Source organism: Vigna umbellata, chromosome 5, assembly GCF_029865625.1.
Source record: "Vigna umbellata cultivar VRB3 chromosome 5, Vumbellata_1.0, whole genome shotgun sequence".
NCBI classification, from domain to species: Eukaryota; Viridiplantae; Streptophyta; class Magnoliopsida; order Fabales; family Fabaceae; genus Vigna; species Vigna umbellata.
This window is the reverse complement of record NC_142169.1, coordinates 37,143,516-37,287,694: the sequence shown is the minus strand read 5'-3', so window position 1 is coordinate 37,287,694 and position 144,179 is coordinate 37,143,516. Positions and strand designations below refer to the sequence as shown.

The following is a 144,179-nucleotide window of genomic DNA, read 5'->3' as shown; positions in this document are numbered from 1 at the left end:
AATTTAGGTTACAAAAATGAATATAAATATTATTTTATAAATTCATTTTTTAGAATTAAATTAAACTTAAATTCAATATTTCTATAGTTATTTAAAAATTTATTTTAAAAATATTTGTTATTTATTAAACTTTATGATATATCAAATTATTTATACTATATAAAAAAGTATAAACCTAATTTTTAAAAATTAATTTTATAAAATAAAATTATAATTAAAGTTCCTCTTAATATAATATTAGAATTATTTAGAAAATTTTTATTATTTATTTAATTTATGATCCATTATTAGGTCACTTTAACTATATAAATAAACACAAATTTTATTTTAAGTAGAATTAAATTAGACTTAAAATTTATTTTTTAAAAATAATGCTTTTGCACAACCAATAATTTAGTGATTATTTATTAATCAATAAAGTTTAAACTTAGATATATTTTACACAGTTAATCAATAGAATATTATTATTATTATTAATATAATTGTATGTATTATTATTTTTTTCTATATGAATGCTCTTACTCAGATGTTTATAAACTGTGACCTTACATGAATACAGAGATTCGTTACGAAAGGCATTAAAAATAAGATTTAGGCAAATAAGAAGAAGAAAAACAGAAAAGACAATTGAAAGAAAACAAAATACATGAATTGCGGAAATTGATTTTGACCAACAGGCTTTGTTCTTTGACCCAATGAATGGCCACTTTTCTCATCTCTTTCTTAAAGATAAACTTCATGTCCTTTTCAACACTTTTTCAATTCCTGTCAAACTTTTATATAAAAAAATTTCTAATTTTTCTTTTTTTATTAAGTGTCTCAAACAAAAGAATGTTATCATGCTGGTTGAAACAATTCTCCACCATTTCGTACATAATTTTCCGAATTACATGACAAGGTGGTTCACTGTAACTATTTTTTAGAAAAACAATGTAGTAGCAAATATTCATAAATCACAAAAGAAATCTTTCATAATGATAACTTTATTTTTTATTTTTTACACAAATTTATAGACTAAAAATAAGGTTGTTTTTGTTCTCTTGATCTCTTCTTCTTCACCTAGTCTTTCATGGATAGAATAATGAGTTGTGAAATGGTATCAAAATTGAAGATTATACATTTTGTTTAAATAGTCAAGAAACCTAATATGAAATGACAATGGCTTTTAGATTCATTATTCTCCTTAGCTATACAAAATCAACATATTTCTTTATTGGATTTGATCCAATAAATATATAAACATGTGGTGATTTTTAAATCCCAAAGTAAATTAATAAAATAAACTACAAAATTAGTAGGTCATATAGCTAGTCCATGTTTTTTTAATAAACCAACAAATACAAAGAAATTATATTAAATCCACATTAAAAATAGATTAATTTAAATAACTAACTCGAGAATTGAAAGCTAAATAGGTCAATTATATATTACTAAAGTTTGAAAAAATGTGCTTCAAATTATGATCCCAATATATTATACACTTCCAAAGTAAAACTTTTTTTTAATATTCTTCCAACTTTATTTGTTCTTAATTGAAAGAATCATTCCAAACTTATTTTATTGAGATGTATGAGGAGATATTATTCAGTGTGAAAACAAGCAACTTTATTGATGAATTTCAACGTAATCAATGGTGTTGGAACTTTAAATGTTATCTTGGGAAGAATGGTGTCGTTAATAAATTTTCAGATTCTATCTGCCTCCTTAAAAATGATACATGACGATAGCATTATTATGATAAAAGTGAAGAATTTGCTATATACTACAAAATAATACATGTTCTTATTTATGTATGGCACTACTTTTTTATTTTCACATAATGTGAATTCGAAATTCTAAAAATCAAACTAAACATTTTGTGACCATTCCTTGCTATAATCAAGATAACTAAATTATGAATAAAAATGGTTCGATGATCGTTCCTTACTATAACAATATTTTACTCACATTTAATCAATCATTTATGGATCTTTTAATTATTGTTATAATGTTATGATAGTGTCATTGTGTATATATGAAGCGTTGTATTCTTTTTTTTCAATTATTTTGAACATTTTATTATTTGAATTTGCTAAGATTTTAAATATTTTAATAATAGATTTTGAAGTAAATGGAAAATAATCTTACACATTGTTCAAATGATATGTTGGTTGTCTAAATGACGTGACACATGATTCAAGGATTTAACTAGCAACTTTATAAAAATGTGTTTAATAAAGATGAATTCTTGCATATATTAGAAAAAAATCATCATAATATATATTGACGAGATTAATACATGACAATGAGAGAGAGAACCAAAAATAATCAAGGTTAGAGTCCGACACTCAAGGTTTCAGTTGCAATTGGCAAAACCAACACTCCAAGTTCTTGTTCTCCCTCAATAATGTTTTTACAATATTAATTAATAATATACTTATGTTTTCTAAACATTTTTATCTGAATTATTAATTGCACCTCAAATAAACTTAAGATACGTGTTGCAAGATAAAAGTCAATGCACTTCGTAACACATCGTAAACATCATTTATTTAACCAAAACGCATAGAATAACCTCATGCATACGTACGAAAATGCGAAAGGTGGATTGAAATAAAAGTTATATAATTAATAACATGTTAAATATAACTATTATCATAATTTTTTATTATTTATTGTAGTGTTTTTCTTAATATTGAACTCTATAGATATTTTGTTAATTATGTAGTAATGTACTCCCGTAAAAACTAAACTAAGATGAATAATAATTGAAATTTGAATATACAAATTGGTTCAACATCTTGAGTATGAGATCTCGTCCCGGATGTACGTGCATCGTCTGGAAATGTTTTACAAATGATGTCGTGTTTTAATTAACGTTATGTTATATAATCTTCAATATTACAGTGATTATGTCTACAACATGGCCGTCTGACATATATTATACGTTGCTGTTGCCATGTATTACAAAATATTTGAATACATATTTCTTCAACATTGAAAGTATCACATGTTGTGAGATGCAAATTATTTAAGAACAGGAGTGGCTTAATTGATATGAAAGTATAAATATTTTATTATTTAACTATAAAACTTATAAATAAAAAATAGTTAATTATTCAAACTTTATTTCGTAAATCATTACTCTCTAAAAAAATTATTTTTTTTCCTCTCCAAATTTTTAAAGAATATATCATCATTTTGTATATTAAAACCCAATTTAATCTTGGGAAAAAGAGAACTAGTTTGTTTGATCAGATTTTGTTTTAGAGAAAGTTTCTTTTAGTTTTAGAGAAAGTTTTGTCTAATATTAATCTTGTTTAGATTAGTAGAGTTGGGAGCTTAAGCTTTAGCAAACAAACATTAAAATGTAAGAAAAACTAGTTAGGTTTTTATTGTATCTTGGGGATAGATGATTTGGATGTTAAAATGATGTGGTCATAATGTTTGATTTTATACAAGAATATTGTATGTTGTTTGAATATCGAGATCAATATTAATAAATATGTTATGCATTTTAATAGCAAAAAGTCAAAATATTTCAATTAGGTCAAATTGATTTAAATTGTTAGTTTCAACAACAGATTATTTTATGTTAGGCATAAGAAATAAAGAAAATTTTCAATTTGAACCAATTAGACCTCATCATATATATACACATGTATGAAAGTTTTTTGTTACTATGGACTCATAGCCGACCGAACGGTAAATGTGCAGAAGAGTCGACTGACCGATGATATCTCTCAGGTCAACGAATCGATCGGTAAAAACAGCCGTTAAGGTAATCAATAGTAATAATTGTTGGGGAGTTAATGAAAATAATTGTCATTTATTGACAATTAATAATGTCATTCATTGGTGATTAATGAGTCAACCTAATGGTAAGCTCATTATAATTTATAAATATTTGTCTGACAAAGAGGACATGTAACTTTTAACTAAACTTTTAACTCTGATAACTAATCTTGATTACAAGATTTTTACGGCAAAGTCACTGACTTGAGCGTTAGAGTGTCTTTTGCAGGTATCCTCCCCCTTGAGCGTTAGAGTGTCTTTTGCAGGTACCCTCCCCCGCGGCTTGGACAAGGAGAAGAGAGAAGACAGCGCAACTGGATGATGGAGCGGACAACTTTGAATGTTTTGGATTAGGGATCTAAATTCAGCCGAAACATTTTTAAATCTATAACTTATCATATTTTAGTTGTGTTTCACAATATTTACATTTATCTTTATTTTTAAAAAATATACATGATTTCATAAAATATGTGCACTAAGATTCTCAAAATAAATTATATTCTGAAGTAAAAATAACATGTTGAAAGAATATTTAATTAAATCAGTTTGAAAATAATTTTGAAAGACCTAGTGAAAATTTTCAAATAAATATGAAGATAAAAAAATATTAAAAAATAATTTTTAAATCATATTGTGATATTTATATGTTTTTCAAGTAATGTATTATAGACACATACTCGTAAGACGCAGTTGTCTGGCCTGATAACCTCACACGTAAGGGCAACGTGCATACCTATAAATTTGTTTTTTATAAGTTGGTGCATAAATAAATTATAAAATATACAATCTTAAACATTACGGAGAGTTTGTCAATGAAAACTTTCTATAGCCTATTTCAAAATGCAGCTAGCCATTTATTGAAAACAGTTTTAATACATTATTCAACTGTTTCTTCTTATGTTTTTTTAGTAGTTTTCACAATATCTTACGTATACACTAGTACAAAATGGGCTTTTAAACTCGCACAATAGACCTCGGTTTACACCAAACCGCTGTCTATTCAGACACGGTAGCAGTTTTGTAATTAACGAGACCTTATAGGCCTCGGTTCAGACTTGATCGGTGCCAAAAAAGGTTACTACTTCGGTTGTGAAAGCAACCGGTGCCTAATTAGTGGTTTCTGACACGGTTAAAAAAAAACGGTGCCAAAAAGGGGTATACTGCATCGGTTGGTAGGAGGGACCGAGGCGTATCAGCCTCTACTGCCTCGGGCCAGAAGGACCGAGGCATATAACCCTCTTATTTCCCCAAATATTCGCGAAAACCTACCCTCACTCTCGCTCTCGCGCCTCCCTCCTCTCACCTCGCCTCCCTCTTGCTCTCGCGCCTCCCTCCCCTCACCTCGCCTCCCTCTCGCTCTCGCGCCTCCCTCCCCTCACCTCACCTCCCTCTCGCTCTCGCGCCTCCCTCCCCTCACCTCGCCTCCCTCGCTCTCGCGCCTCCCTCGCTCTCGCGCCTCCCTCTCGCTCTCGCGCCTCCCTCCCCTCACCTCGCCTCCCTCTCGCTCTCGCGCCTCCCTCCCCTCACCTCGCCTCCCTCGCTCTCGCGCCTCCCTCCCCTCACCTCGCCTCCCTCTCGCTCTCGCGCCTCCCTCGCTCTCTCCCCTCGGTCTCGCTCCGGCACTCTCTCGCTGGCTCGCTCCGTCGCTCTCTCGGTCTCCAAAATCTCCTGCGAGTGCCTCGCCTCTGGAGGGAAGAGCAAGCGGTGGTGGTGCGTCAATGGTGGCGGCGGTGATAATGGTGGAGGTGGTGGTCAGATTAGGGTTTTTCTGATGTTGATGGTGGTGGTGCGAATCTGAGATTAGGGTCAGATTGGGGTAAAATTAGGGTCAGATTAGGGTTTTTCGAATCTGAGATTTTGTTTTACTTGCTTCTTTGAATCTGAGATTGGGGTTTTACTTGCTTCTTTGAATCTGAGATTGGGGTATTACTTGCTTCTTTGAATCTGAGATTGGGGTAAAATTAGGGTCAGATGTGATGTTGCCTGTGTTAACTTTTCTGTGTTAATTTGCTTGAGGCACCAAAATTAAATTCTTCTGTTAATTTGCCATCATTTTCAAAGCAAGCTAATGTGTTCAGATCTACAAAAAGGGGTGAGGGTTTTGCTTAATCTGAGTTCTCTCCTTCTTCAAAAACCCTACTGATAATGCATAACCAAAAAAAAATAAAAAAAAAGACCCTACTGCCTCGGTTTAGCCTCCAACCGAGGCAGTAAAAGGAGAAGAACAATCTCGGTTATCAGAACCGAGGCCGAATCGTACCGTTTTTTGTCTCGTTCCAGAACCGAGGCATAAAGTTGATCACTTTTTACCTCGTCTGAATATGCCTCGGTTCAAAAACCGGTGCCTATTAGCGAATTTAACCGGTGCCATTTCCTTTAAATGTACTGGTGATATATCATTATTTACAAAATATTCATATTAATTTCATAAAATCTACCCACCAAGAAATTTCAAAATAAATTGTATGCTAAAGTGAAAATAAATATATGGCTTAATAGGTTATTTAGTCCCCAAGTTAAGAGTTGAATTTCCATTTAGTACCCGGTTTTAAAAATGAAGACATTAGGTTTCCAAGTTACGAAAATTGTGTAAATTAAGTCATGTCCGTTAGGGTGGTAGCAACGGTGTTAAAGGTTAAAAGATGTGGCAAATTATTTATCCAACGTGGCAAATGCACATATTTTAGGTTTAGCCAGGTATGAAAATGTCCTTTTCATTTGGAAGAACCAAATGCATACAGATTTGACCCAACATTTTAATCTCCAACGAGCTTAGGGGAAGGAGGTGATGTGAAGGTTTGGAGCTGAGGTCGGGTGCCCTAAGTTGTTCGTCCTAACTCAGCCTGTGAAGTTCGCTGTTTCTGAAGTGGGTGCCCTAAGTTGGGCGGTTGGGATTAAGGTGGTTTTGTAGGTGTCGAGGAAGCAATATTGTGTGGTTGGTGGAGGCAATGCCAATGAATCAATGCTCGTCTTGCTCATGGGGCACCTCACGTGGTGGTTCATAAGGAGGAATGGTTGGCAGCCAAATATGCTACTGTGGAGAGCTTGCCGTATTAAGAGTCACAAAAACTGTTAAGAATCAGGGGAAACATTTTTGGGAGTGCCCTAATTACAAGGTATTTTTTGTACGTTGTGTTTTGATTTTGGGGTACATTAGTTCGGTTTATGCGGAGTCGAAACGAGGAAGTGCGATGATGTAATTTCTTCAAATGGCGCACTGAAGATTACATAGATGAAAGGGATAGTACAATTAGATGGCAAAGGAGAAAGATAATTTGTTTGGAAAAATCACTTGTGGTTTGTCAGAGAAGGGAGAAGGTGTTGTTGGGGTTTTTATGTTTGATGGGGTTGATTAACATCATCTTTGTATGTATTTTGTTTTAATTTTGTTCTAGTGGTGTTTGATGGGGTTATAATGTAATTTTGTTAGTTAATAAAGATTGTGGTTGTAATGACATTGTTTGTGTAATGAGATTTTGTTTTTGTTATTGTTCAAGTCAATGTTATGTAATTTACATTGCCCTGTCATTGATAGCCAGTGAATGTTATGAAGTGAATGAACATCACATAAAATTATAGACTTCCTTGATTTTTCATCAGCATAAAGGTATACAAACCATCAATGTTAATAATGTGTTGAAAGCATCAATATTGACAAGGTCTACAAAGTCATTAAACATCACATAAGAAGCTGCCAAAACATCAATTTTAACAACCTGGCAAACATTGCAGGTTATAGTTTTAGAAGATAAAACATCAGAGCTGTTCCAAAATGATATCATATTGATGATTAAAGATCACTTAAGAAATTACATCACAGATCATCCATAATACATGACATCCAAAATATAGTTATATAGTGCAAAATACATCACATCCAAAATAATATTGAAGGTCAAACATGACCTGAATATGTCTTAGCAAAACTACTTAAAGTTGAAATTACATATCCAAAATACAAGTCAAAGTTGAACAATTTTTAAAGTGTTGTTGCAGTGTGATCGGTCTGGGGTTCTTCAGTAACTTGACTTGGTTGAGTGAGTTGTGGTATAGCTTGGTGGTCTTCTTCTTGAGTAATCTAATTTGTTTGAGTGGGTACTGGTGTAGCTTCCTGATGTTGTTGTTCAGTTGGTTGAGTGGAGTGTGGTGTTGCTTGTTGGTGCTGTGCTTGAGGGCAATTAGTTCTTCTATGCCCTAGTTGTCTACAAATGCCACATCTCTTTGGGATTCCAGTTTGGCCAAGTTGTGTATCATCCCTTATTTGCTCCCAACTCTCTAGTCTTCTTTTTTTTCTTGGTCTACCTGGCAACACCCTTTTCGGAGGAGGCAAAACATCAGCATATGAAGTCCTTTCCCATAGTTCAGGTCCATTGACAGGGAAAATAAATGGAATGTAAGTTTCTTCCTAAGTTGAGGTTCTAAACCAAATTGGGATATAGTCTTCTGCATTGATGTTTAAAAACCTCATGGCAGTCAATGCATGACAACAAGGTATTCCTGTTACAGTCCACTTCCTGCAACTACAATCTCTTTTCTCTACATCAACCACAAACTTTTCAGCAATATTGGAAATATGGCTGATCTCAAAAACTTGCATACCTGACCAACTACCAAAGTATTCAAAAACAATATTAGGAAGAAATTTACAATGGAATCAGTCAAATAGAAAATGAGTAAGTGGTTTTGTAGTTTACTTACTTATGTATCCAATATTGTGTCTTCTGTAACTCCTTATGTAGTCTCTTTTGAATTTTGGGACAAATGGGACCATGAAACAACCTTATCTTCTCTATATTGGATGCCCACCTCTTCATCAGGTAGCTACGAATCTCTTTCAACATTGTTACGATTGGTTTCCCCCTAGCATCTAAGATGACGCTGTTAAAAGCTTTAGGTATGTTATTGACAAGTGTGTCACAAACAGGTGTTCCTGAAAATCTTGACCTAGACCAAAATCTGCAACAAAAGAAACTTAAGTATTTGTAAAAGAAATATGTCTTCAGCCAAATATGAAATGTAATGTGAACTTGAAATGTACTTGCCTTGGTGGAATAGCTATCAAGTATTTAAAGGCCTCTTCGTTGACTTCCTTGATTTGTCTCATCACTGATTCCCAAGCTTGGGGGTGTGTTGCTGTTGTTGCCTTCCATAGTAATTGTCTGAGATTTATGTCAGGATATTTCTTCCTAAAATTTGCATAAATGTGCCTTACACAGAAACGTTGGTCCACACCAGGTAAAAGTTGTTGTATAGTTGGCAGAAGTCCCTGTCAAAGTAATGAATGAAAGTCAGTTTTATATTGGGATGGTGAACATCCATAATCAATGAAAAGGTACTTATTTACTTACTTTCTGTTGATATGACACAAAGGTACACCTTGAACATAATCCCCCTCCTCCAAGATCATCAATTAACCATTCTAAAAACCATGTCCATGTTTCCTTATTCTCTACTTCAACAACAGCATATGCCAAAGGTACCATCTGGTCATTACCATATCTTCCAACAGCAGTTAAAAGCTCACCTCCATATTTGCCTTTTAAAAAACATCCATCCAAATGTATAATAGGTCTACATGAGACAAAACTGTCCTTACATGCTTTGAAACACACATAAATTCTTTTGAATATAACCTTATCCTCATATCATTCCACACTCAATTTCACTGTTGACCCAAGGTTTGACCTCAACAATTCTTGTGCATAATCATACAGTCTTTCATATTATTGTTTGAAACAACCATCAATGTTGGCTATTTCCATTGCTTTTGCCTTAGTTGTTGTAGACCTTAAGACACCAATGTTCCATTTTTTAGAAAACTTATTGTGTAGATTTTTCAGATTTATATCTACATTTGCTTTCATGCTCTTGCCACTTAACCATTTCGAGGTAACTAAACCAATATTGAATTCTCTACTACATGTATGCCTGTCTATGATCTTCCTTAGTTGCCATGTACTTTGGGCACTCCTATATGCGCAGTATGCATACCATGGACATTTCCCTTGTGAACCACAACATTTAACACAAATTCTTCTCTTGTCAATCTTAGAAATCTTCAACTTCCTACCATTATGCACTCCATAAGTTCTAATTGCATCAATGAAATCTTTATTTTCAGGAAAGTAGGTCCCTAGTTTCCATTTATATTCTTTCATACTTACGGGCTCTGAGAAGATCCCAAAATCTCCATTTCGGGGACTTTCATCATCTGAGTCATCACTTCCATATATACTACCACAGCTATCAGATTCCCACTCTCTATCAGATAAGCCCCTAGCCTATGCATGGAAGTTTGAGGTAGTGCATCCACTTCCTGTACCCATTTCAACAAACACATTACCTTCGCAATTTTGTTGTTCAAGTTGTTCATCAACATCCACACCAACATCCATAAATTCATCTTCACTCAAAGAAGCCTCTTCATCAGACCCTATCCAACTACTAACATCAAACTCCTCCTGCACTTCGTCAGCACCTTCTGTCTCATGGCCAACTTCACCAACATCTCCAACTTCAACACCTTCAGCACCTTCACCACCTTGTCCAACTTCACCATCATCACCACCTTCACCCTCTTCTCCAAGTTCAGAAACATCACCACCTTCACCCTCTTCTCCAACATCTCCAAATAAACCATCTTCTGTCTCATCACCATCATGTCCAACATCACCAACTAAACCATCTTCAACACCTTCACCTTCACCATCCTCACCACGTTCTTCTTCAACCCCTTCAAAAGTTTACCTTCATCATCCTCACCACGTTCTTCTTCAACCCCTCCACTAAGTTTACCTTCATCATCCTCACCTTCTTCACCAACATCATATTCCAACATATTAATATAATCAGGTTCGGATACCATGTGAACCACAAACAAATGAGCTTTACCATTCAATAACGCAATGCTCACGATATGCATTGCTCCTATGTCATCACTTAACAATTCCAACCTATCTTCTAATACACGAGCACCCAGGAAATACCACAACTCCTTAACATTTCTATATCCCATCTCCTTTAGTATGGCCAAGATTTCAAAATAACTCCATCTATCCGTGTCAACGACCAAGGTACTGGTTTCACCTCCATGGTATCTAAATGACCCATCATTGAGAAACTTACCCCATGGTGAAACACTACCTCAATATCAGGTTCAGTCATTTTGTTTATTTGACCAACTATTATATGCCTATATAAAACAAAGTGTCAAACTACATGCACTTGGTTAATGACCTTCACATGCATCTACTATCACTATTTAATGACCTCCACATGAATGTACATTGTAAACATGCCACGTTACTAACAACTATGACACCTGTAACCATACAAAAGTAATCACACGCATTCAATGTATCACCTACAACATTCCATCTTGGCTTAAACCTTAAATCAATATGCATCAACCACAACTTAAACAACAACCACACAGTCAACAAAACCATATCCAAAATAGTACTACGCACTAACATGACAAAAGCCAAAAAACAGTCCCCATTAATTGGGGACCAGAACCAGACAAATAGTACCACTACAAATCAAATGTTATTAGGGGGACCACAACACAACATAGTAAGGGGACAAGAAGACAACGTACTTCCATGGGGAAAGAAACTACATAAAAAACTCATAAAAAGCGTACCTTGGACCTTTTCGCTTCGAACAACTATCACTGCAACGTCAATCCTTTTCGCTAAACAATCTCCTTCACTAACCCTTTTCGGTCAACAATGTCCTTCCACACCGTTAACCCTTGCACACCTTCAATCCTTCGAGAACGTCAAAAATCCTCAATCTATGACCTCACTTCTCTACTCTTTTCATTCCAAGATAAAGAAACCCTATATTTTAATTTCCCCAATTTGATATGAGGTTTTTTTCCTTTTCCCTGCCACGTTATTTTTTCTTTTCCCTGCCACGTCAAGTAACCTACCCCAAGTCATTGCCATGACCACATTTATTGCACACCTCATATCCACACTCAGGTCAACGTTTTTAATTTTAACGCCGTTAAACGATGAGGACTTAATTTACACATTTTTCGTTACTTGGGAACCTAATGTCCTCATTTTTAAAACTGGATACTAAACAAAAATTCAGCTCTTAACTTGGGGACTAAATAAGCTATTAAGCCTAAATATATTGAAGGAATGCTACTTTAGTTTGAACCAAATGAAAATTCTCAAAATAAACATGATAAAATAAAATTAATAATAAAAAGTTATTCTTAATATCCTTATAGTTTCAATAGCCATATTTGTTATTATATTATATTTTACCTATACATTTTTTTTTACATTGATATATTATATATAAGCACCATCGTGAGACACCCTTGTTTGGTCTATTGACCTCTATTGCGAAAGCAATGTTCATATAAATACGTTTTCTATGATTGATGTTTATACAAACTATAAGATATACATATTTTAGTATTAGAGTCAGTTTGTCAATTGCAAATAAATTTAATATACAATTTAACCCTTCAATCTTCTGTATTCGAATTGTTTTTATAATGTTTTATATTTATATTTATTTTAAAAAATATACATTTTGATTTCATAAAATATGTAGATCAACGAATTTCAAAATAAATTATATGTTGGGTGAAAAAAAATTGAAAGAATATTTCATCACTTTACTTTGACATTTTTTTGAGAGATCTAAAAAATTTCGAAAATAAATATACTAAAAAAAATATTAAAATGTTATTCTTAACCCTTATAGTTTCCATATTTATTTTATATATATATATATATATATATATATATATATATATATATATTTATTTATTGAAGTACTATAAGCACCCTTGATTGAGACACATTTGCTTGGTCTCATAATTTTAGACTCAGAAGCATCATGCATACAAATCTGTGTCTAATGAACTAGTGCTTAGACAAACTATAAGATGTTTTTTTCTTTTATCAGCACTATATAAGATGTGTTGTTTGCAATATTAAATTGGTTCTATTAAGAAAAATTTCTTAGGATTTATGTTAGACGCTACTCTTGCCATCTATTGTAAATAAAGTTAATATATAATTTAACACACTCATCTTGTGTATTTGAGTTGTTTTTGACAATATTTTACATTTATCACCGTTTAAGAAATATGCACATTGATTTCATAAAATGTGTGCAACAAGGACTTTCAAAATAAATTATATTCTAAAAGGAAAATGAAAATATTGAATGAATATTTTATTACTTTATTTTAAAAGTAATTGTCAGAACCCTTAAAAACCTCTCAAGTTAGTGGAAGCCAGGTGTAGGAGAAAGGGTTTAAAATTTCAGAAAGTGGAAGACAGGTGGCTGCAGGAGAGTGGACCGATCGGTTTGTGCAGGGGGTATATAAGCTGAAATTTTAAAATTCGGTCCCACTTTCTGCATGCACCCTTCTTCTCCAAACTGCTGAACCTCATTTTCTCCTCCTTCTTTCTAGATTCCTCCATCTTCTCTCTAAGAATTCTCATCTTTTTCTTCTTCCGATCACCATTCAGGCAACGCTTGAACTCTCCCGACATCAAGGATTTTCATTTAGACCGATCAAGTTGTGGTTTTAAGCTGGTGAGTTTCTTATCTTCTTAGAGCGTTTGTTTTCTGACACATGCAAGCCAAGTTCTGGATGCATGAGTTTATCATCTTATTCTGATAGCAATTCTGGTCTTGTATTTGGTCTAGTTTCTTAATCGGTGAACTCTAAGTGTATAAGACTGGTAGTGGTGAACCATATCCTGCATCTGTGAGCGTTCAACTACATTTAGAGGTAAGGGAAGCTTATATAATTTGATTATGATTCTTGTTTTGAATGGTTGCATGTTTGTTAATCGTTGGATGAATATGAAATATTGTTGTTACTGCATTTTTGGTTGTATGAGTGTATGAGTTATAAATGATGAGAAACTGGATTGATATAGGGTTTTGATTTTAAGTCTGCAATATTCTGTGTAATTCTTATAAGTTCAGTAGTGCTCGGTCTTAAACCAAGCGCTCGGTCCCAGTAGTGCTTGGTCTTGAACCAAGCGCTCGGTATTGTTATTATACTCTATTGTGTACTATATTTGAATTAAGAGTATTCGGTCCAAGTCAATAGTATTTGGTTAAAGCTTGTAGGGTTCGGTTTAAGTTCTCAGGTTTCATCAAAAGTTATTATGATTTTTGGTTAAGTCTAAATTATATGTATTCTTTAGTATTCGGTACATTCTTAGGAGTTCTGTCTATTAAAATATTGTTTTGTCACCAGTAAACGTCCAAATATTATCACAAGTGTTCGGCTTATGATGAGTCTTATCTAGAATGGACCGTTCGGTCCTGTTATGTGTATAAGTGGAAGATCGCTCGGTCTTACACTAAGGGTTCGGTTATGTTAGTCTAAAAAGTATTCAAATCGTTCGGTCTTGTCTCTGGGATGGATGTTATTGTTCAGTTTTGGTTTAAGAGGGGATCTGTTTATATTGGTTCGGTTTGAGTGTATTGATGAATAAATATGATGATATTTAAAATGTGAGATGAATGGAATAGTATGGAAATGAAAGAGTATTCCAGGGAGGAATATCTCATGATTGGTTATTGAATGGTAGAGTATGAATGTGGTTATGCTTAGCTGGCGTTTATCCTGATATTCTGTGATTACTCATTCTCAAGTAGAGAGGAGTAAGTCATGTGTGAGAATGACAGGAGGTCCTAGTCCATAAGGTGAACTTGGACGGAACGGACTAACCTCGGGTGGCAGCTGTTGAGGGCATCCCAACTATTACATCACCCGGGTGCAAAAACATCGTAGCTACACAGAATTCATACAGTCCAGACAGTCAGAGTAAAGTGGTCGATCATTGCATGCATTGACGTATAATTTTGGTTGGAAATGTATGATTGGATGATTACATGATTGAATTTTTGATGTACATCAGGTTTATGTAAAATATATGTTTTACTAAATTAATTAAATTATATAAGCTTACCTTGTTTTCTATCTTGTATGTTTTGTCCGTTGGTTGTTATTTCTGTTGCAATGATCATTCTATGGATGTGAGCAGAAGGAGAAGAGTTACTGGAAGAAGCTCTGGAGGAAGTAGAGGTTAAGGCTAAACCTTAATACCGTTTGGCAAGGGAGTGTTCTTTGTTTTGTATAACCGATCAGTTAAGTTTCTTCTTTGAAACCGTTCGGTCTAGTAGTTAGTTTTGTAAATCTTAAAACTTTGTAGTATGGTTGTAAGGTCGTTCGGCCATAAGCGTACCATTTCTTTTTCTGAACTGAACTGTAATATTATTAATTGTGAGTATTCTAAGATTTGGTTTTATACTGTATTTTTGAGATGTTACAGTAGTTTTTAGAGACCAATGAAAAATTTTATTTATAGACCAAAGAAAAATTTCAAAATAAATATGTTGAGAAAGATATTAAAAAGTTATTGTTAATCCTTATAGTTTCAATAATCATAATTGATATTATATTATATTTTATATTTACGTATGTTTTTTCAAGGAAGTATTATAAGCACCATCGTGATATAAACAAGATACGTAGTATGCAACGTTGAGTGAAGCTGTTGAGGAAAACTTCATCTGCTCTATGTCAAATGCTACTCTTATTATTTATTTAAAACAATTTTAATATATAATTCAATATTCTCTTGTACATTTGAACACTTCTTCACAATATTTTACATTTTTTTGTTTAATAAGCTTTTGAGGTTATTAAACAAAAATAAGTACACCTCTTCAAAATATATATTTATTAAACAGTATTTTAAAAGTATCTCATCACCTAACCTCTTCACCTTCCATAATGAATACTTCCTTCTAAGTACACATTTCACTCATAACAAAACTACGTATGTAACTACATGTACCATCAGCTTTAGCACCTTTTACACAATATAATCTATCTTTTAAAATAAAATTAATAAGAAGTAACCTATAAATTATAAATTTCTAAGAACAAAACTACGTATTTTGAAATTATAAATTTTAACAACATAAAAAAAATCAATTTTGTGAAATAATTAACTTAACTCATTAAAGATAATGTCGATTGAATCTAGTAGAAAAAATACATAAATTTTAGTAACCTTTCTCAATATTTTTTATCAGATTACTTAGTTAAAATCCAACTCAACTCTTCACCTTTTTAGATAGAGAAAACAATAGAATGAATAATATTACTTTCATAAAATATTAATTAAAATGTAGATAGACATCTAGTTTGATAATGAAAACATCCTAATGCATGTTATGACAATATGTGGTTTATGCATAGGTGAACAATAATTTGAGAGGTAGTCCTCAAACTTTAAATTAACATAAATGCATGTGGTCATGGAAAATGACAACCTTTCCACTAGAAAAAGAAACAAGAGGGCCCTACACTATATGATTTATGAACATATGTGCTACCAAAGGGTGTTGGTGAAAGCCATAGAACCCTAAACCTAATCCACTTTTTAAATATTTTTTTAATAAAATTCATTTTAATATCCCACCTTCACTCTTTCCACCACCATGATTGGTGAAGTTTCTTAAAACACAACTTTAATATTAAATTTTCATTAGTGGCATCTCATGGGAAAAAAATAATATTCCAAACATACTTGTTAAGTAACCTAGAACACCACTTTAAATAACGAGGTTTCCATTTCATTGTAAAATATAGTTTTAAAAGATAGTTGTAAATTTATATTACTATCATTTAATGGCTAAATAAATTATTATTACAAAAACGTGTATTCTATAGTATTATTTTAGATATGTTACTCAATTAACATAACAAGAAATACAATGCTAAACTTAAAATATTTTACAAGTTTTTTTTTATTTTTTTTATGTTGGTTACATACAAGTTCACGTAAAAAGTTTTCAATTGAATTTAATGACTATATATTTTAAATAATTAATTAAGAAAATAATACATGAGTTTAGTGTAATAGAAACTTGAGAACAATAGTATGACTATTATGTTATGTAATAATGAGATTCATATTTATACTTATCATTACAGATTCTTGGAAGAAAGAAAGATAATTTCTATTATCATTTTAACAACTTATGATATTTTATAAAAGCTTAAATGATAACACCCATCTATATAATTCTTTTAAAATGTTTAGTTTTGAAAGTTCAGTTTAACATGACACTCATAAGGACCTAAGTGACAATAAGCAAACTCATGAATAAAAAAATATAAAAAAAATATTCGTTTCTTATTTGTTCCTATTTTGACATTGAGTGGATAAAAAACTATATTAATAATGACACATAAATATGAAGAAAAAAATCTCAAATAACTAAGAATACTGATAGCAGAAAGGATGATGCAAAGGAAAATTGATAGCAGAAAGGAGATATTGCAGAGAAAATTTAACAGAGATTGTGTAAAGTAACGTAATGAAAAAAAACTATATATCAGAGAAAGAAATACAATTGTTTATATACAGAGGTAAATGAAAGTTTAACAGTAATAACGATATTAACTGGAATGTGAAAATATTACAGCTTGAATTACAGCACTAATACACCTCCTTAATTCAAGCTCTTCAGTGTTAAAACTCCAACTTCCGTTCTGAGAAACTCAAACCTGGCAATATTAAGTGCTTTTGTAAACAAATCAGCTAACTGAATATCAGTTTTGCAATGCACCAGTTCAATCCTGCCTCTGTTAATCATATCTCGCAAGAAGTGGTATTTTACTTCAATATGTTTGCTTCTTCCGTGACTAACCGGATTCTTTGCCAAACTTATAGCAGAAGTGTTATCCATCTTCAATTCTACAGATCTTCCTGTTTGAACTTTTAATTCCATCAGCAACTCATTCAACCACACCCCTTGACACGCAACAGCACAACCGGCTATGTATTCTGCTTCACACTGGATAAGGCAATGACAGTTTGCTTCTTGGAACTCCACGATATGGGTGCCTTGTTCAGAAAGAATATATTCCCAGATGTACTTTTTCTCTCAACTTGATCACCACCGAAGTCAGAATCAGTATATCCAACTAATCTCAACTCTTCCTGCTTCATACCATAAGGAAATAGTATGCCATAATCTGAAGTCCTTTTGATGTATCTGAGCATGCGTTTGGTTGCAGTCATGTGACTCTTCTTTGGTTTGCACATGAACCTACAAATCAAGCCAACTCCAAACATTAAATTTGGCCTGCTACTACATAAGAACCGTAAGGATCCGACAAGTTGTCTATAATCAGTTTCATTTACACCTTCTTCATCTTCATCTATTTTCAGCTTCACGCTAACCTTGAGTGGGCTTCTGGCATCATTACAACAAGTCATTTTGAATCTCTCCAATAAGTCTTTCACATATTTCTTCTGATGAATTATTAACCCTGTAGATGTATGCTTAAACTCCATCCCTAAGAAGTAGCTAAGCCTCTTAAGATCTGTCATCTCAAACTCAGCTTTCATCATCTGCTTGAACTCATCAATTTCCTTCAAGCTTGAACCAGTCACCAACAAATCATCCACATAAAGACAGATAATCATCCTTTCTCCACTGACACTCTCTTTCACATACAGACTATGTTCAATAGCACACCTGTTGAACCCGTGACTGATGAAGAATGCATCAATTCTTTTGTTCCATGCCTTGGGAGCTTGTCTCAACCCGTAGAGTGCCTTATGCAGTTTATACACCAGGTGCTTCTTATCTCTCTGCTGAATCCTGAAGGCTGCTTAACATATACTTCCTCCTCCAAAGGACCATGCAAAAACGCAGATTTAACATCAAGTGAAAATAACATCCATTTTCTAGCACAAGCAATACTAATGACCAATCGAATTGTTTCTAACCTCGCTACAGGCGCATATACTTCTGTAAAGTCTACTCCTTGTCTTTGTAGGAATCCCCTTACGACAAGTCTGGCTTTATGCTTTGATATAGTGTCATCTGGATTTAACTTTTTCTTGAAAACCCATTTCACTCCAATGCATTGTTTTCCGAGTGGCAACTTGACTAACTTCCACGTATTATTCTTCTCAACTGATTTAATTTCTTCAATCATGGCTTCCTTCTATATAGGTTGCGCAAGGGCATCATCCACATCCAACGGTTCACTTCCAACCATCAAAGCCAGGTGAATGATATCACCTTCTTCATCTACTTCTGCATCTGAGTACATCTCGTATTCAGATAACCTGGAAGGTCTTGCCGTTTGTCTTCTCAGTCTTCCTGAGACTTCTGCAGAATCTGCATCTCTAGTGCTGCTTTCAGAAAACCCTGTTGTATCAGTATCTACTCTATTATGTTTTGGTACATGCATCATAGTTGTCGTTTTCTTCAAGCTTGATTGATTGGAGTTCCAATCCCAGCTTTCGTCTTCAAGAACGATCACATCCCTGCTGATCGACATCCTTCTCTTTATAGGATCAAAAAGCTTGTATGCGCTGGTTGAATGGTACCCAACAAACACCATAATCTCTCCTTTGTCATCAAGCTTCGATCTCTTCTGATCTGCAATGTGACAAAATGCCAAAGATCCAAAAGCTTTAAAATGTTTTACAGAAGGCTTCATACCTGTCCAGATTGCATGTGGCACCTTGCCTGGCAACCTCTTCGATGGACACCTGTTGAGCACATAGACAATCGTTGACACAGCTTTTCCCCACAACTCGCGTGGCACTGCCTTCTCTTTCAACAAACACCTGGCCATATTCATTATGGTCCTGTTCCTTCTTTCTGCCAAGCCATTGTGTTGATGCGTATTTGGTGCGGTTACCTCGTGTGCTATTCCACAACTTTGACAAAAACTCTCAAACTCAGATGACTTATATTCACCCCCTCCGTCTGTTCTAAGAATTTTAACTTGCCTTCCTGTCTCTCTTTCTACGCTAACCTTGAATCTTCTAAAAATTTCAAGAGCTTCACTTTTCATTTTTATGAGATATACCCATATCATTCTACTATACTCGTCAATGAAAGTTATGAAATATCTATTTCTAGCTAGAGATGGCACTTCCAGAGGTCCACATATATCTGAGTGTACAACTTCAAGTCGCTCTTTAGGTCTCATTTTCAATTTTGCTTGAAACGGTCTTCTCATTTGCTTCCCAACAATGCAGGATTCACATGATTTTTCTGGTATGATGATACTTGGCAATCCAGAAACCATAGTCTTCTTGCTTAGCTTCTGTAAATCTTGAAAGTTGAGATGCCCGAACCTTAGATGTCATTTCCAGTTCTCGTCTTCTTTCATAGTAGACAAACACCGTAAATTTTCAACCATATCCATACAGACTTGAAATGTGCGATTTTTAGAGATTTTGCTTTTCAAAATCAATTTCTTGTTTTTATCAAACACTTCCACTTGATTATTGTTTCCCATAATCACTGTGAAACCCTTTTCTATCAATTGACCCAAACTCAACAAGTTGCACTTCATTTCTGGCACAAGCAGAACGTTCTATATAGTCCCATGCAATCCATTCTTTTTCTTTATAATAACATTTCCAATTCCTTCTACTCTTAATGTGCTTTCGTGTGCAAATCTAACCTTGCTTTTCTTGGATTCATCCAAATTGATCAACCACTTTCTATTACACGTCATGTGATTTGAACATCCTGAATCTAAATACCAAGATTTATTCAACGAAGCTGAGTCTTCTGGAAATGTTGTAACCATGAGAATTAACGGCTCTGAGTCTGATTCTTCCTTGGCAAGATGAACTTCCTTATGCTCCTTCTTGTTCTGTCTATCCTTATTCGAATAACACTCATAAGCGAAATGCCCCATCTTATGACACGAGAAACATTCTATGTTTCTCCTGTCTTTCTTCTTATAAATCTTCTTTGAACCACCTTTTCTCTCGGATGACTCGCTTCTGTCTTCTTGATCATCCAAGTCGTCATTGTTCTTCCATTTCTTTTGTGTTGCAGACTTACTTTTCCATTTCTTATACTTCTTCTTTCCTTCTCCTCTTACGTGCTGGACCTTCAACGCTTACTCATCAGTTTTGATAGGATCTCTATCCAAAAGTCTCATCTCATGAGCCTCTAGAGAACTCTGAAGTTCTTCGATCTTTAACTCTGTAAGGTCTTTAGATTCTTCGATTGCAACAACAATAAAATCGAACCGTCTAGGTAATGATCTCAATATTTTCTCCATTATCATCAAGTCACTGAGTTTTTCGCCGCAACCTTTCATTTGATTGGTAAGACACAAAATTCTATTGAAATACTCATTGATCTTGTCATTGTCCTCCATTTGCAACATCTCGTACTGTCTTCTTAGTGTTTGTAACCTTACTTTCTTAATCTTCTCCCCTTCGGCATGGCAACGTACCAAGATATTCCACGCTTCCCTCGCTGTATTCGCATTTTGGATTTTTCAAAATGTGTGTCGTCCACGCATTGATGGATGATCAGCAAGGCTTTATCATCTTTCTTTCTGTGCACCTCCTTTTGGTCCTCTGTGCCATGGAAATCAACCACAGGATCCCCTCCTTCAACCACACTACTGACATCTTGTACGCGAAACAAAACCCGCATCTGTGTGCTCTACCTGCTCCAATTTTTGTCTATGAGAATGGGGAGATTTGTCGTAGAAAAATCAGCCATGATCCTCCTTCTTTTCTGTTCAAAGAACTTCTTTCTTTGATCTTTCAAATTTGTTTGGCCAGCCACACTGTATCCAAACAGACACACGATACTCCTTAGGCCCTCCCTCGACTAAGGCTCTGGATACCACTGATAGCAGAAAGGATGATGCAGAGGAAAACTGATAGCAGAAAGGAGATATTGCAGAGAAGATTTAACAGAGATTGTGTAAAGTAACGTAATGAAAGAAAACTATATATCAGAGAAAGAAACACAATTGTTTATATACAGAGGTAAATGAAAGTTTAACAGTAATAACGATATTAACTGTAATGTGAAAATATTACAGCTTGAATTACAGCACTAATAAATACAATATTTTCCCCCTTATTCTTTGTCCTTACTTCCACTTTGTACATTTTATTCTTCATCTTCCTTTTTTGTATTTTCTTTAAGAAATTGATCATTTAACATTGGCTGCTATAATGTTTTTTAGCCTCCTTAGGAGCAACTTGTTGTCTGGTCATTGATTCAACATCATCAATCACTACTCCTTCCTTAGATTTTGAGTTTTCATATACCATTCTTGTCCTTCTTATAAATTGACCTTTTACCTTTAAACTATCAACTTCAACTTATTTTGTTTTCACTTTTCCTATAATTCTACTCTTGTGACTCCCTTTTTCTTGGGATTTTGATTGGCACTAGAGTTATGAAGTTGATTCAATGTTCTTTCAATTGCTTACAATGCTTCCTTTGAATTATTACTTGAAATTGCTGCCTTTTTTCATGACTTACCTATTTGAATCTTAAAGTTGTTTATGTTCTATGCTCTTAGTAGTCAATTCTTCCATTCAAAATTCTATTGACTTTGAATCTAATGTTGAACAATAGCTTCAAATTCAACATCTTATTTTATTGAATCAAACCTCTATCCAAATTTGTTTAGTCACTTAACTTAAAAAATTAGCCAAGTTTCATAGTCTTCGGGCTGCAAATGGTAGGTACAGTAGTTGTACATCCATTGATTGTCTTTTTTTCAGGTTTCATTTGCATTATCCTTAACAATTCTTTGTTTGATATTACTTAATTTGGAGCAATCATTTGTATATTGCTTTGAGCTTTCATTTTTCCTTTTAAGTTTGCTTCCTTTTCATTATCTAGGAAAAATAATTTGATTAATATTAGTATGTTAAAATAAAAATAAAAAGATTAATCAAAATCATATATATTGGAAGATTTTATATTTAGTTTCTTCACATCATATTCACAAATCATATTGCTTAGTGGAATTTAAACCAAAAATAGAATGTAATCATGTTATTATCCTTGTTATAATAATGAACGTAAGTGATTGGCCTGTTTATAACCAAGTTTCTTCTTTGGATTAAACTGATATTATAAGTAGTACAAGGTTCCAAACTGCAAAAGTTAACATATCATAAATTTTGTATCATTCCTCACAAAAATCCAAAGAAAAACAAAAATAATTTTTTTGTACTATTAAAGTTCTAAAATACGAAAAGTTGTCTTATCAATATTAGCACTCCTTCTCCTAGAGTCCACGTTAACAAAATCAAAATCAATAAAATATTTTTTCTCCATATATTTATAAGGTTTCTCAACTATAGTGAGAGACATGTCTTCTCTCATCCCATTAAATCCATCAGCATTATCATAAGCTAATTGGTCAGATATATTAAAAAAGTGTCTTGGAAACGGCTTCAAAACATTATATCTATTTATTTCGAAAGGATCTTTAACATAACAACATTGAAGGACTTGATAATCTAATACATTGAGATTATTTTGGCAACGTTTTTTGTTTAAGTAAATAATATATATATATATATATATATATATATATATATATATATATATATATATATATATATATATATATATATATATATATATAAGATTATGTTTGTTTTCACCACTCTCAAACCATTCACACCTAAACATCACAAAATTGAAATTACCGTAATAATCTAACTTAATTATGTCATTGGTTGCTCTATAATAAGTGACAGGTTCTATCCTAGGATTTTCATCCTTAGAACTTGCATTACTTGGAGTCAGCGAAACCAAAAAGACACTATAATTTTGATTTTCCTTCTAGCATCTCTCTTTGTAGTATGAAATCTATAACCGATGATGAGGTAACCTAAAAGTCTCTTTGCAACACTATTTAGACCATAAGAGAATTATTTAAGCTAAAGTGATACATAATCTTTCATGACTCTATCTTTGAACCATTCATTCAAATGTTAACTATGGTTTTTGGCCTTAATCCATTTTCTTCTTTTAGTCTTCTTATTTAAAAACTTATCATACTCTCTATAAAGACAATAATTTTTTCTAGTGATTTAATGTATAATTTATAAATGAGAAAAAAAAAAGTTATTATCATACCTAATATATATGTCCATTTCACCGCAATTGAATAAGAGTTATTAATAGTTTTTGGGAATAAAATTCAAAGAAAATGGTTTACCCTATTTCTCCCCCTCTGTCCAAAGGATGACCATTATTTGAAACGTAATAACACAAATCAACATAATTTTGCCTTTTTTTTTTTACTATTTAACCTTGTGTATATGCCTTTATGCAAATATCTTGAACAAAGTGTTAAAGTTTTTTCCTGCAAAATACCCTTAAACAATAGAATCTTTTGAATAAGCTTTTTTTTAACATATATAACTACACAAATGTCTCTCGATTTTATACATCCATAAAATTTGCAACAACCCACCTAACCTTACTTCATTTACTAGATGGATAGGACAGTTATGTAAAAAAAAAAAATTATGCAATTGAAGGGCTATTTGAAAATACATGAAAAAAGTATTTATCCATTTGAAAAGGTATTTATGAAATATTAATCTAATACCTACACCTAGATCACTTTTTAACATAAAGAGAAGAAAAAGTACCTCAAATGAATTAAAGAGCTATTCACTACATGAGATACTGTGCTTCTATAGGTACTTGTAACAAGCAGTGTAACATGAAATGTGCATCATGAATATTGTAACCGTAACAAATAAATCATTCATTTTAAAAAAAAATAAATCATAATTCTAAATAAAATCTAAATAATTTCAAATTTGAGCTTCTTTCATCCAAAATTTCAAAAAAAAAAAGTTTAGTTGTGTTTTGGACTGAACTATTAAGTTAAGAGTAAGGTGAGTTTTTTTTAATGTCCAATCTAATGAGTCAATCTGTTTCACCATGAGTTCAATCCAAGTGCGTCGAGTTCTTAGTGGGTCAGATTGAATATATGGTGGGTCAGATTGACTCATGAGTTTTAACCCATTTTTGACAACTGCATCTGCCACCTAACAGAATTAAATTATCTAATTAGATTTATAACTTAAACTAGTTTTCACCTAATTCAAGTTAGATGTAGTTTATGAGTGATCAGTTCATCATGTGATACAAAGCAACTAAATCATTAACAGATGAAAGAACATTATGAATAGAATAATAAAACAATACCTAGGCCTGTACAAAATTTAAGAGAGCTACATCCAACCTAACACGAGGAAATTTGCCAACTCATGTTGATTCTAACATTCAATCCTAGGAGTTGTTGCCTTTTCTCATGTCTCTCTATTCTATAAAATATTTTAAGTGAAAATGGAAAAGAAATCCTAGAGAGAAGTCTAAGAATTTGGATATAAAAACAAAGGGTCGACTATATATTTATAGAATTTTTAGTCTTGGTTGCAGCTCCAAACATGGTGACCAACTTATGAGCTTTCCTTCTATGGAGGGTTTACTTATAGCTCAAACTCTTTTTGTAATGTTCAACCCAAAAGGATTCCTTCATGGGTGAGTTTCCTCCATGGTTTGAGAACTTAGTGCTTTAGGTTGTTTCATGGTGAAGTTCTCCTTGTGTGGCACAAGCAGCATCTACTCAACTCAACCTATGAAGGAAAAATTTAAAATCTGTTAAAATCACCTTTCAATGCTTAGGTTATGTTGTTGGAGCTCAAGCTATTTGACTTTATTTTCTTCTAAAGTGTAATAATTCAAACAAAAGTTGCATTAAATCACCACACATATTTGCATCTCAATGCTTTCAATAAATTCTAAGTGGAAGAGAGCAAAATATCAAATGTATGCAAGATAATTAACAATATAAGTGCAAAAATGTATGTGAAAAATAAATGAAATAGGAATTTATCACTTTTTTAGGGAGGACAAGCACAAATTGTTTTTCCATAAACCCTTGAAGGATAATTTGGATTTTTCATGCCACATTTAAATGTTTAGCCCACACATTCTAATTCTAAATGTGGCATAAAGTATCAACACTATTAATGGTGGGTTTGGGTAATCCCTTAATACATTTTTTAAAATTGTTGTCTTTACTATGTTTAAACAACATTTATGTACTCATGGTCTAGTAATACATTTTCATCTAAACAAAGGTCACTTAAGACAACCACTTAAAAAACTCAACAATTTTATGATGAAGTACCTGAAAAACACTAGAAGGGGGAAGGGGTGAATAATGTTAATGGAAAACGTTTTTCGTAACCCTTCTGATATAGCACGAGATCGAGCTTTTGAAATATTCTCTTGAAAGCTCAGTTTGGCTTTGTTTCTGATGACATTTTCATGTTCATCTAACTTGTTGAGATAGACCAATTTAGCTCCAACTACATGTTTTCCATGGGGGAGCTCAACGAGTTCCAATACTTCATTTTTCTTGAATTGATCGAGTTTTTCTTTCACAGCTTCAATCCAAGCGTTGTCTTCAAGAGCTTGATTTACGTTTGATGACTCGATTTGGGAGATGAGAGCAGTGGTTGGTGGATTGTGATATGATCTTGTCCTTACGCCTTCGCTGAAACTTCTGATGATTTTCTCAAAGGATGATCTTTAGTGATCAAACGCTGTAAGCTTTTTGGTTCCCTTCGTTCTTCACTAATATCATTGAGTGACTCTTTAAGTTGATTCTCGACTTCATGGTTGGGATCTTCTGATGCATTCCCTTCCTTGGATATGCAATCGTTTACCTACAATTTGGAGAAGGATTTGTCTTGCTCTGACTTACTTTTGTCAGACTCATAGTTAAATTTCACATGGATGACTTCTTCATCCTTCAAGGTTCTAGAGTTATATACTCTAAATGCTCGAGGTTTCTGTGTAACCAAACATGATTCCTTCATCACTACGAGAATCAAATTTACCTAGCTATCCTTGGTATTAAGAATAAAACATACCAAATGGATAAAATATGAAATATTTGGCCTTTTTTCCTTCCATAGATCATGGGATGTTTTATTGAGGATTGGTCTGATGTAAACTCTATTTGAATGTAGCAGGTAGTGTTAACTGCTTCTGACCATAAGTTTTTAGGAGTATTGAAAGCATTTAACATAATTTTGGCCATTTCTTGCAAAGATCTGTTTTTCCTCTCAACAACTCCATTTTGTTGTGGAGTTCATGGAGTTGAGAAATTATGTTTGATTTTAGAGTTTTCGCAAAAGTTTTCAAAAAGTTCATTTTCAAATTCTTCTCCATGATCACATCGGATAGACATAATTTTTAAATCTTTTTCAGTTTATATCCTTTTATAGAGTTTGCAAAAGACATTAAAAGCCTCGTCCGTATGAGTTATAAATAGAACCCAAGTCCACCTAGAAAAATCATCTATAACTACTAATCCATAGTGTTTACCAATCATAGATTCAGTTCTTGTAGGTCAAAACAAATCTATATGAAGCAGCTCTAGAGGTCGTTTGGTCAAAACCATGTTTTTGCTTTTGAAAATTTCTTTGACCTGTTTACACTTCATGCAAGCACTATAAAAGATTGTATCGTTGAATGATACATCTAGCAGTCCTCTTACCCTTCATGCAAGCACTATAAAAGATTGCAATTCATCCAGATTTATTTTATTCAAGTTACCTAGCCTATTAGCAGTAAATTATTAATGAAAAAATCATTTATATGAACAAATGATCTCATGTTTTGAAGTTTAATCAAATAACATTAAAATGGGTTAAAAGATTAGAAAGCAACCTAGGATAAAAAACGTAGAGCCAAAAACCCCAAACAGATAAAAGTAGAAGTTGAACCCAATCCTAGAAAACATAGAAAAACACTTAGGTCCTAGGAAATAGAAACACATTTAGGCAAGAACAACCAGATGCTTGACTAGACGATGTCTTGTCTAAAATTGTCTGAGAGAGAATTGAGTTAAACGCTCAATGCTTAAGATTCCTGAATTAAGTATTTGGCTTCTCTCGAAAACGAAAATAGGTTGATACAAGGTCTTTGACTAAAACAATTAAAAGACTTAACTAAAAGACATAAGAAAACCTGAGAAAGCTAAACATTATCTGCCTGCAAGGTACACATTCAAAGAGGGTTTACTTATATCCAGAGGATACCACGAGTGAAACAGACATGTCATCTTATGATGAAGTATTTACACATTTGGTATCTTCAAATCAAAAGAGCATAATTGCAATATGTTATCTAACGGTAGGAAATAAAAAACACTTTGTTTTATGAGCAAGCATTAAATGACATTAAATGTCAACGTTCAAAAACAATAAAAGTGATAAGAAAAGTCATATCTGTTGCATACACAATTTACTTTAATTTTGTACATAAGTTATTCTACACGCATCCATAGTGCTACAGATCAAAAATCAAATATGGACGTTAGAGACAAAAGAGATAATCATGGAATGTTCTTCTCTTGAAGCAAAGTCTAAAAAGATCGTACAACCTACTTCAAGCAAAAGACTGAAAAAGTACGCCTACTCTAACAAAGATGAATTACACAACGACTGCTTTGAAGGAGTACTAGGAGTGGTGCGAATAATCAACGAAAGCTAAGTACCAGAAGTTGTGCGAATACTAAAAGAAAATCTCGACGAGGTAGCTAAGTACTAGGACTAGTGCTAATACTCATTTGTATTCACTAGTGCAAAAACAACCTATAACGTCACGCGTTCAACGTCCAACCACTGAATAGCCACAGTTAAAAATGACCAGTGGCATTTTTGTAAATAAATGCAATTATTAGACGTTGTTTAGAATTGTAATTCGATGTCAATTTGTTATATTGGGTAAATTTTGTGAAAATGCTTGGTGCGAAGGTGAAAATGTATTTACGTATGACGTCGAATTCCCTAGAATTAGACGTCAAAAGGATATAAAACGTCGAATGTCCCAGCGTTAGACGTTAAAAGGTTAGTGAATTCAATAAAAATTTGAACGGGAGATTGAAAATTCATTCACTTTATCTTGGCATGTCATACCCTCTTCTCTGCTCAAACTTTCCTGGAACGAAGTTTGACGACCATCACATGTAATTTTTCTTTTATTTGTTACTAATGCATATTAATTAACTACTTTAGGTATGATTTTCGTTTGTTTTGACCGATTATTTTCATGCTCTTGTCCTTCATAGGCGCATTTTGCTTTCTCTCTCAATGGTGGCAACACTTTATTTCGACGAACCCACCTTTTGAAGGTTAGCTTTCGTTTTCGTTTTGAAGAACTTATTTGTTGAACTTGTTTGATGATTTTTTCGTTGAACTTGTTTTTTTTTTGTTTTTTGGTTGAACGTGTTTGTTGTGGTTGTTTGATTGAACTTGTTTGTTGTTGTTATTGTTGTTTGTTGTTGATACTATACTACACGTTCATAGTTCATGCTTTCTAAAATACCAAAAACTGAAATTTGTTGTTTTTCTGTTTTCAGGTCTCGTAGAGTTGAAAAAACGGATCACTATGTTTGACGTCAAATTAACGTCTCTCGATATAATATTGACCTCAAATTCAACGTGAAAGACCAAAAAACACCGACATTATTCGATGTTTTTATACTAGTGATTCGTGTGAAGATTATAGTGGAACCCTCTACGGAGGAGACTGGACGTAGGTCAGTTGGAGAGAACCAGTATAAAATCTCTTGTGTTATTCTCTCTTCTTTTTGCTAAACGATCCTCTTAGAAAATCTGCAGTTAGCTTTTTATTTGAAAATGGAAGAATTTTCAAGCTAAACGATCCTTTATTTTCAAAGAAAGTTCTTACAAACGCTACAATAGAAATTATTCTGATTAACACGCTGATCTTTATAAAGCTTACATTTTAAGTCAAACGTCTAAGCCTTGAAAAGAATATTCCGCTCGTTTGACAACGTGCTATATCAGAAAGATTGCAAAAGAACATTTTCCAAAAACATTATTCAACCCTCTATTCTAGTGTTTTTCAGATACTTCATAAATACTAAAGAGTTATTACTACAAAATAGTCTTCATTGGCCTTTAGGTACCCATAGTTGGGTCCTGACTCGTTAGACACATGCATTTTCTTCTTTTCAGAAGTTAATGAATCACTACTTGACCTAGTAAAACTAATATGATTTTTATTTACATGTTTATATTGGGTTTCTTATAACCTAAACCTTGTTTGTTAGATGTATGCCTACTTTCCCTCAAGTATTCTACTTAAAATTTTAGATAGGGTATCGTTTTCATCATGCCTAAGGGATTCTATTATTTTATCATCTTTGTTTACTGTTGTATTATCTACAAGGTTTTTATTTTGTGTCCTAGTTTCTTCCTTTTCTTTTTATGTGACACTCAACTCTAACCTAAGACTATTGACTTTTTGTTGAAGTGTGTCAATATTGTTCCTAGACGTATCTACTTTATCTTTTAGGTTGTTTCTATGTGCAAGAAGTTTTGTACGTTGATTACATAAATTTTTATATGTACAGAAAAGTTTAGACGAATGCGATAACAATTCATAATATGTATGTCTTACTGGGTGTCTTCGTCTTCGTCAGATGTGTCTAGGTCTTCCCAAGTGCTCATTAGCATCTTTTTGTTTTCCTATTTAGGCCCGACTGACTTTTTCTTCATTTTTTATAGCTTGGGATATTCTGATCTAAAATGTCCAAGTCATGCACTTGTCTGTCTGTCTCTTGTAATGTTCTTGGAACCAGATCCAAGACATCTGGCCTTAAACATTGTGCCTTTCCTTTTCCTCCATAACATTTGGAGCTTGCTCGTGATGAAGGAAAACTCATCTTTGTCGTTCTCATCCATGGATTTATGTTCATTGTCTGACTCCTCAAAGGATTCATTTATTCTGAGAGCCTTGGTGGGTGTCTTCTTGACAGCTTCGAGCATGATGCTTTTCTCCTTCTTGATGGTGTCATCCTGAAGCAGCTCGAGCTAATGAACTTTAAGTATCCCTACCAACTCTTCTAGACTCATTCCGTCTAGATTCTTTGACATATGCAGAGTTATGACCTGAGGTCTCTATTGTTTGGGAAGACTTCGTAGGATTTTATCAATATGTTCGAAGTTTTCATGTGACTTTCATATTCAACTTGTTTAGGATCGTTTGGAATCTACTTAACATGCTCTTAAGGTTTTCATGCTCAAGCACATTTCTTTTGCTCCTTGGTAAGCATGAACCTTCTTGTATTCTTCTTTTGAGAGAGCACACATCAAAGAGTTGCAAGCCTTAGAGTTTAAAAGGTAGCGTTATTTTTGCTCGTCAGTCCACTTGCTTTTTTAGAGTGGCTCTCCTTCTTCATCTACAGGAATGTAGTTGACATTCTTCATAACATCCCACATGTCAATGTGACATGATTCAAAGAATGTGACCATTCTTTGCTTAGTCAAACTTCTCTCCCTTAAACAGGAGAGGACAATTGACGGTGTATCCTTCGTTTTCCATTCCTCTGGATCGTTTCCTCGAGTCCTGCTAAGAACTAACCCCGCAAGGTTAGATCTGGTAACAACTAAAGTATCTGAAAAACACTAGAAGGGGTGGGGGGTTGAATAGTGTTAATGGAAAATATTTTTCGCAACCCTTATGATATATCACGCTTTTGAGCTTTTGAAATATTATTTTGAAAGCTTAGATGCTCGACTTGAAATATATGTATAAGCGTTGATAAGTTTGTCATGTTATTCAGATTACATCTACTATAGTGTTCTGTAAGAACTTCCTTAAAATAAATAATCGTTTAGCTTTGAAGTTCTTGTATTTGAAACATAAAGCTCAATTGTAGATTTTGCAAGAAGATCGTTTAGATAAGAGAAGAGAAAACAACACGAGATTTTATACTGGTTCACTCCAACTGAGCTACGTTCAGTCTCCTCCATAAAGGGTTCCACTATAATCTTCACACGATTACAAATAAGTATTAGCACCACTCCTGGTACTCAGCTACCTCGTCGAGATTTTCTCTTAGTATTCGCACAACTCCTGATACTTAGCACCCTACCAAGATTTCCTTTAAGTATTCGCACCACTCTTGGTACTCATCACCCTGCCAAGATTTCCTTTAAGTATTTGAACCACTCTTGGTATTAGACTATCGCGCCTAGATTCATCAACTCAAACAGAGTTTCGTTTGATATTTTTATCTTTGAATTTAATTTAAATACGCTGACTTTCAATAATAAACTGTCATACATAATAAGATAATTTGTTTTTACAATATTTACTTTAAAAGTTATCAATGAAGTCGTAGAAATGTAAAGAATTTTGTAATAATATAGCTCTTGTCAGTTGGTCCGTGGATTATTTGTTTTACTATTTCTATAAAATTTATTATTTTAACATCTATATCACTTTTCTTACAATTTCGAAAGAAATATCAAAAGATTATGCGAGAAATTAATGCCAAAGTAATAGACGGGCGACAACAAAGATATAAAAAAAATATGTGGCTAGTTGATTGTTACTTGAGTGATACTTAATTCAATTTAATATTTTCACGGATTCAAATGACATAAATTGATAAAGGAAAGACTAAATTAATTAATGATTTATAACTATATATATATATAAACAAATTATTTCATTATTTTTTCAAGTAAATTAAAATTGGTTTAAATGGTTGATTGTGTATGTAGTTGGTAAAAACTCGGAAGTACAGAAAATATATTAACACCAGAGTTTATATTTGTTGCTGATATTATCTTACGATTACTTTATAGAATAGTTATGAACAGTAAGTTGTGAGTAATTTATTTATGGACAGACAAGACCAGATATAGTAAAATGTCACATGCAAAGCAAATACAAATATGGTTTGAACTGCCATAAGGCTGTTGCTGTGTCTATCATCACTCTCAGTCTTTATTGCTCAGTCTCTTCTTTTCCTTCTCTCATATTCTTCTCACTTTCTCACCCCTGGAGAGTCTTATCAGTCAAACAATTAACTTCTTGTTAATAAACTTAGATTAAAAAACCCTAATTCATCACAAACAAGTTGAAGCTGAACAAGTGTTTTGAACAAGTGCTGATGTTCTTGTTGTTTGATTTGAAATGTGATAAAGCTGGTGACAGGGAAAGAAGAGCTATAATTAGATTACTTTTAATTATGACTGATGGATTATTATTGTTTTGATGTCATAAAAAATCACGTTTGATTCTGATTGTGATTGATTGAGGTTACTCACATTCAGCTTTCTGGGTTGCCCTAATTCACCTTATACCGATCAGATTAATATATCCACTTAAACCAACTTTCTTAGATCTGGTAAGAACTGATGAGGACTTTCTTTAGTTAATTTCATCAAATTAAGTTTTAAATTTTTATTAATTAACACCTCTTTACAGATATAGCAAACACATAAATGAAAGGAAAAAGGGAGAAATGTACGGTTTTAACTCGTTTAATACTGATAAAAAATTAATTTGGATGAAACATACGAAAAAAATAACTTGTTAGTAAGAAGTAAAATTTCCTTACTTTATGTTAATTAGTTCTAATTTCATATTTTATATTTCAATTTATAGGCTTCATATTTTATAATACAAATTTAAATTTAGTTATATATATATATATATATATATATATCAGTAAGTCGTAATAAGTTCTTAATTTTATTAAAAAATCTTTAAATAATAGAGATAAAAAATAATTCATCAATAATATAATTACTAACTTAGATACTAATTTATATATTAAAAATTATTAATCTCTAATATAGTTATATAATGAATAAAAAATTATAAATAATGATCGATTAGAATTTAAATTGGTTATTATTATTAACAATCAAAATTAAAATATAAATTGATCATTATACCCAAAAATTGGTAGCTAAGGTTAGTAACAAATTTATAGTCTAACATTAATCATAATTTTTTATTTATTATAATGACTATTTGAAAGACCAATAATTTTAATATATAAATTAGAATTTAAATTAATCACTGTAGTAATAAATTATTTCATATTTTTAAAATTAGTTATTATTTAAGCATTTTCTTTTTAGTGTTTGTTTACTTTCATTTAAAATAAAATAAAATATATTTCACGTAACACAATTAATGTTATTTTTAGGTTTAATAGGTTCGGAGGTCCCTATATTTGCGGGTTCGTTTTAGTTGGGTCTTCCAATTTTTAAAGTGATCAATTGGGTCCCTAATTTGGTAAATGTGATTCAATAATAGGATCTCCGTTAAATGTAGTTAACGTACGCTAACTTTGTTATGAAGTGGAAGCTGAGGCATCCAGGTGGCATCCTTCGTGGATTTTTATCATTTTTATTTTCCCTTCCATTCACACAGTTAACATCAAAGTAATGACCCTGCTGCTTCAAAATGTAGCTCTCAGAACGCCACTCCCACACCAGCAGCTGCCCCAATTTGGCGGAGCCAAATGTCAGCCAGTTCCCAAGCTCGTTAAACACAGCGGTGGTAATTTTCTCCTTTGAAATAGATAGCAAATGAATGCACACAAAATCTGGCATCTGATACAACCCAAACACACCATTAGAAAATCCAACAAACACCACATCTGATACAACCCCTATGATAATCACATGGTGTCACTTTTGCCCATCCCTGCATAAACCCATCCTTCCTCAATAACTCCCACTTTCCCTTACTCAGGTAACCCTCATCACCATCCTCAACATCAATTTTCTTCCTCTTCTTCACACCATCATATAAGCCTTACAAACTCTACTAGTTTTCGAATTGACACCGAAGAACGAACCTACAACCGAATCCCTGTGCCCTAGGAGCAAAAAGGGTTTTTTCTTTCCACCACTATTCAATTTCTTCAAGCACAAGATTCTCGCGGTTAAATCCTTGGACCCGACGATGAGGTACTTGGAGTCCGGGCTCCAATCGAGGGTGGTTACTTTCGCGTCGAACTCGGCGAAGGTGCGTACCAGCTCGAAGGGGAAGTACTCGCGGCGGAAGGCCGGAGAGCACCAGATCTGGACAAGCTTTCCGGTGGCGACGGCGATGTTAACTTCATGGTTCTTGGTTGCTTCTCTTGAACATTATCTGTCACCAAAACCAGGAAATTCTTGAACACCGTAGGGTTCTTGGTTGCTTCTCTTGCCTTGGTGGTGATTCCCAGTTTCAGAACATTAATGAGAAACATTGGTTAATAATTTCTAAAAATGATAAAAATCCACGAAGGATGCCACCTGGATGTCTCAGCTTCTACTTCATAACAAAGTTAACGTACGTTAACTACATTTAACGGAGATCCTATTATTGAATCACATTTACCAAATTAGGGACCCAATTGATCACTTTAAAAATTGGAGGACCCAACTGAAACGAATCCGCAAATATAGGGACCTCCGAACCTATTAAACCTTATTTTTATTATATTGCCAAATGAAATATTTACAACATAAACAAAATACAATAATTTATATAAATAATATTGATATTGTATCGTATGTTCGTCCGGTCAAGCCTAGACGGTCAATTATCAACTAAACGCTCTAATTTTAAGATCAATCACACATTTGACTAATTACTCTTAGTCAATTTCTATGGGTTTTTTGGCTTACTACTTTGAGTCGACCTCTTTAGGTCAACTTCTTTGGACCAACCATCTTTGGCCAATTATTCTAGGCTGACCTTTTTTAGTCGACTACTCTTAGCCGACCTCGTTTGATCGTCCATCCTTTCACCGGCTTCTTAAACATATTACCTATTATCGACCATCCTGATTTAAGAGTATAGTCGACTAATCAAATTAATATAATGATAATGATTAATCAACTTGTTAGTGTTGATTAAGGTGTTCGATAAAAAGGTAAAAACCTATAAAAATCACTATAAAGTTCTAAGGTATGATTTTCAGATACATGCATTAAACATGCATCATTGCATTAATATTATATTGATCGATTATCTATGGACTTTAACATCAAAGTGTTTTTTGTAAGTATTATCCAACTGGATTAAAAGACTTGACCCAACATTCATTTTACTACAAAACACGATAAAATTACTTGAGCGACACAATCAAATAATTCAAAAATTGACCGTATTCGAAATCGACCACAATCATAACTCATACATCCAAGACGTATATAAAAACAAGTGTAATTAGTTAGTAGGGTTATGAAACCTCTACTAATTAACAAATGCTTTTAACCCACAGTAGTTAATAAAGAATATGAAATCTAATCGAGGTTATCTAACCCCTGCTAGTTAACTACTGTTGTAAAATCTTGTAAACTTTGATTTTTAAAAAGATTTGCGAAAACATACGGAGCCAATTATTTGTTAAAATGTAACATCCCAAAAATACAACAATAACCATATAATCGAATAATTACATTTAATAATATTTCAGTTCACTCTTACGCTAAGAAAACGTACGCTCATGGCCGAACGGCCTTACATAGAGCTACAAACTTAACTGTACAAGATAAGCAATATTTGACCGAACGGTTTACAAAACCAACATCGAACGGTCATACAAAACGAAAGAAAAAAGGGTGATCGAACGACCACCTTTCAAAATAACTAGACTACTAACCGAACGTCCTATTGTTCGGTCTTCACTTCTACCTCTACCAAATTTTCCTCTTCCAGCGCTTCTTCAAGTAGCTCGCCTCCTTCTGCTCACATCCACACGGATGATCATTGCAACGACAAGGACGGACGTACAAAACAGACAACACAGGAAATTGCAGGGTAAGCTTATGTAATTTAATTCAAGTAATAACTTACATTTATCATATTCAAACACATCAAGTGCATTTCAACATACGATTCAAACAAGGCCTACTACTAGACTGACTGTCCGGACGGTATGAATTATGTGTAGCTACGACGTTCGTGCACCCGGGTGATGTAGTAACTGGAATACTCTCATCAGCTGCCACCCGAGGTTAGTCTGTTCCGTCCAAAGTACCCCTAAGGACTAGGACCTCCTGCCGTTCCCACACATGATCTACCCTCCTCTACGTGAGGACGAGTACTCACGGAACATCAGGATGAACCGCCAGCTAAGCATTACCACATTCATACTTTACAATTTCAATAGTCATCCATGAGTCGTTCCTCCCCGGAACGCTCGTTCAAAAATCACAAGGTTTCCTCCATCTCATATACTCTTCATCATTTATTATCCATCATTTTACTTTCATCTTTATCCTCAATGTTAAGACCATCAAATACCGAACGTTCAGTCCTCACTAAGAATGAGGATGAACACTGTGGACGAGACCAAGAAGTCGCCCGTTCCAGATCAGAATAAGACCGAGAGAGTTACGATTAGGTTTAGGAATAAACCGAGTACTATCATATTCTATATGACGAACGTTATTCACTACGTAAATCAGTTGAATGAACTGACTCTCGTGAGTTCAAACCAATACTCAAAGAATAAATCGAGTATGGAGGCTCTATGCCGAATCCGACGAATGTAGACACGTCAAGACGTTAACGAACCATATTTAAGGTAATTCACATACAGAAATCCAATGCCAGTAAATGACCGAACATGGTAAAGGAAAATTCTACTGAAGTTGGACGAACGCTATTTCACCAAGATTGATTATACAAGACATGAGTACGAGCGCTTGGTATAAGACCGAGCACTACTCGAGTGTGAGCGTTAGGTGTAAGACCGAGCACTAATAAACTTCTAATAAAAGGCTTAATAGATATATTAAGATACTATTGAAGTGGTGTTTGTGAACAACAATAATATACAATTACATATATATATATATATATATATATATATATATATATATTTGTATATATATATACAAATATATATATATACAAATATATATATATACAAATATATATATATATATATACAAATATATATATATATATATTGAGTTTATCACAGTAGACTCAGGCACAACTATGCTTGGCCGAACGCTCAAGCATAGTATTACCACACAAGGGCGCTCGTCCTACACTAGGATTCTCTCCAAATGAAAGAATCCCATTTTAACTATGTTCACCAGAAAAACCGAACGATCAATGACTGTTCAGTAACGAACGTATTTTATCATAGTAAAAATTTCATATTCAGATCTCATTTATCTTCAACTCATGCCTTAATACATAATTTCATAACTTTATAAATTCATATCAAAATCAATTTGCATTCTTCGTACAATCTATATCATTATAATAAATCATACTCCACATAACACTCATATCAACATTCATACAATCCAACATATCAACCATCATGCATTATATTCATTTCAGTCCATTAACAATCGTTCATACAACACAATAAACATACAGCTTAAATTAAATAAGCTTCCCTTACCTGGATACGTGATTGAACGTCCTAAGGGTAGGTTTTGGTTCGTCCGACTACAATCTTTCTATCTTCAACGATCAATAATTCTTCAAACTAAACCAAACAATCATGAAACCAAAAATAACTTAGACTACACGCCCGTATGCAACCAGGACTTGGTTTGCATGTAACAGAAGACGAACGACTAAGGACAGATACACTTACCCATTCAAACTTGAAACTTGGTCGATTCAAGATGAAGCTTGGAACGCCGGGAACACTTCTACGGTATCTGAATGATGATCGGAGAAGAGAAAGGGTGAGTTTCCTTAGAGAGAAGATGAAGGAGATATAGTGAGAAGGAGGAGAAAAGAGGTTTCCAGAATCTGGGAAGAAGGGTGCATGCAGAGAGTGAGACAGCAGTTTTCAAAAATTTCAGTTTTGCTTCTCTCGTCAAAACGAACGTCCGCTCACTTGCTGACACCTGCCTTCCACTATCTGATTTTCGAATCCTCGTTGCATCACATCTGGCGTCCGTTCAGAGAAGTTTTTAAGTGCGTTTTAATGGGCTGACAAGAGGGATTTGGGTGCGTATTTACGAGGTCCTGACATAAAACACAAACAGAAGTAAAAATAACAACCCCAGGTGATTTTAAACCCGAGTAATGTCAAAATAAATCCTTTGAAATATTTTTTATTAGTCGTTGTTCGTGCATATACGATAGGTGCATGTACCATACATTCTTTTATCGTGCATCTATGATTATGTAAAATATTTTGTTTAGTAAAAGTCACAATCGGATTGTTTATTAGAAAAGCGGATACGATTTTTTATGAACTAATTAGAGTTTTAATCATGTATAACTTATACCTTAAATTTTCTTTTTTAAGTTACAAAAATAGTTGGTTTTGATTCCACGGAAAGAAAATTTGTAAATATTTATTTCCTACATTAATTATTAATCACAAAGACTATCAATATGGTTTGCATAGGACATTTTATATCGATTATCTTTATAATTGACGTGAAAAGTATATACTACATCAGTTCCTTGTTCAACAGATGTTCTATCTAAATTTTACATCAATTACAAACAATTACAAAGACATTATTCAAAGGTCATTGTATTTACAAAATTTTTACCACATGTATTTATACAATGGTTTCCTGTCAATTATATCATATTGACGTCATAAATTTATTTTTCAAATGGATGACACATTTATGCTTTGTAAGAGATACTTTTTACAATAATAGTTTATCACGAAAGTTTGTGACTTTCACCTATAAACTATTCTAGTAACATATTTCATTATGAAGTAATTCATTACTATAAAATCAATTTTATTGATAGAGAAATTTTGTCACAGATTAATTAGTGATAGATTATAAGATAAAAAGTAATTTACTATAAAATTGAATTTCACAAATATTTTATAATGTAAGTTCGCAATTACAAATTATGATGTAACTGAAGAAATTTAAATTCATTATTTGTAGTTAATTGTAATGAAAATTTTTGTCACAATTTATAACATATTTATTACATCACAAAGTTCAAGAAAACTAATCACAAATTGTGAGAAAGTCTTTTGTCACAAACCTATACTTAGTATTTGTGCCATACACTTTTAATATATGTGACAACTTAAATCCTTTGAAAATGTAATAATCTCATGACAAAACCAATAATCTCAAGTAATCAATAAATTTTCATATGCAATACAATGATTAGATAAAATGCATTAAAAATTAAATAATAAATCAAAAAGTTAAATGAAAAATGTTTTCATATAATTATTTAAAGTGTCTAATATCTAAATTAATAATAAACATTATCATCAAATGTGAGGAGTAGGTGAATCTAAATCTGTATACATAAGACAGGTGAGGGTTAGTTTCATAGCATTAAAAAAAATAGTTATAACGAAGGTTGTCAAACTCGAGAGTTTACGTAAACTCGTGAGAGTCCATGAAACTCGAATCATAAACTCGTAAGACTTTACTTTACATGAAAAAAATATAAATTCATAAAAATCTTTTTTATAGAAATATTGTTAGTGTAAAATATAAATTAATATGTTAAAGTCTCTATGTCTAATCCTTTAATAATGATATCATTATCTCCATCATTTTCCCGGAATGTTGAAGATGTACTTGGATTAACTTCTACCTAATTTGATGAGTTTCCAGACATAGTAAGATAAACTTTTTCATTACAAACACAAAAAATAAAATGCCGAAAAACTTAAAATATTGTCTCAGCAAGTGTTGTTCAACAGTGCGGTGTGTATCATTTTATTTTACAAAAATAAAATGAATGGTGCAATGCTATAAAATGAAACCCATTAATTGTACTGTAAAATGCTTTGGAAATAAAACAAGAAATCAATTTAAACATCACCAACATTATAGGTGGCAGAGGGTTTACACTTACGCATCCCGTAGGTTCGAAGACGAGATTGACAACCAGATCAACGACAGATCGATGGCGATGGGGAGATCGACGGCGACGGCGAGATCGACGGTGATGGCCAGATCAACAGCGACGGCACAAGCAGCGCGAATGAAGGCGAGATCAAACGATAACAAGGAAGGCGTGAAGGAGGGCGAGATCGACGACGAACGACGGCGTGACAAAGGCGAGATCGTACGATGAGATTGACGGCGAGAGCGCGAGAAAGGAGATGAATAGTGAGAACGAAAGCAGTGAGTGAATCGGTTCAACGAAAGCCCTAAAAACCTAATCTGGTGAGCCCTAAATTTTTTTTTCTCAAACTCGCAAAATCAAAACCCAACTCGCAATTTCAGGCGAGTTTAACGAGCCTATCACCGATTCTACCGATCCCACACCAAAAACGAGTTTGCTTACGAGTTAACTCGAAAACACCGAGTGAACTCGTAAACTCGACTGAGTTAACTCGTGAGTTCGATAACCATGGTTCTAACTATGTTGAGGAAAAGAAATTACTTTTTGGGTTGAAGATAACAAGAAAAAATTATAAGGTGTTACATGTACCCCTCTTCATCCACGTTGGAAATTAATAGTAAATAAATATTTTCATAATAAATACATTCGAATAAATATAATATCACAAAAATTTCATTAAATCTTATAATTGACACCCAGATACAAAAATAATAATTTAAATAAAAAATATGATGTTTGCTAATCCTTTACTGGATTTTCATACCTTACAATTTTAATTTACGTTTGTCTATAAATACAATTTATTCTCATTAGCAGTACACACTTAATCTTATCTACTCTCTTTTAATTCTTCATATATCTTGTTGATAGAAAAGTGATGCCTTATATCTCAAGTCAAAAGGAGGGTGAATTGAATTTTGTTTTAAAAAATAATTTTTTCAAAAGCTTTGCAAAATTTTTGGTTTTCTTGAAATAAATAAAGCAAGAATGATGAATCAACAATAAAAGAGAAAAGAGGAAGAAAGATCAACATAACAATATATATTGGTTCGACCCAGTCTTCCTTCAACAACCTTAGTTGAAGGGATTCCACTATAATGATAGAGTTACAAGAATACAGAGATATCCACTCTCAATGCACTCTCCTACCCACTTAATATCACTTATAGCAATACAAGATGTGAACACTCTCACAACCTTACTAACTAGAGAACACTCACAACTCTCTAAACACCTTGAGAACAATCTCATCTTTCAATGAGAACAATCACATGTCTCTCGCCTTGGCACAACCGCACAGGAACTTAATCTACAGATTGAAAATGATGATATTGATCTTCACAACAACACTCTAGTAATGCAGATATGATCATAACGCTTTAAGCTCACTTTCTTGATAAAATCTTGATGTATAAACCTAAATTTGATAATTGATTCTTCAAGATGGTTCTTGGACGCTTCTTAATCAAAATGTTAGTTATGAAATTGAATGTTCAAAAGATTAGATTGAAACAGTGGACAAGACAAATATTTATAGGATTTTTTAATCCTAACGCATTCTAATCGATTATGCAATTAATGTAATCTGTTAACCTTTTCCTCCTGCTTTAACATATTTTCTTCTATTTAGATTTAACAAATTATACAACGCATGAAATCGATTATACAATTCATACAAGCCAACAATAAATTCATATGACTGTTATAAACATTTAAGGCTTTAAATGAAATTGATTTTAACAAGAGAAACGGTTAAAAAAGTGATGCCTTATATTTTCAGACCAAGAGGGGGTTGTATTGGATTTTGCTTTAAAAATAATCTTTTCAAAAGCTTTGTAAAATCTTTGGTTTTCTTGAAATCAATAAAGCAAGAATGATGAATCAACAATAAAAGAGAAAAGGGAGAGAAAGATCAACACAACAATATATATTGGTTTGGCAAAGCCTACATCCAGTCTTCCTTCAACAACCTTAGTTGAAGGGATTTCACTCTAATGGTAGAGTATACAAGAAAACAGAGATATCCCTTCTCAATGCACTTTCTTACCCACTCAATATCACTTATAGCAATACAAAATGTGAACACCCTAATAATCTTACCAACCAGATAACACTCAACTCTCTAAACACCTTAAGAACAATCCCAGCTGCGAAAATACCCTTCCCCGGACGTTAATAAGTTGCGAAAATACCCCAAAAGTAGCACAAAAATGGATATTTTTTCACCATTGTTGTTGCAAGGTATGTTTGATTGATTTTCTTCCAATTAATTTATTTTGCACCGATTAACTTCAGTTTGCACCAATTGAATTTCATTTGCACTGATTAAATTTCGTTTACACCGATTAATTTTGGCTCATGATGTAGTTTTGTGTACGATTTGACGGATCTCGGCAACAACATTGAGTGTCTAATCTTCATTACTTGAAACTCATAGCATATAAAATTTTGTGATATGTTGAAATCATTTTCTGTATTTCAGGTGTGATAATATTGTAAAAATAAATTAATTTAAAAAAATGGACGTCAATTTAGAGGGTCTGACGTCAAAATTAACATCCGAAAAAGGGATCCAACGTCAAAATTAACGTCTTCTAAGATGTAGGATCTGGATTAAACGTTAAATGTCAAAAATAACATTCGTGAAAACCTTTCTTGCAATAGTATAATTAGTTAAATCACTCATAAAGTTTTTTAAGTTTTTTCTTACTCCTAATAATTACATTTTTTCCACTTTTTTCTATCTTTGTTTCGTGATCTATTTCACCCTCTAACTTTTTCCTCTTCGCCCAAACACAACATTAAATTTTTAGTTTTGTGTGTTTATTTTTAACTTTATGTGTTTGCTTTTAGCTTTATTTAGGGTTATAAAAATGTTGAAGTAACTCCTAGTTCCCTGTCTATCCTTTCCTTTTCCTAATATTATGAAATTGATCCATGGAAAAGAAGAAAAGTTGGAAAACATAAAAAAGAGTCATGACCTCCTTTTTAAAAATAAATTAAAATTGGGCACTTATCCATTCTCTCTTTACCATGTTCTTTCCTTTTTGTAGGTGACTTTTGCCAACATGCTATCCACATAGTTGATTCATGATTGATAAACAACAGAAAAGAGAAAGTTAGAGTACTTGCAAAGAAGTCAAACGTAACAAAAGAAAGAAAAACTCATGCATGATGAAAATAATATTAGAGATGAAAAAATAGTGATTTTCAAATTTAAAGGACTAAAAAAAGTATAAATATCGATTAATTAATTCACTCATTTTACCCATCTAAAACCATATTTAAGTCAAATTATTACCTAATCTAAGATAGTTATCAAGTGATTAACAATAACCTAAGCTTTACGCACTTATAAAAAAAGTATTCATGACGTGAAAAATCCATGTTGAATATCGAGAACCCCATTTGAATGAAAAATCTTACCTTAACTATGTTTTTTGTTTGTATGCAGAAAGTTTGAACTTACGAATAGTTTTTTTTTTCTTGTTTTTTCGAAGATTGAATGAAAGCAAAGATATACGAGTTAGGAAAAGTAATGTATGATGAATAAAATTGATTATAGAGTTAAATAGTGGCTGGAGATGAAATTAAAAAAAAATAAAGAAAAAGATAAAAGAAAGCAGGTGGATGTGTACTTGGTTTGCAAATTTCAAGTAATAAAAAGTGTAAGAAAAGGATGCATGTGCTTACCCATGTCCCAAAATAGTGAAAAGCTATAACCCTAAAAGACCAAAACATTGGCCCTACCACACACCACTGTTACTCTTTTCTTATTCTCTTCTGTCTTTTTCTGTCTTCACCACATGCATGGGTCACCTTTTTCTTCTCGTCACTTCTTAGTAGAGTGCTTATATGGGGTAGAAAAAATAAATTCAACCTCCCTATCTAGTCATTAGACATATTATTATTTTATTTTAAAAAAAAAATCTTCAAATTTAAAGTCAAGAAATATGTTCTTGGTGATTAAAGAAAGTAAGATTAAGTATGCGAAGTTTGTGTATGCTACCTTCTAACACGTAAATAATTTAGTAGTTTTACATGAATATTAGATAATTTAGTTTGAATATATATTTTTTTAAATTATTATACCAATTAGACCTATACATGTAATTCAAGTGTTAGTTTATTTACAAATTAAATAAAAATAAAAAAGTTAAGTATTTTATTATAAGAAAAAAAAATAGATATAAAATTGATTTGGTGATAAAATTAAAAAAGATTATAAAAAATAATTTTGTTCAATTTTGTATACTAATACTTAAAAAATAATAAAATTAATTTGATGAGTTTAAAAAAACTAAATAAATTATGAATTTAACTTAACTAATAGTAAGAATTAACTAACGTTACATATAAAAAAAATCTGGAAAAAGTAAGTGTCATGGTACACAAAACCAAACAAAAGAAGAACTGAACTTGATTACCAAAACCAAGAGATCGAAGACAAAGCAACATCGTGGCTTCGATATCTGATCCCTCAAATTTTGTTGTCGTCGACGTTGTTTGTCTCACAACTTTTTTGGTGATGTGGTACATCATGAAATCTTCAGAGATATTGGTATGTTGCTCTTCACTCAACTTTTCCTCCCTTCAAGATGCTGGCCCTCTACGTGCAATACACTATAAACAATATATATAAATTACTCACAAACTATGAAATCAAAAGTACTTTTAACCCTTATGCATCACATCAATCTTACACATCATTACAATGTTGACTCCATCTTCACGTATTTCCTTCCCACACCACGACAACTGCACACTTATTTTACAAATAAAAAAGAAAATAAAAGTTTTTTAGACGCATTTTTCTAAATTAATTTTTGGATACACAGTAGCCTATCCAGAAAGTAGTTGAAGACTTTATGTTCAAAAATAATTTATATAACTAGTACCGTGATTTTTATAAAATGTACTTTTCTGAGTAAGATAATATTAAAACTTTCACATTAATTAAAAATAAAAATTAAATATCTTTTTAGTTTTGATATAAAATTAGAATTTATTTTTATTTTAAACTTTGATAGATTTTATTCTTAAACTTAAAAATAAATGGATACAAGATTTATTAAATATTTGAATTGAAATGTATCAAATTATTAATTTGAAACATGTTTCACATGTTTTTATATTCATTTATCCATAGTTTGTAATCAAATAACTTATTAATATCTAATTTCATACTCAAAATATATATATTTCAATACGAGAATGATGTGTTGAAGATTTAATATCAACTAAAACAAAAATAAATTTGAATATATAAGTCATACAAATCTTACCCTATGACTAGTAATATTGAATTATGTTTAAAACTTACTCCAACTATAAAATTAAAATATAAATAATCAAAAATAAAAAATATTCTTCTACATATTCATATAATTGAATAATTTTACTTAAAAATATTATAAATAAGGTTCAACATTAAGGGTTCCATTAGATTCAAATCCAACCTAATCAATTCAATATAAATCAAATTTAATATTTTAAAATTCATATCAATCATTTAATTTATTGGATTAATTATGTAAGAACCTAGAAATAGAGTATTAGAGTAGATAGATGTATTAAAACAATGAGACGAGCATTTTATTTTAAAATAATCTTATAATATAAATAGAACTTTCTAAAAGCTCGGTTTATTATCTAAATACCTTCTATCTCTCTAAAACACTATTCTCTTCCATTTCTCTGACTTCTCTCTACAAATTCTCACGTTTGGGCTATTTATTTGACGATCAGGGAGTGCCTAAACGATCCTCGCGTCGAGGGCTACAATTCTTACCGATCAATTTTCTATTTTGAACCGGTAAGTTGTTTTCCCTCTTTTTCCGTACGTTCTTGAACCATGATCATGCAAAAAATTCTATTTGCATGTATCTAGTAACTTTTCTCTTCAATTCTTAGTTCAATTTAGGTTCTAAGGTTTGTTTCCTATCACCAATCGGTGAGTTGTAGGTTTTTGTACGGTTTCCTTGTGACGCAAGCTTCAATTGGGATTTCTATGAGTTGTGCTAGTTGTTTGAGGTAAGGGAAGTTAGATTACTGTTTTAATTAGTTGGTTGACATGTACGTGTGATGAATTCTATGTTTATTGAAAATGTTTGAACTAAATTTAGGTTTTCTGAGTGAATTATATTATGTGCAATGTGACTGTTTAATTTAAATTGATGAATTGTAATGATGAACTGGTTTTGGATGATAATTAACGTATTATGAGATGTATGGAAGGTTAGAAATAGATTATAAGGTTGATAGGTTGTGAAGAAAGTCTAAAATGTCAAGTTTTAAGGTAATTCAAGGAAGTGCGGTAGCGAAAATGAGAGTTTGAGGTTAGATGCTCAATTGGTCTGTTGGAGCAGCTTTGGTAAGTCAAATGTGACTTGCTTGAGCCCTTAAATTGGTAAAAAATGTGTCAAAAGTGCTCGATTGGAGTTTTGGTCTATAAGTTGTGATTCTAGAAGTTTTGAAGTAGGAATTGGTCCATAAACACCTTAGATTGATGGTAGGAAGGTTTAGAAACATTTGACCAAGTTTATTTAGGTATATAATACAATTTAGGAGAGTTAGAAGTTGGGAAAAATAGTTAGAATTGGTAAAATTGGGTTGAGTGGTATAATTCTGCAGAATTTGTGCTGCAAAATTATGTAGACTCGCTGAGTGAATGGATTCGCACAACGAGTGGTCATGGCGAGTTGCTCTCTGTTTGAGCAATTCGCACAGCAAGATGATGCGTTGTGTGAATGGTTATGGGGTTTGCTCTCTGTTTGATGATCCGCACAGCGAATCAGTGCGCTGAGCGCCTGAAGGTAGTCTAGGGTCACTGCTAGATTTATTGAAATAGCGAAGGGGTGCGCACAACGAGTGTTTGGGGGGTCTGGACCACTGTCTAGACTTTCGCATAGCGAATTGGGACGTTATGCGAGGGGTTGAGGTCTGGTACCACTGGAGTTTATTCGCACAACGAGATGGGTCGCTGTGCGAGAAACATCTGGATTCGCTTAGCGAGGGTATGCGTAGAGCGAATGGTTTAGTTCCAGTGATTCCTTTTCTTGGTTTTCTTGCTTGATTTGAATGTTGTAGTGAATTATTTTAAGGGTTAAATATGTTTTTTATCCCTTAACTTTCAGTGAAAATTGGAATTAGTCCCTCTTCAAAACTTTGGACTAATTTAGTCCTCAAACTTTAGAAATTTGTGAATTTAGTCCTTTTAACCAAATTTTGTTAACTTTATTTGATGTTTCAAACGCATTTTTCAGTTAACATTGAAGCAAAAATGTGTCAAACGGTACAAACAAGTCAAATGCTATCATGAAACGCACTTGAAACATCAAATAAATCTAACAAAATTTAGTTAAAAGGACTAAATTCACACATTTTTAAAGTTTGGGGACTAAATTAGGCCAAAGTTTTGAAGAGGGACTAATTCCAATTTTTACTAAAAGTTAAGGGACCAAAAACATATTTAACCCTTATTTTAAATGATGTAAGAATGTGTACTAAGTCATATGTATATCAAGTATTTGAGTTGTGATTCAAAGTATAGTAAAGGATGTTTTCAAAGTGATGTGGTTAGTCTCAATATGGAATCTCTTGGTGAGGTTCAAGTATGTTTAGAATGAATGCAGGAGCTCAGTCTTGGGGGTTATCCTGAAACTCCAATGGTCTTTCATTCTCAAGTAGAGAGGATTGAACTATGTCGTGAGGAGTAGCAAGAGGTCTTAGTCTTGAGGGCTTTCAGTATGCCTCAAGGCGTGGTACAGACTAACCTTGTGAGTGTGGTAGGGTGAAACCCGTTGCAAAGCAGTAGAGACCACCACAAGTGCACAACCCGCCATAGCTCGGCAATTATTCTAAGTCCGGACGGTCAAGTCTAGATTATAACATGTTAAGATGTTTGAACTAGTTTATCTTGCTTGTTTAATCTTGAGTATGTTATATGTTGTGCAATTGTATGAATTCTTTTATATCTAGCTTATCCTTATGTTTATGATTGTGTTTTGTATGTTCGGTTTTCTTCCTTTGCAATGATCACCTTGTGGATGTGAGCAAAGGGAGAGGAGGTGTCTCTAGAGCAGACTCTGGATGGCGAGGATGCTTCAACATAGTTGGACTTAAGAGTAGTTTTATGTATAGTTTTGATAACTCCTTGTATCTAAAGTTTAAATTTTATAGTTATTTTGGATGATTGTAAAGTTAATACTTTATTTAATAGTCCATAATTGTTCTATCATATTATTTTGTGACTATTATAATGTGATTTATGACTATATTTTGGGATGTTACAAATTAGATATTTGGTTGAGATTTTTCGGATTACAAATTTATACTAAATTAATTTATTTTAATGAAAAATTAGTTTTGTTTTGAATAAATGATATAAATAATAAAGGTTTAAACTCTCGGATGGTCCTCGTATTTGTATGAGAATCTCAAGTGTGTCCTCGTTTTTTAAATTGTCAAAATTTAGTCCATGTACTTGTAAAATTGAGCCAATTAAGCCCTCTCCGTTAAGTTGTCACTAACAGTGTTTACAGTTGCTAACGTGGTGCATACTGATGTAAAAGCGTTTTTTTATATGGATTTTTTTTTTAAAATTAAGAGTTTTTGACGTGGCAACCTGCTCTAACGAAGAGACACCGCTGCAACCTCGATGTGAAACTTGTTCGCACTGTGACCATCTTCGTGCATCATCTCCTTCATCGCACATCTTTCCTTCTTAGGTTTTTAACAATAACAGTTAGCATAGGCAAAACAGGGGCAGCTTGAATGGGCATTCAGCATCACAGGGAAATACTCAACAGGTTTGCCCTTTTTTTTTTGTTTTTTTAGCTCCCTTTTCTGTTCACTTTGATGTAATAAATGTCATTTCAGGGAACATACTCAAAACATACGGTGGTGCTAGTCCTACTTGTTTTTAGAAACTAAACTTGAAACTAGGACTAGTAAAACTATTGTTGTCTATTTAGTTTTCAATATAGAACAATTGAAAATAGTTATATTTTATTTCAATACAAGACAATCCCTTTCTTTACATGTGTTGAAAGTTCTTATTTCTGAAGTTTCTATCTTTTGAAGACAGCTTAAGTATATACCCAATGGATACCAGCGTGAAATGGAAAAAAGATTTGGTTCCTCATCTACTACTTCAAATTCTGGTAGGGGGTCCCAGGGGCCAGAAATGTTGCATAGCTTTCTTGCCTCTACTCACCGCCCACTGTTAACAATAGCACCGCCATGCAAACTCTCGCCACGTCTCAACTTACAGACCACCACCCCATGTTCGCACCACCTTGACCTTCAATTCCACTGTTGAGACAACTTGAACTGAAGACGCCGAACTTCGCATACTTCGCGAGGCACAACACGAGAGAACAAAAGCGCAATTTGGGAAACTCTAGAATCGCATAGCCCCAATTTGGGAAAATCAACACCAACCTAAAAAACTCCAAGGAAGAAAAGCAAAATCACAAAACCAGGGAAACCAACCGCTTCTCCTCGTCGCGCCTTCACCATCAACCTCAGCCAAACCTAGAAAAACCACGCTTGTTCGTCACTCCCCGACACCACTTTCCTTACTCAAAGCAAATAAAATCCCTAAATTTTAATATAAACCAATTAAATTTTGTCATGTCATAATCTCTTAATTTAAATAAAACTTCCATATAATCAAACAGTACACATCAACTTATTAAGTGTGCATCACATCAGCACCCGTAAACGCCGTCAACGACAACTTAACGGCTTAATTGGCTCAATTTTACAAGTATATGGACCAAATTTTGACAGTTCAAAAAACGAGGACCCACTTGAGATTCCCATACAAATACGAGGATCATTCGAGGGTTTAAACCTATAATAATTCTTCTTCTAAAATATAAGGCTTAATACCTCTTTTGGTCCCTCGAAAGGGGAGGAATGTTCAAATGCGTCCTACCTTTTTAAAAATTTAAATAGGGTCCCAACTTGTGAAAAACCTGTTCAATTTAATCCTTTTCGGTCACGGCGTTAATTTTGTAACGGTGTTGCTGACAGCATGGACTGAACAGAACGACGTGTCTATTATAGGTGAATACGTGGCTGTCTGAGCGTAAATTTGTGAAAATAAATAAAGATAAAGTGGTAGTGGTTAAAAATATAGGGGTTAGGGTTTGGGTTGCAGAGAATTCACGAATTGGGATTAAGCATTGTGGAGGAACTGTGTTCAAATTGGGGTGTTCTGGAAGCTGAAATCTGCAGAGCGAATTGAAAAGCGGAAATCAGGTTAGTGTTTATGTTTTATAATTTTATGAAATTGTGTTATTGGATATGGTATCTATGTCATTATCGCATTTTGGGGGTTTAACTACGGGTTAAATTGTTGTGTGTGAAAAGTTGTCTTCTTTTGATGGTTGACAGTGGTCCCATAGGTCTTAGTTTAACTTCATTTAGTGGTCCCCGTTTGCATTTGCAGGGTTCGGGTAGGGATGTCTGATGACATGTTTCAGGTAGTGGTCCACCACGGTGGGACCTTGATTAAAGAAGTCCCCTTTAAGTATATAGGTGGGGAGATAGTTTATTGGGACGTAGACCCTGATAAATGGTGTTATTTTGGAGTATTAGGTTCACTTAAACATCTGGGTTACATGGAAGTAAAAGAATTATATTACAATACCCATCATGTTTTACATAAGCTTGATGATGATAAAGGAGCTATGAACATGATGAAGGTGACTAATTATTTGGGGAAAATGAACCTCTATGTTGTGCATGGGGTAGACGAACCAGCTATTGTAGAAAATGATGAGAATGAGATTCTTTACCTATGTGAAGGTCCTGCAGAGAGTGGTGAGGGTAGTGGCATAGGAGGAGAAGCACATGTTTAGGGTGGTGATCAAGGAATTGAGGACGTAGTTGAGGGTGTAGTGGAGGTTGAGAATGAGTATTTAGTGGATGTTGAGAATGAGGATGCAGTGGAGGTTGAGAACGAGGATGCAGTGGATGTTGAGAACGAGGATGTAGTGGATGTTGAGAATGATGATGCATTGAAGGTTGAGAACGAGGATGCGGTGGAGGTTGAGAATAAGGATGAAGTTGAGGTTGAGAACGAGGATGCAGCGGAGGGTGAGGATAAGGTTGCAGTGGAGGTTCAGATTGAGGATGAAGTTGAGGTTGAAAGTGAAGAAGTAGTGGAAGTGGACAATGAGGATGGAGTTGAGGTTGAAAGTGAAGAATTAGTGGAAGTGGACATTGAGGATGGAGTTGACGTTGATAGCCAAGAAGAAGTGGAAGTGGACAATGATGAACCAGGAATGAATGATCTGAGTGGTGATGAATACGTGGTTGAAGACAGTGATAATGAAACCCAACAACAATATAGGGGTTTGCCAGATTTAGATTGGGAGTCTGATGTGCTTTTAACTCCTGAAAACGGTGGAAGTGAGGAGGATGACAACGAGGAAAGAGTATTTGTAGGTCCTTTTTCAAAATATGCAAAACAGAAGTCCATGACAGACTACAAGAGGGAAATGAGCACCATTTTTAGCGACAAGGAAGACTTTAAGGATTCCATTAGAAGGTATGTTGTTCATGCTGGGAGGGGTCTAAAATTTGTGAAAAATGATAACCATAGGGTGAGGGTGAGATGCATGGGTGGCCAAGGTAAGTGCCCGTGGATAGCTTACTGTGGGTATTTGCCATCATGCAAAATTTGGAAATTGAGGAAGATAATTGATACTCACACTTGTAGTAGGCAACTTAACAAATTAAACTGATGAATGTTAAGTGGTTGAGTCAGAAAATAGATAGGTCTTTAGTTGACAATCCTAATTTAAGGGTGAATGACATTCGTACTAAACTATTAAGAAAATGGAATACAAATGTGTCAATATCCAAAGCAAGAAGGGCAAAGTTAATTGCCACAAGACAGGTTGAAGGAGATTTCAAACAACAGTATAAAATGATCTATGACTATGGACATGAGCTATTGAGGTGTAACCCAGGGTCAACAGTTCAGATTAAAGTTGACTCTGATAATGGTGACCCAATCTTCCAAAGAATGTATGTTTGTCTCAAAGCTTGTAAAGAAAGTTTCATAAGCTGTAGGCCCATTATATGTTTAGACGACTGTTTTTTGAAAGGTTATTACAAGGGGGAGTTATTACTGCTGTTGGTAGGGACCCAAACGACCAAATGCTACCCATTGCCTATGCAGTAGTAGAAGTGGATAACAAAGACAGTAGGACCTGGTTTTTGCAATTGTTAATTGAAGACCTCGGGAATAGTGAAGTGTGTAGGGGTTGGTCCCAGCTAAATGTAGTTTTTATATTCATTTTTAGTTAATGCTTTGTTAAAGGATCTCGGTTTATTACTAAATGTAATTGTGCAGGGGTTGGTCCTAGCTATCCAGGAGCTTCTGCCTAGGGCAAAACAAAGATTCTGCCTCAGGCACCTCTATCCATACTTTAGGAAAATGTTTGGTGGCCAAATATTAAAAAATCTGATGTGGAGGGCTGCCACATGCACATATCCCAGGCCTAGGAGAGAGAAATGCAGAAAATTAAAGATGTCAATGTTGAAGCATATAAATACCTCATAGGCATTCCCCCGAGGTAACCCATTGGCCATTACATGCACTTTTCTGTCACTGATGCATTGTAATTCATTTGAGAAATTTTTGTGCAACAGGTTTTGGCCAAGATCTCGCTTCACAGGTCAAGCAATGTGTGATACCCTAGATAACAACATAAGTGAAGCTTTCAACAGTGTTCTTATTCATGCAAGAGGGAAACCAATTATAACCAATTATATACATTTTTCAATTATCTTCATTGTTTACGTGCTTTATGTATTTCAACTGGTCTTCACGAAAGATATTTGAGGTTAGGCACACTTCAGCTGTTGGGAACAAGTTCACACTGGACCTGGACACTAAAGAGTGTAGCTGTAGAAAGTGGATGATCAGTGGCATCCCATACTGTCATGCAATTGCAGCAATGAACTACTCAAATGTTGATCCAGAGAATTTTATACCCACTTGCTTCACAAGATCCACATATGAAGAGGCGTATGCCTCCATAATTTTTCTAATCAATGGCCACCTATTATGGGAAACTACAAATTGCAATGATGTACTACCACCAATGATGAGGAAGTTGCCTAGGAGGCCAAAGAAAAAAAGGAGGTTGGAGGCATGGGAGCTAACTAAGGATGACACTCAAATGCATGTTGGTGGGCATAGGAAAAAAATGTAGCATTTGTCGTCAGAGGGGGCACAACAAGAATAATTGCCCTTTACGGCCCCAGCCAGCAACAACAACCTAAATAGCACAAACAACCCAGCCATCACAAACAACACAGCCAATGGACGAAACACAACCATCACAGCCACCTCCAAGTTCCCAAACCCCTCTACCATCACAGTCACCAAGTCCCCAAACAACCCGTCCAGCAATGTTGACCAGGATCTATAATTGTCTCAAAAGATCCAATATTCATACACTATTAGAACTTTTGAATAACAGTCAAGAAGACCTTCTGAAAATTGAACATTTTCGCGTAGAAGATGGAAAATCTATATTGGACATTTTAAAAATACAAAGACAAAATTAGATGTCAGAAGAAAAGATAGTTAGATGAATTGGATGTATTATATACTCTCATTAAGAACTTCATGTGTTTACTTTCATGGTGATGTATTATGTACTATTAGTTAGATGAATTGGATGTATTATGTACTGTCTTTATTTTGGTCACAAGATGAACTGATATTTTGATCATGTACTGGTAATATTTATGTATGGTAATGAAGGAAAGTGCTTTGATGATATTTTGGTCATAACTTGTACTTAGATTTCTTATTTCTGCACAAACTGGTAATATGTATGTTTTGTCATCATCATATACATTATTGGGTTGACCTATGTGAATATTTTTAAAGCAAATGGGGGACTGATTCGAACATTCTTCACTGAATTTAACTCATTAAAATAGTCAATGGTACGTAATACATTGCATTATTGATCTTACACCAATCAAAACACCTTCACATTGCCAACCTACTTTTTTCAACCATCCAAATACATTACATGAACGTAAACAAAACATAAAACAAACACCCAATTTCCTCATCTAACTACATCAACCTAAACAGAACCTGAATATCACAAGGTCCAGCGCAATACACACACACAAAGCTACAACTAACAACTTCATCCTTTTCTGCAAATCCTTCACTGCATTTTCTTGCTCACTTATCCTCCTCACAATTGTGCAATCTTTTTCATCAATGTTCTCTTCAGAACACCACTTGAAAAAGTTACAGGAGCTCCCAATTGAAGATCCACCCTGTTATTCACCAAGTCAGGGAATCTATCAACAAATCCATCAAGTGAAGAAAACATAAACTCAGAAGGGTATACTTCAAACCTTGTAATGAGGACATCCCCAAAAATTTCTCCCAGCATTCTTCGTAGTTCTCGCGACTTTGGTTACAGCAATATCACCACAATAACAAGTAGAGATTATCCCACCTCCCCTTCAACCACCACCATGGGACGAACGAGAAGATCCGCTGGCCCAACTTTTCGAAAACGAACAACCTTGGGAAGAAGCCATTCCTATCTCGCCCTAAACACTTTCCTCACCTCAAAGACCAAGTTCTCCGCAACCCAAACCCTAATCCCTATTTTTTTAACCTATCTATTTATTTTCATAAATTTACCCTCAGACAGCCACGTATTCACCTATAATAGACACGTCGTTCTGTTTCGTCCACGTTGTCAGCTGCACCGTTAAAAAATTAACGCCGTGACAAAAAAAGAGTAAATTAAACACTTTTTTCAGAAGTTGGGACCCTATTTAACTTCTTAAAAAATATAGGACGCATTTGAACATGTCCCCCTTTCAAGGGACCAAAAGAGGTATTAAGGCAAAATATAATATATATAATTTTAATAATAATGATTATAATTTACTATTAAATTTCAACATAATAATATCATATTAAAAGTAAAATTTAAAATTTTAAACATATTTATAAATTTATAAATATTAAAATATAAATTTGAGTTGAGCATAATATCCATATAATTTCAATAAGTTATTCGATCTTAATTATCTATTTAATTCAATATTATATGTTTTTTAAATGTTAAAATTTAATTAAATTGTTTTCTGATCCCTGATTATAAAGCCATGGAGGAATGAATAGGAAAGGGAAATGTTTGATGACACATGGTGGTTGTAATTTGTCCTAAGAGGGGCCTAGACTTCTAACTATCACTCATACTCAATTACTATTCTTTAGGTTTCTGTTTCGTCACTTTTCACTGTCACTGTTTCTATGTATATATGGAAACTCAAGGTTTTCTCTTTCCTTTCTTCTTTTGTGCTTATGCTTATATGCTCACAAGCTCTTATTATTCACATTTCCATTATTTATATCTTAATATTCCACTTCCCAACTACATCTTTTAAATAATATATAATATTCTATTTCTCTACAATTTTATTCAAATCATATATTTCAAAATTATCACTTTTATAATACTTTACTTTTCTGAATAGCAGAGAACTAATCATTGATTTTTCCGTATGATTTGACTACTCTTATGTTTTTCTCTATATTTCAAACACTAAATTTATTAATCACTTCACATTCTCTTCCTTCATCTTTTTTTCTTTTTTGAATTTTTTTAAGAAATTTAACATCATTAGAATTTATTTTATATTGTTTAATTTAAAATTTAAAAGTATAATCATATTTTAAATTGTATAATATGAAACATATTATATAATTTAAAAATGCATTCTGAATTAAAGAAAATAAAAGTTTAAAAATATATTCTAGATATTAAATTTGGAAATAAGAAAATATATTTTAAATTATAAAATAAATTTATATTACATTTTCAAATTATGCAATTTAAAAGTGTAATATAAATTACGTAATACAAAATCTATGTTTAATTTATAAAATTTAGAATTTTAAAGATTTATTATAAATTATGTAATTTAAAATATTCTTTTGAATTGTATAATTTAATTTCAGATCTAGAAATATATTTGTGTATTTCCGAATTTGACAATCTAAATGTGTCTATTTTAGACATTTCCAAACCCGTGAAAAAGAAAGCCATGGGAGTGCAAAAAGTATTACCCAAGTCGTAAGAAAGAGATATATTCTTTATATTGGGCCCAATGAATAAAATTTAACATGTTCAAACTTCATCTCTGCTTTTGAAAAATTAGTGTAACATTAACTTATCTTTGTTATTATTTAACATAAAGTTATTATAAATTTGATTATTTAAATTCCCACTCAACCCGATTAAAACTCAATAAATTAGAAATAATACTGTATCAGCCTGAGTTGTGATGTTGCCACAATACATAAATTTTAATATTCAGCATTATATATAATTAAATATAGAGATACAGTGTAGAATTATAATTAAAACATGTTTTTATAATATATGTTAATATAAATATATTGTTACTTTATGCATAATAAATATATTAAATGAATATAATCTGTTGTTAATACGTAATTATTGATGAAGTTACAAATTATAAAATAATATTAGCGATCAGATCGATTTAAAATAATTTTAAGTATAAAATATACCTATTTTTAAATTGCATTTTACTTTTGTATGATTAAATAGTGGATTAAAAATATCTTTAATATAAGAGTTTTACAAAATGCTGTAATAAATTTTTATTTTACTTTAACTTAGCTCGTTATACTATTTTGAAGATTTTTTCTTTTACAAAAGATGTCATGAGATCTATATTTTTAAAATTTTTATTTGTATTTTAAATTTAAAAATTAATTGAATTATTACATTAAGATTAAAAAATATTTTTTATTCTTAAAATTTGACAATTTTTTATACTAGCATGGTTCAATAAAAAAAATTAAAAGATTGAGATTCTAAATTGAACATTTCACCTATGATTTCTGTACTGAAGATATTCTGAAAATCAATCAGTCTGTCAAAATTTAGAAACTTATGGAGATAAAAGGCTTCATCATAATCCAGTAGTTAGAAAAAAAAAATAGATTTAATTTTAAATTATAAACATGTCAAATTATGTTTAAGTTAGAGACATTGGTTAAACAAACCATAAAACCCCTCTGTACAAAATATGTTATTTTCACTCCCCAAGACTTTTTCTCCTTGCACCTCCATAATTTATATCTTCACCTCCATAAAATTCAAAATATCGTTTTACCATTTTTAAAATGTAAGTGGCGAAGGAACAACAGTGGAAGTAATGACATGGTGCACTTAGGAAGGATATTTTAATCCTGTGTTAATATGGAGTATAATTAATAATAAAAGAGGTGCAAGAAGAAAATCCATCTACGTAATGCTGAACAGTGACTAGAAACTGTATCTCAACTCAATGTTCAGCTAAACTTCTGACATCTTCCACCATTTTCAAAATGTTGATCGGAAAAAAGTCATGAAAGTTTTCAACTTTCAAGTTGTTGCTGCATAGAAGGACCTTCATTGGTGTTCATAGTATTGCTTGCTTGGCTATTTTTAGGAGTGGCAAAATAGGGCAATCCTGCCCGGTTTAAACCTGACATTGATCGGTCAAAAATGGATTGAATTGGACTAGCCTATTAATTAAAAATGAGTTTAACTTTACAATTTGTCCTAATCCGTTGCTAAGCTGACAGACTGGCCTGCTTAACTTTTTTCTAGTCATTAAAAGTCTAATATTACATTGAAATGAGCTAAACCTTTTTATTTTTACATGAAAGTGGACTAATGATAGACAGTTGAGTTAAGAGAGGTTGTCGTTCTAGGGTTTTGAGAGAGAAAGAGGGAAAACCACCAGAAGTATAGAGAGAAGGCTGAGAACAGAGGCAGAGAGGGAGATTAGGATGAAGAGAGAAAGCTCACACCAGGTACACTGAATATTTTCTGTACATTATTTCTGAAAGTATATTACAACTTTATACATGAAAAAGTTAATTTAATCTATTTTTGATTTACATCTCAATATTCCTCCATAAATTAAAAACCCTAACAAAATCAAAATCCTTTTTCTTTGAAGAAAAATGACTCCTTTCACCGATTGAATTAGTAAAACTTTCTTCTCCGATGAAACGAACACTTTTCACCGATTGAAATCGGGAAAAACCCTTCTTCTATGATAAAACGAACACTTTTCACCGATTGAAATCGGGAATAACCCTTCTCGAGCAAACCTCCTCTCACGAATGAAACACTAGGGTCTAGGGTTTTGAACACCCTTTCGAATGATCTTTAAAGGTGTTAGTTTTCACAACACCAATTAGCTTTCTTAGTGTTAGAAAGCGCTCTCCTTTTAGTGCTTTGGTGAGTATATCTGTGAGTTGGTCTTCGAATCTACAATGTTCCACCACTAGTTTTTCATTACTGACTTGTTCTTTGATGTGGTGGAATCTGGTCTCAATGTGCTTACTTCTCCGATGATATGTAAGATGCTTTGCTAAATCAATGGTTGACTTGTTGTCTACAAGCAGTCTTACTTTTCCATCTAACTCAACCTTCAACCCTTCCATCAACGAAACCAGCCAAGTTGCCTAACACGTAGCTTCACAGGCAGCTATATACTCTGCCTCACACGAAGATAAAGCAACCACAAGCTCTTTTCTTGAGCTCCATGAGATAGAGACCCTTCAATGAAGAAGATATACCCAGTTGTGCTTCTTCTATCCCATTTATCTCCACACCAATTTGCATCTGAATAATAAGTGATGTGTACTTCTTTTCCAGTTTTTCCTCTTCCCAAGTGATGAAAGCAAGTCCCAACTCCATGCTAGAACAGCTCGAAGTCGCAGAATGAGGCAGTGGAATGAGATGAAGCATGAAGGATTGGTGCACACCAGGTGTTCGATGGAAGATTCAGTGAGTGTATGGTGAGTGTTTAAGGTCTCTCTAAGCTTAGAAGGCCTTACAACAAGGAAGGAAGCTAGAGGAGAGTGTGCTGGATAGGCACACAAGAGTTGAACCAAGAGTATAGAGTCTGGAGAAATCTCAACAAAATTCAATATACTTCAAAAGGAGAGATAATCTCTTTTATAGGTGAAGAAAGACCTTAATTTCTGAGTTGTTTTTCGTCTATACATCAAGAAGGAAGTGTGCTGGAGAAGTTAAAGAGCTTGGAGTGCACGTTTCAGCCAAGCACACATTAAAAACGTGTTAAATGTGAAAAGTTGGTCTGAGATGGCTGGGCGCATGGTGGTTCAGGCTAGGCGTTGGCGAGAATCCGGAAGGCATCATGACTTTGGTTTTCTAATCCGAAAGCTAAGTGGTGCAATTCGTACAACACTCTTTTTCCTCCATATTTTGATTCCTTTGCTTCCTTTAGCTTACCAAGCTTCCGAGGTTGATTATGCATGGTCTCCAACCTTTATTTAGGTCCTACAAAATAGTATTGTAACATCCCATAATATAGTAATAAACCATATAATAGTAGTCACAGAAATAATAAAATAGAATAGTTATAGACTAGGATATAAAGTATAAACTTTACAATCATCCAAAATAACTGTAGAATTTAAAACTTTAGATACTAGAGAGTATTCCAAAACTATACACCAAAGTAATTAACCTAACTAAACTAAGTAGTAGCATCCTCGTCCTCCAAAGCCTGCTCTAGAGGCACCTCATCTCCCTCTACTTGCATCCATTGGATGATCATTGCAAAGAAAGAACACCAAACATACAAAATATAAACACAGGCAAAAGGGTAAGCTAGATATAAAAGAAAACATACAATTCAATAGCACATAACATACACAAGATAATTCAAACATAGTAACTAAATCAAACATCCTAACATGTTATATTCTAGACTTGACTTGTCCGGACGTTGAATGATTGTCGAGCTATGGCGGGTCATGCACTCGTGGTGGCCTCTACTGCTTTGCAAAGCCATTATCAATGGGTTTCACCCTACCATACTCACGAGGTTAGTTTGTACCATGCCTTGGAGCATACTGGAAGCCTCCAAGACTAAGACCTCCTACTACTCCTCACGACGTGGTTCAATCCTCTCTACTTGAGAATGAAAGACTATTGAAGTTTCAGGATAACCCCCAAGACTGAACTCCTGCATTCATTCTAAACAACCAGGAATCTCACCAAGAGATTCTACACTGAAGCTTACATTCACCACTTTGATTCACATACTTTTACTTGGAATATGACTCATAATCATACTAAATCATACACCATATTTCATACATCATACAAGCCTTACAATGTATTACAATTCATTCAGGTTTTGTGAATACAAGAAAGAAATAGGTGAACAATAACTTGGACCATTCACACAGCGCACACATTCGCAGAGCGAATCCAGAGGTTTCTTGCACAGCGACCCCACTCACTATGCGAATCTTCAGACAGAGACCCACCCCTCATAACCATTCGCACAACGGTTAAGTTCGCTATGCGAATAAACTTCTAATTGTATCAGACCCTAAACCCCTCGTATAACACCCCAAATTGCTATGCGAGAGCCCTAAGCAGTGGCTCAGACTCCCTAAACACTCGCAAAGCGCATCTATTCGTTATTCGAATAAAAATGGCAATAGTCCTAGACCCCAACAAGTCGCATATCGAGCCGATTCGCCATGCGGATCGTCAAACAGAGAACAACCCTCTCAAACCATTCACGCAGCGCATCTATTCACTGTGTGAATGCCCTGGCAAAGAGCATCTTGCCAGTGTGACTCGCTGTGCGAATCTGCATAATCTACAGAACAAAAATCTGCAGAATTATGCAACTCAAACTCCAATTACCAATTCTATCTATTTTTCCCAACTTCTAACACTCCTAGATTGTGTTATATACCTAATTAGACTTGACTAAATGATTCTAAACCTTCCTAACATCAATCTAAAGTGTTTATGGATTAATTGCTACTCTAGAACATCAAATTTATCAACTTAGGGACCCAAATCACAATCTACCACTTTGAACATGTTTTTGACCATTTTGGTGACTCAAACAATCATTTGACCTACCCAAACTATCCCAACAGACCAATTGAGCCCTTAACTCCTAGTTGACTTAAAACAAGCATAAACTACTCTAAACCACAACAAGATGACTCAATTCACAACCAATTCATATTATCACAGATTTCTAACTTATAACACAACCAATCACACATTAAACATCATTCAATCAGGTTAAATTTCACAGTTCAACGATTTGCACAACATAACATTCAAAATACATCTCAATAATACCTTAAAATAGAAATTTAGTTTAACAGTTCATAATTCACATGCTTATCATATATATATATATATATATATATATATATATATATATATATATATATATATATATATATATATATATATACAACAAAATTAAAAATCAAAGTACTTTAGCTTCCCTTACCTCAGAGATATACTGCCCAGCTCACAAGGTTACTTCGACCGTGCCTTGCACTACAAGGAAAATCTAGAAACACCTATAGATCACCAATTGGTGATAGAAACAACTCTTGGAGCTTAAATTGAACTAGAATTTAGGAAAAGGAAACTTCAAACACATGCAAGAGCAGAAATTCTGTGAAACCACAGAATTATAGAAAACTTAGAAAAGGGGAACGAATCTTACTGGTTTAAAATGAGAAATTGATCAGTCTAGATTGTTGCCCTTGACACAAGGATTGTCTAGGCGCTTCCTGATCATCAATCAGAGACTCCAATTGTGAGAAAAGTTAGAGAAAAGGCAGAGAAAGGAAAGGAAACAGTGTTTTAGAGAGATGTATATATTTAGATAATGAACCGAGCTTTAGAAATTTCTATTTATATTATAAGAGTATTTTAAAAATAAAAATGATCGTCTCATTATTTTAATACGCTTATCTACTCTAATACTCTATTTTCTAGGTCCATACAAGTACAAATGTATTTAGCAAAGAAAAGAAGGATTTTAGTAAGTAATTCTCCATAGAAGTAATGTGTTAGGTGATCCTTCTTCTTCTTGAATCTTTTTTAACATGACTCTTGTAAAAGGTCTTATGTGCATCTTAGATGGTCCGCCATCAGTCCCTCCCTCTTGAAAAGGATTTGTCCTCAGATTTTCTTGGTCTTGTTGACCAATTCCTGTGAAAGGAATTAAATCCTAGATGTCAAAAGTAGGACTGACACCATAACTTTCAAGAAGGTCTAACATGTATGCATTGTCATTTATTTTCTTGACCACCTTGAAAGGACCATCACCTCTTGGACTTAGTTTGGACTTTCTTTGAGTGGGAAATCTATCTTTTCTCAAATGAAGCCAGACTAAGTCTCCTTCTCTAAAAAGTAATTTTCTTCTCCCTTTGTTGTCGTATTTAGTATATTTTTGAGTTTGTTTTTTAATATGGGTTTTTACCTTTTCGTGTAATTTCTTGATAAATTCTGCTCTAGATACACCTTATTTATGAAGAAAAGAAGATGATTTTGGAAGAGGTAGTAGATCAAGTGGTGTGATAGGGTTAAAACCATAAACAACCTCAAAAGGAGAAAGATTAGTAGTCTTGTGGACTACTCTATTGTAAGTAAACTCTATGTGAGGTAGATGATCATCCCAATTTTTATGATTACCTCTTAACATTACCCGTAATAAAGTAGAGAGAGATCTATTTACTACTTATATCTGCCCATCAGTTTGTGGGTGACATGTGGTAGAAAATAAAAAGTTCGTTCCTAGCTTTGCCCATAAGGTTTTCTAAAAATGGCTAAGGAACTTAACATCTCTATCAAAAACTATAGTTTTAGGTAAGTCATGCAATCGTACTATTTCCTTAAAGAAAAGTCTGGAAATATAAATATCATCATCTATGTTGTGGTAGGGTATAAAATGAGTCATTTTGCTAAAACGATAAACCACCACAAAGATAGAATCAAACCCCTTTTGAGTTCATGGTAAACCTAGGACGAAGTCCATACTTATGTCCTCGCAAGGGGAACTAGCTATTGGAAGAGGAAGGTAAAGTCCATGAGGCATAACATTATATTTAGCTTGTAAGTAGGCTATACAACTAGAACAATGCCTTTGAACATCTACTCTCATGTGCGGCCAATAAAATTTGTTTTTCAAAATATTTAAAGTTTTGTCAACTCCATGATGGCCCATGAGTCCTCCTACATGACTTTCTTTAATAAGAAGCTTTTTAATGGATCCTTGGGGTATACATAATTTTCCTTTATTATAAAGATACCCCTCAGACATGTAGTATCCATCAAATGACTTCTTAAGACATGAAGAATAAGTGGATGAAAATGTTTCATCAGTTTCATAGAGTTGTTTAATATCATCAAAACCTAATATTTGTGATCCTAGGGTGACTAATAATGCATGGCGTCTAGATAAAGCATCCGAACAACATTTGTACTCCCTTTTTTATGTTTGATGACATATGGAAACGGCTCGAGGAACTCCACCCACTTTGCATGTCTTTTATTTAATTTTCCTTGCCCTTTAAGATACTTGAGAGATTCATGGTTAGTATTGATAATAAACTCACGAGATGCCAAATAATGCTCCCAAGTCTTCAATGCTCGAATAATGGCATATAACTCTTTGTCATAGGTAGGATAATTTAAAGTTGGTCCCCTAAGTTTTTCACTAAAGTAAGCAATGGGATGACCTTCTTGATTAAAACAGCTCTTATCTCTACCCATACATTAGGAACCTTCCTATGTATTCTTGAAGGACATGATTCATTAAACGCATGAATGTACTAGGAGCATTGGTTAAGCCAAAAGGCATTGACTAACCATTCATACAAACTAAACTTGGTCTTGAAAGCGGTTTTCCATTCATCTCCTTCTTTAATTCGGATTTGGTGATATCTGCTTTCAAGATCAATCTTGGTAAACATGTTTGCTCCATGTAGTTCATCCAATATGTCATCCAACTTAGGAATAGGGTGCCTATAATTAATAGTGATGTTGTTGATGGCCCTACAATCAGTGCACATTCTCCAAGATCCATCTTTCTTTGGGACCAACAACATTGGCACAACACAAGGACTAAGGCTCTTTTGGATCCACCCTTTATTCAATAAGTTATTAACTTGTTTCTTTATCTCTTTTGATTCATTGAGGTTGGTCCTATAGGTTGGCCTATTGGGAAGGCTTGCCCCAGGGATTAAATCAATTTGATGTTCTATTCCCCTTAGAGGTGGTAAACCACTTGGTACCTCTATAGGAAATAAATCATCAAATTCTTTCAAAAGTTTTTGTAACCCCTTGGGAAGAGAATCAAGTTGATAATTTATTGAAACAAGTGCCTCTTTTCACTAGAGAAGAAAATGAGGTTGTCCAAGAAAAATATTTTTGGAAAATTTGTGCGGACAACATCTTTGGTCAAGGCACGATCTACCAAACTCAAAGTCTTCTCTTTTATCACTTTTTTAGTTTCTTTTCTGTTTCCCCATCCAACTTTTTTCTTTTTCTCTTTCTCGAGGTTCCTCGTATCTCGATTGACTACCCTCCCTCTTATAATATTTTTAATACATGGATATTGTAGGATAAGTCTTTTTAGTGGAAGCTTCCCGTCGAAGCTATTCTTCCACTCTCACACATAGTTGGACAAATTCAATAAGATCTTGATAAGGTAAAACTTCTACCTTATCTCTTATCTCATAGTTAAGTCCACTTTGAAATCTAGCAATTGTGACTCTTTCTTCCTCTTTAATTCCAGCTCTTAACATGAGTAATTCTATTTTTTGTTGATACTCCTCTACACTCATGTTTCTTTATTGGAGTCGATGGAGCTTGTCCATGATCTCCCTCCCATAATATGTTGGAACATGTCTTATATGCAAGGCTGCTTTAAGCTCATTCCAATATTGAATGGTATATGCTTCTCACATTCGTTGGTCTCTAATCAAAGATGTTCACCAATATAGAGTAGCGCCTTGAAAGGTCAAAGCTTTGAAGGGTACCCTTCTGGAATAATCTATATGGTAACACTCAAAAATTTGTTTTACCTTCATAGCCCACTCAAAATATTCTTCTACATCATCTCGTCCATAGAAAGGAGGAAGGTCAAGTTTGGGTGGTTCCATATGATTTTCTCTATGATTGTGGTGTCTCCTAGGAGGGGGTTGATAGTAGTCATTATTATGATGACCACTATAAACATTTTGGTCACTATGATGTGAATGAATATCACCAAGATCATTGTTGTTCCTATGGGACGATTCAGCATGAGCTTTTCCTTTTTGGTTAACATTAATGCTAGCAAACATTTGCCTAAGCTCATTAATTTCTTGTCGTGCCTGGCGAAGCTCGGCTTGGGTTCTTTGGAGTTCTTCACTTAAGTGTATATTATCATAATCGTGTCTAATACTCCCTTGAACACTTGAATGACTCATACTTGTGAAGTGTAAAGGAAAGGTTTTCACAAGATTTTTGAAAAACTTGCACAAGTGAAGAGTCTAAAAATTTTCACAAACTTTTTAATTTTTGTAGAAGGATTTCTAAAAAGATTCTAAAGGTAAAATGGATCCAAATAGCTCACAGGAAGGAGAGGTGAGTCAAAAATGGACAAGCTTAAGAACCAAGTCCTTCCTAGCCAAAGTGTCTCTAGATGTCCTTCCAACCACGAAAGCAAATGCACTATAATGATCAAGGTTTTTACAACAAGGTTTCTATAGAAGACCTCACGTCAAAAATGTAAAACACCTCTCTAACACTCTAATCAAAATATAGGTAATACACAACAAGATCAGCAGCAAGAATCATCTCTCCTGCCGTCTAACCCTTTGAGGCACCCTCAAAGTCAAGAACACACACGTTCTTCTTCCTGTAGTCACAACAGGGAACTCAAACCAATCTTCAAGAGATTGCAGAATCGGATCACGCAGTAACACCCAAATGTGCAGATTGATCAATCTTTGTAACCCAGTAGTCTTGCTCTTCAAGAAATCACAAGTTGTTGATCACCACGGTCAATCTTGTTTCTTTCGAGGATATTTGAGATTTTTTGCTTATATGACTCTTTAATATTTCAATGTTGGGATTAGCTACTAGTTCAAATTTGATACAAAATTTTTTTTTTGGTAATTAATTGGAATGTGTTCTTATTTATTAATACGCTTTTGGTTCACTCGCCCTATTGCGGCAAATGGTTGTAAAAAAGCATTTGTAACAAATCGTGTAGGGGATTTTGGTTTATTATTGGGAATTTTAGGTCTTTATTGGATAACGGGGAGCTTTTCCTCTCTTTTTGTAAGATCACAACTTTCTGTAAAGGATATGAATTTTTTAGAATCACAAAAGTTCTTACAAAATTCAAATCTGCATCAATGTATAGTATAACACATATCAGACGCATTTTAATCGATTGAGCTACTAACGTAATCAAATATAACAATTAGTTATAATAGATTTAGCAGCAATCAAACAAATAATTGAGTGTACAATTAATGCAATCGACTATCATTTAATGCTTTGTCAACATATTTAAAAATACGATCGTTATGTTAGTTGTTACAAGCATTTAACAATTTTTCAAAACATCAACTAACTTATTCGAATATAGAGAGCATGCATTCGATTAAGTGAAATCCTTTTGCATAGTTTTGAAAAACTTTTCTCTTTGAAAAATCTCACAGCACACTTCAAAAGAATTTCTGCAAACACACGAGTTTTAATCGATTCACCCCATAATGTAATCGACTTAAAACTATTGTTTTGCCACACATTTTAAAGTTCAACCATTATGCTTGTGATTTTCCTTTTCCAAAAACATATGTCATGCATACACATATAAAATCACATTTAACAGAGTGATATACAATGAACAACACAAACATGTTCTCAAATATGCTTTAACAGATTTAACACATTAAAGAAAAGCTTATAACATGTAACACAGAATACACATGTGTTATTAATTATGTGTTGTCATCATCAAAAACTCATATATCACTAAGATTGTGGGTTAAGCTAAACCTGTGCTCCCCCTATCAACAATCTCAACAGAAATGATCCTAGAAACCAAATGAAGGATTATCTAAATGCAATGCGCACCTATATATCATAGAGACTTAAAACATAAAAGGCATTCAAGCAATTTGAAAGAAAGCATGGTAAATGGAAATGTAAATGCTAGACGGTCCTAAGTGAAAGTGCAAGTGACACATGGAGCCCCTTGACACACTTTCACACTGAGAAGCATAAACTAGAGTATTACAATGTTCAATTGTACACTTGGAATTACTTGAAGAGCATTTTCCCAAGACACTTAAGTTGCAAACCAAAACAATTTAAAACTTAAAGGTTCCGTGATATTTAGTTTGAACTACACTTGAATTAATGCTTAAACAAGAAAAAAAAAATTTGACTGGATGGAGCTTTGCACTTCAAAACAGGTTGGTCTCAATGTGGTGCAAATGATTGAAATATTGCTGGACTATGTGAGATGGTAGCTCATAGATCAACGTTTTTGTGTGCCAATTCAACTCTCTCCACTTCCTAATATGCTACCCTATTGGAGAAAGGGTTATGCAACTTGGATACCTCAAGAAAACATCACTACACCATTATAATAAGCCAAACATTTCCAAACAAAACCAGTTTTCTGCACCAGGATTGTTTCACACACTAACAGATTTGGACAACATAGATTGAAGTCAAACAAGTGGAATTCAATTGGTTTTAGGTGTTGAACAATAGGAGGGACACAAAAGGAACCTAAGAAAGGCACTAGAATGGATTAAAAAAGAAAGAAAATCAAAATCACAAATTAATTTCCAAGTTCAGGAAAATTGTTTGATAAAATGCAAAATTGTTTGATAAAATGCCCCAATGAGTTTTAGATTTTTGGTTTTCTAATTATTGGGCTTCAAAACTGCATTGCTTGGTTTTTAATTGCTTTTTATGACTTGAATATACTTTTTGGATCATGTAATTTCATTTGGAAACACCAAACTAGCTTTTGCCAATCCAGAATTAGAAATTAGCAAAGCAAAATTTCAAACAGCACTTGGAAAATGGTTCTACACCAGAAAAATGATCCTAATTTGGTGGTTTTAAACCCAAAATTGCTTAGAAGTGATTCGGTAGCTAATGTGAGATATCAAACAACTTTGTATCATCATTTTAAAGATTTTCAATCACTCAAACAACTTAAAAACATATTGCAATACCAAATCACTGGTTCACTTCCATTTTAAAGCATATTTTGATGGTTTAAAAGGCAAATCTGCATATAGGCTAGAAAATGACCAAATGAACAATTTTGAAATGGCAATTTAAGCTTGCTCAAAAGTTGTAAATGCACAAAAACAACAAGATTCAACAAATCACTCTTGCTATAGCCTATTGTGTAGCCAAAATGTACCAAAAACATCACTAGAAATAAGATTTGAAAGAATCAAAGCTGGACAGAAGTTGCAATGACACTAAGAAAGCCTAAAACTCTAGATCTAACTGAAGGTAAGCATCTAGAGGATGTGACACACAGAAAAATTTGGATAGCACATGCTAAGGATTTTTTAGCAACTAAGCTATGCATATTGCATTTCATTGCTTAATATGGTTTGCCATACCTTTAGCCATGTTCAATAACATCAAACAAAGTAGTTCCAAACAACATAACTAACAAAACTAACTTGAAATAGATTGAAGAACCTTGAACTAGAAATGCATTTTTATGTAGATTTTTGAAAACAGAAACAAGTTTGAATGCTTTAGCTTATATCACCAAGTCTAGAACATTGTCTCATTGCCTCATATGGTTGATATATGGATACAAATGCATATGAACTCATTTTAAAACGAAAAACACAACTGGAACAAATTAAACCACATGAACACAAAAGCAACATTGCATCAGTATGCAAATGATTGGACAAACTTGATTTTGTGATTTTAAAGTTGAATTGAACACAAACTAAGGATATTCATCGATTAAAATGTGTAACAAACATGTATCAATATTGGAAACACAAGCACAATACAGGAAAATATGAAATTGAGCCAGACAGAGATGGAAAAGAAAATAAAAAGTGACAGAGTTTGAACAACACAACGCAAAACTAAGAAACTAAAGTGAGAGTGGCTTAGCTCTTATAGAACCGCGTCGCAGAATGTGGCAGCGGATTGAGATAAAGCATATAGGATTGATGCACACAAGGTGTTCTATGGAAGGTTCAGTGAGTATATGGTGAGTGTTTGAGGTCTTTCTAAGCTTAGAAGGCCTTCCAAAAGGGAAGGAAGCTAGAGGAGAGTGTGTTGGATAGACACACAAGAGTTGAACCAAGAGTATAGAGTCTGGAGAAATCTCAATAGCAATTCAATCTACTTCAAAGTTGGATTTTACAAAGGAGAGATCATCTCTTTTATAGGTGAAGAGAAACCTCCATTTCTGAGTTGTATTTTGTCTATACATAAAGAGGAAAATGTGCTGGAGAAGTTAAGGAGCTTGGAGTGCACGTTTCAGCCAAGCACACATTACAAACATGTTAAACGTGAAAAGCTGGTCCGAGATGGTTGGGCGCATGGTGGTTCAGGTTGAGCGTTGGCGAGAATCCGGAAGGCATGTTGGCTTTGGTTTTCTAATCGTGAAGCTAAGTGGTCCAATCTGTACAACACTTTTTTCCTCCATCTTTTGATTCCTTTGCTTCCTTTAGCTTGCCAAGCTTTCTAAGTTGATTATGCATGGTCTCCAACCTTTATTTAGGTCCTATAAACTAGTACAAATGTATTTAGCAAAGAGAAGAAGAATTTTAGTAAGTAATTCTCCATAGGAGTAAGGTGTCAGGTGATCCTTCTTCTTCTTGAATCTTTTTTGACATGGCTCTTGTAAGAGGTCCTATGTGAATCTTAGATGGTCCGTCATCATTAAGAGTATCCCATAGGAGTGTGTTCCCTGTAGATACCTTAAAATACGTTTGGTTGCATTTATGTGTGATATCCTTGGGCATTCCATGGACCTACTTATCACTCCAACACTATAGCTCAAATATGGTCTAGTGTTACAGAGATATCTCAGGTTCCAACAATTTTCCTATAAGTTGTAGGATCTACAACTTCCTCCTATGGCTCCTTTTCCAACCTTAATCCCACTTCTGTTGGAGTGTTGGCAGCATTACAGTTTAACATGTTAAACCTTTTTAACAAGTCTAAAACATACCTTTACTGATGCCTCACAATTCCACACTCAGTCTTAGTGAATTTGATCCTAAGAAAGTAGCTAAGCCTTCCCAAATCACTCATCTCAAACTCCTTTAGCATTTGGACTTTGAAATTAGAGATTAGCTCCTCACTACTTCCAGTAATTAAGAGATCACACTAGTGCATAATTGACCTTTAACGTCACCCAATAGACGTCGGTCCGCCAAAACCCCAATGTAAATAATTGACCGGTGGCATAAATGTAAATAAGTGAGTGTGTAGACGTTTGTCTTGTAGGGGCTCCGACGTCTATAATCGTCCCGCTCTCACAGACGTTTAAAAAGCTGAAGCATTGAACTCTTCAACTACCCTGTCAACCTCTTAGACGTCCGTTCTGGAGGGGGCCGGACGTCTATAATAATATAGACGCCCGACCCCCTCTAACGGACGTTTAAAAGGCTGACGGGGGAGTTGAAGAGTTGATTGCTTCAGCCTTTCAAACGTCCATTAGAGGGGGCCGGACATCTATAATATTATAGACGTCCGGCCCCCTCCAGAACGGACGTCTAAGAGGCCGAACGCAATTAGCTCTTCAACTACCCTGTCAGCCTCTTAGACGTCTGTTCTGGAGGGGGCCAGAAGTTTATAATATTATAGACGTCTGGCCCCTCTAACGGACGTTTAAAAGGCTGACGGGGGAGTTGAAGAGTTGGTTGCTTCAGCCTTTTAAACGTCCGTTAGAGGAGTCCGAACGTCTATAATATTATAGACGTTCGGCCCCCTCCAGAACGGACGTCTAAGAGGCTGAACGCAATTAACTCTTCAACTACCCTGTCAGCCTCTTAGACGTCCGTTCTGGAGGGGGCCGGACGTCTATAATATTATAGACGTCCGGCCCCCTCTAACAGACGTTTAAAATCCCCTGCGAATTTCAATATTTAAAACCAGAAGACGTCATATTAGTGACTACCACGATGTCTATACTACTATAGACATCGGGGCCTCCCAACAACGGACATCTAAGGGCATATATACCAAAACGCGAACCCGCGAGTAGTTACGCTCACTGTTCATCGTCTTCCTCGCGTTTTCCCTCTGCGCCTTGCATTTCCAGGTTGGTTTTTATCTTTTTTGGACCATTTAATCTTACTTTTATTCCGATTAAATTGTTCAGTGATGAAATATCTTTCATTTGGACCGATTAAAAATCGTTTTCGGTGCGTTTTGGTGACGTTTGTTGCGTGTTCTTGGGCGGCGTTTTTTGGCCTACGATTTAGGTCGTGCACTCCTCCATTTCCCTCCATTTTCATTTCGAATATGCTCTTCAGGTTAGTTTCTTCATTAATAATATTTTTATAGGGTTTTTGTGTATGCATGTTTTTGACTTTAAGGTCTGCATGTGTTATTGGCTTTTGAATATGCATGTATTAGTTGTGTTATTATAATTTTCATGTTAGATTATAAGTATCAAATCATTGAGTGACCCTTAGTTCCCGTTTGAAATTTAACACAAACGATTAATCTTTTAATCGTTTGTGTTAAATTTTGAATTGTCCGATTGGACAGTTTGAGAAAATTAATTTTCATAATTTGCAATAACATCTGAGTTGGAGTCTATGGATAAGATTGATAAACTTTTGGTTCAGTATTTGTGTTGTTCTCTGGATGCATATTTGATTGTGGTCATGACTACTCTCATTTCGTGTATTTCGGAGACCAATGCGAAATGCTCCCGAAATTTTATCAAATTTATCATATAGACTTCAATGCACGTGTCTTAGCGAATTATGAAAATTATTATTTTTGAATGGGTAGGGCCTAACCTTGTGAGAGTTAAAAACTTAAACTGATGATTTCACGAACATAGAATGGATCGAAGATGGATGAATGAACGTCGCATCAGTGAAGAATATGATAAGGGTGTTTCGGAGTTCTTGCAATACGTTGAACAAAATACTAAGTCTGTGAACGGGACATAATTTTGTCCTTGTGTGCGTTGTCTTAATCAAATACGGCAAGACTTAGGCAATGTGTGTGACCATCGATTCATGTTCGGCATCATGAGGACTTATACCATTTGGACTTGGCATGGAGAAGTATTGGACCAGCCTACCACGTCATGAGGAACGAATTATGTGGAAGAATGGATGAGTGATCATTTAGAGGACATGATACGTGATGTCGGTGAAGATAATTTTGGAAGATCTAATTTGTATGATTCTCTAAAAAATGATTCAGAGCAAATGTTGTTCCCCGGATGCTCGAACTTTACCAGTCTGTCTGCAACTTTAAAGTTGTTTAGTTTAAAAGCAAGGAATGGATGGACCGATAAAAGTTTCACCGAGTTGTTGGAGTTGTTGAAGGAGATGCTTCCAGAAAATAATACTCTGCCTATTCGTAATTACGAGGCAAAATTTTTTTTATGTCCAATGGGTCTTGAATATCAAAAGATACATGCTTGTCCTAATGATTGTATTTTGTACACAAAGGAGTTTGCTTCGCTAAAGTATTGTCCAACATGTGGTTTATCCCGTTTTAAAAAGAAATATGATAGAAACACTACCGATGAAGGTAATGATGGTGCACCTGCTAAGGTGATGTGCTATTTGCCTATAATACCTAGGTTCAAACGTATGTTCTCTGTTAAAGAAGATGCAAAGAACCTTAAATGCCACTTATACGAAAGAAAGTGCGATAATGTTCTTCGACACCCTGCTGATTCACCCCAATGGAAAAAGATTGATGAAAAATTTCCGGAGTTTGGTGCAGATCCAAGAAACTTAAGACTTGCACTTGCAACTGATGATATGAATCTGTATGGAAACTTAAGTAGCAAACATAGTTCATGGCCAGTTATGTTGATGATTTACAATCTTTCTCCTATGTTGTGCATGAAGAGAAAATATGTGATGTTGTCCATAATGATATCGGGTCCTAGACAACCTGGAAATGACATTGATGTTTACTTAAAACCTTTAATTGATGATTTGAAATTGTTGTGGGAAGAAGGGGTGGACGTGTTTGATTCACATGTTCAGGAACAGTTCCGTTTGCGTCCAATGTTGTTATGCACTATAAATGATTTCCCAGCGTATGGAAACTTGAGCGGTTATAGTGTTAAAGGTCATTTTGCATGTCCCATATGTGAAGAAAACACTAGCTACCTTCAATTGAAGCATGGACAGAAGACGGTATATACAAGACATCGAAAATTCCTTCCTCATAATCACCCTTATCGTAGATTGAAAAAGCATTTAATGGAAGTGCTGAGGATGAGGTTGTGTGCATACCCCAGAATGGTGAAGAGGTATACAACGAAGTCAAAAACATTGACATTGTGTTTGGAAAATATCATAAAAGTACCCTTGCAAAAAACATTTGGAAGAAACGATCAATATTTTTTACGCTTCCATATTGGTGTCACCTTGATGTTAGACATTGTATTGATGTGATGCACGTTGAAAAAAATGTTTGTGACAGTGTCATCGAACTTTATTAAACGTCAAAGGGAAGAGCAAAGACGGAATAAAAGCACGACAAGATTTGGCTGACATGGGAATCCGATCCGAGTTACATCCACAGATAATAGGAAGACGCACCTATCTGCCCCCAGCCTGTCACACACTTTCTAAAAAAGAAAAACAAAGTTTTTGTAACTATTTAAGAAGTGTGAAGGTTCCACAAGGTTATTCTTCAAATATTAGTAACCTTGTTTCTATGCAAGAGTTAAAGTTAGTTGGTTTCAAGTCCCATGATTGTCATGTATTGATGCAACAATTGTTACCTGTTGTTATTCGAGGCATATTACCTCATTCTGTTAGGGGTATTCTAACACGCCTGAGTTTTTTCTTTAATGCCATTTGCAAGAAAGTTGTTGACCCTCGAGGTTTAGATGAATTGGAAAATGAAGGAATAAGACTACTGTGTCAATTGGAGATGTATTTTCCACCTTCTTTTTTTGGTATCATGGTACATTTGATTGTTCATCTAGTCAGAGAAATTCGAATATGTGGGCCGGTCTTCATGGATGTATCCAGTTGAAAGATACATGAAGATCTTAAAGGGATATGTCAAGAATCAGTATAGACCAGAAGCTTCAATCATAGAGCGATACATTGCAGAGGAAGCCATTGAATTTTGTTCAAGTTATATGCCATCTTGTGAACTAGTTGGTCTTCCCAAGAGTAGACATGAAGGAAAATGTGAAGGTAAGGGTGTTTGAGGTGTGAGAATTCAAAGTGTTAGCAGAAAAGAAGTTGACCAAGCTCATTTGTACATCTTAAACAACATTGTTGATGTGATTCCTTACATTTCTGACCACGTTAATGAAATAAAGGCAGCAAACCCAATAATGAGTGAAAAATGGCATCTTAGTGAACATGTCAAAACTTTCTTACAATGGTTTAAGAAAAGATTTATGCGACTCCAGATGTTTCTGAAAGTTTATTGAGGTTATCTCGTGGACCGAACGCATATGTCATTACATATGGTGGGTACTATATAAACAATATTTCTTTTCAGACAAAGGTAGAAGATGACAAAAGTAGAGTTCAAAATAGTGGCGTCACACTACAAGCTGAGGTTGTCCACTTTGCTAGTTCTAAAGACAAAAATCCAATCACAGCATCCATGAGTTATTTTGGAATAATACAAGAAATATGGGAAGTTGATTATGTCACTTTTAGAGTCCCGGTTTTCAAGTGTAAATGGGTTGATATAAATTCTGGTGTCATGACAGGTGACTTTGGTTTCACATTGGTAGACTTGAACAAGATGAATTACATTGATGAACCATTTATCATGGCTAGTCAAGCAAGACAAATATTTTACGTAAATGATCCAGCGAAAAAAAAATGGTCAGTGGTTTTAGAAGGAAAAAACATGCATGGACATAATGATGACGATTCTCTTGATATACTTGAGACAACATTTGTTGCATCTAGACCCATTGAAGACCTAGTTGATGACGTTGCCGATGTCATCCAGGCAATTCGTAGTGATCACAATGAAGGGATTTAGGAGAAAACAATATCTTAATAGGTTGTGATAGTTAATTATTGACTTTATATTTATGTTCATCAAAATTGAATTATTACTAACCTTGTATAATTTTTCAGGTATGTCGGCCTCAAACTCAGGATCGGGACAGACCAGACGTGGTCGAGGCGTCACACATTGGCAAATGTGACAGTCGGACGCGTTGATGGGCAGAGGAGACATGTTGAGATTGACCCCAGATCAGGTCAGGCATCAGGGCCAAATGCTGATAGGTTTAGGAGTTATCTGGGTAAGTTAGCAAAAAGCCATGTCTCTATCCTTCATGCAACTTGGGATGACGTCCCAGAGGTCGACAAGAACCTCTTATGGCAAGATATTCAGGTATGTTTACTTACAACACTGTTGATATACTTATTTCTTTCATCTTTTAAAATCAATAACATGTGTTCTGTTTTAAACAGCAACATTATGATATTCCAAACACGATACAAATTAGAAAGAAAGTGTTATCGCATATAGCGATAAGATGGAGGCATTTCAAGACAAGGCTGACACGACTATATGTCTTTGGACACAGACAAGATCAAAATCCATGTCAACAGTATACCTTCACAGAGGAGGACTGGATACAGTTTTGTGTATCTAGAGAGATTGAGGAATGGAAGGTCTGTTTCTTAACAACTTAAAACCTTTCATTGAGTTCTTATGATTTTACACTTATTTATGTACATGGTTTCACAGGGTAAAAGGTTAGCCGCCCAAGAAAGACAACGGCTAAACGATGCACCACACTTGTTAGCACGAGGTGGTTATGCAAAACTGGAAAAAAAACTTAGAAAGTCTAGAGCGGATGCCTTGGGACTTGAGACGCCGGACCTAGCACCTGCACCTGCTAGGTACGAGCTGTGGAAGGCTACTCGGACTAAAACTGATGGGAACATGTGTTGAGACCTCGACAAGCGTACTGAATCGTTCAAGTAATAAACCGGTAAGTCCGAATATCGTTTTCCAAGAGATTTGTTTAGATTCACTGATTGTTAAAGTTTACTAATTTAGCGATTATTAAACGTATTTTTATAACACAATTAAGATTAGCATACATATTTAAAAAGTGGTAAAAACAGTCGAATTTAGGTTCACTGGGTTGACATTCAAGTTCATCACTCATATAATTTTCTACTAACACAGTTCCTCAAAATTAAGCATCGACATCCTAGGCGCATACAAGCCTCTAATTCCTCAGATGACAATTTCTGAACCATTCAAACTAAATCACTAATCCCTTAGCAAATTCAGATCTCAGATTTGCCTTAAACACAATGTCACAGATGACTAAAAGTTCCAACCTATGTCTAGAATTGAAATCCCTTAGTTGTTCTATCCTAGGTCTGCGGTCTCATGCATTTTCCAATGATTTAACCGTTCAATTAGCTCAGATTTCCATCGTAGGCATGAATAATCAAGATAGAACACAAAATTCATACAAGATCATGTATTAATAGATAGATTACAAAGAGTTTCAGAAGTTTACTCTCAACCCCAGTGAAATGGAGTTTTAGCTACACATATGCATCTCAAAAGTAATAATTGATGGATTGGATGGTAGAAAGTGGTGGTTTTGCACCTTGGAAGCACCCATACACGAGCTAGACGCGAGCTGCAACATTCCCACTGTCTCCCCCCTCTCTCTGGTTCAGTTTCGCGACATTTTAAAGGGAAGGACCTTAAGTGAATTCTCGCTGGGCGACAAGCCTCCACTCGCTGGGCGAGGGCCTCTTCTTGCTGGGCGACTGGTGTACTCTCGCTGGGCGACTGGTGCAGGCTCGCTGGGCGAGTGATGCACTCCAAGTCTTTGATATTATCCAATCCTTATTCTTGGATATAAACATACAAAAGCATCAATACACATTTAAACATTCAAAACTATACTTACATCAACATTTATATACTTTTCATGAGAATAAACACTTAAACTACTCAAAAGCACAACATTTTAAGTAACAAATACAAGTAAAGTTTACATTTATCAACATGACATCTTCCTCAGCAGCTTTGATCTCACAAAGAATTGTAAGTTCAAATTCTAAACATTGTTTGATTGTGTATCTATCACAACATGTCTTCTAAGTATCTTCGTTTTTGTATGTGCAGGATGAGTTGGTTGAGCAGCAGACTCAGGGAACATTTGTGTGCCAAGGTAGGGACGACATTCTAACAACGGCCATCGAAAGACCCGAGCACCCAGGACGTGTACGTGGAGTTCCTGGGGCAATTGGTCTTCGTGACTACTTTGGCCACACACAAAAAACCACTCAATCAATGAGTCAAGAGGCACTTAGGCAGATGGATCTTCAGTGGGAGGAAAGACTCAACCAAAGCATGAGATCAATGGAGCAACGATTCATGGAGCAGCTATAAGAACAAAAAGAAATACAAAGAGTGCTTGAAAAGAAGCTGCATTCCATGACGGAGGGCAACACGGGGCCTGGTGAAACTCCCACGCCACCTCGTGTCAGCACTAGAGGATCATGCTCTGTTGTTGAACCGTCTCAGTACAACGGTCAATATGAGCTGTTGGTTGATGGGGATCCCCCACGCATTGTGGCTATCGGACGAGTGCTTGAGGGAGGGGTCACTATTCATGGTGTTCCCATATTACCCCACCACGTGCGTGTGATGATTGACGAGATTCGGGATCCCTAGGCTCAGGTGCCTGTACCTACTCCTGAAATTAATTTTGTGGGGGAGGCCATAGGCTCATTTATAGCCTGGCCTCGAGCATTGATCATGTCACACATCGCTACTCCACAAGTATAATGTCTTTGTTATTAGTATTTTTATGTTAAGTTTAAAAATATTTGTTGATAACTCTTTGATGAAATTGTTATCTTCAGTTCACACGTCCTCAGAAGCAGTCAATTCATGAAAAAGTCATACATGAAGATGATGACATGGCTGAAGCAGAGGATGATCCTCTATCAAAGCTAATGACAAGATTACTCAGGTTGAAGAGAGCACCATTAGAACTATACTAGGATTGAGAGTATTTGGTCTACCCCCCATGTGCCAGTATATATCACATTGCCTGATGCATTGGAGGTGATTGGGGGAGACAGGATGTTGAATATTTCCATCATTCAACTGTGGTGCATGTAAGATAGTTAATTTTGTCTTCCATATGTCTTTTTCTTTGATTCCTATACTTTCTAACAACTTAACTTTGATCATTTAGGTACATGGACACAATCGTTGTAGACCAAGGTCGGTCTTCCATGTACGGATTTGTTGAACCTTAGACCATTCAACCTTCTGGTAACACACTTGCGAACAGACAACATTATTTGCAAACATGGATGGATGAGTCAAAAAGAGACGTATACCTTGTGCCATACATTGATGGGTAGGTGTTGTTATATGTAAAAGTTCATTATTAAAGTTTCCTTAATTACTTAGTTAAATAACTATTTGTCCTTCGTGATAAGTCGCACTGGCAGCTGATGGTCATCATTCCCAAACAATGTAAAATTATATGGTTTTGTTCGTTGCACAGGAAGATGAGAAATGACTTGAGGACCATGCTTCAAGGGTAAGTGTTTCTCCAAAAATGACTTTGAATTTGATGTTCACCTTAAACTTTTATGATCAATATAGTTATGATAATTTTACTTTGTGTTTTTAATCTGTACAGAGTTATTGGTAAATCTCAAGGTCAACTAGTTCAAATTTTATATCCAAAGCTTGATTGTCATTTATAGTTATAATTCATTTTGTATGTTATTGAATTATCTAAATTATTGACGATTTAGTGCATCATTTTAGTGTAACCAGCAGCAGGATTCGTGGGAATGTGGCTTCTATGTCATGTGCTGGATTAAGACCATCATTCGAGCTGCCATTACAGATGATTGGAATGAGGTAATGATGCATACCTTGAAGACATTACAAATCAAATTCAGCTTTAAACATATATGAAACCATAATGAATCTTTCTTCAATTTTGCAGTGCTTCAAGTTAACATCTCCTATACCAGAGGAAACGATTAGGCAAATAAGACAGGAGTGGACAACTTATCTTCTGCAAAGATGGAGTTAGGAACAATTTTATTTGTTGTTGAACAATGATTAATTTTAGTTTTATAAGTTTATATATTGATAGTTTTGGTATTGGATTATTTTGTATATTAAGTAGAACTTTCTTTATATGAAACGCAAATATACTATACTATATATTGTTCTGGGACAATTTTCTGCTTTTCAAGTGTGGTTTTAATGCAAAAATAAAATCATTTAAAAAAAAAACGCCCAGTAGACGTCGGTTAGTGCACAAACGGACGTCTATAGACGTCTGGCAGTGCACAAACCGACGTCCAAACCCCGTAAACCCTAAACATCCCGTTCAGCCATATAGACGTCTGTTCTGGCACAACCAGACGTCTATATAGGTGTTTGTTCTGACAGAAACCACGGGAGAGTTATAGAAGAAAAATAACATTAAAAATAAAATTAATTTATAACTAAATTTTAAAATAATTAAAGAAAAATTATAAATTAACTTATCTATAAGAAACAATTTTAATATTTGAAAAGGTTAAATTTCAAATTTTCTTTTTATTTATCTCTTTTAAAACTTTTGTTAAAAAAAATCATTTTTAACATAGTTATACATACATACATATATATATATATATATATATATATACATATATGTATATATACATATATGTATATATACATATATGTATATATACATATATGTATATATACATATATATATATGTACATATATATATGTATATATACATATACATATATATATATATACATATACATATATATATATATATATACATCTATATATATATATATATGGGGTTTGCTAACGCGCGTACGTCTGTTTTTCAGTTGGTACATTTTAGCAATGTGTACCGGATTTTAGTAGACAAAAATACCCTTATATATTATGGATTCCAAGTTTTAAGGTTAAGGGTATTTTAATAATTTTCATTCTCAAAACTTAAAAAAAAAAAAAAACCCCAAACCCTTACTGACCTCTGTCATTCCTCTCAATCCTTTCTCTTTCATCTCTCTCACTCCAACTTTTTCTCTGTCATTCCTACTGTAGTCATTGACATATTCACCTTCAAGGCAAAAGTTCATTCAAGATCTCTTCAATTTCACCATCTTCACTAACCTCTCTAATTTCATCATCTGTATTTGTTGAATCATCATCTTTAAAAAAAACCCTCTAGGCCAATTACCAATTCTTTCGGATGTCATTATGCTTGTGAAAATTAGATAAAATTATATACGACAAAAATTATAAAATGAAAACTCATTATAAAGTCATTTTTTGTAAGAAATTGTTTAATAATTGAGTGTTTCTGATTTTTTTCCAGGCCAATTACCAATTCCTTTGATGTCATTATGCTTGTGAAAATTAGATAAAATTAGATAAGACAAAAATTATAAAATAAAAACTCATTATAAAATCATTTTTTGTAAGAAATTGTTTAACAACGAGTATTTCTGATTTTTTCCAGGTCAATTACCAATTCCTTTATGCTTGTGAAAATTGGATAAAATTAGATAAGACAAAAATTATAAGATGAAAACTCATTATAAAGTCATTTTTTTGTAAGATTGTTTAACAGCAAGTGTTTCTGATTTTTTTTCAATTGGGGCTATAGTAGGGATGACAGAGAAAAGATTGGAGTGAGAAAGAGAAAAAAGAAAGGGTTGAGAGGAATGAGAGAGGTGAGTAAGAGTTTGGGGGTTTCTTTTTTTTTTTAGTTTTGAGAATGAAAATTATTAAAATACCCTTAACCTTAAAACTTAGAATCATGATATATAAGGATATTTTTGTCTACTAAAACCCGGTACACATTGCTAAAATGTACCAACTGAAAAACAGGCGTACGCGCGTTAGCAAACCCCTATATATATATATATAATTAAATCAACTTTCCTCTCACTAATCTAGTTAAACCAAAGAGTTTAGTTGTCATTCTTCAAAGTGAAGGACTTTTAATTCTTCAACTATATTTTTAGGATATTTTCTATAGTTAGATAGTTTTTAAATCAATTTCTTAACCTATTTTTCCAATATTTGCCATTATAAATTTAAATATTAATATTTTTAAAATGGAAGAAAAACTTTTTTTTTTCTGTATTTCTTTTTCAATCCTGTTTTTTTATCATCATACTTTCAAATAAATCAATTTAATCTTTCAACATTTAATTCTAAATTTTTATACGTTTCAACACAAATATTTAGTGATATTTTATCACCATCTCAAAATTAAAAACAAAATCATCATTTAATTTTTAAAATTTATTTTATCAACTTAAAAATACATAAAAAAAAACTTCAGAAAAAAGAAACACAATATCATAAACATATTTTTCTTCCAAAATTATGTATGAACTCAATTAAGATATATCTTATCATCACATATGATGTGTTCGCATGGAAGACACTGTTACAGCTAATTATCGAAGATAGATTTGGAATGAATTGCATGTTTACTTTAACTGATTTGCGAGTAATTGGAAGCGCGGATTCGCGGGAGAAACAAATTTTCTAATCTTCCCTCACCTGTGCAGATTTGCAGGATTAATCACCCATTCTCATTTTTAACCTGCACATACAGTTGCACATGTAATGGATTTACAGAGATGAATAAAAAATAAAATAATAATAATAATAATATTAATAATAATAATAATTATTATTATTATTTTAATTTACTCAATTACCATTTTTTTATATTTTAAAAATTAATTTTTATTATTTTTTTCTCCTTATAAACATTTTTACAATTATATATAACATTAACAATTATCATTTTATATTACTTTTATAATTAGGGATATTTTGATAATCTTTAATTTTTACCAATTACAAATGTCACATCAATCAAATCTTACACTAATTCTCACAAACTTTACTTCTAAGTCCACTCTAAATTACTTTCAAATCCACTCAAGTAAACACAAAAAAATTTACCCTCAAATCCCCTCAAATCCACTCCTCCAAATCATCTCCTCCAATTACCCCAAGTGAACACACCCATAGTCTTGCATAATAATAATATATATATATATATATATATATATATATATATATATATATTATTCTGATTGTTTAGATCATATTATATATCATGCAATCCCATGATTGTTCAATATAGTTTCATAATTCTATTTATCTTCCCCTTACAAAATATATTTAAATGTGAAACTGTATAAAAACTTCATCTGTCTAACGCATTATAAATAATTCGCATTTTCTCAATATTACAGTATAATACAAAGTGTCAACTATTTTAAATAACTATGACTAATTAAAAAATAAAAAAAATTCAAATGTGAGACTATATAAACACTCATACAACAACAGCTGTTAATATAGTTTGTTTAAAAGATACAGGGACACAATATTTCCTTTTCACTCATGATATATAATGAACATTTTTTTTTATCTAGATACCCCATTTTTTATTTATATTTGAGGTTATAAATAAAACTAACTATATAAATTTAAAACAGTATACTACAAATTATTAATTTCTTTGTACAATTGTTGCTAATATTGTTTGGTTAAAAGATACAAAGAAAGAGACACAAAATATTTCATTTTCATCAGTAATTATTTTTATTTATTTTATTAAAAAGTTCATATGCACAAAGTGGTTTTTTTTGTTATTAATTCTTAATTCTTCTTCAACTACTTAAAATATATATAAAAGGATCTAGGTTAGAATTAACCATGGCCGTTTTGTTAAAAAATAAAACTTTAAAAAATATTGTAAATTATGTGTAAGTTTGAGGTTATAGAAAGGGTTCAAGAGTCTTGATGATTAGGGTGGGTAGGTAGAGAGAGAAAGTGTTTGTGTATGAAATAGAGACCTTTGTTTTGTGTTGTGTTGTGCTGTGTCTCATAATCTCCACACTTTGTTCACTGTTCTTCCAGCCTCCACTCCCTCATACAAACAAAGCAACAAAGAAACTCCTCATCGTACGTCACTCCTTCTTCTTTTCTCTTTCTATTATATTTTATTTTTCTTTTCTCTTTGGTTTATGCAATTAATCCATCCCCAGATCCTTTTAATTTTTCTTTTTTCCCTATTTTCGTCTTTCGTCTTCCTATCCCTGTGTTGTTTCTCCAACTACCTCTCTATTCTTTCTAGTTAGCTTTCTCCCACTTATTTCAACATTTTATAACAATTTCTACAATCAATATATTTTTTTCTTCAATATTTTTTATTAATCTTCACAGCTTAGTTATCAATACATGTATGGTACCTAAGGTTACACCTTAGGGGAGTTTATTTTATTTTTTTATTGTATGATGCTCATGATTGTGTGTGCGTGTTTAACTAAATTAAAAAGAAATAAGGATTCCCTTTTATCAAGTTCTGACCTTTTCCCTGTAATTTGTTGTTTTGGGAGTTTAGTATTTGTTGGGGGCGTGACATTTGAAACCCTTTTCTTTTGGAGAATTAATTGTTCCGGGCTTGGTTTTGGGAATGGAAAGAGTGATTATAACAACGAGGGAATTGTGTTTGAAGTGGTGATTGAGAGGTTGATGATAGTGGTGGTGACAGAAATTTATTGACAGATAGTGTTAGAAATGTGATTTAAGTTAAGTTAGTTGGAGACACAAAGATCATGTGGGTGGAAGTTCACATTTGGTTTGTTTGTATTTAAAACTGGTTTTTATAATGAGTAAGGAGATTGCAATTAGCCATAATAAGTTAGGAAAGTGAGAAGCTTTAGATTTGTGTTATTGATACATGTATTTACTTCTGTTTTGTCAATATTTGCAACACTCTACCAAATCCTACAAAAATAAAGTATGAGGCTTTGGCATTTTGATATAGTTCTTTGCAAGCTGAGTATTACAGTGTCAGTTACTACTATTGTAATATACTGATATCTTTTATTTGTTTGATTGTAGCAGGTCAATCATTGTGGAGAAAAGAAGTGAGCAGACTGATTCTGTTGGGTTCTGAATTTCAGCCATATACAACTAAAGTTACAAGTCTGAACTGAAATGGAAACTGAAAAATCTAACATTTCAAAGGCTGAAGAACTTAAAACCCTTGCCAATGAAGCTTTCAATGGTAATTAATGCAATTTCTCTGTGCTGTGGTTAATTTACTTTCTTCATCATTGCAGTGAAATTTGTGGTAATATCTGAATTATTGAATCTAAATAAATTTTGATAAGGTCATTAGTTGTCACTGGTTTAACACATTTATTTGCTAATGCTTGCTGAACGTGTGAATCCCTTTTTCAGCTCGAAAATACTCCCAAGCCATTGATCTATATACTCAAGCAATTGAGCTAAACGGTGGAATTGCAGTTTACTATTCTAATCGTGCCTTTGCTCATCTTCGGCTTGAGGAATATGGTAGTGCAATACAAGATGCCTCAAAAGCTATTGAAGTTGATCCTAAATATTCAAAGGTGCTCTGAATCCTAAAACATTAGAGGCTTTCCTATATTTAGTTATCGTTAATAAAAGACATGTCCTGATTATGGTTTATTGTTATAGGGTTATTACAGGCGAGGTGCTGCTTATATTGGGCTGGGAAAATTCAAGGAAGCACTGAAAGATTTTCAGCAGGTAACTGTGTTTGATATCTGTAAAATATTCGAATGAAGGAGCTTAGTTGGAAAATAACGTGTTCATATTAGAAGGTCAGCTGCATTGCAAAATATTGATAGATTAATATTCACATTCCATTAAATAGTCATGTAGATAAGAATACCAAAGAGAATTCAGAGATGAAAAAAAAGTAGCAAAAAATTTAGTAGATTTGATGAAACCGTACTAATATTAGTCTTTAAAAGATGGGTATTTTTCATTGAATATATATTCTGTGATAGTTCCTGCTTGATATCAATTGCACTTGTTTAGAATATGGGTTACAACAGTTGCAAAAAGATGCAGAAGGTAAAAAGAGAAAAAGAGATATTGCAGGAAATATTGTTAATATCTATATATATATTCCACTTAGAACTAGAATTGAAAGAATGGTGGGGAGATATACAAGTAAAACAAGAGATCATAATATGGTTCATTGGATCCCACTAATATGCAATTGTTGGAGATTCTATATTGATTAGAGATGTGACCAAAATTATAGTGTATAACTAGGTGTAAATCTCATCTTATGAATTGGTTTTGTGAGGTTGAATTATGTTTAAAAGTTCACATTCTAAGAACAAAATTACACTACTACTACTATAACAAAAGCCTTATACCACTAGTTGGGCAGCACAATGCTATTTGACTTGGTTAAAGACCAAATCTTCAGAGAGGATATGTTCAAACTACATTTTAACATATTTCAATGATATATAAACTAACATAAATAAGCAAAGTAACATTAAAATTACCACTAGCAAATCAGGCATCAGTCTCAGTCCCTCAGAGGCAATATAACCACTCACCCAAACAGTGCCAAAACAAAACACCAAAAAATAAATGCAGTACTCAGGCAATTGACTAGGTTTAGATGGATATCACAGTAGCTGAGGTTGCACAGCACTTACAGAAGGGAGCTCATATTCAACCAGTAGTTCTGAATATGTCCAACAGGAGTGGGGATCTCACATCACAGCGTAGATAACAGAAGTTGTGAAGAGAGTTCTTAGCATCAAATAAATATGACAGCTGCAATGATTTGATGAGATGCTGCAGCTCAGCCCAGCCTCTGAACTCCTTGGTGCAATTTTATCGGGCTTCCTTTTTTGTTAATACTCTAATTCCTTCATTCTCCATCTTGTTAGATTCCCTCTGAACTAACCACATTTCTCTCCGCCATTTCTGTATTTTCTTCTTCAAATCCAGTGTTCCAGTTGCTAAAAGCTGGAACGAGAAATAGGTATTATTATATTCTGAATGTACTCTTTTTGTCCTAATACCAGTCATATCATTCTAGAAAATGGGTAACATCACTATAAAAGGAAGGGAAAAAAGAGAATAAAAGCGAAATATTGTTCTTAACTTTGATGGACGTGCTTCCTCCCAGTTTGAATCCATACTGAATTCTTGGGTACCCCTGTATTCCCTTTTATGATAGCTCAACAATTCTAAATTTCTAATGAATGTAAGACAAAAGTATGCACACTTGAAATCTGTTTAGGAAATGATATTCACAAATTAATTATATGAGAAATTTGTGAAATTTAAAAACAAAACCCTTTAAAAGTAAATCTGCAAATACGTAGTAAGTAGAATGTGAAGGTGGCCACCAAATTGTATTGCTGTCTTGTATTGTCCACTATAAAATTTACAACATTTATTCATATAGCAAATAGTACTACATCATATCATGTCTACGTGCTAGAAAATGAAGGATGCTTTTACAGTAATTTAAATTTCTAACTGTTAATTGTTTATTAATCTGTAGGTTACCCTGTAAATTCTTCTAGCGCATACAATAATTACATACTCTTTGAAAACATGCATAACTATTTATATTTTGAAGTGGTTGTTATCCCTCTAATAAAAACTGCAAATGTTGTCCAAGCTGGAGAGCTTGGTACACCCAACTATGTGAGAGATAGAAACATAAAGAAAACAAAGACATTGGTGGTAGTTTAGAAGAAAAGTAGGGTAGTATAATGATGGAATAAGGGGACAATGTGGAGACATGAGACACATTAATATAGATATTTAGGCATATTTGTTTCTTTTATTCAAATCATTTTGACTCCATAAAAAAATTTTAACTTTGATAAAAATCTTTGGGACAAATTGAAGGTTGTGAAGCACCTTCCCTGTTCTCTTTACTGATAATAGATTTGTTGAGTTGAGATTCTCTGTAAGTAATGTTTTTTTTTTTGTTTTAGACTCTTATGTCTTGAAATAGATTACTACTTAGGTTTTGAATTTTGGCTATGGTTGTGTTGCAGTTGTGGTAGGTGCTGGCTAATGTGGGCCAATGTGGTCTGTACTTGCAGCCTGATACTGTTTCAGGGGCAACTGCAACTGAAATGTTGCACATTTGCAGCTGCATCATGTAATGGGCTCTGCAATTTACACAATCGATGATTACAATTCTCTCCGTTTTACCAAGCCCTTGTGCCAATAGAAGCTGTTGTCTTGCTTCTAACTCTTTTAAAATAAAAACTTGGCAGTTTCCAATTTTTTATTGAAATTTTAGAATATGAAAATTTTCTTGGTATGCAACCTCATTGAAATATTCTGACATAAAAGTCATCTTTGTAGGCTGAAGCTGACAGTTCTTGTCGTTTAATATCAGCTTGAATGTTGCAACTTCTACTTTTAAGCTTTTACATTCCTTCAAATAACTGGCTACCTACTTCCCTCTTATTGTTCTGTAACACATACTTGTTTCAATATGAAAATGTCTTATATTTAATAGATTTTTATTGAATAGGTCAAGAAAATGTGTCCAAATGATCCTGATGCAACAAAGAAACTGAAGGAATGTGAAAAGGCAGTTATGAAGCTTAAATTTGAAGAAGCAATTGCTGCACCTGAGTCTGAAAGGCGTTCAATAGCTGAATCGATAGATTTCCATACAATAGGTAGTATTTTGAATATAATTTCTTAAGCTAGTATCTTAATTTTATACTTATGTTTGTCATTCTGTCATTTCTAACTTTTGTTTATTCTGGATGTGTGTATTCTAAAGGTATTATTGCAACTTTAATTTTGTAAAGCTTCAAATAAATACTATATAACATGACCCTATAAGACTAACTGTAGTTTTTGTTTTTATTATTTGAAAGCTCTAGTATAATGCTGCAGTGAATACCTTACCTTATATTAACCTTCTTTCATATATACACACATGTTTTGTACGATTATGGTTTCTTGATAAGAACCTTGGGAGAACCCCACCACAAGTGCTAGATGTTGTAGTTGGAGATCCCAAGGTCTTATAAAGTCCCCCTCTATAATCACATATTCCAATATGGGATTCAAGTCCATTACCTTGCAATTGGATCCTAAAATATTCTTAATGTAATAATGTGAAAAAAAGAAGCAAGTATCATGTTAGGTTTCTTTATTCAAGAAACCAGATCTATAACACTCTCCTCACCACAATACTCAAACAGCCAAAGTGAATGTATATGTATACGTAGTATTAACTCTGTGAAGTATGGAAAAATACAAGTAGGCATCCCCAAGGGAGCCTTCCTCCCTCCACTGGACAATGTTCAGTCTAACAATTCACAAATCCAAAAACTACTCTCTACCAGACCCCCCTTGCCTTCTTATAAAGGTCACCCACTTCTAACTACCCAACAACAATTCATTCCTAAAATTCTTTTCTCTGTCCTGCCCCTATTACCCATTAAAACCTATCTTATTATATCCTATCATATCACTTCAATAATTAAGTTATGCATGAGATTTTCAGTTTTTCATTAAATTATTTGATTGGATATTGTTCTCAGTTTTCTCTTCATTTAATTGTGTTGTTGATGGGATTTCCTTCGCTGAACACTGTTATTTTCATATAGTAAGATGCTGATCACTATCTTGTTTCGTCCACTCTTTAAAGTGAAATTTATTTTGGCTACCGGTACTGTTTTTTTGAATAAATAGTGATGACGTTGGTGTTCTTGGATAGTTCTGAGAGATGTTTAATGGATTGTTTTGCTATGAACTTTGGGATTGTCGATTGATTATATACATCCTCATGGAATTTGTTTTCAATCTTATTGAGAAAAACATGAAGTGTGACGTTGACAGAGAGGAAGGGCAAAATAGTGTAATATAATCTCATCTCAGTATTACAAAGAAATGCATATTTAAATATCAAGATGATGCACCATCAAGTGCTTAAACTTTCCTCTCCAACCTTCAGAACTATAAGTCCAAAATTTGGTGCAATGTTATTTCAAAGATGTAATTAAGTATCAAACTAATTTAAAAAATAATCTGTCAATTTTTTTATACTTAGTTAACTGTAAGTAAATAATTTGGTTAATCATTATATGAGCTAGAATGGAACATTTCTTGCCAATTCAAATAAATTTTTATTTTCCCTTCCTATTTTCAGCTATACCGATCTACCTCATGTTTCTTCCTTCCACCTCCTTCCTTTTTCATTGGTAATCTAGAAGACTTAAAAACAGGAATTTGTCATTCGTCTTGAGTGACGTGTTTGAGGAACATGTCTTTAGAAGTAATGGAAAATTCAGAAAATGATCACACTATGTAGGTGGTCATACCCTTTTCACCTCTTGGTTCATGCACATTATTTTTTCCTTCCTCAACCCAAATCAGTAGTTAATACTTTCTAGCTTCCGTCTATTCCTTAATCATCCTTCTTTCTCTCACAAATCCCTTTTCATAATCTAGGGATATTTTATTCCTGTCTTTAATGAATGTTTGTCCAACTTTCTATAAATCATCACTCTTTCTATATATTGTATCATTATAGGAAAGGGCCGCAATTCTTCGGTGCCAACCGAAGTGGCCATAGCAGCAGTGGTAGCAGTTATGGCAGCAGCGGTGATGTTGTTCAGGACATCAAAGACCACAATAGTAATTGCAATTGTGGTTGGTTTGCTGTTGCTCCTCGGGGCTTATTGGTGGAGTGGCCACAATACTGGTACATGTAGGAGTCCTTTGCATGACCCAGCCTTAGCTTAACATTATTTAATACCTTAAACTAATTAAGCATACAATGAACTTTAAAAATCTGAATTTCAATTTAAGTCAGATGGAATCATTATTTATAAACGCATTGGAAAGTAAATTGTTTCGTTCTTTACAATGCAACATAATTCATTATACTGTATTTTTATACATAAATGAATATACCTAAAACTAATTAATCATAAATATTCTCTTATGTCTCTAATATACTAGTTCCTTAAAGTGTAATTATTACCCTTCTTAGGCTTTCTTATACTAATCTAGTTTCATTCTTTTGTGCTGATTTTCAATTTGTTATTTTTTCCAATAAGCATAATACATTTTTATTGAAACTGTAAGAGGTGCTAAAAAGGAGGTTAAGTCACCCCCCTAAACTGACTAATGAATAATAATATACATTTTATACTTATTTTTACTATTTTCAGTTGCTTGCAACCCTGGTTGAATTATTTTTTCCTTTTGGGGTGTTCAATTGCTACCTGGATCAACATCTACAAACTTTTTGTATTTCAAAGTGTATGCATTTTATAGATGCCTCTGGGTTTGGTAGAGATATTGTAATTTCCTGGTCCAATACCCTCTACTTTTTATTGGGAGTTGTTAATCACAAGGACCATGAACAACACACATTAGCACGAAAGATGAACACTTAATTTTGTATTGTCTGTGGTCATTAAAATTAATGGCCTCTTTTTGTGATCATATTATTATTCCAAGTTCTACTGTTGCATATAATTTTACTCATGGAAATGATCAAATTTGGTGTTTCGTTTTAATGCTAGATGTCGAGCCACAATATTCAGGAGCAAGAATAGAGGGGGATGTTGTTACTTTGGATTTTGTGAAAAAAATGATGGAAGATTTCAAGAACCAGAAGTTCTTACATAAACGGTACTGAAGGAAGAAAACCATTGTTTCTCTTTTTGTTTCTTGATGAGTTATTGAAGTGTCTTCTCTCTTGTCCTCCAATTTTTTAGGTATGCATTCCAGATTGTATTGCAAACAAGAGAAATTTTGCAATCTTTGCCTTCTCTTGTTGACATACATGTTCCTAATGGCAAACGTTTTACTGTTTGTGGTGATGTGCATGGTCAGGTAATTGGTTTATTATAATCTTTGAACTGTCTATGATGTTATTTGAGTCACATTCTTGATTTTGAACTTTAGATCTGCTGAAGTTGTGTTGAAATAATTAGTAAATCTATGTAGTAAATCTATGTAATCATTACGTCTAAGGTAGGGGGTTGTGTGTTAGATAACCTATGTACCTAACTCTGTCGAAGTAGTTTAGGACGGTGCTTTGATGTTTAATATTCCTATTGTATCAGCTTTTCATGTACATAAATAGAGGACTATGAGAGGGATTCATTAAGCCCTCAAAACATATTTTTCTCTCTTGTTTAAATCTGAAGTAGTTGATTGGTGACTTTTTAATATGGAAAAACGAATTGTTGCTTATATCTTCGTGATATCTTCTGATAGTTTGACATTTAAGACTTAGGATTGTTATTATATCCTCTGTTTCATTTTCCTCCCATATTTTCATGGACTAAGATTCCCTGACCCTTATGTGGAGGAATTGGGTAGCTATTTTTGAGCCTGCCAATTATTTATTTAGTTGTGTTAATTTTGCTCCATTGTTCAGGAGGGACTTTATCTACCATATTGGATATAAAACCCTTATATTTTTTTAGGGAATGCTATTAGATGGGAAAATAGAAAGAATCACAGAAACATGGGATAGGAAATCTTTCTTTGAGAGAAGGAATAAGTAAATAATACAGAACATTTCTTTGAGAGAAGGGATAAGTAAATAATACAGAAGAAAAACGGGATCCTTCTTTGAACGTTTGATCAAGAAACCCAATTGAAATAATGGTTTTATTTCATATGATAAGCAACTGGATCAAGAAACCCATTTTAAAAGACTGCAAAAGCACGTCTTTTAAAATTCAGGCATTCGTTCCTATTTCTAAACATAATCACCAATTTGAAGCCCACTGGCTCTAGTGCACTCCATTACAGGGCCTTTGCCATGTCTTACCAAAACCTTGGAAATGGTATTGGAAGCTAAAATTGTTAATAGTTTGCATTTGTAAACATCATAAACTGAAAAAAGCTGTGAAAATAAAAACTAACCATTCCCCACTGTTGTGAAATAAAGCATCTTCCCTTTCTATTGGATGCAGGCAGGGAGAAAGAACACTCTGGAGTTTGAAATTTAACAAGTCACACTAAAATATCATGATTTACTGTCTATAGGCGAATAATTCCCATTGCAGTGTTGGCACTAAGTAAGGGGGTTGTATAATTCTAAGAGGTGATTTTTTTAATAAAAAAATAGACTCCTGAAAGGAAGGAACTTTGAAAAAGTGACAATTGAGGGAGAAAACTGTAGCCCATTTTTCTTAAAAGCCAGCCTTGACTTTGCTTAGCATTGTGTTTCCTAGGTAACTTTTAGTAATCATAGCGATGCAGAAAAAATAAAGTTTGACTCTCATAAAAAGGTCCTCCTGTAATTGTAATGTATTTAATTTATAAATGTCTTTTCTCCAGTTTAATTTCTTTCAAACTAACTTGAATGTAATGTGAAGTCTTTTTTACCCAATTGCATCATGCTGCTTGGCTTTTGTATTATCGTATTTCCCCCCTATAATTAACCTTGCAAATTGATTCTTTCCACCTTGATTTCTGCAGTTCTATGATCTTTTGAATATTTTTGAGCTTAATGGACTTCCTTCAGAAGAGAATCCGTATCTATTTAACGGTGACTTTGTGGATAGGGGATCTTTTTCATTGGAAGTTATCCTGACCTTGTTTGCATTTAAGTGCCTGTCTCCATCAGGTAAAGCCTAGATTTTTGAGTTAGTTTTGTTATCTTGTTTTTCGGAGACATCATAAATATATGATCGCTTAAGAACCTGATTAGATACTTTTTATGATCTTTTAGAATAAAAAACGGTTTTTTTTGTTCATGACAACTTAAATTGAAATCCATTACAATTCCTCAGGAAATTTAGCCTCTTTAAAATGCAATATTTACTTTTATTGTTTCAAGTGAATTGTATCATGTTGTTTGTGTGTGGGCATTCATTTACTGCTTTCCTCACTTTGTAAAATTCACTTGTTTAAGGGAGGAATATTTTTGTTCATGCAATATGGTAACTTGTTTTGTTGCCATGTAATTTTCAGCCATATATTTAGCCAGAGGAAATCACGAGAGCAAGAGCATGAACAAGATATATGGTTTTGAGGGTGAGGTGCGCTCAAAGTTGAATGATACTTTTGTCGAACTCTTTGCGGAAGTATTCTGCTTTTTACCACTGGCTCATGTGATAAATGAGAAAGTTTTCGTAGTTCATGGAGGTCTTTTCAGTGTTGACGGGGTCAAACTCTCTGACATCCGATCAATTAATCGATTCTGTGAACCTCCTGAAGAAGGTTAGATGCTTACTTTTTTTTTCCTTTAATTGATCTTAGCAATACCTTAATCACTCTAAACTTTCAGTTCGTGCACTTCACCGACTAAAATCCCTCTGGTTTTTTCACCGAGTATTGTAGTTTTATTTGCACCTATGATTGGTATGTGTAGGGCTGATGTGTGAAATTCTTTGGAGTGATCCACAACCTCTCCCTGGAAGGGGCCCAAGCAAGCGTGGTGTGGGTCTTTCTTTTGGTCCAGATGTTACAGAACAGTTTTTGCAGGAAAATAATTTAGGTGTGTTTTCCATTAGGCAGATACTTTCCTAAAGTTTATTTGTTCTCCTGTCAGTGGCTTCACATAAGTTACCAATTTGCAGATTTAGTTGTGAGATCTCATGAAGTAAAGGATGAGGGTTACGAGATTGAACATGATGGTAAACTCATAACTGTCTTTTCTGCTCCAAATTACTGTGACCAGGTAATCAAATCCCTTTTTTCTACATTCATTTCTAAGTAAGTTTAGCTATTTGCTTACATGATTGTCTAAGAAGATTTTGTGGATCCCAATCCCATTTCATGGAAAGAGACTTTTTTTGTTGTAATCTGCCTTTATCTATAATAATTTGTGTAGACTCATTCTTTAACCTGTGCTTGAGTATGTAAACATAACGAGACAAGCTCTAGAAGAGAGGCAATTAAGCACGTTGCATGATTGACCAGGATTCTTTTCCAATCACATTAAATGTGTTAATGAAAACCATATTACCCACCTTGCTTTTGTACATGTTTGCATGGATAGTGTGCAGTGTCATTGGCCTTCTTATATTAATTTCTGAGTATATTTTGATCTTGGTGTTAAAATCTACATAACGTTGATTTTTGTTGCATGCTGCAGATGGGTAACAAAGGTGCCTTTATTCGGTTTGAAGCACCAGATTTGAAACCTAACATTGTCACATTCTCAGCAGTGGTTAGTATCTTTTGTGCTTTAGACCATGCTATACTAAGCTATGTCTTGTTTTGTGCTAAAAAATAATACGAATAAATAAATATGTTCGTTCATTGTTTTATTTAAGAAATAGTATGGTGCAATATGATTGCATTTCTTCCAATCTGTATTCCTATATTGGGGTTGACATTCATTTCTTCTGTCTGTTTACTATATTGAAATTGCAGTCACACCCTGATGTCAAACCAATGGCTTATGCAAACAACTTCCTCAGGATGTTCTCATAATTTACAAAGCTGACTAGAAGCCTAGAACTGTCAATGGTTTAATGCTGTTTTGAATGACTGTTATTCGCCAAGGACATGATTCAAGCGATGGCTAGAGAAGATTTGGTACCGTGCTACATGTTTATCTTTGTTGTTCTGTATAATATTTTTGGCTCAACATTTTATTAAAACTCATTTTTTCTCCCCCTCCCCCCTAATCTTTACCCCTTCAGTTTTGTGCTGTTTTATTTTCTGTGAACAAGTGTAAGGAAATTTACATCTCCATTTAGCTTCATGAAACTCTGGTGATAATGTTTAACTGAAATGACCACATGAAAATCACTGCTTAGATGCAAGACCATTTACTCTGTTTTTGTGCTAGTGTGTTGCCGATCATTAGACTTGGCTATCAAGTTTGAATGCGATATTTGTTTGCAAAGTTGTTGGTTGCTTTCAGGATTCAATGTTTCTTTAACATGATTTTTTTTATCAAATTAAATTTCATCCTTGCTAGAAGCAGTCCATGACCGTGAGATAATATTCTGCTTAGCAATTTTTTGTGTGAGGATATCATCAAAGACTTATTGTCCACTTTTATCATGTGAAGTTTTTAATTGATTTTCCGTGTAGAACTTCTAGAGTAATACGGAATCATTATATCTATAACCTCTTATTGAGTCGGGATTAGTTAAGATTATATCTATAACCAAAAAGTTTTAAGGTTTTACCTAAACAAGTAGATTAGAAGTATTCACTTGTTTAATGAATCCGTATGTATAGTTTGAATTTGTTTCATTAATGAAAAATTCTTATATTAACTTATTATGAATATGAGTAATATTTAATTATTTATTTGAGAATGAGAATGTGAATTAAAAAAAAAATACATATTTGTCTTAATATTAGGTATTGTCAAAATTTGTTTTGAATAGGATAGAAAATACTTATATTGATTGGATAAGAGTAATATTCAATGTTTTAAATTGGATGTAGGGATAAAAATGAGTACATACATATCTATCATAGTACTTGTCTTCATATTTGTTTTAATAATTTGATCTTATCAAAATACTTTTAATTTATTTAATAATTTAAATAATTAATATTAACCTTTTCTTTAATATTTAATTTTGTAATTTATTTTTATAACAAACATATTTTTCTATAATTATTTGATGTTTACTCAATTGTTGATATTTATATATTATAGTTTTTTTCTTGATATTTGATAATAAAGGAAAAAAAAGACATGTATCATTTTTTATATTTGAATACTCGATAATTTAATATGATTTTTGTTATGGTTTTCATTTTGGTTAAAAGGGAATATTTAATTAATATTTACATATAGTAAAGAAGTTAGTACGGTATATTTGTTGATGAAGATACAACATAAATTTGATACATACTTTAACAAATGGAGATGAGATAGTAAATCTTACATCTTTCATTGCCATTCATTATCAATTTTGATAGCACTTGTGCTTACATTCAATAATAATTTAACTTTGAAGAATCTTGAATGGTGTTACGAAATTTAGTTGTTGGGTTACATTAAACTCATAATGGTGCAATTTTGAAGATTATCCATTGTCTAATTGCAAGTTTGCAACGCATAACTACTTTCACGAGAGATGTTTGAAAGATAACTTGGATTTTTCCCAATTTATCAATAAATTAATTTATCAATAACTTTGACAACAACAACTAGATGATTTAATTATCATCATAATCAATATTGCAAATTAAGGAGTACAAAAGACACTCATAAGTTAGAGTACCTTAACTTATGTACTTTATTGGTAACTTTTTCTTAAACTTCACTTAGCTTTTTATTTCATTAAATCATATGCGAATCCCTTACTTAGATTAACCAATGAAATTGTGCACATAAAGAAATATATAGATTTTCTCACTACTTTTGGTACTACTAAGGCAAATTAGTGACTTATGATTTAATACATATTAGATAGGTAAGTTATTGGCTTATGGTTTTGATACTTACTAAATAAGCTCAGGACCTTTATGTCCATAGCACGTGGCTATGAAGTTCTTAAGCAATGAAAAGACAATCATCATACTCATTTAATCTTAAAAAGACAAAAATAGTTATGCTCGTAGATTAAATTCTCAACATACACTTTTGAATAATGTAAAGGTTAAAAGAACAAAATCATTGTCGACAGTTGGTGGTAAGCCCATAAAGGATCCATGTAAATGACAAATAACATATCGGAAGAAGAATTGCAACCACTACAGCATAGTAAACATGTTAAAATAATGCCTATGAGGATCATGAATTAGATATAAAGAAGTTGGCTTGTATTTGAAAGAAAAGTTCAACAAGAATCATCACTCCTTTAACAAACATATGTATAAATTTTACCTCAGATTAATCCAAGGTCAATGTACTCACATTGGTTGGTTGAACTACTAATAATTTTATATGAAAGTAATTATAAGACATTCTCACCCAAAACATCGACTTTTTTGAATGGAGTGTAAGTGACATATTAGGAATTTATCCCAATTTCATTCACAAGTTTTTTATCATATCAAGAGCCAAACCAAAAGTAGTTAAGCAAAAACTTCATAAGCTTTTGAAAATCGACTTCATACAAGATGTTACCTACACTACGTGGCTTTTCAATTTTGCATTGGTGAAGAGGTGATAAAAAATGGATGTTCATTGACTATACCAACCATAGTAAAACATTATTAAAGGACTCATATCCTTTATGGACAATGCATTTAGCTTTGAGATACTCAATGTTTTGGATGCAAACTCTAGGCACAACCAAAGTAGAATATATCACTTAGACAAGGACAAAATTATGTTTATTAATGAAAGGGTCAACTATTTTGACAAGGTAACCTTTAATTAAGAGTTTTGGAGCAACTTAGATAAAATCTTCAAAAATACAGTTCGAGACATTCTAGTGATGTATGACAATGAGAAGGTTTTGAAATTGGATAATATTGATGTCCACTACCTCAAGAAAGTCTTCACTAAGGACAAAAAACACATGTGTTGGGATCTTGAGAAGTGTGTGTTCAATGTTGAATAGTTCGTTGACTTTTTTTTATAATCTAAAGAAGGATTAGGCAAATCCATATAAGTGTGAAGTTATTTTTTCCATGTGTAACCCCTATAATATCAAAGAGTTCCAACAAATAAATAGGAAACTAGTATCTTTAAGTAGTTTTCTTCCAAAGTTAACTAAGAAGGAAAAATTATTTTTCAAACTACTCAAAGCACCAAGTTTGAGTGAGATTAAAAAAGTGAGATAGTATTTTAGCAAATCAAGTGAGACATTGCCTTTCTACTAGTGCTTATTACTCCATGAGCAAACTCAATCTTCTTATTGTATTTTATCATGAACAAAACAACTATAAGATTAACCCTCAAGCATAAGGAAGATAGGAAACAAAATTCAATTTATTTCATAAGTAAGACTCTTAACCCTTCAATGACATGACATAAAGTCATTGAGGTTGTAATTTCCACTATGGTCAGGTTAGTAAGACAAACCAAACACTATTTTCAGGGCTTTCAACTAGTAGTCAAAATTGACTCCCAATTACGCAAGTCTTGCAAAAGCCAAAATTTGTTAAAAAAAATGATGATTTTCTACTTTGATTTGTCTCAGTTTTTGTTATGATTTGAAATTTTTAGTATTGTGAAAGAACGACTTTTGTATGACTACTATTTGAGCTCACAACTTGGGGACAAACATGAACTATGGACATTGAACGTAAGTGATTCATAAAAAAAGAGGTAGTGGACAAGTTAAAGGAGAGTTTCAAGTTAAGGAACATCTACTACAATGTATTATCATATTATAAAAAAAGTTGAGAGATGTCTTTAATGAATTTAACATCGACCATGTCCTAGAAGAGAAAAATTATAAAGGTGACATGTTATCTTTGTTAACTAGCATAAATATCAAGGCCACATTAGATACTAACTCAAGAAACCCAACTTCTCAAAGTTAGGACTATACAAACATGTTCCACATTGGATCAGTAAACCAACATGGATGATGTTGATTATTTAGTAATTATCTTAGGACATTCTTCTAAATGCTATAATTACACATATAAAGTATGAAAAATGTTATTATTCTATACTTTCTATACTAAATAGCAATATCGAATAAAGATTTTTTCATAGTACATTTAAGAGCAAGAAACATGGCTTTTTAGATACTTTGAAGGATTATTATTGACCTACCTTTTAAGACTAATGCCAGAAGGTTTTCTTAAGAGTGTAAAGAGAGTCAATAATATGCTTTATAAAAGAATTGTGTAACATAGACCTTCACCTTTTCCTAGGGATATATAATAATCATTGGAAATTTTCCAATGGTCAAAAAACAAGTCAAATTTATAATAATAAATATTAATTATTTTACCAAATAAATAGAGGTTAACTCCCTTCCCTTCAATCATAACACATGTCGTAACATTTGTTTTTCAAGAAAATGGTATATGTTAACATGATTTATTATAAGTAATATTCATTAATCAAATATTGGCATAAGGTATATAAATAACATAGAAATTGCATAGTTTAGTTTTATATACTTATAGATTATTATTTGGTTTATTATTTTGTGGGATAGTGGGAAGAAAGGAAGTTCTAAATTTGACTACAAAATTAGAAAAAAAGAGATAAGTTAATAATGAAAATTGTAATTAAATTATAATATCAACATTATTACATATTGGGAAATAATATATCTATGAGGTGACGTGTCACATGTTGGTCTTCTTGTTTATCTTCTAAGTCCTTCATTGAAGGTGAAGCTCATAAGAGGTGGAAGTGGATCATCATTATTGGCTTGGTCTTCATTGCTTCCACATTTATTATTGGGTCCTTAGGAAGGCGTTATTGGCCCATAATATTGCATGGATGATATGATATTGTATACAAATGGAAGGGTGAATACACTAATTCTGAACATATTTGGTGGACTAAAAAAAATATATGATTGATTAAGAACTATACAAAACCTCTTAGTATAGAGATTGGAAAGACATGTGTTGATGATTATCCATGTATGTAGACATGGGAGCTTGTTGTAGACCATATTAACCAACTCTGTGCTCATTAAATTGTTGACCATAGGAAGAGAAATCAACATGTTGATAGGTTGGATTGATGAGGCTCTCATGACATGTTGTATTGTGAGAAGAGAATGAAAAATTATAAATCAATAAAAAAACATGATCAAATCTTTTAGGAAGTGAACTTACATCGTCAACCAAGCCAAGATTGATTGTGAAGGCAATGTATAACGAATAATATGATTAATGAATCATTACATATATGTTGTGGTGTCATGCAAATGACCATTATCACTAAATTGAGTACCTTGGATGAGATCATTATATTGATCATTCCATATTGCTATCCACTTTTGGTGGTAATCTAGTCAATATTTGTTTGTTCTACCTCTCATATCTTCTTTGTGAAGTTGATCTAAGTTTAATAAGTCAATTAGAATATTTGTTGAAACCCAAATTAGTACATTACTCAATTAGTATGATGAAATTCTACTATGGCAAACACAAATAAGAGAAACTACAACTCAACTAATTGGAGAAGCCTCAACAATAATCAATGGTGTGATGTCGTCCCTACTCTAAAGAGTCCATAAGAACTATAAAAATTATCGATAGTATAAGAAAAAAATGTTATTAAGATTCAATGTAAGCATGATTTCAATAATTAAGAACATATTTGGGATATAACTCGTCTAACAACTTTCATATTAGAGACATTGTACTTGTAAGAAGATGTTGCCTTTGTGTCGATGCACAACCCCACATTTCATTTAAATCGGAAAAGTTAAAATTTAGTCAAACTTATATTATTGCATAGGTAATTTTGTAGATAAAAGATAAATATGTGTACCTTTTCGTAAGCGGAAAATCAAGTCTTGCAGCAATAATGTCTTCAACAATTTATGGGTTAATAGATGAAGAAAGACATTTAACGTGTTCCCAAGCTCAACATTGGTACCACACAACCTCTAATGTTGTCTTGGCTAAAGTCTATTTCGTGATCCAAAACATGATAAAGACAAGCCAACACAACGAAACCTTAGCTATAATTTGAAACAAAGTTTAAGTCAACCAATAATAAAAGATACATTAGATGAACTCTGCTCATTAATGTATCTAGCGTAAGTAAGTGTTATGAGTTTCAAAATATGTACTTATGCATGCTGAGGGAGCACATTACCGATTGAATCATCGGGTAACTATTGGAAGTTGTTGTTCAACTAGGATAATTTTATTGTATTTCCTTTTCAATAACATTTGAGAAAGGTATCTATTCCAATAATTGTGCACAAAATGACACCTTGTCACCACTAATCACTCTAGTGACCATTTCTCCATCAATGGGTAGACCTAATTGCAATGTGACATCCTCTAAGTCACCTTCGTTCTCCATTTAGACAATGCTCAAGTATGATTGATATCGATATTTGTGAACGTGAGTATATGACCAAATCATGCAACATGTATTAAATCTTTTACTCATGTGTTAAAAAACTTGGCATGCTTCCCAAATTGTCTTGGTCATATGTTTCTTTTGCAGATGAGAAAATCTATGATACCTGATCATTTTTTGGACATAACATTTTTATCATGATCTAGAAATTTTAAATATAATATCTTCAATTCATTATTATTTATAATTTATTTTCAATGCACATTATAATTACTTATTTGATCTATAATTCAATAATTCAAATCCAAATTTATTAAAATATATTTATGAAATTTAAAAAAGAAAATAAATATTGTATTTAAATATTTTGACATTGTTGTAAACTATTTAAAAAATTAAATATATGGTTCATTTTTCCCATTTCTTAACTAAAATAATTATAAAAAATTTACTCAAACAATTCAATTATTTCATTTTTAATTTAAAATAATTATAGCAAATTCTTAGAAAATGAATAAAAAAATGGCACATTAACTTTATAACGTTAGTAAATAAAGAAAAAATATTTCATTCAAATTCTATTAACTTTCTAATAAAATTAGAATTACAACTATTTTAATTTTGAAAGCAACCCACCTTTTTATATTGTTTTTTAATAAAACAATGACTATTTTTGTATTATATTTTTAATAAAATAGAATTTACCTCTTATTTGATTAAAAATAATATATGGGTGAAAAAAACGAGATTAAAATACTAAAAAAATTAAAGTTTTAGAATACAGAAGTTAAATATATTTTAAACAATATCTATAAATTATATTTGTAATATCCCAATTTTCGTAATGTTGACCTACGATAGGATATATCATATTTTTAATATTATAAAATAGTTAAGTTGATGAAAACTCCTTTAGGGAATTCATCGAAAGAAGTAGCAATTTAACCTAAGGCTAAGAAAGGAAACAAGAAATTTTAAAGTTTTTTTTTAATCTTTTTCTCTAAGTCTTATAAGGATTCTCTTTCCTAAATACATTTGTACTATTTTGTAGGACCTAAATAAAGGTTGGAGACCATAATCAACTTAGGAGGCTTGCCAAGCTAAAGAAAGCAAAGGAATCAAAAGATGGAGGAAAAAGAGTTTTGTACAGATTGTAGCACATAGCTTCCAGATTGGAAAATCAAAGCCAGGTTGCCTTCCAGGTTCACGTCAGTGCCCAGCCTGAACCACCATGCACCCAACCATCTCAGACCAACTTTCTCATTTAACATGTTTTTAATGTGTGCTTGGGTGAAACGTGGGCTCCAAGTGATTTAGCTTCTCCAGTACACTTCCTTTTTTATGTGTAAATGAAAATCAACTTAGAAATGGAGGTCTCTCTTCACCTATAAAAGAGAGGACCCCTCCTTTGTAAAAATCATCTTTGAAGTATAAATGAATTGCTGTTGAGTTTACTCCAGACCTTTATACTCTTGGATCACTTGTTGTGTGGCAATTCATGACACTCTCCTCTAGCTTCCTTCCCTGTTGGAAGACCTTCTGAGCTTAGAGAACTCAAACACTTACCCGTCATTTACAGAACCATTTCATAAGCACCTTGCGTGCACCAATTTCACATGCATCCAATCCATTCCGATGCCTCCTTCTACGATTTGAAGTTGTTCTAGCATGAAGCTTGAACTTGCTTCCATCATTTGGTAGTCAGAGCCAGCACATCCACGCAATTCTTCAAGAGCTAAGCCATTCTTTCATCTAGTTTTTGACTTCCTTGTTGTGTTGTTCCATATTGTCACTGCTTTTGAATTTTTTTTCAATTCTGTTTGGCTTGATTTCATGTTTCCTATGGTTGTGATTGTGTTTCCAATATTCCTACATGTTTTTTTGACATTTTAAACGATGAATTTCATTAGTTTTTCATTCAGTTCAGCCTAAATCTAAAAATCCAATTTGTCTAGTTATATGCATCTTGATGTAGTGTTGCTTCTATTTTCAATTGGTTTGATCTGTTCCAGCTTTGATTTTCGTTTTAAAGTGAGTTCATATGCATGTGTAGGCATATATCAACTAGATGAGGCAATGAGGCAATGTTCTAGCCTTGGTGATATGAACTAAAGTGTTTGAACTTGATTCTGTTTTCATAAAATCTGCAGAAAGTTTCATTTCTGGTATCCATTAAAAGCAAGGAAATGCATTTAGCATAGCTTGGTTGCCTTAAAACCAGTAACACTTGCTATCCAATGTTTTTGTCAAGCTTTTTCACCGTGCTTGCTATCCTTGAATGTGTATTATGTGTTTAACATCCTCTAGCTGCTTATCTTCAGCTAGATCTAGTGTGTTAGGCTTTCTTCGAGTCATTGCAATTGCTGTCCAATTTTGATTCATTAAAATCTGATTTATGGTGGTAATTTTGGTGCATTTTTGTTGCATAATAGGCTATAACAAGAGTGAATTGTTGAATCTTGCTGTTTTTGTGCATTTCCAACGTTTGAGCAAGTTTAAATTGCCATTTCAAAGTTGTTTGCACTATTCATTTGGTCATTTTCCAACATATATGCAAATTTGCCTTTTAAACCATCAAAATGTGCTTTAAAATGGAAGTGAACCAGTGATTTGGTATTGCAATATGTTTCTAAGTTGTTTCAATGTTTGAACATCTTTAAAATGATGATACAAAGTTGTTTGATACCTCAATTTAGCAGCCGAATCACTTCCAAGCAATTTTGGGTTAAACCACCACATTAGAACCATTTTTCTGGTGCAAAATTATTTCCAAGTGTTGTTTGAAATTTTGCATTGTTTAATTTCCAATTATGGATTGGAAAAAAGATGATTTAGTGTTTCCAAACGAAATTACATGATCAAAGAAGTGTAATCAAGTCATAAAAAGCAATTAAAAACCGTGAAATCCAGTTTTGAAGCCCAAAAATCAGAAAAAGAAGTGTAATAAAGTCATAAAAAGCACTTCATTGGGACATTTTATCCAACACTTTTGCATTTTATCAAACAGTTTGCTGAAACTTGGAAGTTAATCTGTGATTTCAGTTTTCTTGCTTGTTTAATCCATTGTAGTTCCTTTGTTAGGTTCCTTTTGTGCTCCTTCTATCGTTCAACACCTAAAACCATTTGAATTGCACTTGTTTGCCTTCAAATTGTGCTATCCAAATCTGTTTGAGTGAAAAAAATCTGGTGCAGTGAAACTGCTATTGTTGGTGTTCATAGGGGGAGCAATGTGATAGCTGAACCCAATCTCTATTATGTTGTTTTTTATGATGGCAACACATTAATAGCAACAACACATGAATGTTGTAATGTCACAACAAAAAAGTTTTTTTGTGTTGTTATACATATGTGAATTTGTACATGCTTATTGTGATAAATGCATATACTGTCACAAATGCATATGTTCGACATACTGTGTGGTTTATGCATGCTATTGTGATTATGATGTGATTATATCTGTGTATGCACATTGTATGTTTATGTGTATTGAAAACCACAAGCACAAAAGCACATCTGCATGACATAATCGATTATAGTGTTGTAGTAATCAATTAAGGTCATCAGACAACTTATGTTTTGAACTATGGCAAAACAACTAGTTTGAATCGATTACATTAGGTGTTGAATCGTTTAAAATTTGTGTGTTTACAAATATCTTTTTCAAATGTGTTGTGATGAGTTTTTGGGAAGAAAAAGTTTTCAAAATGTGTTTAAGTGTTAAGCTTAATCGATTACATGTGTTGTATATTCAATTAAGTATGTTAAGCTTTGAAAACTGATTTCATGCTTGTCTTAATTGCTATAACGGTCATATTTTTAAATATGTTTGACCAAGAATTTAATGCAAATTGACTACATTAATTGTACATTCAATTAAGAGCTGAGTTAGTTGTAATATTGTTACAACAATTTTTATGTAACCGATTACACTACTAACCTAATCGATTATTTTGCATCAGAACTGATGAAAACTATATATTGACGCATTGTTTGAATTTCTGTAACTTTTGATCATTCTAACATTTTCATACTTGATTGTTTTGATATTAGAAAGTTTACATATTACTCAATACACTCCAAGAATCAAGAACGTGAAGAGTTTGAAGAATCTTGAAGAATTCTTGTGAGGCATCTTTGTGGATTACATTGACTGATCACATTAGTACGACTGAAGGTGCATCTGTATTGATCAGGAGAGAAGATTTGCAATCTTTGACTTGCTGTTTCCCTGGACGTGCGCATCAGGAAGAAGAGTGATGTGCTCTTGACTTTAAGAGGGCATTTTCAAAGGGTTTCTGCAACAAGACCGTGGGGTGTTGTGTTTCTAGGTGTAATTGTTTCTATATTTGATTGTTTGAGTAGGAAATGTGTTTACTTTTTGGTGTAATTCTCCAATCATTATAGTGAAATATCCTTCAATCAGTGGTTGATTGGAAGGGTGACTGGATGTAGGCATTGAGGTCGAACCAAGATAAAAACTATGTTTGAATTTCTCTCATTTATCTCTTTACATTTGCATTTACTGTTTCATTGCACACATATTTGCTTACTACACAAGAAAGGTTTTAAGAACTTTATACTTTGCGAAAAAGATATAAAAAGTGCAAGTTTTTAAAAAAACACCAATTCACCGCCCCCTCCCCCGCCTCCCTCTTGGTGTTGAGAAACAAGTCTCATTATTTCTAACAATTAGCACTAAAGCTGGTTTTCAAAAGTTATTTGAAAAACAAATTGATTACCGTGTTTGTATAATCAATTAGTTGATCCTGAAATGGCTTTTGTTTCTCAAACCTTCAGTGAAGGTGCATCCACAAATAGGGTTGATATCTTTGGGCAGCAGAGACGCGGAAACACATTTTTTCACTCTCTGGAGGCAGAATTGGATGCGGGAGCTCTCCTCTTCAGTTTCTAGGGTTTTTCTATCACTTTCATTCCATTGCACACCTAGTTTCTCCATGATTATGGAGAACTAAACTCATTTGATATTGGGGAAGATGTAACCTACTCTCATGTATTTGAATTTGTTCTAAATTATTATATGATTTTTCATTAATTGTTAGGGATTTTCTCCTTTGCTCTATGCTTGTTATGTTTTGATCATTCATGGCATGATTTTATGGTCTTCTTTGTTATTGGGAAATACCTAGAAACCACAATCTAAAGAATTTCTCCCAAAAGCAATATTGCCTAGTGATGGGGATAGGAGGTTTGGTTGTCTTGAGCTATTGTTCGTAATGAAAAATTAATTATTAGGGATGCAAGGGATTGTGGTCTAATAATTAAGGATAGGCTTTCTTCGTCGAGGGATCGGGTTTTAAGTAATTTAGATAGTGACATTAACAATTGAATGAAGAAGATGAATTCTTATATGCATGAGAGTAAGGATGGTGAAATATAAACCCCAACAACATACTCATCTCATATTATCAAAATCATCCATTCACACTTTTGTGTCTTGTCCCAATTGATTAAATTGCATTCATATTTACTTTTTTTGCACTTTTTCATTCTGAACAAATGAAATTGTTCTTAAGTCTTAATTAGTTAACGTATTACATGACTGTCTAGTGCCGTGAGTCTTTTGGGATACGATACTTGGTCTTACCATTTTATATTACTTGATACGATTCGGTACACTTGCTGATGTGTTAACAATTATCAACCTGTGAGGCTGAGTACGTTGTAGTGTCTTAGAGTGTGTGTCATGTTGTTTTGCTTAGAAATCTACTAAGCACACTAGAGATGAAGCAAGAAGAGAATATTGTGATCTGAGTGGACGACAGGTTAGCCATTAAGCTAGCAAAGAACTTGGTCAATCATGAAATAAGCAAACACATTGATGTCCAATTTCATTTTTTTAGGGAAAAAAATAAAGGAAGGAAGTGTGGAGTTAGAACATGTGGGAACTAGAGAGTATATTGCTCACAGGTACACAAAGCCACTTCCTGTGGTATTGTTCCATGAATACAGGAAGTTGATTGGGATGAAGGAAGTAAAAATTTAAGTTGATGAGAGAGTTTTATTGGAACAAATTTAGGAGTTATTAGACAATTATTATGAGTGGTAGTGTTTAATGTATTCAGAGAGCAAGAGTCACAAAGTTAGTGTATTGTATGGCCCAGACGACCATACATTTACCCCACACCTAGCAAGCTAGACGACCTTAGAGAACAGGAAATAGTTAAGTAGCGACTGAACGTGGCAAAAACAGTAGGCAAGACCGAACAACCAGCAGTAGAGATGTCCGACCTTAGTCAATACACAGGTTTTTCTACAAAGATTAAGGTAAATGGTAATTAGAGGTATTGGGTTGAGATTGGGTCGTGATTAAGGTTTCACTAATCTCAAGCCCATGCAAAAAAACTATAAATATAGGTCAAAGGTAAGAGGTAGGTGATCACATTTACTATGCATTTAATACCATTACACTGAACTCCCGTACAGACATCTCACTAACTTAAGCATCGGAGAACCTTTGGCAGGTACACCTCCGAACGATGAAGTGAAGACAAGGATTAGAAAAACAACTACCAAACGATATCTCAGAAAAAATTGTGCATGTGTTTGAAGTGACTCGAACTTACCCAAAATAGTTAGGATGTTATGTTTTTATAATTATAGTCATTATAGTATTGTATTTTGTACAGAAATTATGGCTAGAAGATGAAAGCCCACATGTTTGTCCTTTAAATTGTAATATTCACGTGAAATGAAAACACATAAAAGCAGATAATTTTAAGTGTCATTTTTCTAACAGTAACTTCATATAACGTCTGTTGTAACTTTATGAAATGTTCCAAATGTCTGAGTAGAAATATAAGTACATATATAAAGAGAGTAATGTTTTGCATATATGGAGGTATCATACATTCTGATTCTCAACCTTAAGTAACTTCATACAACATTTGTAACTTTATTAAATGGTCCAAGAGATGAAATATAAATACATATATAAAGAGAGACATCTTACGGAGGGTATCAAACATAAGCATCTGAGAGCAAACGAGGGCTAATGATGGCTGAGAGAGGCACTGCCTTTTGCAAAGTGAGTCCAAAGGCCTCATCCATGCTTAACTCTTGACCATTAGGTAACTTCCACTCAAAAGAATGCACCAAAGTGCCCAAAATGTACTGAATCACCACAATAGCCATTCTATAGCCTGCACAAATCCTCCTTCCAGCTCCAAAGGGAATTAACTCAAAATGAACTCCAGTAGGATCAACTTTTGCACTCTTCCCTCTGAGAAACCTCTCTGGATTGAACTCTAATGGGTTTGACCACACATTGGGGTCTCTCCCTATTGCCCATATGTTGACATTCAGCCTTGTGTTCTTGGGGATGTAGTACCCATTAACATTGCATGCTTCAGTTGCCATCCTAGGAACACTGAGGGGTGTAGACGGATGCATCCTATATGTCTCCTTGCAGATTGCTTCAAGGTATGGTAATTTGGGTAGGTCGGATTCAACAAGGACTCTTTGCCTTCCTATTACTTCATCCAGCTCTTTTTGTGCCCTAATCAAAATATTAGGGTTTTTTAACATTTCAGCTAATGCCCATTCTATGATGCTAGTTGATGTGTCTGTGCCTGCTGTGAACAGATTCTTCACACCAAAACATACATCTTATGATTAGAAAAAAAAAAACAAAGTCACAGCTAACGACAAACAAAATCATGATGTACATTTGTGCTTATGTATGCTGAGGTTAATTCAAATCAATATCTTGCCAATCCAACATTTTCAATAAAAAATATTTTTAGACACGTTTGCTTAATAACTTTATTGGAAACAACCATACACACCATAAACTTTGTACAGTGAATCATCTCATTCAAAAATTATTAAAATCGAATATAATTATTATATATTATAAGTATTTTATATAATAAATAATTTAACTTTCAGATATTTTAAATATTATATATAATCAATTATTTTTGTTTTTTTATATTCAATTTGTTAATATATTTTGCTGTTATATAATTATTAAATTTTTAAATAATATGTATTTTTATTAGCAAAAAAAATGTAAATTAATGAAGTAATAGGGTTATCTCAACTCATATACACAATATTAATAAAAAAAAAGAAAACGAAAACAGGATTAACACTTTAAGGGCTCATCTTCTTTAACTCTAACACAAATATTACATTCCATAAAAAAAGAGACTTGAAAAAGAGTAGAACATCCAAAATCTCAATTCACTTCTTATCTAATAACAATTTAATCCAAATCATTGTTTTCCCAGGCAGAACATTAATTGGTAAAGACTTTATTCAAACTTATTTTCATTCAAACTTTTTAAATAATACCTCTTCATTCAATTTTTTTCTTCTTAATATAATATCAGAAATTTGATTACATAAATTCTCATTTTGAATATACATTAATCATTTGCCCTATCTTTTTGTAATCCATGACACCTATTATAAGCTTTTCAAGTATATATTTTATTTTAACTCGATAACCAAAGATAATTTATGTCAAATATGTTATGATTGATTTTTTTTATCAAGAAAATATATATTAATAAAATTATAATAAGGTAACCAAACTCATATTTATATATATATATATAAACTATATATGTAAAAAAGTAGAAACTATGTTTGAATATTGTTGATTCCGATATATATATATATATATATATATATATGGGTTGGTGTTTCTATCAGATGTAGTAGTCTCGTATTGTTTAGAAATTAAGGTTTAAGACTGTTTAAATACTTTTTTTTTCTACTAAATGAGATTAAATTGGTAACAAAACTTCAAGTTCCCAAACAAACCATTATTTTACTCACAACACAAAAATTCACTTTTAAATACAATTTTCAATTATTTTTTAATTTAATGTAAGGTCTTTTATTATAATTTAATATAGACATATTAGTAATTATTTATTTTAGTAATAAACTTTGCAAGGTTTAAAAATATATTTAAACTTCTATCAATAAACTTTGACTTTTTCATAGGTAATTAAAAAAAGGAAAAGTAAAGCATTAGAGATGTAAAAGAAAGAGACATGTACCAATAATAGAGCCTTGATGTTGGAGAAACTCAATCTTTCTTGAGAAGGATCTTCAAGATTTTTCATCACAACATCAAGAAAATCTGGCTTCCCTATACGTTCATGAGAAGACTTCATATGCTCCTCAATAATCTTGCTCAAAAACACATCAAACTTCTTATGTAGCCTTTTCATCTTTCCCACCACACCTAGGAAGTCCATCCAAGCAATGCAAGGTACAAAATCACCAATGTTCACACCAGAAATTATCATGAATTCCACCACCATCTCCTTAAATTCCTTAGACTCCAACCCTTTGTTTGAAAATATTCTCTGGCTAATTACAACTTGGCTCACCATATTAGTGATTGCACAACTCAACAAATCACCCACCACTACTAATTCCCCTTCTTTGGCACACTCATACATGGCTTTTAGCATGTGTTTCACCTCACTTGCTCTCACATGTGCCCAATCATTAAGGGCCCTCCCACCAAGCATGTGCTGGTTGGCTAGCTTTCTGAGGAGCTTCCATTTGGGTCCATAGTTTGCAAAAACTAGGTCTTGTGCATTGTACCCTAAGTGGGTTGCCCCAGCAATAGTGGGTCTGTTTAGGAAATTATGGTCCAAGGCCTTGAGGAATGCTTGGGCTGCATCCGGGCTTGAGGCTACCACAGTGTCACAAGTTCCCATTTTCAGGAACATGACAGGTCCATATTTCTTGGCCATGTTTGTGAGTGTGACATGAGGCATGCTACCCAAAAGTGGTAGAACACCAAGAATTGGCCATCCTCTTGGGCCTGGAGGTAGATGTACAGAATTTCTGACGATTGATCTAATGAAAAAGCGTGATAACAAGAAGATGAGAACCCCAACACCAAGTTCTCTGAGAAAGACTGCATCAAAAGTCATCTTGTTTGCAATTGAAGATGGCAAGGTGGTGCAATTGAGTAATCTATATATATATATATATATAGATATTGTTGGAAACTTTTAGAAGTTTTGTAAATATGAGATATGAGAGATGTTTTGTATAGAGGAATTTGTTATTTTATTCAATTCATATAATCTAATATAATAGAATATTTATCTAAATGTTAAATTTTTTAAATCTGAATAGTAATTGATTTCTAAATCTGGAAAATATTTGTTTGAAAGATATATTTTAAAAACCAATTTAAATGAAATAGATATTAAATAAATATTATCATATATAGTGGAAGTAGGTGGTTTTACATCACAATTTGACAAATTAGGAATAGTGGTCGATTCTCGTTTTGATTTTAGGGGCAAGCGTGTTAGGTGCTTAGGTTAGTGCACGTGCCCTACTTAGAGTCCAGTCAAAGAAAAATAAGATTTATAAGCAAAACAATATTAGAGGTCCATTGTTTACTTGTTGTCTTCTTAGATTCATACATGATAGAAATTTGGTAAATCTTGCACGATAAAGGATTTTACAATAAAAAAAGCTTTCCTCATCTATGAAAGCTGCTTGCATATCCTCAATAATCAACACATGAAATAATGGACCTATTCGATGTGACACAGTTCAGCTATAGGAATTGGACAAGATTCTTCATTTTCGAATACTCAAACTTAGGTGTAGAGAACTCTTCTGTATCCTCATAAATCCAAAGTCTACTCCTCGTACGAGTAACAGCAACATCTAGTTGCTTCAGTCCTTAGCAGAAAACCCTGTGAATCTTGATCTAAATATATCCAAATAAAGCAATCGAGCCATTGTGAGATCTTGCACCTCATCTATGTACACAAAATTCATTTTATCACCCTTCTGTCTCTCATCCCTCAGTCTACTGTGAAGATAAATCACTAAATCACACAAAATCACCATTTTTCATCTTCATCGTTTCATAGTTTTGAAATATATCATATATCATAATTCTTGTCTCAATGCTCAGACCTGAAGTTCGGTTTTCAGATACATCACAGTATTCCTCCCTGCTTAACTTACCATGCTCGATCGTTCCTGTTCCACCTTTATGTGTGACATTATTTCAGTAAACACTATATAAGAATCCAGTTTTTTACATAGCTGGACTTTGAAGTGCGGCCAATATAAACTCAAACCTTTCATAATTCACTTCCTTCATCATTAGGGTTTCCAATGTATCCAACCTTGAACCAAGGTTCGCATTATAAAATCTATCAAAATAAGAATTTGCCAATGTCCCATTTAGCATGAACAAAAATTTACGAAATGTTATCACAAGCGGATATAAATAATAGGAAAGACCATCAAAGGAATCTGGGATATTCTCAAATTGTTTTGCAGTTCTTTCAGCTACGGGCCCCTAACGACCTGTGTGGTGCATCAAAAGTCAAACTTTAGTAGCCATAATAAAACAATAATAGGGTTGCTTAATTCAGTTCAATGAAAGTATGTGAGGACCAATAAAAGACCTTCTAGAACTCATCTTTCCTAGATATAAAATCAAATAGATTACATGGATTGACCCAACATTTAATATTATTACGATGTTTACTACACAAAAAACATTACTAAAAACATAGGAAAATGTTATGTTGACAACCAATATTTGCCAACAATTTGACAACGCCACTTGGCGTCTTTGCATTGGCCAAATTTAATAAAAAGAAAATAGAGAGAGGTTATTAGACTAAGGGTAAAATTGGAAGAAAAGTTTACAAGTTTAACATTTTTGGGTTCGCGATTTTCGTTTTCATTTTTTCGCTCTCACCTCTACACTTCTTTCATCCCTTCTATCTTCTCTCTCGATCTAACCTCTATCTTCTCTGTCGTTCTAACCCTAGTTGCGTTTTACCTTGTTCTAAGATTTGACCTTCACTTCTTTCATCTATGTCGTTGTGTCATCTATTCTTGTATCTTTTTTCTGATTCGAAGTCTGGTGACGGTTTGGGTGTCATGAATTTAATTTTTTTTACGTTGTGTATGTTATAATGAATAAAGGTGTTATATTGAAAAAAGAACGCAGAATATTAATAAGTATTTAAAATGTAGACAATGGTTTCAGAAATGAATATAAGTTGTGGAATTTGTTGACCAAAAAACCATACAAGTGAATTTAAGGGTCATTACTGGTTGGGAGGTTATGTTTGGTGACCCCAAGAAATGGGGAAGAATCCATTCTTACTGAGGGGACCAAGTTGGACAAGTGCAGAGCTAATCTGCAGAAAAAACATTGTGGTAATCGTTTACAATGGCCTCGTAAACGATTACACGAGAGAAATCACTGTTTTGTACAGAAAGTTGAACTGAAGTAGTCAGTTGTGGTGTCCTAGGTGATCATTGGCAAAAACTGTTAATTTAAAGCACAAGTCCACTAGTATTTACTTGGTGTTGGTGTTTGACTGGTGGTAGAGGGTGGTAGGTGATGGGAGGTGACCCCAAGAAGTGGGGAAGAAGCCATTCTTACTGAAGGTACCAAGTTGGAGAAGTGCATGGCTAATCTACAGAAAAAACACTATGGTAATCGTTTACAGTGGCCTGGTAAACGATTACACGAGAGAAATCAATGTTTTGTACAGAAAGTTGAACTGAAGTAGTCAACTGTGGTGTCATGGGTGATCATTGGCAAAAATTATTACTTTCAGGCACAAGTCCACTTGTATTTACTTGGTGTTGGTGTTTCAGTGGTGGTAGAGAGTGGTAAGTGATGGGAGGTGACACCAAGAAGTGGAGAAGAAGCCATTCTTAGTAAGGGGACCAAGTTGGACAAGTGTAGAGCTAATATGTAGAAAAAACACTATGGTAATCGTTTACAGGGTCCCTGTAATCGATTACAATGGCAAAAAAGGCCTAAACTTGATTACCATAACAAAATTTGAAAGGTCTTTGAGTATAGATTCCAACAAAACAAGAATCAACTCATTTGGAGTTCGGTGGAGAAAGTTATGAGCAAAACAACCAGCAAAGGTCAGAGTTGGTAGGAATATATAAAACGCTAACTTTAAGGATTAAACTGTACGGACTCAGATGTCCAAAAATTACAAATTAGTAGTCATTGGAAAGATTTTTGAGTCTAGTTTCTAATAAAAAAAGAATCACATCATTTGGAGGTCGGTGGGAAAAGTTATCATTAAAATAGCCAGCAAAGGTCAAAGTTGACAACATGTGATCTTACTTAAATTTGCCTTTGACTACTTATGTGCGCACAGGTGGCTCCTGCAGCACAAGTTTTTGTACAAAACTAGACTTTTGTTCGTGTAATCGTTTACAAGGCTCTTGTAATCGATTACAAGGCACAAAATGGCCTGCACTTGTTTCAGCACTTGAACCAACTTGGTCTTGACACCAACATTGGGTCTTTCCTTCACCATGGACTGCCCAAACCCTAGTTTCCTTCCTCTACTCACACTTAAACACTAAAAACAACTCTCATCAACTGAAGAAATATGGAAAAATAACATAAAATGTCATTGGCTACTTGTGTGCCCACAATTAGCTCCTACAGCACAAGTTTTTGTACAAAACTAGATTTTTTTGTGTAATCGTTTAGAGTGTCCTTGTAATCGATTACAGTGTCAAAGAAGGTGTAAACTTAATTTCCAAGGCATAATTTGAAAGGTCTTTGAGTCTAGATTCCAACAAAACAAGAATCGACTCATTTGGAGTTCGGTGAAGAAAGTTATGAGCAAAAGAACAAGCAAAGGTCAGAGTTGGCAAGAATATATGAAACGCTAACTTGAAAGAATAAACTGTACCAACTGAGATATCCAAAAATTACAAATTAGTAGTCATTGGAAATATTTTTGAGTCTAGTTTCTCATAAAAAAAGAATCACATCATTTGGAGGTCGGTGGAAAAAGTTATCAGTAAAATAGCTAGCAAAGGTCAAAGTTGACAGCATGTTATCTCACCCAAGTTGCTCATTTCATAAACATTGTTTCTTTCCTCCATCATGGGGTGCCAAAACATCACTTCTCACCCTATACTCACACTTAAACAACACAATCAAGTGAAAACCATGGGATTTATGCCAAAATATGAAAAAGTTTGACTATGGTCACCTAGGTTACCACAGTTGGTTCCTATAGTTCAAGTTTCTATACAAAATCCAGATTTTGTCGTGTAATCGTTTACTAGGAACTTGTAAACGATTACAACTCAATTTTTTGGTTCAAAAGTTTGTGGACTTCGCCCAAGTTGCTCATCTCATAAACATTGTTCCTTTCCTCCATCATGGGTTGCCAAAACATGACTTCCCACCCTGTACTCACAAGTATTGTTTCATTCATCCATCACATACATGAATACTCAATCAAAATGGCCACTTTATTCATTCACATTCCAAATAAAAGCTCATTTCACAATGACAATAAAAAAGGAATTCAATTAACATTAATAATAAGTAACACAAGCAAAGATGCATATTTTATATCATTGAACAAAATAGGTTACATTACACAATTTGTTCATCTATTTACAACGTTGTATTACATTCTTTTAACCAATCAATATATTACTCATTTTTTATTCTAAACAATCGATCTCCAGGAGTAATAAGCGCTCTACTCTTATAACGCCTTCGTGATCCGACCCTACATACGTCTTCATAGGAGGTGGATTAGTGGAAATGCCTCCTGGGGAAACAAATCCATTGTTCATGAAGGGTTCTGCACGAGGCACACTCTGCCCACATAAGTGAAGGAAACTAGGGTTTGGGCAGTCCATGGTGAAGGAAAGACCCAATGTTGGTGTCAAGACCAAGTTGGTTCAAGTGCTGAAACAAGTGCAGGCCATTTTGTGCCTTGTAATCGATTACAAGAGCCTTTAAACGATTACACGAACAAAAGTCTAGTTTTGTACAAAAACTTGTGTTGCAGGAGCCACCTGTGCGCACATAAGAAGCCAAAGGCAAATTTGAGTGAGATCACATGCTGTCAACTTTGACCTTTGCTGGCTATTTTAATGATAACTTTTCCCACCGACCTCCAAATGATGTGATTCTTTTTTTATTAGCAAATAGACTCAAAAAGCTTTCCAATGACTACTAATTTGTAATTTTTGGACATCTGAGTCCGTACAGTTTATTTCTTAAAGTTAGCGTTTTATATATTCCAACCAACTCTGACCTTTTCTGGTTGTTTTGCTCATAACTTTCTCCACCGAACTCCAAATGAGTTGATTCTTGTTTTGTTGGAATCTATACTCAAAGACCTTTCAAATTATGTTATGGTAATCAAGTTTAGGCCTTTTTTGCCATTGTAATCGATTACAAGGACCCTGTAAACGATTACCACAGTGTTTTTTTTGCAGATTAGCTCTACACTTGTCCAACTTGGTCCCCTCAGTAAGAATGGCTTCTTCTCCACTTCTTGGTGTTACCTCCCATCACTTACCACTCTCTACCACCACTGAAACACCAACACCAAGTAAATACAAGTGGACTTGTGCCTGAAAGTAATAATTTTTGCCAATGATCACCCATGACACCACAGTTGACTACTTCAGTTCAACTTTCTATACAACACAGTGATTTCTCTCGTGTAATCATTTACCACGCCACTATAAACGATTACCACAGTGTTTTTTCTGTAGATTAGCCATGCACTTTTCCAATTTGGTCCCTTCAGTAAGAATGGCTTCTTTCCCACTTCTTGGGGTCACCTCCCATCACCTACCACCCTCTACCACCAGTCAAACACCAACACCAAGTAAATACAAGTGAAGTTGTGCTTTAAATTAACAGTTTTTGCCAATGATCACCTAGGACACCACAACTGACTACTTCAGTTCAACTTTCTGTACAAAACAGTGATTTCTCTTGTGTAATTGTTTACGAGGCCACTGTAAACGATTACCACAATGTTTTTTCTTCAGATTAGTTCTACACTTGTTCAACTTGGTCCCCTCAGTAAGAATGGATTCTTCCCCATTTCTTGGGGTCACCAAACATAACCTCCCAACCAGTAATGACCCTTAAATTCACTTGTATGGTTTTTTGGTCAACAAATTCCACAACTTATATTCATTTCTGAAACCATTGCCTACATTTTAAATACTTATTAATATTCTGCGTTCTTTTTTCAATATAACACCTTTATTCATTATAACACACACAACGTAAAAAGAATTAAATTCATGACACCCGAACCGCCACCAGACTTCGAATCAGAAAAAAGATACAAGAATAGATGACACAACGACATAGATGAAAGAAGTGAAGGTCAAATCTGAGAACAAGGTAAAACGCAACTAGGGTTAGAACGACAAAGAAGATAGAGGTTAGATCGAGAGAGAAGATAGAAGGGATGAAAGAAGTGTAGAGGTGAGAGCGAAAAAACGAGTACGAAAACCGCAAAACCAAAAATGTTAAACTTGTAAACTTTTCTTCCAATTTTGCCCTTAGTCTGATAACCTCTCTCTATTTTCTTTTTATTAAACATGGCCAATGCAAAGACGCCACCTGGCGTTGTCAAATTGTTGGCAAATATTGGTTGTCAACATAACATTTTCCTTTTCTATTTTAGTTGAAAGTTTAAAAAATCATAACTTTATATGTAATCTATAATCTGATAAAAAGACTCTATACCTAGAAGCCTTTATTGTAATTTTATACCAATATAAATAAAGTAAAAACCAATTGGTTGTCAAAGGATATAGTATTATGAAAGAATCTACATACCTTTTCAAAAGGGAAACATGATGTTGGACCTTCTGGCATAGTCCAGCACTCAACGTTACAAATAGCTGTATTAAGACTGGTCTCTCAGTCTCAGTAGCAATATCCTTGGACTGTTCCTGATTTGCATTAATTCCATATCCGTACCACTGTTGAACTCCCTTACGGTGCAATATCTCATTTTGAATAAGCATAATAATCAGAACAATGGTTTTTCCTGTACCACTACGACCGAGTACAAATATAGTCTTTGAGAAGCGAATGATGTTTCGCTGCTCATCAGTTACCTCGTATGGAAGATCCGCTTGTAAACTATCTTGGCCATGAAGCATATAATCTCTCGAGATGGAACAATACTTCATTAACAACACTCTTCATGCTCAGCCCTTGTCTTGTCAGCTTCAGTTGTATCATTGCCATTTGCGTCTCCATCATTTGCATTATTATGAACATATTGAAACAAAAACTATAGAAGGTAGAGAAAGCTTGACACGACGCAGAGAGAATAAGCAAACTGAACAACATCGTTCTTATTGAATGAATGAAACAACTCTTATATACAGAGTATTCGATTAATAGTACTGATAAAAGAGTAACTGTTATATAACAGAAAACAGACTAACTATTAATTTGAACTACATACATCAATACTCTCCCTTAATTCAAACTAACTCAGTGGGGACAACACCAACTCCTTTCTTCAACCTATCAAATCTATCACCTGTCAACGCCTTTGTAAACAAGTCTGCCCATTGCTATGCAGTTGTGCAATAAGAAAGTTCAATTCTCCCTTTATTAACCATATCTCTTAATAAGTGATATTTCACTTCTATGTGTTTACTTCTTCCATGACTCACGAGATTCCTTGCCAAGTTAATAGTAGAAGTATTGTCCATCCTCAGTTTCACGACATTCATCCTCATAACCTTCAATTCTGACAACAGTTCCCTGAGCCAAATACCTTGGCAAGCCGCATAACATTCTGCTCTGTATTCAGCCTCGCAACTAGAAAGTGCAACAATGGACTGCTTCTTTGAACACCACGAAATAGGTGGCTCATTCAGGAAGAAGATGTATCCCGAAGTACTCTTCCTCTCTACAACATCCCCTCCATAATCCAAATCACAATATCCTATCAACTACAACTCATTTTTCTTTCTTCCATAAGGAAACAATATTTCAGTGTGTCTGATGTGTTAAACTCAGAGAAGATTGAGCCAAAAAACTGTCTCCTCTTGCTAGAGAATTTTCATATAAATACACATGATTACAATTAGGGATGGCAAAAAAACCTGCAGCCGTGGGTATCCGCGGGTTTTATCCGTTACGGGTATTTAGTATCCGCGGGTAAGAGGTACCCGCGGGTAGCAGGTAATTTAATACCCGCTCGTTAACGGGTCGGGTTCGAGTATCACACTATCCGTGTCCGCGGGTATCTACTACCCATTTAAACAATTAAATTACAATTTAGCCATTAGGTTATAACTTTTTAATCTTTATCCATTAGGTGATTTAACTCTCTGTAACCAGGAAACTGAAGCAGCCACCAGAAGAACGCAGACTTCTCAAACTTCAAAAACTGCATCACCACCGCCGCTGGAATCTTTTCCTCATTTATTGCCGCTGTCACCGCCATGTCCGTCACCACCACGACCGCCACCGTGTCCATCGAAGGATTCGTCGATAAAGGCTCCTATTGTGCAACGAAGAGGAACAAAGCGATCTGCGCGACGCGGGATGCAGATGTTGAGAGAGGAAGAAAGGGAAAAGGAAGGAATGACTTTGGAAGAAGAGGCAGATCTAAAATGCTTTGGTGGAGATATGAGATGCTTTAGTGCATATCTGAGATTGGACAAATGAGATCTGTTAGCGTTGGTGATTGTCGTGCGCTGGCTGTATTGTTAGAGGAGGGTAGGGGTTGATGGTTACTCTAAGAAGCTGAATGATGGTGGTTGTTCCAGAGAACAAACTTGGCATGAAATTTGTGATTCAATTTCTGTTTATTTTGCTTGATGTAGAGAAGAGCACGTGAAGGTTCCAAAAAATGAAGAGTTTCTTTAGGAGAATGGTTTGATGAATCAAATAATTGTGGAGGAGCAGAGATAATAACAGGTATCCGTCGGGTATTCGCGAGTTGACAAAAATCCGTGGGTTTTTTTTATGCGGGTATCCAACGGGTAACGGGGCGGGTAATGGGTATATTTTTTACATGTGGGTTGGGTACGAGTATCATACTATCCGTGCCCGACCCGACCCGTTGTCATCCCTAATTACAATCAGTCAAGCTGATTTTCATCCCACTAAATAAGCTAAACTGCAATATATACATTAACAACAGCTAATTATCCTTATTAACAGAATAACCGTTACAAGTAAATATACAATTGCAAATCTTTTGCCATTCATTTTGTTGACATCCCCCTCAAATTGATGCTGGTGAATCTACAAGCATCAATTTGCCAAGTAAAAAATTGTGACGCTGGCGTGGCAACAATTTAGTGAAAATGTTAGCTATTTAAACGGATGTTGAGACATGTGGTAGATTGATGACTCTACGATCATACACTTCTCGGATAGAGTGACAATCGACCTCGATGTATTTCGTTCGTTCATGGTAAACTGGATTTGCTGCAATCTGTATGGCATTGGTGTTATCAGCATGCATTGAAGTTGGTTGTGCTTGAGACAATCCAAGCTCTGTAAGAAGACCACGTAGCCATATTATCTCAGAACAAGCAACAAACATTGCGCGATATTCTGCTTTAGTGGATGACTTTGAGACTGAATCTTGTTTCTTACATTTCCATGAAATAGGAGCATTCCCTAGGAACATACACCAGCCAGTAGTTCATCTCCTAGTTTCTGGACTACCATCCCAATCAGCGTCACTATAAGCTTGGAGTTGAAGAGATGAATTACCAAGAAAGAATAAACCACGACTTGAAGTGCCAAGGAGATATTTAATGATACGTTGCACGGCTGAAAAATGAAAGTGTCATGGAGATTGCATGAACTTACTAACCGTGTGTACAGCAAAAGAAATATCAGGGTGAGTGATGGTCACATAGATGAGACTACCAACTAGTTTTCGATATTGAATGGGATCGTCAAGAAGCTCTCCTTCATGTCGCCTATATTTAACATTAACTTCCATTGGAGTGTCAACAGGGGTAGCATTGGTGAGTCCCGCTAGCTGGACCAAATCTTGAATATATTTATGCTGGTTTACGAAAATGCCTTCAAGAAGGTAATGCACCTCTAAACCCAAGAAATAATTGAGATAGCCTAATTCTTTCATGTTAAAATTTGAATGCAGCATTTGTTTGATTCTAGAAATAACATCTTGATCAAAACCAGTGACCACAATGTCATCCACATAAACAAGAAGTACGACGATGCCTTTAGGAGTCCGTTGAAGGAAAAGTGATGAATTTGATTGAAAGAAAAACCAAGAAGAGTGGAGAGAAACTTTTCAAACCATACTTTTGGGGCCTGCTTCAATCCATATAAAGAGGGTTTCAATTTGCAAACAATATTCGGGGAGAGGGTCGACATACCACCAGGAAATGTGATGTAAACTTCCTCCTTAAGGTCACCATGAAGGAATGCATTTTTGACATCCATTTGATGTAATGGCCAAGATTTGGATGCAGCAAGAGCAAGGATAGTGCGCACAGTGGTCATCTTGGCAACTGGAGCAAAAGTCTGATCATAGTCTAGGCCATACTCTTGCTTATTTCCATGTACAACCAGTCGCACCTTGTAACGGTCTATGGAGTCATCCGAAAGCAGCTTTATAGAGAGCACAAACTTGATGCCTAAGGGTTTAACAGATGGAGGACATGGCACTATATCCCATGTCTGATTTTCTTCCAAGGTGAGAAGTTCGCTTTCAATAGATTTTTGCCAACATTCATTATGCATTGCATGTTATAAGAAGAAGGAATAGGAATAGATGATAATGTTGTTGTCATGGAATAGATATACCTTTATGGGGGCTTACCAATGCGTGAACTGCGTCGTAAAGGAGCTGGTTCTGGTTTTGGAGCTTATACTGGATCAACATCCAAGGAATTATCTTGAAGGGGCTCATGTGATTGTGCTAGGTGATGGTGAGTGGCAGTATTTCGCCTTTGATAGGTCAATAGAGGTCTAGATGATGAGTGACCTGCAGAAGAATTAGAAAAAATTGGCAAAACAGAAATTGGAGAAGGGACTGAGTCATGATGGTTTGCAAAAAAATATACAATTTCTAGAAAAATGACATTTCGAGAGACCCGAATCCGATGAAGGTTAGGATCATAACATAGAAATCCCTTTTGATGAGGAGAATAGCCAAGAAAATCACATTCAACAGATTGTGCAGTGAGCTTGGTACGTTCATGTGGAGGAAAATGGACATAACATGCACAACCGAAGATACGAACAGTGGAGTAATCGGATGGGTGACCAAATAATCGAGTGAAAAGAGATGTATTACTTATAGAAGGAGATGGCAATTTGTTTATAAGATGAACAACAGTGGAAAGGGCTTCACACCAAAATCGTGATGGCACATGTGACTCCAGCAAAAGGGTGCGGACAACATCTAATAAATGGTGATTTTTTCGTTCAGCTACCCCGTTTTGTTGGGGGGTTGATGGGCATGATCTTTGAGATAAAATGCCATTAGATTGCAACAATTCCTAAAATAAGTGTGATGTGTATTCCCCCATTATCAGAACGAAGAATCTTGATTTTGGAGGAGAATTGGGCCTAAACTTAAGCATAAAAAAATTTGAAAGTGGAAAAGGCTTTATCTTTTGAGTGTAGAAAATAGACCCAAGTGAAACGACTATAATCATCAACAAAAGTAACAAAATATTTTGTAATGAGCATGAGACATAACTTGTGCCACCCCCAAACATCACTATGGATGATATCAAATGGTTGTGTTTCATGCGAATGGTGTGTTGGAAAAGGTAGAATTTTACTTTTGCCAAGCTTACAAGGAATGCAATCGAAATGAATAATAATAAGAGATGGAGTGTGTTTATTTCCACGAAAACCATATTTGAGCATGTCATGGAGTACATTTGAGTTGAGATGCCTAAGGCACTTATGCCACACTTGGTGATCAATAATAGCAGAATTACAAAAGACGAAAGGCAAAAAAAGACTTGGAGACAGCGAGAAATGGATGGGAAAAAGACGTCCAACTTTAGGCCCCTTCGTGATTATCTTCCCCGAGTGTTGATCCTGCACAAGACAACCAGACTATGAGAATGAAACTCGACAATCATTGTCGACTAATTAACCAACAGAAATGAGATTATTGGTGAGACCAAGAGTAACAAAGACATTTTTTAAAAATGAAGAAATATCACCAGTTTCTGTTATAGGCAATTGATTTCCACCATCATTATGTATCTTGAGATTCCCTAAATATTTTTCTATATTAGTAAGGAATCGAGTATTATTGGTCATGTGGTTGGAAGCCCCATAATCAAAGTACCATGGTGAAGAGGAGTTACCTGAGAATCCCAAAGCAGAAAAAGCTGAAATGATAATTTGTTGAACAATTTCAAGGGTCAAAGTTGGAACATCAGTAGTAGCATTTTGATGGACAGGTGTTGGATTGGCAGAACTGTTGGGATTAGAAGAACAGGTTGTGGTGGTAAAAGCTCTTGCAAGTCGTCGTGGTGGCCTTATTGGGCATTCCTTAATAATATGACCATCCTTTTTGCAATAGTTGCAGAATTTTTTCGGACAAGCTGAAGCATAGTGGCCAAAACGCTTGCAACTAAAACATTGAATAGTGCTCATGTTATGGCGGCGTGACTTCCCTTGTGTCGCGTATGCTACTGTAACAGTAGACAATTTTTGTTCTTCAATGATGGACTTGTAAGAAGACGTTGTTCTTCACGTAACAAATCATTAAGACATGCATCCAACGATGGGACAAGATCTCTATGCATGAGAATGGATCGGATACCTTCAAAGTCAGATCGCAATTTCATAAGAAATTGGTCACGTTTAGTAATATCATGAATTGTTTGGACGGAATTAGACCTTCAGAAGGCAAGTTTGCATAAACTATATCAGTGTATTCAGCCCAAAGATTCATGAATTGAGAATAAAAATTAGAGATGGAGAGACTATCCTATTTAAATATAGTGATGTTATGCTCAAGATGGACGGCGAGCTGCATTATTTTCACTATAAATTTTCTTCAGGTAAGACCTCATTGTGGCTACAGTCTTGTAAGGGTGAAGATTCAGGACAATGTTCGAATCAACGGAACCAAGGATCCAGGCCATGACTTGAGAATCTTTGACTACCCATTTGGCATGAGCAATCGTATCTTTTGATCTTTGTTAGGGGCAGGAGTGTTGCCATCAACATGACCCCACAAATCTTTTCTGGTGACAAAGATTTGGAATTGGAATGCCCAAGCTGAGTAGTTTTTCTTATTACGGCGAACAAATAAGACATCATATTTTTCGAAAGCCCGAGCTAGGAAAATAGGAAACGAGAAAAAAAACCCAAGAAGAATCGCGAATCTAGGATGAGGCTGGAAAACCCAAACTAGGTTTTAGGATTGTAACCTAGACTGATACCATGTTAAACTCAGAGAAGATTGAGCCAAAAAGTTGTGTTTCCTCTTGCTGGAGAATTTTCATATAAATACACATGATTACAATCAGTCAAGTTGATTTTCAGCCCACTAAATAAGCTAAACTGCAATATATACATTAACTACAACTAATTATCCTAATTAACAAAATAACCGTTACAAATAAATATACAATTGCAAATCTTTTGTCATTCATTCTGTTGACATGATGTGCCCTTTATGTATCTCATTATGCATTTAGCAGCAAGCATATCACTCTTCTTGGGCTGATTCATGAATATGCTTATTAAACACACACAGAAAACCAACTCAGGTCTGTTCCTGCACAAGAACATTAATGACCCGATTATCTGTTTATACATAGTTTCATTTACTACCTCCTCTGCATCATCATCTCTTAATTTGACATTCACCTCCAACGGACTTTTTACAGCGTTGCACTGATTCATTTTGAACCTCTCAAGCAGGTCTTTCACATTCTTATGTTGATGCATGATCATACGAATAGCGGTGTGCACGAATTCCATGCCTAGAAAATAGCTGAGTTTGCCAAGATTTGTCATCTCAAACTCAGTCTGCATCATTCTTTTGAACTCTTCAATGTCCTCTAGGTTCGAACCTGTCACTAAGAGATCATCTACATACAAGCATATGATTACCAATTCTCCACCCGAGGCTTTAACATATAATATGTGTTCTACAACACACCTCTCAAAGCCGAGATCAAGCAAATAAGAGTCGATTTTCTTATTCCAGGCTCTAGGTGCCTGTCTCAAACCATAAAGAGCTTTATGCAGCCTATACACCATGTGCTCTTTATCCCTTTCACTGAATCCAGGAGGTTGCTGAACATACACTTCTTCCTCCAATGATCCATGCAAAAATGCTGACTTAACATCTAACTGAAACAGCTGCCAATTTCGTTCACATGCAAGTGCAACTACCAAACGTATGGTTTCCAGCCTGGCAACAGGAGCAAAGACTCCAGTAAAATCCACTCTTTGCATTTGCAGAAAACCTCTGACCACAAGCCTTGCTTTATACTTTGACACAGTGTCGTCTGGATTTAGTTTCCTCTTGAAAACCCACTTTACACTGATGCACTGCTTTCTAGGTGGAAAATCAACTAGCTTCCACGTCTTGTTCTTCTCGATTGATCTAAGTTCATCAATCATAGCTTCCTTCCAAACTGATTGCTTCAATGCTTCATCCACCTCCACCGGTTCTGCACCAGTCATAAGTGCAAGATGAAGTAAATCTCCTTCTTCATTAATCTCTACATCTGAGTATATCTCATAGTCAGAAAATCTCGATGGCCTCACCGTTTGTCTTCTAGGCCTCTGCACCGTTTCACTCGAATAAAGATTGCCTTCAGTAGTTGTTTCGATTCTTTCTAGTGTAGACTCATCTGTAAGTCCATGCAACATTGTTTTCTTCAAACTCGAGTGCATGTGTTTCCAATCCCAGCGTTAATTCTCTAACACGATCACGTCTCTGCTCAACACCATTCTCTTGTTTACTGGATCATATAGCTTATACGCTCCAATCGCATGGTACCCCATAAACACCATTGGTTCTCCCTTATCTTCTAATTTGGTCCGCTTTTTGATCTGCTACGTGTGTGAATGATAAAGAGCCAAACACCTTAAAGTGTGTCATAAATGGCTTCTTCCCGGTCCAGATCTCAAGCGGAACCTTGCCCTCCACCTTCTTTGTAGGACACCTATTTAGTATATACACAACTGTCGACACAGCTTCTGCCCAAAAACTTCATGGCAACTCCTTCTCCTTGATGAGACATCTTGCCATATTCATGATGATGCGATTTTTTCTTTCCACCTAGCCATTGTGTTGTGGCGTATACAGTGCAGTGACTTCATGCGTGATTCCATTGCTTTGACAATAACTCTCAAAGGTATGTGAGGTGTATTCTCCACCTCCATCAGTTTTGAGAATTTTCAACACCTTCCCACTCTCCTTTTCTGCAACAGCTTTAAATATCTTGAACATCTCCAAGACTTCACTCTTTGCCTTGATCAAATGTAGCCACATCATTTTGTTGTGCTCATCAACAAAAGCCAGAAAATATTTGTTGCCTACCAAAGAGGGAACCTTAATCAAATCACAGACATCAGAATGTACAACTTCAAGACACTCCTTTGATCTCTCCTCGACTGAGACTAGAATGGCTTTCTAGTTTGCTTGCTTGTCCAAGACGACTCACATGCATTAACTGGCAAAGAAATATTTGGCATACCTGATACCATACCCTTCTCACCAAGCCTCTACAAATCTCTGAAATTCAAATGCCCAAAACACAAATGACACAACCAACTTTCTTCTTCTTTCACAGTAGCCAAACACTGCTGACTTTCAATTTCCTCCAGACTGACTTGAAAGGTCCTGTTCTTAGAGATCTTACTCGTCAACATTAGCTTCTTGTGGCTATCAAGCAACTCAACTATATCACTGTTTCCCGTTATTACAATATATCCTCTTTCTACCAATTGCCCAACATTGAGAAGATTACACTTCATTGTAGGAACGAATAACACGCTGGAAATTATAGCTTGTGAACCATTCTTCCTGTTGATGATCACATCACCCATTCCTTCAACCATCAATGTATTATTTTCTGCGAACTTGACTTTGCTCTTCTTGGTTTCGTCAAAATTCACCAACCACTTTCTATTACACGTCATATGGTTTAAGCAACCAGAGTCTAAGTACTAGATCTTATTCATTGTAGAGGAGCATTCAGTGGAGGTCATTATCATCAGTGTTAAAGGCTTAGAGTAAGAATCTTCTTGTGCAAGATAAGCTTCTTTACTTTGATACTTCTTCTTCTTCTCCTGCTTTCCTTTGCCCGAGAAACATTCATATGAATAATGTACCATCTTATGACAATTAATACATTCTATGTTTTTCTTGTCCTTCTTCTTCTGTTGTTTTTCAAATTTCCCTTTGCCTTCAACAGACTCATACCTTTCATCTTGCTCATTTGTACCATTATCATTCTTCCATTTTCCTTTACTTGACTTTCCCTTCCACTTCTTGAACTTCGTTTTCCCTTCGCCCATTTTATGATGTGCCTTCAGTGCCTGCTCATCAGGCTTGATAGGATTTCTTTCCTGCATTCTCATTTCATGTGCCTCCAAGGAACTTTAAAGTTCTTCTACCTTTAGTTTTTCAAGATCCCTGGACTCCTCAATTGCTACCACAATATGATCAAACTTCTGAGGCAGTGATCTCATAATCTTCTCAATTACCATGAGATCAGTAATAGTTTCACCACAACCTTTCATCTGGTTAGCTATTGACAATACTTTGTTGAAGTAATCACTCACCTTATCACTGTCATCCATCTACAAGTGCTCGTATTGTCTCCTTAACGTTTGAAGCTTCACCTTCTTAATTTTTTCTCCTCCGGCATGGCATCTCACATGTATGCCCCAAGCTTCACTCATCATAGTAGAATTTTGTATTTTCTAAAAATGCATATCATCCACGCATTGATGGATGATGAACAAAGCTTTATCATCTTTCATTTTAAACTCCTTCTTCTGCTCCTTTGTGTCGCCACCAAGACCAGGCTCATATCCTCTTTCTTCCACAATTGCACTGACGACTTGATAACAAAACAAAACCTTCATCTGTGCACTCCACCTGCTCTAGTTTTTGTCTGTGAGAACAGGAAAGCTTGCAGCATGAATATCAGCCATGACACCTTTTCTTTCTTGCCCAAGAACTGTCTTCTTGACCACCTTCAAACGTTTCAACCATACCCTTCAGCCACCATAGTATCACCGTGAGGAAAAGATTGAAAACGCACGCCCTCCAGCCACCGTAGTGTCCCTGGATACCACTATTGAAACAAAAAACTATAAAAGGTAGAGAAAGCTTGACACGAAGGGGAGAAAATAAGCAAACTGAATAACATCATTCTTATTGAATGAATGAAACAACTCTTATATACAGAGTATTCGGTTAAAGTGCTTGACCATGGCTAGGGGATTTGCCATCATTCCCTCCCTCTTGAAAAGGATTTGCCCTCAAATCTTCAACATGGAACAAGGCAAACTTCCTTATCTTCTTTGGAGTTTTGTGTGCTTCTCCACCAAGGTCAAATACCCATTTTATAACACAAGTTAAAACAAATGTTATAATAGTGAGTAAATGAAGAATATAGCTCCTAACAATGATACACCTTAAATCAAATGAATGATCAAGGTCTTGAAGAGTAAGAGCATCTTTGAAGCTTTTATTTGTCTTTTGTTGGATGTATATGTTTGAAAGACTATCCATTCCAACACAAGACTTAATTTTTTAGGGATATGCCATCATACCCTCCCTTTTGAAAAGGATTTGTCCTCAAATCTTCTTGTTCTTTTATGACAAAAACCTTTTTCTTATTATTCGTTAATTTGTGTATCTTTCCACCAGAATCGATTCATATGCAAGTGTCATCAAACACAAAACCAATAATCTTTTGAGCCACAAACAACATGTATCTAGATGAAAGATTTAAAGAAGAGCTTATACTGATTTTAAAAGAATTTACTTGAAAACTTTGAAGGTCTATTCCACAAAATTGTTTGTGTTTACTTTGAGTTAATTGAATCCTAGAAGGTAACATCAACTCAAAGTTTGATTTGGAAAATTTTGAGGAGTTAAAAATAGTGGGAGGTAAAAAAGAAGTTGAAGATTTTCAAAAGTAAAAGTTGGAGTTATGAAAGATGGTTGGGTGTATTGAGAAAAGTTCAAAGATTGGAAATTTCACTTCATCATCTTAGTCTTAATCTTAATTGTGGGAGTGGTAGGGGGCTTTGGTAACTCTTCCTTTTCTTCTTTTATCTCAATATCTTCTTTTTCTCTCTTTTCTTTCTCATTCCTTTCTTTTATCTTTTTCTCTTCATACTCTCTTCTTGTTTCATCCTTCTTTTTCTCTCTTCTTACTTGCTCCTCTTTCTCTCTTTGTTCTTTCTCTCTTTTCTCATGCTCATATTTCTCTCTTTGTTCTTTCTTCCTTCTTTTGTCTTCATCTCTACTTCTCTTTATCTTCCTTAAATCCTTTTGGACTTTTTCTTGTTTTTCATTAAGGATTATAAGTTCTTCTTCTAAGGTAGCAAGATATTATTTTCTTTCAACTCTTTCTTTCTTCTCTATCTCTCTCATCTCACATATTTGCTCTTGGTTTATTATAAGGGAAGAAGCAACAAATTTTCTTCTCATGCATGATCTCAAGTCACACAAATCTTTAATGTGAGATTTTCTACCTTTCTCAACCTTAGATTGTCTTTGATTCCACCATTCACTTGCATGTCCTATAAGCCTAGAGATGCATAAACTAAGTATATGATATTTACCATGCCTAACTACGAATGGATGAAGTTCTTTTATTCTTTTCTCCCATGCTAGGTATGATAATGCACTAGTATTCTCACCAAAGAATGGAAGGTCACTCTTAACTTTAGAATGTAGCTCAACCTCACCATGACTTAAATGCAAGCTACTATAAAAACTCATTTGTTTTAAAAGAATTTTGAAAAACAATTTTCACAAATAATCTTAGACATTTTTAATATTTTCAAAATGGCTTATGCAAAACAACTTAGTATTTCAAATAAAATTCCTTAAAAGACTTAAGGAGACAAGAGAAGCTTAAGTTCACTTCTAGGAAAGAGAGGTGAATCATTATGGATTGCTTATAAACCAAGTCTTTCCTAGCCAAATCTTACCTCAAGTTCTCTTGTACCAAACTTCTCAAAGGGATTTAACCTTGAAATAAAAGTTGACACACACTAGACTATCACAATTAAAGAAAGCAATTAAAGCTAATCTATGCGGCCTAATGGTGAAGTTAGAAGGAACTTTGGTTCCCTCTTACCCACCAACTACAAATTTCGCTTAAATAATAAATTTCCAATGTTCTTGTTAGGACAAACCCCTAACAAGCCAAAAATACAAGTCCAAAAAGGAAAACAACTACAATTTTACAATTCAAAGAAAATACACACAAATCTCTTTCTCACCAAGCATATACTCTCTTATTTTGTGTTTTAGACCAAGACTTTAAGCTTCCCTTCAAGGCCTCCTCACCTTTGGATGTTACTCACTGTTTTGGGCTGTCCTCCTCATGATCCTCACGTTTTTTTACCATCCAAAGACCTACACCACAAGTTAACACCACTAAAACCAAAAGGAGTCCAAGGAAAAAGCAAGAAAAGGTCTAAAATGAACAAAGGCTCTTCAAAAGGATTTTTACTTTGACAAAACCATTAATGTTTAGAAAAACATCAAGCAATTAAATGGTAAGAAAGAAAGGTTAGCACAACAAAAGGAGTTACCTAAAGAAAGGCACTAGAATGGATCACAAAAAACCAACACTACTAGAAAAACACAAGGTGCTTTTGTCCTTTGGCAAGCTAGATCAAATGGTACACTAAGGCAACCTTTTTAGATCATCATGGCTTCTGGAACAGAAGCTTGAGGACATAAAAATAAGCTCCAAATCAACATCAAAGTGCTCACACAAAATCGGTTAAAGATGGTACATGCATGTGCTTTTACTTTTACTTTTTTGCTTTTGTTTTTGTACTTTTTGTCTACTTTTTCTTTTGTACCTTTTGTCTCTTCTTGTTTTTTGAAAATTTTAGCACAAACACACACCAAATTAGATCTCAAATCTGGAATTTTACAAGGAGTTTCAAGTTCATACAAGCTTATAGCACCAAAATGAAGAAAACCTAGAATCAAATATAGCATGAAACACAAAAAGTGACATGATGGAAACCTAACTCTATGAACTTTTTCATCATCTAACAACAAGTATGAACTCAAATATGCAAAGAAAAAGCACTCAAAGGTACTCAAATGAAACAGTTTTGAAATTTACTCAAACATGTATTTTTGGTGATTTTTCAAAGGTTAAACATGGAAGTAAAGACATGTAAAAGACTAAACATGACTCTAGACAACATGGATGGATTCAAAAATAAAAATGACACAAAATAAGCATATAAGACCAAACAAAACAGAAAGGAATGACTCAAAAAAAAAGGCACAAAAATGTAACCAAAACTACCAAAAACGAACTTGAAAACCGCTAATGACATAATCCTGGCAGCTTTGACCATTGCTGATTGTTTTACTTTTAACTTTCTCCACAGAACTCCAAATGAAGTGATTCTTTTTTTGTTGGAAACTAGAATCAAAGGGCTTTCATTTGAATATTTTTACGTATTTTTTGGACAATTGAGATAGATGCAGTTTAAGTTTGAAAATCATCACAGTTTGTTGCCAGAACAAATGATGATAGATGAAAAAAAAACACACAAGACAAGTAGGAAAATAACATCAACAACATGGAAGAATAAAGGATAGATAAGGACCAAAAGACTTAGCTCTTGAAGAACCAAAGCTCTGATACCAAATGATGGAAACCTCCTTGGCTAGGTTGGGTCAAAGCTAGGAGATGTGCATGGAGGGGTGTTCCTTGGATGAATGGTGCGAAAATGTGGTGGTAAATGGTCCAAGGATGATGAGCTAATGTATGAATGGTGTAGAAGTTCAAAGCTTCTAGGAGATATGGTGGTGGTGGTGTAGTGTTTGGTGGCTCCAAGAGAGGTTAGGCCAACTCAAGGAGGTTATACAAAAAAAAAAAGAGTATAAAAATTAAGTCCAAGACTGTATACCTTCCACAATTTACTTTTGAAGAGGACACTATTTGTATCAAGCAAATCATCAAACCGATCTGCCTCTTTCTTGGAATCCAATATAGCTTTCTCCATTTCCTCGTCTTGTTCTGCATTAAAGAAACACTTACGTTTCTTGGCATCAAGCACTAAATCATTCCAAACATTTTCATTGTTTGTAATGGCCCATTCATTCCCCAAAATCCATAAGCAGTGCCTGCAAGATATGAAACCAAATGCAGTTTTTTAGTTAATATGGTACCCTGAAAAACAAATAAGGCTGCGATAAATAGAAGAGTTAAGAGCAAAAGATGTACCTAGCTCTATGAACTCAAGAGATGATCTACTGCTTGTTCTTACAGTTGATAACATAATAATATCCTTCTCCTCTCCTTGAAAACCATCAACAGACATCACCACGACATTAAATACATCATCACTTTCATAAATCTTTCCGAGTTTCTCCTGAATTTCAGCAACTTGGCCAGCATATAGGGAGTCATAATACCAATGCTTAATTCATGCTGAGGTCAACCATGCTGCATCAAAGAAAAGGTAGCCCTTTATTCAAATTCAGACATCATGGATTGTAAAAGCACTGACTTTCTGTTATATGTTTCTGTCTACTTGAATTAGTGAATATACAAGTGAAAATAATAAAGTTAATCTTTTCACACTGAGGTGAATCAAATAATTAACTTCAGGTAATACTACCAGGACAAGTAGAATTTTGTAGATAGAGACTTTTAATCAAATATAACGATTCAATAAACCATATAAATCCTTTTATTTAGAACTGAACTTCTTTCAAGTAAAGAAATGCAGACTAAATATATCAGATGTTCTTCTGAAAGGGCATGTTGCTACATTGCCATCTAAGCTGTACCACCAAAGACAGAAAGAATAATATGAAAGCAAGAAAAAACTTAGAAATTACTGCTGAAGATATTAATAGAAGAACAAACCTTTATGCAGATTTTTCAGTATTGTCATCACAACTGCGACCTCTGCTAAATTTTTGTAGCTCCTTCCTTCATCATCAAATTGTTCTTTGCCTCCAACTACATTTATAAAAGAATAAGGACCAAACATTGGCCTTGCGAGGTATTTCTTCCCAAAGTCATATCTTTCCACATTTGGTGCATCCTGGATTTTGTTGGAATAGAAATAAGAAATTGGGAAAGAACTTATTTGTGGGTGCATCCTATGCTGCACCTTAAGGAGAGACTCGGGTAACCTAATGATCTCAATCTTTCAAATAAGCTCCTCCCAAAATCAGCTTCCTTAGAAACCTTGTACACAAAAATTAAGCACAAATGAAATTAGAAATAAATGAACATTTGGGAGGAAGAATTTTGTGATAGATAAAATAATACATGTTTGATAGTGCTTACATACATTACTTCTAACCATTGATGGGAGTTGAAGCTCATCGCGGCCCAGAATGGCATGTTTTAGGCCTGGAAGTAAACGAGGTATTATTGATTCACACTCTTTTAGCTGTGCAGCCTCATCCATCACCAAAATGTCAAATGGCTTCATGGTTAAAGAGCGCAACTTATGAGAACCAGAAGCTGTGGAAAATATCAACGACGATGTTTGGAAACAAAACTGTCTGATTGATTCATAATTATAAGATTTTATCAGTTAGAACTCATCAATTGAATCTACCACAGTCTTTAAAGCATTGAGACATTCAATTCGCTTCATGGACAGCTTGTATACTGCACCATCAATTTCCAATTCATTAGAAGGCAAATCACTTTGAAACAAGTAGCCCTGAAATGATTCAAGTGCCTCACTTTAGCATACTAATTTCTGAAAGTTATGTCTATACTTCATTTCCAACAGAGCAAAAAGCAATGTGGCCAAAGTTCTTGTTTTTCCTGTACCAGGGGGACCCCATATAAGTTTCGCGGCTATTTTGTGATTGCACCGGAGGCCAGAAAGACACGAAAAATTTGCCTCTTTTGTGATATATTTCTTGGAAATACAAGTTAGAGTCCAAGTCTAACAGTGGATAGAAATGAAAAAGTAAAGTACTATATAAAAGTGAAATATTCATTAACCTATTGACTTAAAGTTTTTGGCAGAGAGTGGTGTCAATCCTATTGGGATAAACTTAAATTTTAGGATTTTATTATTAATTTTATTTAAATCTTATTTAATTATTTTGATTTTGATAGAGATAAAATAGGGATAGGTAATTATGATTTTCGGTTTATCTAGGTACCATATTATTTTATGATAGATTAAGCAGATTTTATTTTTAAGATAGTTGATATTTATTTTCAGTTTTTACTTTTATTTTCAAAATATTGTAAGTACCACGACGGTTTAAAGTTCTTCAATTATCAATGAATAGTACACTCAATTTTAGGAAAATATTTAATGTTTGTAACGTGGGATTTTCTTAACAATGGTATCAAAACCTTATGCTCTGAGTACCGAGAAAGAGAAAAAGAGAGAGAGGATAGAGTCAAATATTGTGAGAGAAAAAGAACTGAGCGCTTGACTTTTTTTTATTAGAGAGATGGCAAAGGTTGTCAATGGTATGAGTGTACCACAATTGACGAGAGAAACTAATTATGATCATTGGTGCCTATAGATGAAGGTGTTGTTGAGATCCCAAGACATTTGGGATATGGTGGAAGATAGGTACGTTGAACCTGATGAAGACGAACATTAGACGGTGGCACAGACAACCCTGTTGAAGAAATCACGTGCAAGAGATGGGTCAACATTATATTTTCTCTACAACACAGTAGATGAGTCGGGATTCGAAAAAATAGTGAATGTTAAATCAGGAAAGGAAACCTGTGAGGTATTGGAGGTTGCGTATAAAGGTCACAACCACATTAGACAAGTCCGAATACAAGCTCTTAGAGGAGAGTTTGAAAAGTTGAAGATGAAGCCCAAAGAGCATATAACCAAATACATAACTCGGGTGGAGAAGGTGACCAACCAACTCGACAAGAATGGAGAACAAATGCTATCTAGCCAGGTTGTGGGAAAAATTTTGAGATCCCTTTCAAAAGATTTCGAAAGTATCGTGTGTGTCATCGAAGAATCGAAAGACTTGTCGGTTCTCACAGTGGATGAACTTGTTGAGTCATTAGAAGTCTGTGAGCAAAGGAGAAGGAGTTGGGATGATCAGGTTGAATCCGACGATCAAGCACTACAAGTACAGTTTGACTCAAATAAAACCCGGATTACTCAAAGCCGACGTCCTGGCGGTAGAGGCCGAAGAGGCCGAAGACTAGGTGGATGTGGTCGAGGTAATTTTGAGAATGATAATGAAGAGCAAACTAGTCAGCAGAACCAATTATGATAATTGGTGCCTACAGATGAAGGCGTTGTTGAGATCCCAAGACATTTGGATATGGTGGAAGATGGGTACGTTGAACCTAATGAAGACAAACATCTGACGGTGGCGCATACAACCCTGTTGAAGAAATGACGTGCAAGTGATGGGTCAGCATTGTATTTTCTCTATATTACAGTATGTGAGTCAAAATTCAAAAAAATAGTGAAGGTTAAATCAGCAAAGGAAACCTGGGAGATATTAGAGGTTGCGTATAAAGGTGACAATTGCGTTAGAAAAGTTTGAATACAAGCTCTTAGAGGAGAGTTTGAACAGTTGAAGATAGAGCCCAAAGAGCATATAATCGAGTACATAACTCGGGTGGAGAAGGTGGTTAACCAACTCGGCAAGAATGGAGAACAAATGTCATCTTGCAAGGTTGTGAGAAAATTTTTGAGATCCCTTACAAAATATTTCAAAAGTATCGTGTTCGCCATCGAAGAATCGGAGGATTTGTCAGTTCTCATAGTGGATGAACTTGTTGGGTCATTAGAAACCCACGAACAAAGGAGAAGGAGTTGGGATGATCAAGTTGAACCCGACGATTGATAACAGTTGAAAAACTGTTATTTTCATGCTTAAAGTTGATACTAAAAGCAACCTTTAGACTTAGAAACTAGCTTGAAATCATGCCTTTTGTTTATATTTTCATAAATAAGAGAGCTGGACAGGTTTATGCTTGATTTAAGTGTTCTTGTGCAGGTTTTGAGGTGAAATTGGTGAAAGAAGTGAAGAATAAGAGAGAGGACATTAGAAAAGACAAGAAAGAGTGCAAAAAGGAGAAGTCGAAGGCACCGCTCAGCGACAAACTACCGCTGAGCGGCACTCAAGAGGTGACGTTGGAACCGTTGAGGGGCAAAATGGCCGCTGAGGGGAAGAAAGAAGACGCGCAATCACCGCTGAGCGGTAAATACCGCTGAGCGGCACTTTTTGGGCTTGGACTTTTGTAATCTTTTGTAACTCTAGATTAGTATATAAGGGCTTGCACGTCCTATAGTTAGGCATCTTTGGCAGAAACGAGGCAAACACTCTCTCTTTCACCCCTTTTAAGGAGGATCTTGGATGCTCAGGCTACCTCTTCACCTTTATTGGGTTTATTCTTTCATACTTTCATTGTAATTCATCTAGGTTCACCATGAATATGGTGAACTAAACCTTGTATGTTTGTTGGGGAGTCAAAGTAATCTCTTGAAGCTCTCATATATGGATTTGTTGAGTACATCTTTGAATTAAGACATATGCTTTCTTTCATCATTAGTTAGGGTTTTTCCTCTTTGCTCAATGCTTGCATTGTTTAACTCATTCTAATGCATGATTATTGGTTTTGTTGATACGGACACGTACGGGGAAATCTAGATCCGGGGAATTTCTCCCAATATTATACTGACAATATTATATTGGTTGCCTTTAAGCTCCTGCACTCATGAACTAATCATTAGGAATGCTAGGAATTGTATGAACTATTTGATTAGGGAGAAGCCATCTAGAATGGTACATTAGAGAGTGGCATTAACAATGATGATTTGAATGTTGAATTCCTAAAATATATGAGAGTGGATGAGATGAAATTGACCCCCAACAACATATTCATTCATATATTTCCTTGAAAGTGTTTATCTTTTGTCTTTGTCATTGATCAATTCATGCATACATATTTAATTTTCGTCTTTGCATATTAAACTTCAATTATTGTGTTCTTAAGTCTTAGCTAATCAACAAATCACATAACTAAACTAGGCCGTGAGTCCTTTGGGAGAACGATACTTGGTCTTACCAAGTTTATTACTTGAAACGATTCGGTCATACTTGCCGATTGTGAAACAAGTTTGTGACATCATATTTTGGTGCTTACAAATTTGTCCATCAAGTTTTTGGCGCCGTTGCCGGGGATTCGTGGTTTAACTGGTTAATTTGTGTGATTATTGATTATCTTTGACTTTAATTTTGAATTTCTGTTTTTATTTTTTCTGTTTTTATTATTTTATCTTTTTAGATTTTATTTTTATCCTTTAGGTTAGATTATATTAGATTTTTTTAGGTTAGATTTTATTTTTATCTTTTTAGATTAGATTTTATTTTATTTTATTAGATTTTATCTTTTTATCTTTTTAGGTTAGATTTTATTTTATTCTTATTCTATCTTTTAGGTTAGGTTAGATTTTATTTTATCTTTTAGATTAGATTTTATTTTTTAGATTAGGTTTTATTCTATTTTATTTTATTCTATCTTCTAAATCTTTTATCTTCTTATATCTTTTCAATCTTTATTTTCTTCTATATCTTTTTGTGCTAACAAATCTTTTCTAGGGTTTTGTTTTCTTGTGCATGCAGGAGGCAATTCGAACTAGAAGTAAGAAAACAACAGAACCACTACTTGAAGGGCTAGACGAGAGTAGAATGAGGAGAAGAATCAGAACGTCCAGAGAACTTTTCCCTTCTCCTGAAACTCTCCTACAATCATCACCACAAGGTTCTGTTCATAGCACAGGGAGTATGGAGAACAATAATAATGCTAGAAGAACTCTTGCAGATTACACTAATCTTGCTGGACCTCAGCACTTCAACAGCATAGCTCGACCTAGAGTCAATGCAGCCAACATGGAGGTCAAACCAGCATTAATTCAACTGGTAAAGAGTAATCAATTTAATGGGTTATCACATGAAAGCCCATATGAGCACCTTACAACATTTAATGAGATCTGTAACACGGTCAAGATTAATGGGGTGCCAGACGAAGCTATCAAACTTAGCTTGTTTCCTTTCTCATTGGGAGGCAATGCTAAGCTTTGGTTGAACTCTTTTCCAGAAGAAAGTTTCACGGAGTGGGAAGCAGTGGTTGCAAAGTTTTTGAATAAATACTTCCCACAATCTAAAGTGACTAAGGGAAAGCAAGAGATATCTTCATTCAAGCAGGGCATGGAAGAATCACTTGGACATGCATGGGATAGGTATAAAAGCTTGTTACGTAAAACTCCCACGCATGGCTTTGAAGATCAAGAAGTAGTCCTAACTTTCCTTGGAGGGCTTGGTTCACAAACCAAGATGATGCTAGATGCCTCAGCTGGAGGCAATATCAAATGGAAGACTCCAGAGGAAGCAACTGAAATCATTGAAAATATGGCTACAAGTGATAATGAGCTGCACAATGAAAGAGGAGCTCCTATGCCACAGAAAGGGGTTCTACAATTACAAACGCATGATGCTCTGCTAGCACAGAATAAAATTCTAACTCAACAGCTAGAGACTCTGACAAAAACTTTGGCTCAATTACCTAAAGAGTTGAAGTCTGCTGCCCAGATACAAACCCAGTTGTGCGAACTATGTGGAGGTGATCACATAAATGGCCAGTGTGCTTTTCCAGTGGAGGCCGTGGAGGATGTTAACTTCATGGCTAATCAGTTTCCATACCGTCAAGGGAATTATAATCAGGGTTGGAAACCACATCCAAGCATTGGCCAAGGACAAATTGGGCAGGCTAATCAGTATAATAAGCAGCAGCAGCAACCAACCTTGTGGCAACAATTATCTATGCTTAATGACAGATCAACAAGGTTGGAAGAAACTCTTCAGCAATTCATCCAGAAAACTGAATCTTCTCAAAAGAGCACTGAAGCTGCTATAAAGAATTTGGAGATTCAGATGGGTCAGATCACCAAGCAATTGGAAGAAAGACCCAACAGAAACTTTGGGGCTAATACTGAGGTTAATCCCAGAGAAGAGTGCAAAGTGGTCAAGAGTGTAAATGAAGAGATCATTGAGTTGGAAGAAGATGAAACAGAAGAGAGAAGAGAAGAAGAAAGAAAGGACACTTTTCCTTTTCTAACAAATCAGGAGAAACCAATGGATTTCACAGATTTATTCAAAATGGTTGATAATGAAGCTCCTTGGGAACAAATTCTACAGAAAATAGCAGTTTACACCAAATCAGATGAAGGAACCTCTACAAAAAGAAGACGTAGAGAGGATGAGGAAGAAAAGTGTATAACTGTTAAGAAAGAATCATTCCCACCAAAAGCAGCAGATCCAGGCAGTTTTTCTATCCCTTGCATTATAGGGAAGAAAAAGGTAAAGAAAGCTCACCTTGATTTAGGCTCAAGTGTTAACTTGATGCCTTATTCTCTATTGGAGCAAATTGGCCATGTTGAAATAAAACCTGTAAAGGTTAATCTTGTAATGGCTGATGGATCTTCAAAGGAGCCATGTGGGATTGCAGAAGACATTGTAGTTTGTGTTGGCAAACTTCAGTTCTTGGCAGACTTTGTGGTGATGAAGATGGAAACCGAGAAGATACCTTTTATACTTGGAAGACCGTTTATGAAAACGGCCAGGGCTATCATAGATGTGAATGAAGGTATAGTGGTTCTCCAAGACGGAGAGGAGAGAGTGGTGGTGGATGTCTTCAAAGATGAAACACAAGCAAAGGAGGAAGAAGCCAGTTATAAAGCTGCATTTCGAGATGCACCCATAACTAGAGGTAAAAATAAAAATCTTGAGGTTTCTGATAACCATTGTTTGTATTTTCAGGCACCCAAGGTAGAAGAGATTGGAAAAGGAGAAGAAGTTCCTAGAGACTGGAAAAAATTAAAACTCCAACTTGGCATACCTGTAAGACTCAAGAACAAGTTGTGGGTTATAAAAGGCTTTAAAGAGAAGGAGATGATAGAGATAGAGTCTCCATATTCTAGAGAGTCCAAAACAGTCCAAAGGAAGCAGTTGAAAGGTTGGTGGAAGGACTACATCAATTATAAAGAAGATGGAACGTGAGCTTTAACAGGGTCAAGCTAGTGACGTTAAAGAAGCGCTTGCTGGGAGGCAACCCAGTAGATTTACAAACTTTTGATTTGGTTTTATAATTTGTAATTTGTGAACATTATTCTGGACATTATTTTGTTGGATTTAGCATCTACTGAAGGATGCTAGGTGGTTAAGTATCTACTGAAGGATACTAAGTTTGTAACACCTACTGATGGGTGTTGGTGAGAAGATTTTGCACTTACTGATGGGTGCTGGTAAGTTTGAAACACCTATTGATGGGTGTTGGTGGATTTTGGGTCAGGCTCGTGACGTTAAACAAGCGCTACCTGGGAGGCAACCCAGTTGATTGATTGTTTTCTGTTTGTTTATTTTTAGGATTTGCATAAGCATTTTTAACATTGAATTGCAGGGAACCTATGAGGGGTATGCTAGGAAGGCACGTAGGTCAAGAAAAGAAGGAGAAGGGCACATCACGAAAGTGCCGCTGAGCGGCAATTACCGCTGAGCGGTACTATCGCAGATGGGCTTAAGTTCCCCTTAGCGGAACCCGAGCCCATTGGGGTATTTTTAAACCCTAAGCTGCGCGTTTTTATATTCTTTCAAGCTCTTCTCTGCACTAAGACTCCCACATATCTCCTCTTAGGTTTCCCACATCTTTTTACTCTTCCCTCTTTAGAAAATTTCTCTTCCACTCACTTTTACACTAGTGTGCTATCAAAGTTTGGGGTTGGAAGAGAGCATTCTAGTTTGGAAGCATTCTCATATCATCTAGCATCTCCACCCAAGTAAGTAAAATGCATTTTGTTCATTCTAGGGTTCTTGAAATTGACTGTGATTGTCAAAGCATGAATATTTAGGGGTTTTGATTTCTATGCATGATTTGATGATATATTTGATGTTTGAACCGATTAAACTGCTTGATTATGAACTGGAAAACTGAAAATTGCATTTGGGTGGAGTTAGGACAGTTTAAAAACGAGATTTGCAAAAATCTGCAGATCACCGCTGAGCGGCATTTACCGCTGAGCGGCACTCTGCCAGATTTGCTTTTTCTGGTTTGTTGCGTGTTTGAATGTGGCACTGGTGGCGCTGAGGGGAAATTCTGGCCCTCAGCGGTGGTTTAGCTTCAAAAGGAGTTTTGTTTTGTGTTTACTAATGATTAACATCATGTTCTGTGGTTTTGGATTTATGTTTGAATGCAGGAATGGCATCCTCTTCAGGAAAGAGATTGAAAACCATGGCAACCAAGAGAAAGGAAAAGGAACCAGAGCAGCCCCATAATGGCAGGTTCCTCTCTAGGAAACATGAGAAGCACTTTAGGGTGGTTCAGGACAGGAGACTTCTAATGGAGAGAAAGGTTGGAATGATACCTAACTTTGCTCCTCAATTTGGAGAGCAAGTGTTAGGGAATGATTGGGGGAAGCTAGCCACTTATCCATCACCTGCCAACATAGCTGTGGTGAAAGAATTCTACACCAATGCAAAGAAGATTGGTGATTATCCAGCTGAGAATTATTTGGGCTATGTTAGAGGCCATGCTATCAGGTATGATCCTGACTCCATCAATAACTTTCTGGATACTGTGTGGGCTGGTGAGCAATGCCAGTTTGCTCTTAGCATGGAGGAAGGTGCTGACTTTGAGGATGTTGAGAGAGTATTGTGCATACCTGGAGGACACTTCCAAAGGAATAGATCTGGCTCAGTGGTTAATATTAGGAGGACAGATTTGACTCCTCTTGCAAAGTATTGGATGGCATTTTCTCATGCCAACATTCAGCCATGTTCACATGTGTCAGATATTACTCTCAGCAGGGCACTCTTCATCTACTGTGCTATCAGAAACTTGAATGTTAATATTGGGCAGGTGATAGCTGATGAGATTAGTGTGTGTGCTAACACCTCAAACAACAAAGCACCACTGGGACATCCTTCTTTGATCACTCACCTTTGCAAGCTAGCTGGGGTGGACACTTCTGTTCCACCATTTGAGAGGCCAAGAAAAGCTATAGATGAGGCCTATTACAGACAGTACTGTGGAGGTGAGGAGGCAGCCCAGCCAGTGCCACCACGCCAGGCTCGTAGAGAGAGAAGGCCAGCACAGAGCAGGACTTCTGCTGATACTCATGAGGCAGAACCATTCCAGATGAGGGACATGTATATGTCTCTTATAGGTGCTCAGTTGCAGTCCATCCACAGAGGGCAGGTGGCCACGGCTGAGATGATAGTGGGGATGTATGATACCCCTCCAGCACACAGGTGGACTATGGATGAATTCCATAATGTGGTAGCTTGGCCAGAAGAACCATGGCATGGAGGAGCTGAAGCAGCTGAAGCTTCAGCCCGAGACATGGATGAAGATGAAGCTGAGGAGGAGGATGCATTTGATGAAGATGATGATGAAGAGGAAGAGGAAGATACAGAGAGCTCGGACTTATGAGGAGCTGAGATAGCATTTACTGATGAATGCTATCATATGATTATGCTTTTGTGGTTTAAGTTTTCTGAACTTATTTGTTTTTGTTTTTAGATTAGGGTTTGATGTACTCTATTGAACACCTGGTTTGTTATGATGGTTTGCTATTAACTGTGATTGTGTGATAAGTAATGCTTGATGATGCTTATTGATTGATTGATGTTGAGATGATGTGCACATTAAAATGCTTATACAGGTGATTCACAAGCTTTGTGAACAAATGCATAATATCATGATTGTGATTGTGAAATTAAGCAGGATGTGCATGTCAAATGTGAATGAGCTTATATGTGAGGTTTTGAGCTCCAGAGTTGTTATTGTTGAATGCTGTTACTTTGAAAGCATGAATGACTTTGCCCAGGTTTTCTATGATTGAATCAATTGCTTGTTTTGCATCATATGATCAAAGGCCGTGTTTTTGAAACCCTTTTTATTGGCCAAATTCATAAAGTTAGCCTTCTAAAAGAGAACACGTTGTGTTCTATCCTTTGAACCCTTAGCCTTAAATATACACTGAAAACCCTTGATTGAAAATCTTTACCTTGAGTTAAGTAGAAGATCTTGTGTGGTATTGTTAAATGTTCAAGTTTGGGGTTATTGGGGAAACATGAAAAAGGAAAAAGCATTGAGCTAAGAGCTAAAAAGTAAGAATATGCAAAGAAAAGAAAAGAAAAAGAAGCAAAGCTCAATGCAAATGTAAAAGCAAAGGCAAAAGAAAGTTGGGAATGAATAAGAAGATTGTGTTGTTATGATTCTCTTAACTCAAGGATTTTGTGATCCAGAAAAACCAATTTTCTTGTTAGCCCAGCCACATTATAAGCCATTGAAAAGTCCTTGTGATGATGCATGCTTGTGAATGTATTTGATTGTGGTTAAATGAAAGGCAAAGTTGATTCATGTGACATTGTGATAGTGGAGTGAATGAGTGAAACACTTTACCTCTTATACACTTGTGTGTTGAGTGAAACACTTTACCTAGTGAGGAAATATTCCATAAGCACATGAACATCCATGCTTAATTGATTGATCATTCATGAAAAATAGCATTTGTTGGAATTTAAATGACTTTGTGAACACTAAAGCATGTGCACATCTTGATTGAACTCTTGGTCTTAAGTTTGAGTGAAGTTATTACTTATCTTGAAAAGAGGATTTTGAATGAGTGAACCATCATATGAATTGGTTGGAGATGGAGTTACATTTTATTTGCTTGAGGACAAGCAAAGTTCTAAGTTTGGGGTTGTGATAACAGTTGAAAAACTGTTATTTTCATGCTTAAAGTTGATACTAAAAGCAACCTTTAGACTTAGAAACTAGCTTGAAATCATGCCTTTTGTTTATATTTTCAGAAATAAGAGAGCTGGACAGGTTTATGCTTGATTTAAGTGTTCTTGTGCAGGTTTTGAGGTGAAATTGGTGAAAGAAGTGAAGAATAAGAGAGAGGACATTAGAAAAGACAAGA

General features: G+C 34.3%; 3 protein-coding genes and 2 pseudogenes across 7 annotated transcripts; 2 read left to right on the top strand and 3 right to left on the bottom strand.

Annotated features, from left to right (window-relative positions):
• The first annotated feature begins 72,295 nt into the window (after positions 1–72,295).
• LOC148198272 (uncharacterized) lies at positions 72,296–76,103 on the top strand (annotated as a pseudogene).
• A 7,176-nt stretch (positions 76,104–83,279) lies between these two features.
• Positions 83,280–95,077, top strand: PP5.2 (protein phosphatase 5.2). 5 transcript variants are annotated; one of them, XM_088116141.1, is made up of 14 exons: positions 83,280–83,442; positions 84,388–84,550; positions 84,727–84,896; positions 84,985–85,056; positions 87,842–87,992; positions 89,861–90,031; positions 90,861–90,969; positions 91,056–91,173; positions 92,776–92,923; positions 93,271–93,519; positions 93,671–93,796; positions 93,879–93,979; positions 94,397–94,471; positions 94,678–95,077. In XM_088116141.1, the coding sequence occupies exons 2-14, from the start codon at positions 84,481–84,483 to the stop codon at positions 94,735–94,737; spliced, it is 1,620 nt and encodes a 539-aa protein (XP_087972267.1). In that variant the 5' UTR covers positions 83,280–83,442; positions 84,388–84,480; the 3' UTR covers positions 94,738–95,077. The 5 variants fall into 5 exon arrangements, with proteins under 5 accessions (XP_087972267.1, XP_087972265.1, XP_087972266.1 ...); XM_088116139.1 differs by having other exon boundaries at positions 89,861–90,037; XM_088116140.1 differs by having other exon boundaries at positions 84,385–84,550; positions 89,861–90,037.
• A 12,918-nt stretch (positions 95,078–107,995) lies between these two features.
• Positions 107,996–111,157, bottom strand: LOC124834016 (flavonoid 3',5'-hydroxylase 1-like). Its single transcript, XM_088091796.1, has 2 exons — positions 110,212–111,157; positions 107,996–108,784 (listed from the first exon to the last, which is right to left on the bottom strand). The coding sequence occupies exons 1-2, from the start codon at positions 111,100–111,102 to the stop codon at positions 108,158–108,160; spliced, it is 1,518 nt and encodes a 505-aa protein (XP_087947922.1). The 5' UTR covers positions 111,103–111,157; the 3' UTR covers positions 107,996–108,157.
• An 11,858-nt stretch (positions 111,158–123,015) lies between these two features.
• Positions 123,016–123,921, bottom strand: LOC148198271 (uncharacterized; annotated as a pseudogene).
• A 2,349-nt stretch (positions 123,922–126,270) lies between these two features.
• Positions 126,271–127,796, bottom strand: LOC124821178 (uncharacterized). The gene is made up of 4 exons (XM_088115736.1): positions 127,611–127,796; positions 127,417–127,562; positions 126,767–127,119; positions 126,271–126,527 (listed from the first exon to the last, which is right to left on the bottom strand). Exons 1-4 carry the CDS (start codon positions 127,794–127,796, stop codon positions 126,271–126,273), a joined length of 942 nt encoding a protein of 313 aa, XP_087971862.1.
• Between the last annotated feature and the right edge of the window lie 16,383 nt (positions 127,797–144,179).

Bases quoted from the DNA above. Each gene is read 5' to 3' on its own strand.
- LOC124834016 (XM_088091796.1), bottom strand. From the start codon at position 111,102: ATGACTTTTGATGCAGTCTTTCTCAGAGAACTTGGTGTTGGGGTTCTC. The intron at 108,785-110,211 runs GTACATGTCTCT...TTTGGTGTGAAG, and splicing joins ACATCAAGGCTCTATTATTG to AATCTGTTCACAGCAGGCAC.
- LOC124821178 (XM_088115736.1), bottom strand. From the start codon at position 127,796: ATGGATGACAGTGATAAGGTGAGTGATTACTTCAACAAAGTATTGTCA. The intron at 127,563-127,610 runs GTAGAAGAACTT...ATGAGAATGCAG, and splicing joins GGGATCTTGAAAAACTAAAG to GAAAGAAATCCTATCAAGCC. The intron at 127,120-127,416 runs GTATGAGTCTGT...GACGTGTAATAG, and splicing joins ACAAATGAGCAAGATGAAAG to AAAGTGGTTGGTGAATTTTG.
- PP5.2 (XM_088116139.1), top strand. From the start codon at position 84,481: ATGGAAACTGAAAAATCTAACATTTCAAAGGCTGAAGAACTTAAAACC. The intron at 92,924-93,270 runs GTAAAGCCTAGA...TGTAATTTTCAG, and splicing joins TAAGTGCCTGTCTCCATCAG to CCATATATTTAGCCAGAGGA. The intron at 93,797-93,878 runs GTGTGTTTTCCA...ACCAATTTGCAG, and splicing joins TTTGCAGGAAAATAATTTAG to ATTTAGTTGTGAGATCTCAT.